Source organism: Rhinoderma darwinii, chromosome 2 (assembly GCF_050947455.1).
Source record: "Rhinoderma darwinii isolate aRhiDar2 chromosome 2, aRhiDar2.hap1, whole genome shotgun sequence".
Lineage (NCBI taxonomy): Eukaryota > Metazoa > Chordata > Amphibia > Anura > Rhinodermatidae > Rhinoderma > Rhinoderma darwinii.
The window spans coordinates 378,252,659-378,383,022 of record NC_134688.1 but is presented as its reverse complement, the minus strand read 5'-3'; the positions used below and the strand labels follow the sequence as shown (position 1 = coordinate 378,383,022).

At 41.3% G+C, this 130,364-nt stretch overlaps 1 protein-coding gene across 1 annotated transcript; it reads right to left on the bottom strand.

Annotated features, from left to right (window-relative positions):
- Nucleotides 1-29,487: 29,487 nt before the first annotated feature.
- On the bottom strand, nucleotides 29,488-107,919 carry LOC142741376 (amine oxidase [flavin-containing]-like). The gene is made up of 15 exons (XM_075850758.1): nucleotides 107,630-107,919; nucleotides 74,836-74,930; nucleotides 74,291-74,428; nucleotides 70,672-70,776; nucleotides 59,511-59,602; nucleotides 55,563-55,704; nucleotides 49,911-50,060; nucleotides 45,337-45,496; nucleotides 43,500-43,596; nucleotides 40,590-40,643; nucleotides 37,188-37,245; nucleotides 36,248-36,345; nucleotides 33,240-33,351; nucleotides 30,884-30,946; nucleotides 29,488-30,241 (listed from the first exon to the last, which is right to left on the bottom strand). Exons 1-15 carry the CDS (start codon nucleotides 107,673-107,675, stop codon nucleotides 30,086-30,088), a joined length of 1,566 nt encoding a protein of 521 aa, XP_075706873.1. The 5' UTR covers nucleotides 107,676-107,919; the 3' UTR covers nucleotides 29,488-30,085.
- Between the last annotated feature and the right edge of the window lie 22,445 nt (nucleotides 107,920-130,364).

Here is a 130,364-nt window from a genome sequence, read left to right as displayed (position 1 = left end):
TCTGTTCTGGCGTTCCGTTGGAGCTTCCCGTGAGAACGGAACGCTGACTGAAACAAACGGAAAACATAGGTTTCTGTTTGCATCACCATTGATTTCAATGGTTCCGTTTGTCTCGGTTGTGCAAGGGTTCAGTCGTTTTGATGGAATGAATACCGTAGTCGACTACGGTATTCGTTCCGTTAAAACGACGGAACCCTTGCACGACTGAGGCAAAATGAAACCATTTTCACCGGATCCATCACCATTGAAATTAATGGTGATGCAAACGGAAAGCTATGGTTTCAGTCAGGGTTCCGTTCTGACGGGAAGCTCCAATGGAACGTTATAACAGAACCCTGATGCAGATATGAACAAAGCCTTAGCTGCATTGTTTAATGGGAGTCTGAGTGAGTGATCTGATCTGAGTGAGTCTGAAACTCACTTCCTGTCTTATCCTAGGCTAAAGTGAAGAAAGAGTAATAATAAACTGCAGGCAACTAAACAGTCCGTGAGAAAAAAAGCAGATCAGCTACTTCCAGACATATCCCAAGGCCAACACTCAAACTCTTTCACTTTACATAGTTGTTGATGTCAAATATACACTCCTCAACATTAAAATTGCACCACCAAGAAGGGCAAGCTGTAAGATTATGCAAAACGAGGAATCGCTAAGATCTGCAAATTATCACATTTTCAAGCACCTAGCTCTAATCTGTGGGATGGACCTAAATCCAGATTGAAAGCAAAGTTTTTGTTTTTTTTTAGCCACGGGAATCCTAAAATTGTATCAAGTGGAGTGAGATGATTGTGTGATGCCTGCTGTTCGTCGACGTGCCAGTTATCTCCACTTGTTGCAAACTGAGAGACCTTGGTTTATCACACTGGCAGATCGCTACGCGCCTAGGCCGAGATGATTGGGCGAATCACGCGTCCTGATACATTTTGTACTGCAAGTAAAATTGGACGTCCCATCCCAAGGCTAGGGCAGAAACCAGTGTTGACACAAACAATCAGAAGGCGTTTGAACGACATTGGGCTACGAGGCAGACTTCCAGCTACAGGTGTTCTATTGATCACACGCTACCGCTCACAAAGGTTATCATGGTGCACAGCAATGGAAGCTGAAATGGAGGTCTATCCTTATCAGCCATGAGTCCCACTTTTGTCTTGGCCGCAGTGATAGCAGGATATTGGTCTGGAGACCATGTGGGCAACACCATGAAGAGGCATTCACAAGGGAATGTCACACCAGTCCTACTCCTGGGATTATGGTGTGGGGTGGCATAATGTACAGCAGCCAGACCCCTCTAGTCTTCATTTCAGGTACACTAACAGCTCAGCATTACATTGATTTTTTGATTGAAAATGCTTTATTCACAATCAGTCGTCCTCAAACAAACATTACTGTGACGCAGCGCAGGCCATTAAGCAGTAAATAATAACAATCACCAAACGTAGAATGTCCGTATAACACACAGTACAGGCTAACCTATGCTATACATCACACCGCATACTACACTAACATCCTTCCATTCACTAAAATCAATCAACAAAGCATTACAGACAAGTGATAGGGGTGGGGGAGTGGGAATGAGAAGATAGGGAGGAGAAATAACAGGCCCGAAGCTCCGCTTTATATTGATTTGGTAGTGGAACCAGTGGTATAGCCATGTCTCCAAAGTGTCCTAGAAGATGTTTTTTTTTCTTATTCAAATTTTTTTATTGAGTTTCAGAACACAAAATTACACAACATAGTGGAGGGAAGGCCTCCACACCATAAATGGAACCGACAAACAAGGTCAGTGGACCAAATCAAAAACAAATCAGAACAACAACAAAAAAGAGAAATCAATAATGTGCATCACATCTCAATAGGAAGGACACTGCGCAGTATACAACAGTAGCATGGAGAATTCTTACAGCAAAACATCAGGAGGCACAGTGAGGCCACTTAATTCAAACGGAGAGGGAGCGGCACATTACCCTAGACAGGGGAAGAGAGAGTATAGAAAAAGGTCCCAAGAGGGGGAGGAGTAGGAGGGAGGGGAGAGGACAAGGGGATCCTGGACTCCGATTCTGGGGTATTCTGGATGAAAAAACATCAGCCAGCAAGCGTCATAGTACACTTCACAAGAGCATAGGCCAACTCAGGTTACAGCCGTGAGGTAGGAAGGAGAAGAAAGAAACACTATCCAAGGAGACCACGTAGATGTGTATTTTACCACAGCTGCCGGGGAGTGAGCCACCAGGTGTTCCATTCGCTGTATCGCGGCAACTTCCCGAAACCACTCATCTAATGTTGGGGGTATTGCCGTTTTCCACCTGCGCGGGATCACTGACTTTGCTGCCTGAAGGAGATGTCTAACTAGTGAGCTTTTATAAACTTGTATTGGCATCGGGAACATGAATAAAAGAGCTGCTTCCGGAGAGTTGGGGACAGAGACTCCAGTAACCTCCAATATCAATTTAAGTACCGCATCCCAAAAACTCCTCAACAAGGGGCAACTCCACCAAACATGAGACATACAACCTCCTACATCACCACAACGCCAACAATTGTCAGGCATAGATGGATACCATTTATGAAGCGCAGCCGGGACCCGGTACCATCTAGAAGATGTTTTTTAATAGGACAACGCCAGGTCGCATGTTGCTCATGCTACTGTAAGCCGCCTACCACATCTCCAGACTTTTTTTTGATAATTTTGATAATTTTCGTACCCAAGTGCATTTAACTTTATTGATAGCATGCCAAGGCGAGTAAGTGTATTTCTGCACATAGTGCTCATACTCGATACTCAATAAATCAAGAACTATGGAAATTTTGTTTCAATTTTTTTTTTTTTTTAGAATTTGCATATCATTAACATGTCTATCGATCTTATGATTTTCACAATTCCACAACTTTTCCTTCTTGATGTTGCAATTTCAATGTTAAGGAGTGTATGGGCTTAAATCGGTATAAGTATAGTTGATAATGAAGTAATATTAATTTATACTTGAGCTTCCGCAATGCGAGAACTGCGGCTGTGGTTCACATATAGATGTAGCTGTAGGAACATTTCTTAGATCTGTTGAAACAATGGAAAAAATAATACCCCATTTGATCAAGATTTTACATGTATTTCTAAATTGTGCAATTACCCCATTGAAGTCAATAGAAACGGTTGCATATTTGTGACAAATGGTTTTCTGCTGCTTGTGTGAATAAGGTTTTAAAATGTAATATCTGCCCGCTGCTGCAAAACCACTGAAAATACAGTGCACATGAAAGTGTAAACTCTTTGCTCCATAAGGGTATGTGCACACGTAGTGACCAAAAACGTCTGAAAATACAGAGCTGTTTTCAAGGGAAAACAGCCCCTGCTTTTCAGACGTTTTTTGAGCAACTCGCGTTTTTCGCTGCATTTTTTGCGGCGTTTTCTACGTCCGTTTTTGGAGCTGTTTTCATTGGAGTCTATAAGAAAACCGCTCCAAAAACGTTCAAAGAAGTGTCCTGCACTTCTTTTGACGAGGCTGTATTTTTACGCGTCGTCGTTTGACAGCTGTCAAACGACGACACGTAAATGTCAGGTCGTCTGCACAGTATGTCGGCAAACCCTTTTCAAATGAATGGGCAGATGTTTGCCGACGTATTGTAGCCTTATTTTCAGACGTAAAACGAGGCATAATACGCCTCGTTTACGTCTGAAAATAGGTCGTGTGAACCCAGCCTAAGGGTTCAAGTGTCACCAAACTAATAAATAATTAAGCGATCTTTTTATCTCCTCCAGGCTAATAAATGCTTTCAGAAATTTTTAGACAACTTTATCAAATAATACATTGGCATGACTTCTAAAATTATTTTATAAATGTTGTTGACTAACAAATCCAATAATTATTTATTAGGTATGTTTATTTGGGTAGGAAAAATAATTATGTCTCTGGTAAAAATTCAAAAATCAGAGCACCTGACTTTGAGCTTGAAGGAGTTGTCTTATGTCACTATGTTCTACTAGGGCATGTGAAGCACTACCTCCAACGGGCACTGCCCTAGTGTTACCACATACCCTAAAGAACTTGAAGCTACGAACACCACAAATTGGGTATGTATATTGGCACAATGAGAAATACTATGATAAATTGCAAAAAAAAATAGAAAAATATTTATTGACAAACTCCACTTACATCATAAAAACATTTAAAAATGGAAGAAATACTCTAGCCAACAATTTTAAGGGCTACCACCATGATACATGGATAACCATGAGCCCTTATACATACTAGACCCCTCAATACAAATGGCTGCTGTACAAAGCAAGTCTATTATCTATATGTTAAAACAGTAAAACAATACAAAGAATGTTGCATCAATAAAGCAGTGAGTATGCAACGTAGAATATACCAATGTTTGGGGATAGTGAAGAAAAACTGCCCTACGCGTATTGCCACCAATGCGGTGATACGCCCCTACATGTTTCACCACCTATAGTGGCGTCTTTAGGGAGATGGTAATTTGCATTACGGCCTTGGATACAATAGCGTCTCCTTAAATAACTTCCCCTCCCCTGAATGCTGCATCATTGGACAGGTGTATGACCGATTAGAACGATCATGGCAACTCTAATAAACGTCTCTCACTTCCTTAGTGGCTGCCACATACGGAAGCGCCATCAACATCACTCCTGACAGGAGGACGTGACTGCAAGAGAGAGGAGGGATTGGACAGGGCTATCGGCACGTCACTACATGACATTGCACATCACTAGACTAGGAGGAGGAGCAGTGACCCCTTCTCTGATACTGGACGCACCGCTACAATACTTGAAACAGGAGTAGCATAACGAATGACGTAGCAATTCAGAGAACTCATTATTGGCTTGTGAGGCTGCATGATGAAGTATATAGAGAGTAATTATCTTATAGCAGAGGGAACACAAAATCATACTAAGAAGCACTACTGTTGTTGCCCTAACTAATTATAAACATTATAAAAGCACTAAGGCTATACTTCTAGTATTTCCACTTTTAGTTATGAGCTCATTTTAATATTTTAGTTGTGTCTCTCACACTATCTATCATTATTACCTAAAAAAAAGGATACACGTGCAGACATTAATTACTAATTTATATAAAGTATCTGTGGCTTGGTTGTCAATACATTAAATAATTGTATCATAATTTTAAGCGTAGAGGACAAATTCCCTTAACCATTTATATAGATCGAATACGATAAATTATGCCACTTATAAAAATGGGGTAAAAGTGGACTCTTCATTGAGTCCTTTTGGGTAACGCTAATGTAATCTGAAAATTCATTTAGCTTCAGTTTCTAATAACAAATTGTCAAGGTTGCGCCCACCGCCCCGTGGGCGCAACGTCGTCTGTTGGATTTCCCCAAATTTGATATCCATCAAATTATTTTGATGGACGAATCTCATATGTTTGGCGACTGGGGTGTCCTTCTTAGTTCTAATGTTACTTATATGTTGTAGTACTCTCCGTCTAAACTGTTGGATTGTCTTTCCAACATATAGAAGTGGACAGGAGCATTGTGCTACATAAATCATATCCTTAGTTTTGCAATTGATAAATTTGCGGATATTTTAGGCTCTTATATTTACTGGATTGTCAAAAACTTTTCTTTGAGACATCCAGTTTTGATTGCACGCTTTACAATTGCCACATTTGAAGAAACCTTTTGATCTACTTGAAAGCCATGTTTGTCCCAATTCTATTCCTTTTATTTTTTTAACTGTAGATGACTATGTACCAAGAAGTCTTTAAAGTTTCTCCCTCTTCTGTACGTTATCTTTGGTTTTAATGGCAGCACTATACACAGTTCATCGTCATTCCTTAATATTCCCCAATGTTTTGAGACAATTAGTTTTATGTCCCAGTTCTGGTTGTCAAACATCCCTATATACCGGATCACTTTTTCTTTGGGGGCTTCAACATTTCTAATGATTTTCAGTTTATAAGCATATTTAGGTCCCTACTTTTTGCTTCATGATATGCTTTCTTTAAAGTTTTAAAACAATAACCTCTCGCTCGAAATTTAGCATATAGATCTCTACTTGCTATTTCAAAGTCTTCTTCCCTAGAGCAATTAGTTTTTGCCCTTAAATACTGTCCAACCGGTAAGCCCTTTTTCAAGCATTCTGGATGATGACTTTTTCCACATTAGTAAATTATTGGTTGATGTTGATTTATGATTTTTTTTTGTTTGGATATGAAAATTATCATCAATCCATAGTCAGATCCAAGAAATTAATTATGTTTTTATTGAAAACTTAAATGAAATCTAAAAATAATTGTGACTCTCTCTCCTAGAGGATCAACACATCATCGATGTATCGCCCCAGAAGGCTATGTGATGAGTGTAAAACAAAAGATCCTCCTCGAAGATAACCTTGTCCTCCCACCAGCACAGGAGGAGAATGGCATAAGAGGGAGCACAACAATGCCCCATAGCCGTCCCGCTGAGCTAGTAAATGACACTGATAATTTAAAAGTGGCAGTCCATGGGCACCTTTAAACTCACAATTGTTTGTCTTGGATGTGGATAATACAGTAATCAAATATATCTTTTCAGTATTGATGTTAATAAAGCTTTTTTTTTTGTTTTTATAAAAAATATTTATCAAACAGTAAGTGGGAGTAAATCCTTGGCTTGTGTGTTTACACAATCCTGCTGTTCAAGAAAATTATGATATAGTTAGTGCCCATGTGTGCTACAAGAGACCCAGGGGCGTAGCTAAAAGCTCATGGGCCCTGGTGCAAAAGTTCAGCTCGGGCCCATTTAATTAAGGCACGTGACCACTGCAGACATAAGGTCCTTTTACACAGGCCAATTATTGAGCAGACAGGAGAAACACTCGTTCATCAGCTGATTGTATAGCTTTAAATGCCTTAAACATTATCGTTGTCGGCAGCACATTCCCATGTGTGAACAGGGAGATGTGCTGCCGACATGATGATAATGTATGGGGATGAGCGATCATAGTAACGAGCGCGCGTCCCCATACTAGCTCCTTGTGAAAGGTGCAAATGAGCGCCAATCAACGAGCTGTTGCATTGATCAGCACTCGTTTACATGGCCCAGGTCGGGCAGTGTAAAATTTCCTTTAGCTCGTGGAATGTTTAACAGAGACCACGGAAACCCTGGGGTGGAGGATTTGACTGCTGCATAACTTCTTTTTTGTTATTTTATAGTATTCAGCAGCCAGATTTATTTTTTATTAGCTGGACAACCCATTTAATATACATTTACACACACGCGCATATATATATATACACACACACACACACACACACACACACACACATTCATTATCATGATAACGGTTGTTGTGTATTTATATATGGATGTTTTTTTTATTATTTACATATATATATCTAGTTCCAGTCTATACTACACTGGGCTATTTGATGCTTTAGTGGTAATTACCCATTAATCATCAAGCAGCCCAGTGTAGTATAGACTGGTACGGTAAGGATATGTTCACACGGCGTATTTTCGGCCGCAAACTGACGAAAAACGGCTGAAAAATCTGAAGCAGAACGCCTCCAAACATCTGCCCATTGATTTCAATGTGAAAAACGGCGTTCTGTTCCGACGGAGCGTTTTTTTACGCTGCCGTTTTTTAAAAACGACCGCATAAAAAAACACCCGCGAAAAAGAAGTGCATGTCACTTCTTGAGCCGTTTTTGGAGCCGTCCATAGAAAAACAGCTCCATAAAAAACGCAGCGAAAAACGCGAATTGCTAAAAAAACATCTGAAAATCAGGAGGTTTTCAGACGTTTTTTAGTAAGGGTGTTAACGTGCCCTAAACGTGCCATGACTGTGAAGGCATTAACCTGTTAGTGACCTCCTGTGAAAGTGATCAAACTGTGTTTTAAATGATTCCATTTTGTGCAGACTCCATCTTGTATATCTGGCATCCATCTTGTATATCTGGCATTCATCTTGTAGCTTAAATAATCCATTTTGTGATCAAGAAATCATGTTGCTTTAAGCATATATATCCATGTTGGTGGATTGTCTGAACAAATTACATGTTATTCTCTTTCTTATCTGGGTCTGCTAGGAGAATGTACGTGTAGACCTTGAAGAAAGGTTGTTAAGACAAAATCTTGTCTTGCTCATTATTCTCCGTGAAAAGTCCTCGTCTTGCAGTAATTTTCCATATGATGCCTTGCTTGCCTCTGATTGGTTAACCTCAAGCCTATTCCCCTTTTGAAAGATATTATTGTAATTGTTTTGATCAATAAAGTCAGAGAAGTATTTTTGAGTATGCGAGCATGGTGTCTATGTCTCTTACTTCTCTCCGATATATCCTATGATTTAGATCTGGATAACTTTCCTGGGAGGGTATCTGTTGACATACCCGTCTAAAACTTCAGTCTAATATATATTTTGGCCATGATTGCGCCAAAGACCACCCATAGGTGTTTTTACGGCGGCCACTTTCGTGCTTTATTCTGATGCAGTATCCTTTTTACGACGCTGCATCAAAATAAATAAACTCCAAACGCCGCCGGAAGCAGTTAAATCTCCCTGCTCCCAGCTACCGGAGGTATCTGAGGGCTGGAAGCAGACCTGCTCGAACAGGCGGGATAGAAATTGGTATCGATCCCGCCCATTTTACCCTCAGATGCTCCGCTCAATAGCGAGCGCGGCATCTGAGTGGTTTTAGAGGGAGGGGGCTCCCTGTCTCACCCTACCGGCACACCCGCAATGCAATTGGCATGGCCATGGCATGGCCTAACAGATGCCTGTCAGTTTTACACTGACAGGCAGTGATACACTGCAATGCAGAAGTATTTCAGTGTATTATAAAAGCGATCACATAATCGCATAGTGAAGTCCCCCTAGTGAAACTAAAGAAAGTTTAATAAAGTTAATAAGAAATAAATAAAAATCCCAAGTAAAAAAAAAAAAAATTAAAAACCCACTTTTTTCCCTTACAAAATGCATTATTATGAAGAAACAAAAAAAAAAGTTAAAACGTTACACATATTTGGTATCGCCACATACGGAAGGACCCCAACTATTAAGCTGTTACATTATTTAACGCGCACGAACGCCATAAAAAATAAAATGAATAACAATGCCAGAATTACTGTTTTCTGTTCATCCTGCATTCAAAAAAATTGATAAACAGGGATCAAAAAGTTGCATGTTCTCCAAAATGGTACCAAAAAAAGTCGCCCAAGAAAAAAAGCCCTCAAATAGCTGCATTGGTCAAAAAATAAAAAAAGTTATGGCTCACAAAAAACTAATAATTTAAAAACAAAAGTGTTTTTGCTGTGTAAAAGTAGTAATACATAAGAAAACCAATTCGTTATTTATACCACACGGTAAACGGCATAAATTTAGGATGCAAAAAAGCGTGCCGAAATTGCTGGGTCTTTTTCTATTCCCCCCAAAAAAAGTTAATAAAAGTTAATCAATAAATTATATGTAGCCCAAAATGGTGCTATTAAAAAATACAACTTGTCCCGCACAAAAACAAATCCTTATACAGCTATGTCAATGCAAAAATAAAAAAGTTATAGCTCTTTGAATGAGACGATGGAAAAATGTAAAAAAATAGCTTGGTCATTAAAAAGTAGCTAAACGTTTGACAAACTTCTGACATGTCATAGTGACATGTCAGAAGTTTGGATTGGTGGGGGTCCGAGCACTGAGACCCCCACCAATCCCTAGAAACGAAGCAGCTGAAAGTGCTCATGTGAGCGCTCAGCCGCTTCATGTCTGTTCGGCTTTTTCCGGAAATAAATGTTTTGGTGTACGGACCCAATAGAAAGTGTATGAGCCTGTACTCCGATAAATCGGCTTTCCGGAAAAAGCCGAACAGACACGAAGCGGCTGAGCGCTCACACGGGCACTTCAGCTGCTTCATTCTGGAGATTGGTGGGGGTCTCAGTGCTCGGACCCCCACCAATCCAAACTTCTGACATGTCACTATGACATGTCAGAAGTTTGTCAAACGTTTAGCTACACTTTAAGGCCTAGAATAGGCTGGTCTCTAAGGGGTTAATATAATTATTAATTATTATTATGGAAATTATGCAGCTTTTTAAACAGCAGGAAGGGCCATAGTGATGATGTGCTGCACACTGTGTCTAGCAGGTGGTGCTGCTGCTGAGAAACTTGTACCCGAAATTGATACTGACAAACAACATTGCCGGATGTGAAATATGGGAATATTTATTGGATCACAATTATGTTGTCCTGGATGAGCTTGTGCCCCCAATCTCATATGTTTCACATCCGGGACAGTAGCAGAAACTAGATATATCTTAGGAGGAACTACAGGCATGGGACTGATAGCCTAGGAACGAATCTATGGGCTTTTAATGAACTTTGTGGCAGGTCAGGGCTAATTAACTATATTCTTATGTTTTACCTTAATGACAGGCAGTGAGTGAGGAATAAGACAACCAAGGAGGAGGTGCAGGCAGTCCCTCGTCCTGTAGCCTTGCCCCTCCTCCCCCTCTACTCAGGACATTGCATTTCGGATGGCTGGACGACTCTAAGTGAGTTCTCTCAACTCTCCACGAAGATACCCCGTTATTCAATCTAGCAGATGTGCGGCACACTTATATACGGGGATGATGAGGGTTATATACAGTGATGATGGCTAGACCAGGCATCATCCATGTATATAACCCCCATCATCCATGTATAGAACCCCCATCATCCCTATATATATACCAGCCATCATCCCTGTATATAACCTCCATCATTCCTGTATATATACCAGTCAGGCTGGATGGCTGGTATATACAGGGATGATGGGGGTTATATATGGGGATGATGGGGGTTATATACAGTGATGATGGCCAGACCAGACATCATCCCTGTATACAACCCCCATCATCCCTATATATACCAGCCATCATCCCTGTATATAACCCCCATCATCCCTGTGTATAACCTCCATCATCCCTGTATATACCAACCATCATGCCTGTATATAACTCCATCATCCCTGTATATAACCTCCATCATACCTGTATATAACCTCCACCATCCCTGTATATACCATCTATTATCCCTGTATATAACCTCCATCATGCCTATATATACCAGCCAGGCTGGTATGTACATGGATGATAGGGGTTATATACAGGGATAATGGCTGGTATATACAGTAACAGGGATGATGGTTGGTATATACAGGGATGATGGCTGGTATATGCAGCAACAGGGATGATGGTTGGTTTATACAGGGATAATGGGGGTTATATACAGGGATGATGGCTGGTATATACAGTAACAGGGATGATGGTTGGAATATACAGGGATGATGGGGGTTATATACTCCCTCATTCACTTTCAGAGAGGTCTGCAACACTTTCTAAGGCAAATTCCTCTATCAGGTGTCAGAGAAAAGATTAGAGGCTATGTACACCTTTTTATTATATATATATATATATATATATATATATATATATATATATCAGTTCAATGCTGGATCCTACCATCTCCAGGTATATATGTAGGCTTAGTCCCAGTTCTGGGTGTATGTGCAGCGTAGGTTCCCACCTTACAGAGGTCGCCTTGTCGTGGCAGGTGGGCTAACACTTTTTGATCAAAATGTGCACTAAGAACCTCCCTATTTGTAGGTAGATTTAGCTTTAGTGCATATCTATTTATATTTAGTGGTTTAGGTGGCATTAGTGTTGCAGGGTGCTGTCGCCATTTTTTTATATCTGCTGTATATCTGCAGTCACAGGTGTTCTTGCACCTGCGTATTTTGTATCATTTAGTTGGAATGTGCTGTTCAATTTTTGTTGTGTTTATGGTATCCATATATGTGGGGTTAGTGCAGACATGGGCAAACTACGGCCCGCGGGCCACATACGGCCCGTTAGGCTTTTTAATCCGGCCCGCCGAACTTGTCCAAATTATAGTAAAAACCTCCTTTTGTTTCCCCTTTCCCTGCAATGCCCACGTTTTCCCAATAGATGGCGCACTCAAAACACATTGACCGTTGTTAATGTGGCGCGTATTTCTCTTTATTTCACTTTAATTTTCACTTCGTTTCACGTCACCATTAAGCCCTTCTGTGAAAATGAGCGGACCAAAGAGAAGGAAAGTGGACAGCGAATGCCGAGTGTTTAATAAGGAGTGGACAACAAAATACTTCTTCACTGAAGTCCGATCAACGGCTGTATGTCTGATATGCCAAGAAGATGTTGCGGTTTTCAAAGAGTACAATATCAGCCAGTATCTGCGAAATAGTATGTAAATGCCATATCTTGCATATTCCTTGAGACAAATTTATTAACTGATAAGGGCTATTTTTCACATTTGAAAGACAGTTAATAAATTGGGTTGTAGTGTTCTTACTGTGCTATGAGGTTTGCACACACTACATTTAATGCTTTAGTATATCCGGCCCAAACACTCCCTCCAAATGCTCCTGGCCCGGCCCCTCTGTCAAATTTTAGAACCCATTGTGGCCCGCGAGTCAAAAAGTTTGCCCACCCCTGGGTTAGTGACTGCCTCCACTTGTTGTTCTTGCACTCCTCCCACTCTGCCCTGGGTGACTTTAATCAGTTCAATGCTGGATCCTACCATCCCCAGGTATATATGTAGGCTTAGTCCCAGTTCTGGGTGTATGTGCAGCGTAGGTTCCCACCTTACAGAGGTCGCCTTGTCGTGGCAGGTGGGCTAACACTTTTTGATCAAAATGTGCACTAAGAACCTCCCTATTTGTAGGTAGATTTAGCTTTAGTGCATATCTATTTATATTTAGTGGTTTAGGTGGCATTAGTGTTGCAGGGTGCTGTCGCCATTTTTTTATATCTGCTATATATATATATATATATATATATATATATATATATAGATAGATAGATAGATAGATAGATAGATAGGAGATAAATGTGCAACACTGAGGAGGATAGACAATTTTGAGCGGAGCTTGCTGCTCACAGAGCATGCAGTTAGTGGGTTAGAACTGGAGGGTGAAGACATGGGTGAGCAGGATCAGGTAAGTAGCTGGGTTAATGTAGTTAGGGGCAGTAGAAAGGGGTCAAAGAAAAGGAAGGCCGTTCCGGTTTCTGACATTCCAGGCAAAATTGCCAAGTTGGGTGATGATGCGAGGGTGTCAGTCTCAGAAATGGCAGCCCTAGTGGATACTGATCTCCCTAACAGCCGGGAGAACAGCCCAGCTAGTAGTCGGCGGGATGGTAATGCAGGTAAGCCAAGACAATTGATAGTCGTAGGGGATTCTATAATCAGGAAGACGGATAGAATAATTTGTCGCCAAGACCACCTCAACCGAATGGTTTGCTGTCTCCCTGGTGCCAGGGTTTGGCACGTGGTGGAACGGGTGGACAAATTGCTGGGAGGGGCTGGTGATGATCCAGCTGTCGTGGTCCATGTCGGTACCAACGACAGAATAAATGGTAGGTGGAGGAGCCTTAAGAATAATTTTAAAGAACTAGGCTACAAGCTGAAGGGAAGGACCTCCAAGGTTGTATTCTCAGGAATACTGCCTGTGCCATGCGCATCACAGGAAAGACAGCGGGAGCTCAGGGAGTTAAATGCATGGCTGAAGTCTTGGTGTAGAGGAGAAGGATTTGGGTTCCTAGAGCACTGGGCTGACTTTTCATTGGGGTACAAACTGTATTCTGCAGATGATTTGCACCTAAATGGAAGGGGGTCCGCTGTGCTGGGGGAGAGAATTCTAGCTGGGGTGGCGGAGTATTTAAACTAGGGCTGAGGAGGGAGGTCAATGTAGAAAAAAAAGGGGTAGCCAGGTTAGAGAGGGGTCAGACTATATTGGTGGGGGGAGAAACAGAATATGGGGAGAGGACTAGACAACAAGATAAGGAGATCCTTTCGTTACAAAACATCAGTGTAAATAAAAAGGCCCGATTAATGTCAAATCACATTTCTGATAATAAAAGTGAAAAACTGACAGGCAAGTTAAAGTGTATGTTCACAAATGCCAGAAGTCTAGCAAGCAAAATGGGGGAGCTGGAGGCCTTGATACTGGAAGAAAATATAGATATAGTTGGTGTTGCTGAAACATGGCTGGACTCTTCACATGACTGGGCTGTAAATCTACAGGGTTTTACACTTTTTCGGAAAGACAGGACAAATAGGAAAGGTGGTGGTGTATGTCTGTATGTGAGAAGTGATATGAAGGCGAGTGTGAAAGAGACAATAGTGGGTGAATACTGTGAGGAGGTTGAAACCTTGTGGGTGGAACTAGAAAGGGAGGTAAACACTGAAAAAATTACTTTTGGTGTAATCTATAGACCCCCCAATATAACTGAGGAGATGGAAGGTCAGATATATAAACAGATGGAGCAGGCTGCACAGGCGGGTACTGTAGTGATAATGGGAGATTTTAATTTCCGGGATATTAATTGGTGTCATGGTTCAGCTTCAACTGCAAAGGGGAGACATTTCCTCAACCTGTTGCAGGAAAATTTTATGGGCCAGTTTGTGCAAGACCCGACTAGAGGTGAAGCTCTGTTGGATCTGGTCATTTCTAATAATGCAGATCTTGTTGGGAATGTCAATGTTCGTGAAAACCTCGGTAAGAGTGATCACAATATAGTTACATTTTACCTATACTGTAAAAAACAAACGCAGGCTGGGAGGGCAAAAACATTTAATTTTAAGAAAGCCAATTTCCCCAGGATGAGGGCGGCAATTCAGGATATAGACTGGGAAGAACTAATGTCAAATAATGGAACAAATGATAAATGGGAGATTTTCAAATCTACTTTGAGTTATTATAGTGCAAAATGTATTCCTATAGGTAACAAGTATAAACGACTCAAATTAAACCCCACATGGCTTACACCTTCTGTGAAAGGGGCAATACATGACAAAAAAAGGGCATTTAAAAAATACAAATCTGAGGGTACAGCTGTAGCCTTTGTAAAATATAAAGAGCTTAATAAAATCTGTAAAAATGTAATAAAATTAGCAAAAATACAAAATGAAAGGCAGGTGGCCAAGGATAGTAAAACAAATCCTAAAAAATTCTTCAAGCATATAAATGCAAAAAAGCCCAGGTCTGAACATGTAGGACCCCTAGATAATGGTAATGGGGAGTTGATCACAGGGGATCAAGAGAAGGCAGAGTTACTAAATGGATTCTTTAGCTCTGTATATACAACTGAAGAAGGAGCAGCTGATGCAGCCGGTGCCAGTGCTGTTAATATATCAGTTGATATACTGAATTGGATGAATGTAGAGATGGTCCAAGCTATATTAAATAAAATAAATGTGCACAAGGCCCCGGGACCAGATGGGTTACACCCTAGAATTCTTAAAGAGCTTAGTTCAGTTATTTCTGTCCCCCTTTTCATAATATTCAGAGAATCTCTAGTGACTGGTATAGTGCCAAGGGACTGGCGCAGGGCAAATGTGGTGCCTATTTTCAAAAAGGGCTCTAGGTCTTCCCCAGGTAATTATAGACCAGTAAGCTTAACATCCATCGTGGGGAAAATGTTTGAGGGGCTATTGAGGGACTATATACAGGATTATGTGACAATAAATAGTATTATAAGTGACAGCCAGCACGGTTTTACTAAGGACAGAAGTTGTCAAACTAACCTAATCTGTTTTTATGAAGAGGTGAGCAGAAGTCTAGACAGAGGGGCCGCTGTGGATTTAGTGTTTTTGGACTTTGCAAAGGCATTTGACACTGTCCCCCATAGACGCCTAATGGGTAAATTAAGGACTATAGGTTTAGAAAATATAGTTTGTAATTGGATTGAGAATTGGCTCAAGGACCGTATCCAGAGAGTTGTGGTCAATGATTCCTACTCTGAATGGTCCCCGGTAATAAGTGGTGTACCCCAGGGTTCAGTGTTGGGACCACTATTATTCAACTTATTTATTAATGATATAGAGGAAGGGATTAATAGCACTATTTCTATTTTTGCAGATGACACCAAGCTATGTAATATAGTTCAGACTATGGAAGATGTTCATGAATTACAGGCAGATTTAAACAAACTAAGTGTTTGGGCGTCCACTTGGCAGATGAAGTTTAATGTACATAAATGTAAAGTTATGCATCTGGGTACCAACAACCTGCATGCATCATATGTCCTAGGGGGAGCTACACTGGCGGATTCACTTGTTGAGAAGGATCTGGGTGTACTTGTAAATCATAAACTCAATAACAGCATGCAGTGTCAATCAGCTGCTTCAAAGGCCAGCAGGATATTGTGGTGTATTAAAACAGGCATGGACTCGCGGGACAGGGATGTAATATTACCACTTTACAAAGCATTAGTGAAGCCTCATCTAGAATATGCAGTTCAGTTCTGGGCTCCAGTTCATAGAAAGGATGCCCTGGAGTTGGAAAAAATACAAAGAAGAGCAACGAAGCTAATTAGGGGCATGGAGAATTTAAGTTATGAGGAAAGATTGAAAGAATTAAACCTATTTAGCCTTGAAAAAAGACGACTAAGGGGGGACATGATTAACTTATATAAATATATTAATGGCACATACAAAAAATATGGTGAAATCCTGTTCCTTGTAAAACCCCCTAAAAAAACAAGGGGGCACTCCCTCCGTCTGGAGAAAAAAAGTTTCAAGCTTCAGGGGCGACAAGGCTTCTTTACAGTGAGAACTGTGAATCTATGGAATAGCCTACCGCAGGAGCTGGTCACAGCAGGGACAGTAGATGGCTTTAAAAAAGGGTTAGATAATTTCCTAGAACAAAAAAATATTAGCTCCTATGTGTAGAAATTTTTCCTTCCCTTTTCCCTTCCCTTGGTTGAACTTGATGGACATGTGTCTTTTTTCAGCCGTACTAACTAACTATGTACTGTATTTGGTGCAAATTTCTAATTAGTTTTTATTACAAATTATTTTTACTTTTTGAGATAGTTACTTTGTATCCTGTATACAGAGCAGGTGTATCTTACGCTGACACCTGAATCCGTCAAGGCTGGTGGGACTGACGGCTTCAGAGTCAGTGGGTCCTGTGTGTCTCTGACACCTAGGATCCACCTGTTATCGGTCACATCTAAGTTATGAATTTAGGCTTCATTCACATCTGCGTCGGGGTGCCGTCAGACCTTTCCGTCAGGGGAACCCATGAACGAAAACCATAGCTTTCCATTTGCATTACCATTGATTTCAACTACGCTATTGATTCTGCCGAAAAAACTGAAACCTTACGGAACGGAGACAAATGGAAACCATTGGCAACGGATGCGTTACCATTGAAATCAATGGTAATGCAAATGGAAAGCTATGGTTTCCCTGACGGAAAGGTCTGATAGAACCCACGATCGGAACCCAACGCAGATGTGAACGAAGCCTTATTTGTGATCAGTAACCGCTCCATCCTGTGTTACATGCGTTGGGGGGCCCACTGGGTTGGGGCACACTCACATATGTTTCGCCACCCGGTGTTAAAACCTTTAGCTACGCCTCTGGTGAAAGAGCTTGCAGGTCCCTCAAGCTTTGGGGCCCGGTTGTAATTGTGACCGCTGCGACCCCTATAGCTACGCCATTGAAAAGACCTATCCCTACCAAACGAATGGGTTGTCTTCATGAGATAAAATCTTTTCTATGTACTGTAACCAACATGCCTAATGCTAGCTAGATTTACTTCTAATGAAATTGGTAGAGTAGACCTCCAATTTATATTATAAGTTGTTAAATTTATCCCTCCATGCTCTGGTGTACACCACCTATTAAATCATGAAAAATGTAGGTATAGGGAGAGAGGAGGAAAGGTAGAGCATGGTGGACAATGTCGCCTTCAATTTTTTATTTGATACCGACTAGTGTAGTAGGGGTTTCATGAACCTCCTGTCTCAAGCCAACCAAGTAACGCTGGGCGAGTTGGAAAAAGAAATCGAGGAGGTGCAGATTATTTTGAAGGGTGATCTCTCTGGTGGTGAGTTGGAAAAATTGAATGATGAGTTAGATAGGGATTTCTCTAAATGGGAACAGGAGATTCTCTCTGTAAAATCTTCAAAATTCCAAAGAGACAAAAACGACTCACAAGAGGGCAGAATGTATAGGTGGCGAAACTTGAGATCCAGATCTATCTCAAGATCCAGATCTGCATCTTTTTCGTCTGTAATTTCCAGCGATAATCTTACCAGACCTAAGCGAAATGATGAACTGAGTAATCATCAAGAGATAACCTACCCGCGGAGAAATAGAGAGAGACAGGTGGCGAGACGAAAGGATGTTCCGGCATTTCAACAGGGGAAGAAACCCAAGAATGTATTAGAGGTGATTAATTTATCTGAACATTCCCTCTCAGAGATACAATATGAGGTGCTTGGGAAGGGACTGACTTTCTCCCCCAGTAATCCTTTCAACTTTTTTACAGCTATGAAGGACTTATACCTATTCTCAAGAAAATTAATTTTGAAAAAATTACATAGTAGATCTGGAGTAGATATGGGACTAAATAGCGTGTTGGAAAGAGAAGCTTTAAAAGCCCTTGAGGACCTCTTACAGGAGCAAATTTGCACAGACCAAGGTAGGTTTCCAAAATCGGTTATACCCAGATCACAGAGGTTCCCACCCTTGTCCATTTGTCCGCAGGTGGAAATTTTCACCAAGATGGTAATAAATGATTTTAAAACCATTTCGTCAAATAGGAAAAATGATAATTTAACTAAAAAACAACGTGATGCACTAAAAGAACTGAAAAGCTACGAAGACGTAGTATATAAAGCGGCAGACAAGGGTGGGAACATCGTGATCTGGCCAACCTAGAAGTATGAAAAGGAAGCCTTTAGGCAGTTAAGAGATAAAAAGACCTATCAAAAATTAACCCATAACCCTGTTGCCAGTTTTTCAGCTGAATTACTTAAAATTCTAACTCTGGCCCATGACAAAGGCATAATCCCCAAAAATGTTTTGTCTGGTCTAATGACCCAGTATCCAAGAACACCAACATTATATTTTCTCCCCAAGGTTCACAAAAATATGACAGACCCCCCGGGACGTCCGATAGTGTCTGGGATAGGTGGACTCTGCGATCCCATCTGCAGGTTCATCGATCACTATTTAAAATCATCGGTAGAATGTCTACCGTCCTACGTTAGGGACACTACGGATGTCCTGAAAAGGATTGATGGTGTCAGCCTTGATGCTGACATGATTCTGGTGACAGCTGACATCGAGTCGCTGTACACCAGCATACGACATAATGATGGTCAGCAAGCTGTGCGCTTCTTCTTGGGGATGAGCAGTTGGGACGGCCCCATGTGTCGACTGGTTGTGGAACTTTTGGAATACATCCTTACACATAACTTCTTTGTTTTTAAGGATGTGTTCTACCTGCAAAAGCAAGGCACTGCCATGGGGGCGGCGTGTGCGCCGTCATATGCAAACCTGTTTCTCGGTCTCTGGGAGAGGCAGGTTTTCCATGGTGGCGGCGCTCTCGCCGTCGACCATGTGCAGTGCTGGATGAGATACATTGATGACGTTCTGTTTATCTGGCAGGGGACAGAAGTACAGCTGATACAATTTATGCAGGATCTTAACAAGAACGATTTAAATATAAAGCTCACCTATGTGTTTGATAAGCGCAGAGTTGAGTTTTTGGATATTTTAATAGAGGCGGATGAGATTGGTCATCTACAGACTGATGTCTTCAGGAAGAAGACTTCTGTGAACGCCTTGCTTCATGCGACTTCTGCCCACAGCCAGTCGACGATTGGCGCCGTCCCTACTGGTCAATTTCTGAGAATGAGACGCATTTGTTCATCAAATGCGAACTTTGAGAAGCAGTCTAGCGACTTACGCGAGAGATTTCTGGACAGGGGGTACAGCCGGAGAAGTATCAAAAGGGGATATAGACGGGCACAACTGACGAGTCGGAATTCAATCTTGCATCCTGTGGGGTCAAATACAAAAAAAAGTGATCAAAATAATACTCGGTACATTACCACATATAACAACCAATGGCACATGGTAAGATCTATTTTGGATAAACATTGGCCAATCTTGCATTTGGAACCCGCTTTTGCGGGGAATTTATCTTTAAGACCTCAGATGACAGCTCGAAGGAGCATGAATATTAAGGATATGTTAGTAAAGAGCCATTATATACCAACACAGCAAAATCCTTTTTCATCAAGTAGTCCCAGATTGGGCTGTTACCCTTGTGGTGACTGCCTATCATGTGCGAATATGGCTCGGACAACACATTTTGCGTCAATGATAGAAAATAGGGTCTTTGATATACGACACTACATCTCTTGCAGCACAGTGAACGTAATTTATTACGCAACCTGTGGCTGCCAGAAAGTATATGTTGGCCTGACCTCAAGACAACTGAGGATCAGGATAAGAGAACATGTGCGTGACATAATGGCTGCCAAGGATATTGAGGATATCACACTCCTTAAGACCATTCCCAGACACTTCAAGATACACCATGCCTGTGACCCAAAATCCTTTAAGGCATGGGGCATTGATAGAGTGTTCTGTGGTATTAGAGGTGGGGATTCCAAAAAATTGCTGGCTCAGAGGGAATGTAAGTGGATTATCACCCTTGGTACCATGGCCCCTGTTGGATTGAACGAAACATTAAGCTTTGCCTCCTTCCTTTAGAAAATTCGTTGTCTGCCATTCATTTTTAACGGTTTTATTCTGTATATCTATTAATCTATGTTTTTGTTCTGTTTAGTTCGCTACCTTATTCCTCCATACCAGAGTTTTTCCGAGTTATTCGTGGCCGATGGGATGGAACATTATGAGCTGGATTTGTTTGGAGAAAATTCTTTAACTTCCTGATATCCTGGAATATGATGGGATTCCATTGGAACACATTCACATGCTGCTTTTTTTCACTATTGAATTAACACTTACGAGTCTATGCTTAAACTATAGTATGGGTTCTGAAATTTACTCTTGTCATAGTTTATTTACTATTCTTGTATTTTTTGAAGTCTATATTAATTGTCTATATTTATCTTATATTATTATGGTAATTCACACAATTGTGGAGGGATGTCCGGGTGGAATGCACACTTGGATTAATTTTTTCCTTGTTGGCATTCTCCCTGAACATCCAACATCACTTTATTATTGCTGTTTTTTTCAGCATCCTATTATTGTTGTATTATTCAGCATCTTATTATAATTTCTTGTCACTTTTTATCATTAGATAAATAGATTGCTTATTATGACTCATAATTTGGTATTTGTTTGTATTTGACTTGTTTTTTGTTAGATTACCCTACATTCATATGTGCTGGTTTTTCTTTATACAATTAGGAGGAGAATTCTTTCACTATAATAGCCCTTGTATATATGTGGTGGATGACACTTCTGTTTTCCTTTTGAAATCTGCCTATATTCCAAAGGGGAAAACTAATAGATCTTTTAAACACCTCTCTCTATATAATTTTTGTGATTTGCCATTGTTCCCTATTACCTGCTCTGGTCCTCATCTGTGCGTGTCGAGTGTGTCGCCCGCGGTCCTTGCTCTTGTGGCTGGCTGTGCCTGTCTGCGTGTGCGCGGTTTCCGGAGCCGCGCATGCGTGTTCGGGTTCCGGCGGCTCGGAGTTGTGATTGTGTGGTGGCTCACCTCGGCACGCGCGATGGGAGCTAAAGCTCAGGCTCCCATTGGCCTGATAAATCAGCTGACTTCTCGACCTATCGTATGTAAGAGGTCTAATTTGTACAACTCAGAACACCCCTTGAAAAAGCAATCTACGCGAAACGCGCGTTGGGGTTTCTCTCCACACTTGGGAGCTGTTACAACTGAGGAGCCACATGGGTTAGTACTTGCTGGTCTTTTTTCACCAAAGACTATTATTTTTGTCGTGTTGTTACCAGGTTACCTGTATACTTAGACAATTGTCTGAAATGGGTCATCCTTATTACTGGTTCCTGTTCTGAATTAGTTACTATATTGGTACTGAGTGTGTTTAAACTACTTGCTACTATAAACAAACCACTACCTCTGTATTCCCGATTATTGTTCACAGAGACGTAGTATACTGGGAATTTGCAGAAAATATGTTTGGACACTAGTGTTCCGTTAGAGTTATTATATGGTTCTAGGGACTTGTTTTCAAAGTACATTATATCCTTTTGGTAACTTCTTTTGGGAAACCTTCCCGATTAAATGTGACATATACAAACTGTACTAATCTAAGTACCTTTGTGGCTCCATACTGTCTCCTATTTCGGAGATATACAGTTATTGGGTTTGTAGTCTGTTTTTAATTATGTATTCCTGTACGTTTCAATAAAATTTGTATTTTTTGATATTTTTGTGCTTCTTACTTAAATAGTCCCGACTCCTTCTTCTCGTGTATTTAGTATATGATGTTTGGAGTTTCTATTTTTACTATTGGGGAGCTGGGAATTGCTGCACTTGCTGGTAGCTCAACCCATATGACATTATAGTCCCATGAGACATTTGTGTATACTAGTGTAGTAGGAGAAGGATTATACTGTGCAATGTCCCCTTTATTGCCACATTGTGTGGTATTTTGATTAAATTATTGCACAGTGTGATTACAGCTTTAAACAAATTCCACTGGGTAGGGAGCTTGTTGGCCCTACTACTCAGGTGGAAATAAACGAGGTGGTGCTGCAAGGGTTATTTTTGTATCTGTAAGATACCTTGCATATGCACACTACAGGAGGTTGTGTTCAAACTCTATGAGCAACTGCCTGATCATTGACTACCTTTTAAGCGTTGCCGCTCCAAACTTTTGGTGAGTAACAGCGCAAAAGGATTAAAATTTTTGTGTCAATGAACAGTTAATTAGTCTTCAGATTGTGTTGTATTTGTTCTGTTACCAGCGTTGCTGTTCCATTCCTGGCTCAAGCAGCAGCTCGGCCAGCAACGCGGACAGAAAGCAATCTATCTCAGTGAGCAGCTAGCTGGTCACCGAGTGCGTTTTGTGTTCTCAGCGTTGCCGCTGCGGTTTTTAATTATGCGGCAATGCAGAGAGACAAACTGCCAGGCAGCCTGCTGCTCACTGAGATAGATTGCTTTCTGTCCGCGTTGCTGGCCGAGCTGCTGCTTGAGCCAGGAATGGAACAGCAACGCTGGTAACAGAACAAATACAACACAATCTGAAGACTAATTAACTGTTCATTGACACAAAAATTTTAATCCTTTTGCGCTGTTACTCACCAAAAGTTTGGAGCGGCAACGCTTAAAAGGTAGTCAATGATCAGGCAGTTGCTCATAGAGTTTGAACACAACCTCCTGTAGTGTGCATATGCAAGGTATCTTACAGATACAAAAATAACCCTTGCAGCACCACCTCGTTTATTTCCACCTGAGTAGTAGGGCCAACAAGCTCCCTACCCAGTGGAATTTGTTTAAAGCTGTAATCACACTGTGCAATAATTTAATCAAAATACCACACAATGTGGCAATAAAGGGGACATTGCACAGTATAATCCTTCTCCTACTACACTAGTCGGTATCAAATAAAAAATTGAAGGCGACATTGTCCACCATGCTCTACCTTTCCTCCTCTCTCCCTATACCTAGATTTACTTCTATAAAGGTTGCTGTTTCATGATGTTAATTGTGATATTGGGATACATTTTCAAGCTTTTAAAAAGACTACTACAGTATGACACCCCTTTTTAAAGGAAGTTAACCCAAAGATTTTCTAGTTGTTGCTTATTAGCTGATATTACCCGGGGATGTTGTGGCTGGCCACACATTTCCCCAGAAGTAACAAGTGCAGGGGAAATGTTGTGTTACATGGTCCACCAGAAAAGTGTTAGCCAAAAATAAATATAGTAATATATATTTTTCTGCATTTGTAAATGTGAAACAGTTTGGATATTTAATGCAGAAAATGAATTAGTACATACGTGGGTTACACAATATGTTACATGTTGAAGCGCTGCCTGTTTTTTTAAGTTATGTCATTGATTGTAACAATAATACGGCTGTCGAAATAAGCTCGAAGATAAGATTCACAAAGGGAAAATGTATGCAATTTTTTATGCAATATTTGCAGTCAAAGTCGAGAGTAAAAACTAAATGGAGTAAAGCTATAAGGGAAAGATTTGTTTGATTTATCAAAATATTAATCCCATCTTTAACATTTATTTGATTATCTAAAAGTAGTCACAAAAGATATACTGAGCATGAAAAGACGCAAGTGTTAAACAGTATCTTTATTTTGAGATTAAATTTGTTCACTTTTCAAAACCAGAAGTAACTATTTCAGCAATATAGTTTCACAAATCAGTTCATAACATTGCCATAGAGGCACTTGTAGAAAACACAATCCATTTAAGGCACAAGCCACTGCATTACCAAATAATAATAATAATAATAATAATAATAATAATAATTTAAAGGGTGCCTGGACATTAGTATACTATATAATTTTGGCTTTACTTCTGCTTTGTGTCCTACTGTGTGCAGGATGTTTAGGATGAATATACTATACCTTATGGAAAGGACCCATCTATATAAGTTCACATTTCATCAGAGCCTGCCATTGGAGGTATATGTCGTGAGTATTCCCAGCGTATACCAGCGATGGAAGTTTCCGGCATATTTATGCCACTGTATAGCCATAGAGTGGCATAATGTCGCCTGTTTCCCCTAATATTGAAAAACTTATACTGCACGCTATTCTTTTTTCTAGTGGGCCACTGTATAGGAAAGCGAGGCAAACTACAGTTAAAAAATGTATGCCGTTGCATACCAGCCTACGGTGGCCAAAAAGACACTCTTTTAGCCTCCATCAGTTGAATGACCGGGAGCTTTCTCAGTACATGTGCTGAACATTTTCCCATAACTAGATAGGGACACTAATACATTCTGTAATTTATTAAGTGAAACGCCTCCTGGAGGCTATTTTAAAGGAGTAGTGCTATGGAGAAAACGGTTTTCACTATATCATCTGCAATGAGACTACTAAGGATCAACTTATATACTAATACGTGGGATGGACAGGGCTCCATTTCTAGGTGCTAAACTGTTCACCCTTTCAAAGTTAGCATTCTAAGTATTCATTACTGGTTTATATATGTATTTTTGTCTGGTTTCACATGGCTGCATTACAGATGCATATTAGTTTCAGTATTAAATAAAAATGTTCCCAAAGGTGTCCATAGCCTTTTATCATATGCTAAGCATAAACAGATTTAACACTTACATGCCCACCAACATCTGAAACATTTGGTTCATAAACACTACTGTGACCAGCAGAGTTTACCACATTAGTGAGGCCACACACTATCCGAACACAGAGTTTCATATTGGTCAACAAGGTTTATTTTTGTGGCATAGTCCCACATGCTGATCTCTATAATATAGCAAATCAAAATGTTGCATTGTACAGTTTAACCAACATTGTGTACTTTAAAAGGTGTAGAACTAGTAGCGCATGCTTCAGGTGGTACAAGCCTTAACATTTTTTTTTATTACGGGAGTGTATGCTGTATGATAGGCTACATCTTACAAGTGTAAAGGTAACGTAAAGGAATTCTCAGAGTTAAAATGATACACTGAATTATGCCCAATGCAAGGCTTGAGAGGAAAGTATATGACACAGGGAATCAAAAACACCAATGAGAAAATTCTTGTTTTATGGACTTCCCCCCCTTAGACTGTACACTTTTACCAGAAGTTTTTCCTTTAATATACTTCATTAATTCTTTTACTGAAAGTGTTGTGTATAGATATGATTGCATTCCTATTTATTATTTTATTATATTTTAAGGGGTTTTCCGGGCAAATACACCTTCAGCCTCATTTAATATGTAAGTTAGTGTTACTTACATATAGAGGGACGCTCCGGGAGGTCAGATGCGCCAATCTGCGGGTTTCACCTCCAGTCACGTGATAGTGCCAGCCCCACCTCTTCATTGGTAGTAAATGGTAACTACCAACTGTCCTCAGCCTCAATAGCGCCTAAACACGGCCCCAGTGGTCGGTGCATCATCTAGACATGAGATCGTAATCCACCCCTTTGCTTAGAGTCCTCGTCCTCTGCCTCTGCATGTTTCCTGCACATGCACAGTGACTTGAAGTTTTATCCTGCCGCCGGTACATTAGAGGAGGATAATAGAGGAAGGAATTTAGGCAGCATGATGGAGAGGAAAAAGAGGGGTTCGAGGGTTGCTAGTGACTTACAGGACCCACCCATTTAATTGGCCTAACAAAGAAAAAAAACGGACTTACAGAATCATGATACTGGCGGGGAAACCGGTAGAACGGCCCACCTGACTGCAGGCGCTTCCCTCTATACGTAAGTAACGCTACATTACATATTAAAAGGACACTAAAAATGTATTTGCCCAGAAAACACCTTTAAGTAATAATGATTAAACTGACAATAGCTTATTATACATTTTTATTATTATATCATCAGTTGCATGTATAAAGTAAATAATTGCGTACAAAGAATACCAATTAGTGCCGGCGCTTTAGCTTTCTGTTTTTTTTTTTGTTTTTTTTTTACATAAACCATCATAACATTGCCGTTTATAAAACAATATTATCTTAGCATTAATCAAATCTTATTCTAAAATCATTATCACTTCTAAAAACTTCTTTCAATAACAAACATAGGAAATTGAAGCCTAACTATTCTTAAAACATGAAAATTCAAAGACACTGCAGCTTAGCAATAACCACAGTGTTTTCTCCATGTCACAATCAGAAATTAGGACGGCAGCTGTATAGCATGATGACTTTACCAAACTTATATGCAGTCTTCCTGAATCCCTGTCACTATGACATGGAGTACCTGGAATATTAGGGTTAACTGCTGTCATAAATACATTTTTATCTTTGAAGTGAAGTTCAACATTTTTAATATATAATAATACATCAATAAATTAAGACTAAAACAGCTTAAAAAGATGCAACTTTAGGACACAAATGTCAGTAATTTATTTGTAACAGTATACATATTGTCCTACTTAAAGAGGATCTGTCACCAGTTTATAGCTTGCCTATTTCCTACCTAATCTAATAGGCACTTTGATGTACATAACTACTGGTTTTTTTTAAAAAGCGTTTCTTATTGACAAAGTTATGATAATTTTTCTAGTTATGCTAATTTCTTCTAAATGCCCAACTGGGCGTTTTTTTTCTTTTAACCAAGTGGGAGTTGTATAGAAAAGTGTATGACGCTGACCAAACAGCGTCATACACTTTCTTCATTCCAGCCCAGCTTGATTGCTTAGCGTCATACACTTTTCTATACAACGCCCACTGGTGAAAAGAAAAAAAAACGCCCAGTTGGGCATTTGGATGAAATTAGCATAACTAGAAAAATGATCATAACTTTGTCAATAATAAAAAAAAACAAAAACAAAGCAGTAGTTATGTACATCAAGCACCTATTAGATTAGGTAGGAGATAGGCAAGTTATAAACTGGTGACAGAGCCTCTTTAATATTGTCCTACTTATGGAGGTTGCGCAGAGTTGGAGAAACATTGCTACTCTATATCAAAATAATGCCACACCTGTTCAGAGGTTGTGTGTTCTATGGCAGCTCCGCCTCACTCAAGTCAATGGAGCTGGACTGCAATATTTGATACAACCAATGGACAGGTGTGGTGCTGTTTCTTTAGGAAAGCAGCCATGTTGATCTAACTATGTACAACTCCTTTAAAGAGGTTCTCCACCTAACTTTATTTGTATAGCAGGAAAAGAGGTTTGTGTACAAGCAGCCCCAGTGACAAATCAGTTTTGAATTGAAGGCCTGAGTAAACTAAGATAGTCTAGTTACTAGGGATTTCTTAGACAGTGTACCCCTAGTAAAAGACTCGGCTCCAGTCAAGCTCTGCAAATTACCATCTCAGCCTTTGTTACTGATAATTTTTTTCTACAAATAAACTGGCGAAACTCTTAACAATCTTAAATTCACTATATATTGACCAGATATGTTCATGTTAGAGACTGTGCCCACCTGCTAATTTTCAGAAATGTTGGTGGTGCATATTGACACATTATTATCACTTCTGTATTCCGGAAAACTATAGGTGCTGACACCCAGTGCCAGAGCAAGGAGTAAAAGGTAAGCGTCTGGAGGTGGGAGTAAAGAGAAATACTGCCGGTTTAACCTATCTTCACTAAAACACTCTATCCAATACAGTATTTAATATTTTATCATATATATATATATATATATATATATATATATATATATATATATATATATATATATATATATATATATTTCCTAACTCATAACATAAACACATTGTACAATGCATCATCAATGTCCAAACATTTGGATTTACCAGTACGTCACATAAGTTCTAGCTCTTAATTATATTGTAGATTTTAATATTAAAGCAGAATTTGTCAAGGTAATTTATAAATTAAATGAACACTAATTTTGACTATTAACATTTTGACTTCCAATAATTTAGTTGCCACATTTACATATGTTCTTGTATAGATATCTACTATTGAAATTCTATAGTTAATATATATGCATGAACAACACGGAGCATGATAAACAGATACATGTAATGCCATCGACACACATTTTATTTCCACTCTTTCACTATCTTCTTTACAATGAGAAATCCAATCTTGCCTTTCTAAGAAAGTTCCAGTTTGTAAAGGACAAGTTGGTTACAAAAGAACTACGCACCAACAAAATCTTTACAGTCATCATTATCAACAGTCAAGAGTAGATTTAGATTTTGAACACACAGTAATAAGCTGATAAGTTGATATAATTAGCAACTATTGAGGCTGTTAAGGTCATCAGTTAAGGTCAAATAAATATATAAATGAATGTCCTAATTAGTGACAGATTTAATGAGCAGCTCAGACTTTACGACCGACTTTGTGTAAGTAGCAATGATATTATGACTAATGAATATTAAATGTACCAAAACAATTTAAGATAGTGGTTATGAATACTGATTTCTAAATCAATTCAATTTCATTATAAAATGTATGTCACTATTCAAAAATAGATTGGGGTTGGTTTTACAAAGCTGTTCTACAAGGTCCAATTTGCGTTTTGATGATTTGCTACCCATTACGATGCATTGGGGAATTTATTCACCAGGTTTGAGATTCACTTTTAATGAATGTATAAGAAAAATAGTTGAATTAATTTTCCCCAGTGAATTGACAAAACGTTGAAAAAGGCAATTTTATTTGTGCTCCCTGAATCCTGGGTAGAACTGAGAAAAAGCCTCCACTTTGCCATTCAGATGCTTTATAGAATCAGCTCCTCCTCCTCCTCCTCCTCAACTATGGTACCTCCCAGAGAAGAGGAGAATCTCACGAGATTTGGACTTCACTCTGCTGAAATTAAATTAAAAACTGTGCCTTTTGGGGAATATAGAAAATATTTCTAATTAAACCTATTGTCACCTTTTGTGTTTCCCAGAACTGAAAGGTCCTTTTTAATTTAGTAAAAAACATTTAGGCTGTCCTTTAAGTTTTTTGGTAAATGCTTTAGAGTAATTGAAACTGTACATATATATATATATATATATATATATATATATATATATATATATATATATATATACATACACACATACTAGTAAAAGATATACATACACACATACTAGTAAAAGATACACATGCAAAATTTAAATAAAGCATATATGTAAAAACATTTTCATTAAACCTATAGTATAGTATTTTTAGATACTGTAAAGAGGTACTTATAATAAGTGATATGTTCTGAGGTAATTCTATACTTTTAGAGCTAGGGCATCACAATAAGTAGCGGCGACCTTCAAGTGATCGTAAAGTTGTGGGATTACCACAACCACCTTGCTACTTCAATGTTCCCCAGTAGAAAACCATCACGAAAAATCTCACAATGTTGAATTTGTTGTGATGGTCAGAAGGCTGCTAGCTACTTTTTCCCATGGGGAAACCTTTCAGTTGTAGTAAACCTGCAATTGGAGGTGATACCTTATCTCTGAAGAGCCCTAGTCTTATTTTAAATAACAGTAAATGAGTGTAGTTTGCTTTTCCCCCATTCTGGCAAGATTTGTTAGTTTACAAAGTTGTTATAAAATAGCAAAAAAAGTTAACACTGGGAAATACCAATAACAGGAAATGCTCAAATTAAATTTATGAAATGACATATTATCTTATATTTCACACACTGGAATTTAAGACTAGAGTTAAATATTTGAAATAAAGCAACATTCAATGCCGAATGAGGAGTCCTTTCTTGTACACCGTTAGACCTAAAACCACTGTTGATGTTATAGCTGCTGAAAATCCAACAAGAGTCAGTAAACCCCCCACAGATGGCAGGTTTCTTTCCCAAAATGTAGTTGTAATCGGATAGGCTGGAATATCCTGCAATTATATATATAAAGAAATAAATGAAAAATTTGTTATATGTAAGTCACTTCGAAATATTATAACATATATATATATATATATATATATATATATATATATATATATATATATATATATATATATATATGAGAGCGAGAGAGAAAGAGAGAGAGAGAGAGAGAACTATTCAATTTTTTCCTTGTTCCATATAAGTATAAAATTATACTTGTATATGTACAAAGCCTAATATTGTAATATATCAGGTATTTTCCTGTGCGTTAATGGCCTGAAATATGCGGATTTGAAAATCTGCAGCATGCCCTGGAATCCATGCTGATTTTTTTCAGCACCATGTAAATGGGGTTTTGCTTCAGATTTGTGGTGCAGAAATCACACCAAAAAACACTAATGTCTCATGCACACGACCATGTTTGGCCTACGATATACGGACCGTATGTCGGCAGCATTTCCCGGAGTTCCTAGCATAAGAGTTATGTTTGATGTCAGTAGTCCCTGCCGGTCCGGGAAATGCAGCTGACATACGGTCGTGTGCAAGAGGCGTAACAAATACGCCATGTGAGTATGGGGCCAAAAAACTGCTGTGTGTGCAGACAAAAAAAAAGGATATACAATTTAGGATCATAATTGAGCTCTTACCAACGACTGTGGTTCTGTCATCCATATATCACTCTCTGGAATTTTTCCCAAATCAAATAAAACCTAAAATACAGTTCATAGGTTGTTAAAGGTTTTGTAATGAATTAATTATATATTATATTTCCATAATTTCTGTCCACTAAAACATATATTACGAGAACAGCGTAATAACAACCTAATAAGAAATATTAAAAACAATAATTTGATTATTTTTTGTGATGAATTAACAAATAAATCAAGAAAATTTCTATGTAGATAAATCATATCTATGTCCAAGTTAGGTTCACTTTACAAAATAGCTAGGGATTACATCCACTCCATTAAACATATGTGGACACTCCTTTTAACTAGTTAGTTTGGCCATTTTAACCATACCAACTACAGCCAGGGGTATAAAAACTGGAAATGTCTCAAAGTCCAATGGCTGCGGATTCGAATTTACCACCCCACAATTTAAAAGAATCCTTAGGAGGGTCTGCTTGGTAAGAAATTGAAAGGAGAAAGCTCATATCCTTTTTCTTTTTGGCGACAAAGCAAATAACTGCTAGTTTCTGGAATCAACTTATCTTTTCGGAAGTTAAGAGGATGAATTATTATGTGGCTAATGAAAATCTAACAGCCTTAACATGTAGAAAAAATTCCAGAAAATCTGTGACCCCTGGACAATGTACACTTTCCTGACCCCGGCAAACCTGATTCCCCTAAAGAATCAACCTAACATCCCTTACCATAGGCCAGTCGCCCTTATACCCAAACCGTATGACCACAGATGCCCATTTTCTGTCCCTCAGTGAATACTTACCACCCACTTTGCCCCCCATCCCCCTGCACCCATTTGTTATTTGATCGACTGTTTAACTGGTAAATGAGACGTTATTGGTTCTTGTAACTTTAATGTTTATGTATGTCTCGCACTTAAGATGTCACTTGACTCTAGTTGTATTTTGAAACAATGCGTTGCTTTTTGCACTGTACCTAAAATGCAAATAAAAACAATGTTTAAAAAAACCCAGACATATTATACAGTGATGCAATTTTCCTAAAGAGATTAGTGACGTTTATTGTGACGAAGGTGACACCTTTGCAACAAGAGAATTTGTCAAATTATTGCCCTGCTGGAGGTTTCCTGGTCAGCTGTGCGGTTATTATGAAGTGGAGCCTTCAAGGTTGAACTATAGCATCTTCTGAAATCTTCTAAGACTAACTATTGGAACAAAGCTGTGATTCCCTAGAACCATGGCTGGCCTTAGTGGTGTTTGACTTGTGCAGGGCTACCTCAGGAGCATTTGTGACCACTGAAACTCCTATAATTTTTTTATATAGCACATTCTGTTTAGTATTAATTTACATATTGAGCTATTATTTGATGAGTGTATGTCGATATTATTTAAGCACTTATTTAAGGCTTTGTGTGGCACAGCTGCTTAGGCAACAGAAGGTGCCGCACAGGGCACCATCCATCATCAGGCTGGCACTGCCTATGCCATACATTCTCAGAAAATGTGACCCACATGTGCTTAGTGCATAGAAAATGTCTGTCCTCAGTTGTAACACTTACTACTGGAAGCACTGCCAATTTGGAGCCACATGAACTGGATTATCATGCCAAGCAGCCACTACAAAGACTGAGATCTCCTTACAAAAATATAAAGCTTTGGCTGATGTAGTATAAAACATACCACCAATGGACTTTGGACATTTACAAGAAATTAGTCTCCACCATTTCATAGTCTGACATTGAATTTGATAAATGTCAGGAGAATGCTTTCTTCCTTCTAACTGTAATTTGTAGTAGTTTAGGCTAAGTTCATTTATTCTGCTGAAAAAAAGCAAGGCCCTATTCTGTATATGCTTAACATCGCCCCATGTACAAAATATGGTCCATAAAAATGGGTTACAAAGTTTGGTAAGGTTTGGAACTAGGGTACTTTCATACCCATTAAGCTACTACTACCAACTGTGAGCCAATCCTTATCATCCCCACAACATTGTACAACCTTGATGTTCTAGTGGCTCAATAAACATGAATTCTCACAGCCATGTACCAAAATTTGCGCCATCAGTCTTATTCCCACCAATTAGAAAATACATAAGTATACAAATAAGTATATAGATGCACACCCTCAGCGAACATGGTAGGTGATGAATTTTCTTGACTCTAAAAATATAAAAATTTATTTTACACTAGTAGCTTATACTATGTGTGCTATTTTATGATGCTGAGTGGTTATGCTTTCTCTTCACCACATATTAGTAGTATAACTGTCCTAGCCTGGAGAAGTCATCTCAGTATGACGAGAGCATACTTTTATATATTACCAGAATTCATAATTCCATAGGAAATAAGAAAGCATACCTCTCGGGTAGCTCGTTCTCCAGCTTGGATTGCTCCTTCAAGATATCCACTCCACTCAGTGGCTGTCTCCGTGCCAGCAAAGAAGATCCGACCAAAATGTTGTCGAAGAACCCTTAAAATATTATGAGGAAGAATTCAAATTAATATCTCTGGAATATATCTAGTTACATTGGTATTTCTAAATCTGAGTCCTTATTATCTTTTCCTAGTAGTACCATACATATTTACATAAGACAAACTGATAATTTGTAACCCTTGAAATGCCTTAAAGGGGTATTTCCATACACGACAATTATCACCTATCCACAGGAAAGGTGATAATTGTTTGATCACTGTGGGATCCCAAACCCTCTGTTCCTCCTCACTATTCGACTGCAATGAGCAAAACATTGAAGGGAGTGGCGGTCGAGCTTTTTCATTGCCACCCCATTAAACGTCTTTGGGAATGATGGAAACAGCCGAGTACAGGGGAGTGCGAGGGGTGCAGTGAGGAGAAATGGGCAGTTCGGGATCCCCGATCTCACAATGTGTGAGGTTCCAGTGATCAGACAAATATGGCCTCGCCTTTGAATAGGTGTTACTTGTTTATTCTGGGAATAATGTTCAAATTACTTCTTTATAGTTATGACAAAATGTAATGCTTTTTTCACAATGCACCATAACATATACAGTACATAAAAAAATTAGTTTCCATGATTATATTGATTTTTAAAAAGATGAAGTAAGAAGGCTCATGGTGGCCAAATAAATGGAAGACACACTTTAATGACTAAATTATTACTACATTTTACTAAATAATTATTAATAAGTTAACAAGAATCCTGACCTCATTTTTTGGCTAGAAATAAGTATTGCTAATATATTCCTTTTTTTTGTTTTAATTTAAATAATTTCTATGTATTTGTATTCACTCCCTAAAGGCTATGTACACATTTGCAACAATGTTTTATTGATCCAATGCATCAAAAAAATACAAATGAAGCAACCTTGTAAATAGTCTTGATTAAACAAAAGCTAGCATCTCTACAACACGTATGCAGCTCCATAGTTACAGGCTACAAACAAATCCTGTATGAATTATAACTATGACATCCCTACTGTATTAATTATCCCTAAACTGTGACATCATTATATTCACTCCTTTTGTTCTGTGAGAGCACTATGTGCATTATCATTAAATTTTGAGGATGTGTTTATTATCCCTATGTTGTGACTTCACTGTGGTCCTTACCAGTCTTCTGTTCTGGGTGATCACTGTGTGCATTATCATTGTATTATGATTATTTGTTTATTATCCCTATGTTGTGACATCACTGTGGTCCTTAGCAGTTAGCAGTAACATCCCCCTTCTATGATATTAATCATGAGTTACCTCACTTCCTCTGCCCCATCTCCTACTGTCATGAGTTACCTCACTACCTTTGCCCAATCTCCTATTGTCTGAAGGTTAGCAAGAGAGGGGCATCTTTTAGAGAGATTAGCTCATCCCATTAGAATCCAAATCTGTTTTTGTCATAAAAAACTACTCCAAACAACAACATCAACCTAATCTGGAATTAGACATGAGCAGAAACACCTTGAGCACTTCCCAGAACTTGCCAACCCACTTTGTGTCAGCTGTCTTTGTATTTCACTTGATATTTTCATTGTAAAAGATTAAATATTAAAACAGCAATATAGACATAACCAATTAAATAAAAACATTGTCTTAATATCTTAATCCCTTAGTGAGCAGCTTTTTTTTTTTTCCTAATGACCAAGCTCTTTTGTAAGTTTTTCCATCATCTCATTCAAAGTGCTATAACTTTTTTTTATTTCTGCATCGACATAGCTGTATAAGGTCTTGTTTTTTTGCGGGACAAGTTGTATTTTTTAATAGCACCATTTTGGGGTACATAGAATTTATTGATGAACTTTTATTAACTTTTTGGGGGGGGAATAGAAAGAAAACAGCAATTTAGCTACACTTTTATGCATCCTAAATTTACGCAGTTTACCGTGTGATATAAATATTATTTATTTGTTTTTGTGTTTCCATATTTCAAGAGCCATAATGTTTTAATTTTTCTGCCGATGCAGCCGTATTAGGCCTTTTGTTGCGGGACGACTTGTAGTTTTTATTGGTACCATTTTGGAGTAAATTCAACTTTTTGATCACTTTTTATCACTTTTTTTTTTAAATCAGGATTCACAAAAAACAGCAATTTTTGCATTGTTTTTTATTTCATTTTTTACAGCATTCACCGTGGGGGTTAAATAATGTAATAACTTTATAGTTGGGTCGTTATGGACGCGGCAATACCAAATATGTGTAACTTTTTTTTTTTTTTTTAATAACAAAGCATTTTGTACGGAGAAAAAGTGGACTTTTCATATTTTTTTCACTTATTTTTTGTAACTTTATTAAACTTTTTTTAAACTTTTTTACTAGTCCCACTAGGGGATTTAACTGTGCGATCATCCGATCGCTTTTATAATACACTGAAATTATTTTGTATTGCAGTGTATTACTTGCCTGTCCGTGTAAAATGGACAGGCATCTGCTAGGCCATGCCTCTGGCTTAGCAGGCATAACTAGTGGCAGACCTGGGGTCTTTATTAGGCTCCCCGTCACCATAGCAACCACCGACACCCTGTGATCTTACGCAGGGTGCCGGTGGGGTGAGAGTGGGAGCTCCCTCCCTTTCTCCAAAACCACTCAGATGCGGAGCTCGCTACTGAGCGCCGCATCTGAGGGATTAAACGAGGGGGATCGATACTAATATCGATCTCGCCCGTTAGAGCAGGGCTGCTCCCTGCTCTCAGCTACCTCTGGCAGCTGAGAACAAGGAGATTTAACGGCTCCCTGCCCTGTTTATTTATTCTGATGCAGCGCGGAAAAAGGTTATTGCATCGGAATTAAGTCTGTTAGTGGCCGCTGTAAAAACACTAATGGACAGTTTTTCCACACAAAATTTTTTTACAAAATTACACTTTCTGACGATGGTGAGTGACCATTTAAATCTTACCTTCCATACTGAGTCAAGATTCCTGGTGGAAAGTAAGCTGTGTAGCATCCCCCAGAATATTGTTCCTCACACCAATTCTTTTCTTCATAATGCACTGGCTGTTGGCATATTTAACATGATCAACTTAACTATACATCATGCTTAGACTACAGAGATATTAAAATGCTCCCCTGTATTCCTTGCCTTATCAAGTTAATAAACTTTAACTTTAATCTCATTTACATCATGTGCATGTTAAATGTCTGCCAAGCAGGAATAAAGAAAATTAATTTTATGTCAAGAATTTAAAGAGAGCCTCATTATAGACATTCGTGGCATATCTCTAGCATATGCCACCAATGTCAGATTGGTAGTGTACAATGGATGCCCAAGTGGCTGCTCAGTAAAGGCTTAGCGGAGCAGACAGGAGATGCTATCTTAGTGTCACAGGCAGTTTGCTGTAGAAATCGGCAGTGGTCTCACTAGTCAGACCTCCTCCAATCAGACATTGGTGGCATATTCTAGTGATATGCTACCAATGTCTATGATATGACAATCCCCCCCCCCCCTCCCATCCCCTGTGGCTTATATTTACGGCTATGTGATCTAGCCGTGACATGCAAATCAGTTCTAGCATTCTAGCTTTTGCCAGGTAATGAAATGGTTCCATCTCCAAACATTAATGGAGAGGTAATCTTTTATCTGCAGAAAGTCTTCCTTAAAATCATGGGGACTTATTTCAACATGCAATATTTTGGTTTATTTTATAGTGGTAATATTGTGGGATTTACTGGTTCTATCCTTTGTGGTTCACCGCAGCTTTTCCCCATTTATTTGCACATGTATTTCTCTTAGTTTTGTCTAAATACAACAATGACAATAACGTTCTTACTGCAATAAGTTTAACCTTGTTAAGCATCAGCATGAAAAGCTCAGAAATAAAATATTAAAACGATCTTACATGTAGAGCTTCCTCTGTGTCCAATACTCGTGCATACAGCTCACAGATCTTTCTTTTTCTAAAATTAAAAAGCAGAATTTTTTATTTAATACAGCCTAGTGAATAAGAATTGGAAACATGTCCACTGTGTTAATTTTTTCTTAAATATATATATTCGATATATTATAATTGTATTAATTCCATACGATATAAACATATTATTTGAAACAGATAAAACAGTATACTATATGACATACTACTCACGCAAAATTTCTACTGATAACTGGTTAACATGTGGCATTACACATTTGGGAGATGTTACGGACTCCACTGGTCTATTGAACTTCGCTGAATTGATGGACAGATTCATTATACCAAGATGTGATTTTCACAAATACTTACAATTACGCAACTTTATTAATACTTATAACATCCCTCATTGTGATCCACCACCATTCTTAACTACTCTCCTATTAAGTTCTTTTATCCAGAGGAACATCATTTCCTTATCTTACCATGCAATGGTAGAAGAACTAATTACAGACCCCCTCCCGTTTATACATAAATGGGAAACAGATTTTAACACTTCTGTATCTGCTGAGAAGTGGAATAAGGCATTCGGTTTGCCATCTGAATTATCTAAATGCATTAATCACATGGAGAACTCCAGAAAAATCCTCTATAGATGGTACTACACTCCTCAAAACTATACCAAGGAACGGAGAGTAAATGTTGGCGACGTCGGAGAGCTGAGGCAAATATGAAACATATATGGTGGGAATGTACTGTTGTGAACGAGCTGTGGAAAGATGTCGGACACTTATTATCAGTTATTTGTGAAATTAATATTACTCTATCCCCTTTACAATGCTTACTGTCTATCGACATTGACTTATTCCCTAGTAACCATAGGATAATCATTTTCCATATATTAGTAGCAACTCGACTAAAAATGGTGAAATATTGGAAAAACTCAGACATTCATTCTTTGGCAGAAATCATCAGTTTGGTAAATGACAATTGCACGTCTGAAAAAACAATTGCTCTTAGTCTGGGCAGGTTTCCATGGTTCCTTCAAAATTGGGACATTTGGCTGCACTCTAAATATAATAAGGTTTCTATTCAGAATAATTGTTAGTATAAATACCATGTATATTATTGTACATTCCGGTGTATTGCTACTCTCCCCAACACTGATCTTATATAATTGCTTACGTATATGCACCATACTCCTTATATACATTGGAAATTTTTCTCACTATGTCACCATAGTTTGTTCATTTATACGTTTTTATTGTCACTTTTGTTTTATGTAATCCACATGTAATGGGTTACTGTAACACTGAAACTATCTTTTTGCTAACTGCATGCATTACTATTTGAACCCAATAAAAATAAATGTTTTTTTAAAAAAAAACACTATACTATACCAGTTTTGGTTGATTATATTGATGTAATATTTCTATGAAGTATAATGGTTGTTGACTATATCTCCTATTTACATTTCTGCATCATGAAAATAAACATTGTAGTAAGGCCTCATTCACAAGAGAGGGTTTCCCGTCCGGGTGCCGGCCGTTCATAAATCGGTCGGCACCTGGCTGCATTAGGAATAATAGACCCCCTAATGGGGCTATTCACACGACCGATTTTTTGACGGCCGGGAAACCCGGGCGTCAAAAAATAGGACATGCTCTATTTTCGGCCAGGTACCCGGCCGCCCGGCTCCCATAGAAGTCTATGGGGCCGGGTATTACACGGCCATCACCGGAATGTGTCCTGAGTGATGGCCGGGTTTTCCGTGGCTTGCGCTCTATCTCCTCCTCCTCACAGCGCAGAGTGCATGTGAGGAGGAGTAGTTGATGCCATTCGGACGAATGGCTACGCTGTACACTGTGTGGCAGGGCCGGGGTGTACAGCAGGTGGAAGGGAGCGCTGCGCTGGCTCCATTCCCCTGCTTGTTAAAAGCGCCCTGGCCCGGCAACACCTTCCATGGCACCGCTAGCAGCAGCTGCTGCAGCGGCTGCTACTACTGGAGCGACGCCACTATAGCAGAGCAGGGAGGTATCTCCCCGCTCTGCTATGTGCTAGCTCCATTTTAGCTCCCTGAAGGAGCGGAATCCCTGTGTGTTCGGGGATTCCACTTTCCACTCCTGGACAGAGCGCTTGATGTCTCTGTCCATATCTGGGCAGTGACATCATGGGAAACTCCTGAAGCGGAATCCCCGAACACATGGGGATTCCCCTTCAGGAGTTGCCGCTGATGTCACTGTCCAGATCTGCCCGGCCCGGAACGGATGCAAAACTTTATGCAAAATGGCCGATATTACCGGCCGATACTCGGGCTCGGGCGGGACCCGGTCGTGTGAATCCCGCCTAAGGCTTATCTACACGGCTGCATTACAAATTGCTATATTGCTGATGTTCAAATCTTTAATTCTGTACCCATACTGTACCTTCTCTTTGTCTCTAATTTTAGTCTGATGCTATGGGATAATACGATGCCCTAGGAGCACCATGTGGCAGCACACCAAGTGCCTATGGGTCCTTAATATGCCCCCGGGGCGTAACTAGGAAAGACTGAGCCCCATAGCAAACTTTTGACTGTGCACCCCCCTCCCGACAATGAATATTTTTCAGTTTTGTATGCAATATAATAATACAGCTAGACCGACAAGTTGTAGATAATCTACCCCCTCTTATTTTATGAAATCCCATTAATAATGGTCCCATTAATAATGATCCCACAGCCCCCTTTAGAAAGTGCCACATACAGTCCTCCTGTAGATAGTGCCACATGCCCCCTGTAGATAGTGCCAGACAGCCCCCTTTGTAAAAAGCGCAACACACCCCTGTAGATCGTGCCACACACACTTCTGTAGATAGTGCCACAAATCCCCCCGTGTAGATAGTAACACACAGCCTCCCCTTGTAGAGAGTATCACACAGCCCCCCTGGTAGATAGTGCCACACAGCCCCCTCTTGTAGATAGTGCCACACAGCCCCCTTGTAGAGAGTGCAATAGTAATTAATGTATCTGCCTCCTAAGGATGCAGATAAAATTGACTATGGCAGTCGTTCGGGTCCCGGATGACCAGTGCTAGCAACTCCCCCAGGCATCAGGGGCCCGTGCTGCCCGGCCCGGCACATAAATGTTATGGACCAGGCCCCAAAGCAGCCACTATGGCTGCTATAGCAGTAGTTCCACCACTAATATGGTCACGGGAGTCCATGTACCACCATACAGGGTAAAAGGTATTAAACGCTTCTGAATTTAGTAGGAAATGCAACAATAGTATGTATTTACAGTAGATAATAGAGGACAGTTATAAATTTAGAGCAATACAAGTTTAACCTGAGCTGCAAATGTGTACAAACACACACACACACACGCACACACACACAAAACAGAAAAATTCTTACCGTTCTTCTTTTGTTAGATTAGCTAATCTCCTTGATTTACGAGCAAGTATAAATCTACAATGAAATGAAACATTCTGATTACTATATGTTGTACTTGTTTCCCTGATCAATGTATTCTTGGTTATTTTGTCTTTTCAAGTAATTATGTAGTTAATTCGATTTTAATACAAATACTGATAACTAAGTATTACAAATTTATAAATAAGTGATAATAGTATTACCTATGGTATTAAACTATTTATCTGGGCCCTAGTGCCTGAGGCTATGAGCTTGCGTATTTTGGCCAAAATATCTACTAATACCTCATGTTTATCATGTATACTTTTTTTTCAGGAGGCAGCCAGGTTTCGTCATGCTGGGGGACAAGAGTGTGCCATTGTTTGGTGTGGCGCGCAGGGAAGCCTACCTGATCTAATAGTATGGGCGTGACTAATAGGCTATGATCCGGCAAGATACGCTACTCGTGCTACCGACACATTGTTTGCAGCTTTGGTTGTGTGCAGTGATAACACTGAGCTGCCACTACCCTCAAAACTAGTGGGAGTTGATATCACTAGCATGTTATACCTGAATACTCTCCCCCTATATATCATTTGTGATTTGTCTGACTCCTGTTGGGAACTTGTGTTAAAGAGGATCTGTCACCACATTATAAGTGCCCTATCTCCTACATAAGGAGATTGGCGCTGTAATGTAGGTGACAGCAGTGATTTTTATTGAGAAAAGCTATCTATTTTTACCACTTTATGAGCGATTTTTAGCTTTATGCTAATTCGTTTCTTAATGCCCAAGTGGGCGTGTTTTTACTTTAGACCAACTGGGCGCTGTACAGAGGAGTGTATGAGGCTGACCAATCAGTGACCAATCAGCGTCATACACTTCTCATTGTTCCAGCCCAGCTTCTTTCACTGCACAATCACACTGTAACAATGGGCTGGAACAATGAGAAGCGTATGACGCTGATTGGTCAGCGTCATACACTCCTCTGTACAACGCCCACTTGGTCTAAAGTAAAAACACGACCACTTGGGCATTAAGAAACGAATTGGCATAAAGCTAAAAATCGCTCATAAAGTGGTAAAAATAGATAGTTTTTCTAAATAAAAAGCACTGCTGTCACCTACATTACAGCGCCGATCTTCTTATGTTGGAGATAGGTCACTTATAATGTGGTGACAGAGCCTCTGTAACATTCCATTTTAGTAAGTATGGCATTTTTTTTTTCTAGTGCCTGGATGAGGCACGACAGCTCCCCTGTCGTATGCAAGAGAATACCAATGCTTACTACCTCTGTTTTCAAACATTGCTGTATAAATTATAACTTTGACATCACTAATCCCTAATCAATTCTGTTCTGTAAGATCACTGTGTGCATTATTCTCATATTATTATGCTGTGTTTATTATCTCTATGTTGTGACATCTCTTTTCTGTGATATCAATATGTTATGTGACATTACTTTGTATAATAATACTTTTACTGTTGTGTTTTTCATTAATGTACCATTATTAATATGTTTTATTATTTCTGCTTTATGACTTCACAGGGACCATTATTTTTGTATTGTGACATCACTATGGGGAAAATACCAGCATCACGGTACCATCACTGTGCAGAGATATGACTGTTCATTATCTCTGTAATCTCTGTATTGTCACAGCACTTACTTATTACTGTGCATTTTCAGGTGCATAAATATATGAAGTGCAGAGGTTGCAGTGGCACCCAGGAATTGGCCCCCTATGCTACAATATATAGACAGATTAGACATTGGGGGTTGGGGGTTACAGATTTTGCTTTACCAATGTAACATAATGAATTAATAAATTAATTACATGAAAGCTAAAGTTAAAGAGAACCTTTCACATCCCCATACATATGCAGCTGAGTGCAGCATGTAATAGGCAGGGTTGCACAAACCCTGGGGCACTTTACATTTTTTTCTACCCTCCTCCGTTATTTAGATATCGGTGCTGTTATATTTGGCGCCCGATATTAAAATAACCCCCTGAACTGCCAATGGGGCGAGTACTGGCAAGGGGGCGTGTTACTATGGCTGTGACACTGTCCAATCAGATACGGACAGTGTTACAGCAAGAGCGAGGAGAGAGTGTGCGCGCGCACGCACGCATGCTCTCACTCTTCGGCTGTCAAGGTCAGTCTTCTGCCGAACTGGCAAGGGGGCGTGTCACTGCTACGGACAGTGTAAGCTGGAGAGAGGAGAGCGCGCATGCACGCTCTCCTCTTCAGCGCTTACACTGTCCGTAGCAGAGACACGCCCACTTGCCAGTTCGGCAGACAAAGTACAAGACTGAACTCTTGCAAGAGCTGAAGAAACGAGAGTGCGCATGCGCTCTCTCCTCTCCCCAGCTCTTACACTGTCTGTAGCAGTGACACGCCCCTTGCCAGTTCAGCAGAAGACTGATCTTGACAGCTGAAGAGTGTGTGCGTGTGCGTGCGTGTGCGTGTGTGCGTGTGTGCGCGCGCGCACGCACTCTGTCTTCGCTCTTTCTGTAACACTGTCCGTATCTGATTGCACAGTGTCACAGCCATAGTAACATGCCCCCTTGCCATTACACGCCCCATTGACAGTGCAGGGGGTTATTTAAATATCGGGCGCCAAATATAACGGCACCGATATCTAAATAACCGAGGAGGGGAGACATTTTTTTTAAAGTGCCCCAGCATTTGTGCAGCCCTGCCCATTACATGCTGCACTCAGCTGCACATGTATGGGGAGGTGAAAGGTTCTCTTTAACAGTTTAAGGAATTCTATATCCATTATCACTAGTTTTCCCTAAAATAGATTTATTTGACCAAATTACATTATTTATTGAATCAAAGTCAAAGCTATCCATACTGAAGCATGAAATTCATTGCACATTTATCTGTATTCAGAAGACATTATACCCCATTATAGCAGGCACTGTGCCATCAGGCTTTGTATCATCAAGAGTCAGACCAATTGGTGCTTCTTCGTCTTCAATAATCATGCTCCCACAATAAGCTAGTGAGTGAAAACAAATGTGACAACATTTATTAAAACTTACATTTTTATAAATATAGAACTATATTTTTTAAATGTCTACTAATAATTAACAAATGGACTAAACTCTGTTTTCTTAGTGAGAACTCCTTGATCTATTAAAAGGTAACTAAACGTTCAACAAACTTCTGACATGTCATAGTGACATATCAGAAGTTAATTGGTGGGAGTTCGAGCACTGAGACCCCCACCAATCGCTAAAACAAAGCTGCAGAAGTGCTCATGTGAGCACTCAGCCGCTTCATTTCTGTTCTGCTTTTCCCAGAACTCAATGTATCGGAGTACGGGCTCAATACGGGCTCCGGAAAACGGGCTCAGTACGGGCTCCAGGAAAATGCGAGCACTTCTGACGCTTTGTTTTAGCGATTGGTCGGGGTCTCAGTGCTCGGACCCCCATCAATCAAAACTTCTGACATGTCACTATGACATGTCAGAAGTTTGTTGAACGTTTAGTTACCCTTTAAGACCCAGAGTTTCCTTGTATAAAACCTGTGGTGAAACCACCTCTATGCCTTGTCACGGAACCTGTGGGATTTTCTGCCACGGCATCAGCAGAAGATGGTGTGAACCCACCTTGTCACCAAGGGATATGACATGGGGCTAAACTGAGGAGCAGAGACTAAGGGGGACCCCTGGTCTTCATCCGAAAATCAACCCCTGTACAGGGATCTGGACTTCGTTGCAGGGGAACCCCAAGTCGCTCCCCACAGTGTTGTCTCCCTTAGTGACGGCCAACGTAACAGGTGTAGGAGTCAGATAGCGTGGTCAGTTATGGAAAAAAATCAGGGCTAGTGGCAGAGTTTCATCGCCAGAATGGAAGCATATGGTGAGGGCAGGCGGCAGGCACAAATAGTCAAGACACAGGCTGAGGTCAAATGCAAAAATTTCATTATACGGGATAGCTAAGACTTCTAGGAACTGAAGTACACTCGATTAACCAAATTGCTCTAGAAAAGGAGAAAAGGGAGGACCTTAAATATCAAAGGAAGCTGGGTAAAAAATTATTTTGTTGCACTGGCCCTTTAAGAAAGCAAGGGTCATAACGCATGTACACCAGGACCCAGCGCAGACTGTCAGCGGTGAGAGCAGCTACCAAACGCCACGCAGGAAGGCGAGGAGTGGCGTGGACCAGAACCAGGAAATAGGTTAAGTAACTTGCGGTGAGTTGGGGCCATTACCATAAACAGCCGAAAAATCGGAAGCAGAACGCCTCCAAACATCTGCCCATGGATTTCAATGGGAAAACGACATTCTGTTCCGACGGAGCGTTTTTCATGGCGTTTATTTACGCGTAAAAAAACGCCCGCGAAAAAGAAGTGCAAGACACTTCTTGGGACGTTTTTTGAGCCGTTTTCCATAGACTCTATTAAAAAAAGCTCCTAAAACGGCCGTAAAAAACGCTGCGAAAATCGCGAGTGGCACAAAAAACTTCTGAAAATCAGGAGCTGTTTTCTCTTGAAAACAGCTCCATATTTTGAAACGTTTTTGACTCTGCGTGTGAACATACCCTTAGAGTGTTCTTTTAGCATACATTGTGAAGGTACGACTAGAGTTTTTTTTTGTGAAAAATGCAATAATTAAACTTTTAAAGAAATTTATTTTTTACTATGGCTCTTGAACCAAAACATTTCTATGTACTGTACATATAAATACATCACTACACACAACTAACAGCAGTCCCTGAATTCTAAGAGTCCATACCTTTCTTCCTCCAGAAGGCTTCCTTATAATAAACCATGCACTTTATTACTGACCCCATAGGAACACGATTTATTAACTGGTTCCTTAGCGGAGGCAAACCAGGATTAAAATGAATTTTAAGACAAAGAGAAGGTGGAATGGCACTGATGACATATTTGGCCTGTAACAGAATAAAAGTGGTTTAGACAAAAAAAGAATAATGTAATTTGATCTATAGGGACATGTAAACATTGGCTTATTGGCCAGGAAGTTTAGGTTGCCAGATTTTATTAAAAGCTACAGAAATTGTTCACTGGCATCATTTAAAGAGCAGTTAAAGTAAAATCCATGTTCTTAGCTTTAATATATTAAAATGAATGTGTTACCTTTTAAGAAGGAGTATCTATTAGATCGATGAAACAAATTGGCAGTAGTGCTAGGGTAGTGCTGTGCCACATATTCTCCGGTTGGCTGTATTCGGGTTTTCCAGTTAGCCACATGGTCAGCCATTATGGTAAAAAATAGTAACTAACCAAGCTATCCAACTGGAGGCAAAGTGGCAGGTTGTTTCCTAGCACCGCTGCCACTTTATTCTAGCAATCAGCAGGGGTCAGAAACCCATCAATTTCGAAAACTAATTCTTTGATCCAGCAGCTGTCACTTTTCTTTCCATATTCCACTTGGCAGGTCATACAAAGTATGTTAGTCAGCGAGTAAAGGCAATGAGCACAGAAAAAAATAGGGTCAAAAAATGTGAACTGTTTCCCATCCCGGGGCATGATAGGAGTACAATCCAAAATAAAAACAAATAAAATGAAAATAGCAAAACCTATTTAGCTTAGTAATATTTACTGTGCCTTTGATGTTTATGCTTATTTCACATTACGTTTAGGCCAGGTTCACACGTAGCGTAAATACTGCGCATTTTCTGCAGCAAATTTCTTTGCGGAAAATCCACAATATAACACAGTAGCAGCAGAGTTTGAACAAATCTCATCCACACTCTGCGTAAATGATAAGCGTAATAAACGCTCAGAAATTCACCTTCAGTGCAGTTTTTTATTCTGCAGCATGTCAATAGTATTTGCGTAGATGCTGCTTTTTTGTTGCGAGTTTTCCCCATTAAATTCAATGGAAATCTAAAACGCGCATCAAATAGCAGATGTTGGGATTTTTGCAAAAATCCGAACTCCGAAAAAAAAATTGTTATACCTGGAATGCTGTGCTACTTCATCCAGGCCGGGCTACTAGGATGACGTTTCATCCCATGTGACCACTGCAGCCAATCACAAGTCACATGGGATGAAACGTCATCCCAGGAGGCCGGGCTGCTGTGGGATGTGTCGCCATGGCTGCGGGTAAGTATGAAACTTTTCTTTTTAACATGCAGTTTTGTGCAGCGGACATTCTGGCCAGAAAAAACTGCGCCACAATTTGGTGCTATTTTTCAGACGGAATTCCCTGCGGCGACCAGGGCGGATACGCTGTGTACGCAGCGTATCTGCCCTGTTTGAACATACCCTTATAGCAATTCAGTTGAGGAATACATACTCAACTGTATGCAAAAAACACATGTGACTATATGACATGGAAAGCTAAATAATTAGAAATCTAAATATGAAAATCCATTTTAAAGTATTCATTAGAGAACAGCAGAAATAGTAATTCTTTAATATGTTCCTTCCTTTAGCTGCTCCAATATTAAGACGTAGTTGTCATTGTATCTGCCCTGCAAGCACAGCAGTCAACAGCCTACAACCTCAATGGAAGCAATAATATAGCAAAACTGTCTGGTTTTAGTCGGTGCACGGAAGCAGCAGGAAACGTAAATGCCTCAAGTTGTCTGGTCTGTCACTATCTGTTTGCTCCAACGGCTAAAAGGAGCAATTTCTATAATAACATTATACTACAGAACTTAACCTCTTACGTTCCAAACCTATTTTGCATTAAAGCCTGTAGGGATTTTTGGGTTTTTGAGCCACCACATTCTGAGAGCCATAACTTTTTTTAGTTTTGCCAAAGCAGTATGATGTTTTTTTTTTGCAGGATGAGTTGTATTTTTTTAATGGCACCATTTTGGAGTACATAAAATTATTGACTAAATGTATTATCTCTTTCTGGGGGAAAAGAAAAGAAACTCTACTATTCAGCTTTTTAATGTGATGTAAATAACATGTTACCTTTATTCTATGGGTCTAAACCATGACAGCCATACCAAATATGTAGAGTTTTTTTTTAAATGTTTTACTACTTTTACACAATAAAAACACTTTTTTTTCTTCAAATAATTTGTTTTCGCATTCCAAAAGTCATTACCTTTGTTTGTATTTTGTTGATGTAGCCATATTTGAGCTGTTTTTTTTTGCAGGACACTATGTCGTTTTTACTGGTACCATTTTGGAGTATATGGGACTTATTAATTAACTTTTTTTATTATTATTTGAGAGAAAAAAAGCAATTCCGCTGGTGTTTTTCGTCATAATTTTTCCTGCAAATCACCGAAAAAAATGAACTATATTTATTTAAAATCACTGAAAAAGGCCATACTTACTCATACAAGGAGAGCGGGTTATACACCAGTTCCCAGCAGATTATACACCAGTTCCCAGCAGATTATACACAAGTTCCCAGCAGATTATACACCAGTTCCCAGCAGACTATACACCAGTTCCAACGGTTTAAATAACGTGTTAACTTTATTGTTCGGGTCATTATGATCGCGGCGATGTCATATATATGTGCTTTTTATTTTTTACACTTTTACAAAATAAAACCACTTTTTATACAAAAAATAGTTTTATTTACTCTTTAGTTACACTTTAAACTTATCTCTTCTACACCTGTGTAGCGGTGTGTGTGGATGGGACCAAAAGTGGTCATAGACTCCCTTTAATATTTTTTTTATATTATTTAATCAATTCCTTTATGTATTCTCAAAAGCATATGTCCACCTTTGAACAAAATGTTACAGTTTATATATATTCTAGATAAAAAGTTGCGTACGTTGTAAACCTTATCATGTACTTGTCCAGGGTTACAGTCTGTACTCAATATAATGTTTCCTAAGCACTAATGTTCTTTTGGATTCTGTACATTTGTGAAAGTGTTTGTTGTTTGTTATTTTAGATTTGACGGAACTGTTTTCGGTGCCTGTCCTGACCTATATATATCATATCTAGTTGCACATACTCTGCCAGCCCTGACCTTGGATCTGAACAGTTCTGTAAAGTTATTGATTCAAAGCTGCTACTTCCAAAATGGTTAAAGGTGTTCACACGTGCATTGGATCTTTCCATTGTTCTGCTCCGTCAAACATCACTGGCTGCCGATGGAACCCATTGACTTTAACCCCTTGATGCACCGGTACGTCCTGGTGCATGGGGAGAAGTATGGAGCGCGCTGGCTGTTTAACCCCAGAAATGCTGCGGTCAATTGCAACCTTAGCATCTGGAGGCATTGAAAGAAGAGAGGAGCGGCCCCCTCTGACAGCTCATCGTCCCGCCCGCAACGAGATCGGGGGGTGACGATAGTTATCATGGCAGCCCAGGGGACTAATGAAGGCCCCCAGGACTGCCTCCACTCTGCCTCTGTTAAGCCCTGCCTGGGGCAGGGCTTAACAGATGCCTGTAAAAATGACGATATACATTAGTATTGCAGTATAATGTACCAGCGATCTAACGATCGCTGGTTCAAGTCCCCTTGGGGGATTAATAAAATGTATAAAAATAAGTGAAATAAAGTTTTTAGTAGTGAAAAAAATATATTTAGAAATTGAAAGTTAAAAAAAAACACCTGTTTCGCATTTTTCCTCTAAAGTAATGTAAAAAAAAAAAAAAAGTAAAAAAAATGGTATTGCTGTATCCGTAAAAGTCGGAACTATTACAATATAGTTTTTTCTTTGTAAAAGAAGTAAAATATATATATTTTTTCCTATTTTCTGTTGTCTAAAACCTGGGTGCGTCTTATAGTCAGGTGCGTCCTATAGTCTGAATAATACGGTAAATTTGATATCACCAGCCACAGAATAAAGTTAAGTTGTTGTTTTTACCACACGGTGAAAGACGTAAAAACGAAACAAAAAATAATGGAGGAATCGCAGTTCTTCACAATTTCAGCCCGCAAATAAAAAAAATTCAGCTTCCCAGTACATTATATGGTACTTTAAATGCTACCAAAAGAAACTACAACTCCTCCCGAAAATATATGACCTAGCACCACTCTATTGACGGAAAAATAAAAACATTATGGCTCTTCGAAGCCGGGAAGTGAAGAACTAAAATGAAAAATAAAAAAAGGCTGTGTCCTGAAGGGTTCAAAGGGTTCCGTCTGATTTCCGTCGGGTTGTCCGTGGTTTCACCAGAAACAATAGCGCATCATTGTTTCCGGTAATCACGCCTGAATCTGAGACGGAGGCCCCTAATAAATCTTCCGACGCAGATATGAACGATACTTAAATAAAAAACACAACTTTATTTATAAATTCATTAGACCAATTAAAAGCATACTTGCAAATAATAATACCAACAGTAATTTGACACAAAGTTTAACACAAAAAGGTTTTGATTTTTAAAATTGAAATCAATGCAATTGCCTACCTCATATATTTCATGATTGATAGTTTCTACTGTAATGTTCTCAGTAGTTTGATCAACACGCACTACAGGTCTCTGCAGTTTTACTCGGCCCTGTAAGCGTTCTGCTATCTTTTCACTAATCTGTCCTGCTCCACCAACAAATTTTCTCTCCTTAAGAAACAACATAAATTTAGAAAGATACATAAAGTAATGGCTATCATTATAATGATAAAATCATAGCAATTGGTATCATATGTCTATGGCGAACTCGGCATTGTAATGTTCCCCTGTTATTCCTCCTTAAAATGTATGAACAAATTGACAACTGGGCATTACCATTGCCCTTGTAAATGGATTGATTCCTTTCCCACTCTGACAATGTACAATGTCCAATCAATGATGACGGTGTCAGACTAGCAGGGCATCTCATCAGTTACCCCATAACTCCAATTTTATCTGCATCTATAGGAAGCAGATACAGTTGAATAGTCCAACCATCTCTAGCAGAAGCAAGGAAACCATCATTTCCATGCCCCGCCATTCAGTGCTTTTTCTGTAATGCAGGCGACGGCATGAAGTCATCGAACCGCCTGATTAGCTTTTCTGCAAAAAGCCTTGCTAGAAGAGGCCAGGCCTGGATTGCTGGACAGCGTGGTAATGGTGACAGGCGAGTATGTTATTTCTTTTAGGGGGCACTGTGTGGCACTATCTACAGGGGGTACTATCTACAGGGGCACTGTGTATGGCACTATTTACAGGGAGCACTGTGTGTGGCACTATCTACAGGTGGTACTGTGTGTGACACTACCTACAGAGGACACTGTGTGTGTGTGTGTATGTGTGGCACTATATACAGGGAGCACTGTGTGTAACCCCATCTACAGGGGGCTTGTATGGCACTTTCTTTTCAGGGGATACGGCATGAGGCACAATTTTTAAAGGACACTTTGTGTGTGACAATATTTTAATTGTGCACTTTGTGTAAAATGCTTTATTCAGGGGCACAGAGTGTTGCATACGATTGTATTCCGGGTGCAGAATGTGTGACACAATTTTATTCAGGGGCACAGTGTGTGGCAATATATTCAGAGGCATAGTGTATGGTGCTATTATATTCACGGGCGCAGGGTGTGGCGCTATTTTTATGAGGCACAGCATGTGATACAATTGTTTTCCAGGAACAGAATGTGTGATACAATTATATTCAGAGGTAAAGATTGTGATGGTATGGTCAAAGGCATGGTGCTATTATAATCAGGGTTGCATGTGTGGCACTATGAGGATTTTGTGTTAGTATATAGGTGCGAATGTATTGGAAAGCAACGAGCCGAAAAAACATGTAAGCGGCAAACTCTGCAGAGATGGGTCATGGCCAGGAAAAGTCATCATGGAGGTCTGCACCGAATGGAAAAGAAAAGAGAACAATCAGAGAAGATGTCACCTTTGAGCCACTGTATGATCCGAAGCGAGTTGATAGGTGTTATTATTCTTTTTTTTTGGATCAGCAACTATCAGCATATCCTTACTGTCTTTCAGGTCATACTGGGAGATGTAGATTCGCGCCGTACACATGTATATGGCTGGGGCTAACCTAACACTCTTTATTTTAATGCTGTATATATGTACTAAGCTTTGTTCTGGTGCTGTATTTATGTACTGAGCTTGGTTCTGGTGCTGTATTTATGTACAGAGCTTGGTTCTGGTGCTGTATTTATGTACTGAGCTTGGTTCTGGAGCTGTATTTATGTACTGAGCTTGGTTCTATTGCTGAATTTATATATTTGGGATTGGTTCTGTATATATATGTTGTGAGCTTGGTTCTGGTACCATATTTGTGTATGTTGCTTGGTACTGGTGCTGTATTTATGTACTGAGCTTTGTTCTGGTGCTGTTTTTCTGTACTGAGCTTTGTTCTGGTGCTGTATTTATGTACTGCACTTTGTTCTGATGCCATATTTATGTACATTGCTTGGTACTTGTGCTGTATTTATGTACGTTGCTTGGTACTTTTGCTGTATTTATGTACTGAGCTTTGTTCTGGTGCTGTATTTATGTACTGAGCTTTGCACTGGTGCTGTATTTATGCACCAAGATGGGTTCTGTTGTTGTATTTAGATACTGAGTTTGGTTCTGTACATATGTAATGAGCTTGGTTCTAGTGCCATATTTACGTACGTTGCTTGGTACTGGTGCTGTATTTATGTACTGAGCTTGGTTCTGATGCTGTATTTAAGTACTGAGCTTTGGTCTGGTCTTATATTGTTGTATGTGCCATTGGTTCTGTTGCTGTATTTATATACTCAGCTTGATTCTATTACTGAATTTATATACTGAGTTTGGTTCTGTATATATATGTAGTGAGCTTGTAGTGCTGTACGTACTGAGCTTGGTTCTGGTGCTGTATTTCTGTACGGAGCATGGTTCTTTAGCTGTATTTATGTACTGAGCTTTGTTCTGGTGCTGTATTTATGTACGTTGCTTGGTACTTCTGCTGTATTTATGACCTAAGCTTGGTTCTGGTGCTGTATTTATGTACTGAGCTTCGCTCTGGCACTGTATTTATGTACTGAGTTTGGTTCTGTGTATATATAATCAGCTTGGTTCTGGTGCCATATGTATGTACGTTGCATGGTACTTGTGCTGTATTTATGTACTGAGCTTTGTTCTGGTGCTGTATTTATGTACTGAGCTTGGTGCTATTGCTGAATTTATATACTGAGTTTGGTTCTATATATATACAGTGGAGGAAATAAGTATTTGATCCCTTGCTGATTTTGTAAGTTTGCCCACCGTCAAAGACATGAACAGTCTAGAATTTTTAGGCTAGGTTAATTTTACCAGTGAGAGATAGATTATATAAAAAAAAATAAAAAAAATCACATTGTCAAAATTATATATATTTATTTGCATTGTGCACAGAGAAATAAGTATTTGATCCCTTTGGCAAACAAGAATTAATACTTGGTGGCAAAACCCTTGTTGGCACGCACAGCAGTCAGACGGTTTTTGTAGTTGATGATGAGGTTTGCACACATGTTAGATGGAATTTTGGCCCACTCCTCTTTGCAGATCATCTGTAAATCATTAAGATTTCGAGGCTGTCGCTTGGGAACTCGGATCTTCAGCTCCCTCCATAAGTTTTCGATGGGATTAAGGTCTGGAGACTGGCTAGGCCACTCCATGACCTTAATGTGCTTCTTTTTGAGCCACTCCTTTGTTGCCTTGGCTGTATGTTTCGGGTAATTGTCGTGCTGGAAGACCCAGCCACGAGCCATTTTTAATGTCCTGGTGGAGGGAAGGAGGTTGTCACTCAGGATTTGACGGTACATGGCTCCATCCATTCTCCCATTGATGCGGTGAAGTAGTCCTGTGCCCTTAGCAGAGAAACACCCCCAAAACATAATGTTTCCACCTCCATGCTTGACAGTGGGTACGGTGTTCTTTGGGTCATAGGCAGCATTTCTTTTCCTCCAAAAACGGCGAGTTGAGTTAATGCCAAAGAGCTAAATTTTAGTCTCATCTGACCACAGCACCTTCTCCCAATCACTCTCAGAATCATCCAGATGTTAATTTGCAAACTTCAGACGGGCCTGTACATGTGCCTTCTTGAGCAGGGGGACCTTGCGGGCACTGCAGGATTTTAATCCATTACGGCGTAATGTGTTACCAATGGTTTTCTTGGTGACTGTGGTCCCAGCTGCCTTGAGATCATTAACAAGTTCCCCCCGTATAGTTTTCGGCTGAGCTCTCACCTTCCTCAGGATCAAGGATACCCCACGAGGTGAGATTTTGCATGGAGCCCCAGATCGATGTCGATTGACAGTCATTTTGTATGTCTTCCATTTTCTTACTATTGCACCAACAGTTGTCTCCTTCTCACTCAGCGTCTTACTTATGGTTTTGTAGCCCATTCCAGCCTTGTGCAGGTCTATGATCTTGTCCCTGACATCCTTAGAAAGCTCTTTGGTCTTGCCCATGTTGTAGAGGTTAGAGTCAGACTGATTAATTGAGTCTGTGGACAGGAGTCTTTTATACAGGTGAGCATGTAAGACAGCTGTCTTTAATGCAGGCACCAAGTTGATTTGGAGCGTGTAACTGGTCTGGAGGAGGCTGAACTCTTAATGGTTGGTAGGGGATCAAATACTTATTTCTCTGTGCACAATGCAAATAAATATATATAATTTTGACAATGTGATTTTCTTATTTTTTTTTTATATAATCTATCTCTCACTGGTAAAATTAACCTAGCCTAAAAATTCTAGACTGTTCATGACTTTGACAGTGGGCAAACTTACAAAATCAGCAAGGGATCAAATACTTATTTCCTCCACTGTATATATATATATATATATATATATATATATATATATATATATATATATATATATATGTTCTGAGCTTTGTTCTGGTGTTGTATTTGTGTATGTTGCTTGGTATGTGTGCTGTATATATGTACTCTGCTTGGTTCTGCTGCTGTATTTCCGTACGGAGCTTTGTTCTGGTGCTGTATTTATGTTTATATATTGTGCTTTGTTCTGGTGCCATACTTATGTACGTTGCTTGGTACTTGTGTTGTATTTATGTACTGAGCTTTGTTCTGGTGCTGTATTTATGTACTGAACTTTGCTCTGGTGCTGTATTTATATACTGAGTTTGGGTCTGTATATATGTAATGAGCTTTGTTCTTGTGCCGTATTTATGTACATCGCTTGATTCTGGTGCTGCTTTATGTGCTGGGCCTGGTTCTGGTGCTGTATTTATGTATGAAGCGTTTATCTGGGGCTGTATTTATGTACTGTTTTGATTCTGGTTCTGTATTTGTGTTGTATATAAAGGATATATAAATAAGGACGAAAAATTGCAGGGCAGCAGGAATTGTTGCATTTCACTGTATATTCAAAGGGAACCTGTCAGGTAATTCAGTCCTCTAAACCGCCACCATGCCGTAATACATGCCCCTGTAAGTTTTTACAGATGTGGCAAAATCTATAAATCAGGTGTGCGCTCTTTGCTAATTACCCTTTGAAGAATCATGGGGTGGTGCTGCTATCCTGAAGGGTCATGCAGTCTAGTCTCCAAACCTGCATTTCTACGCTTGATTGACCCCTTGGCCATTCTATGTCACTATCAGCCTCCTCTAACTTTTCGGAATGTACAATTGCCTTGTACTCCTCAGGAATGCGCGGTGCAGCAACATGTATTCTGCCAAACTTCATTGGTGATCGGCGCATGCCTGGGAGTACATTTTGCTGCTTTGCGCATGCTCGAGGAGTACAAGGAGGCAACGGAACAACGAGATTTGGAGGAGGCTGGTAGTGACGTAGAATGGCCAGAGGAATGTTAATGCAGGTCCTAGGGCGCCATTTGAATTTGGTCTTAGGCAGCAGAAAAGCTAGAATCGGCCCTACAAACTAAGCGCACATCCTATTGACAAGGGGAATTGTAATGCTCAGTTGTGAATTTATTTCCAGGAGGAATAGCATAGGAATGGCACAATGGAGAGCACTAAGAAAATGTGCTCTAGAGTAGTTAAGTCATGAGAAATGCAAATAAGTACTAAAATAGACCTGTCTTGAAAGCTAATAGATCCTCTTTAAGCTGACTGGATAAAATATTATGTAATTATGCAACTAGCATCATAATATTAATAATTGCAAATATTCTTATATTTACCTGCCCACCATTAGATGTTGAAAAAATTCTTGTGGTTCCTCCACATTGCTTTACATACCACAAGAACCAAAGCGCTGAGATTTCATAAGGTTCTGATGTTACATTTACATTCACAAAAAGTGTTGCAAACTTCTTGGCTTTGCTGCAAGATCATAGAAAGTTATACTATGCCTGAAAAATCTTTATACTTAAATATGAATGCCTTAAAAATTCGTATATGTATTGTCTAGGCTTAGACTAGGTTCACATCTGCACTAAGAATTCCGCTTTTCTGTTCTGCCATAGGAGCAAAAATTTGAATTCAATGCTGTGACAGATCCGTCACATGACGAAAAATAACAGCGGTCGACGGACCCCATTGACCTATAATGGGTTTCCTACAGGTTCCGTCATGGTATTCGTCATTTTACTGGAAAAAAAAATGGTGCAGGATGCTGCTCTAATTTTTCCAGCAAATTTGACGGAATCTGCTATTGAGGCGCCTAACGGAACCTTCGTGGCAGATGTGAACGTAGCCTAACCATGTTATAGTTCAGTGTTTTTAATTACACTCAGTTTAATCATATGGGACATAGAGATATTGAAATTTGCATATACTTAATGGGATCCTGACACTAGGTTCGGAGCCACTAAACCACCGGCATGTCGTTATGCAGCTGGGGTTTAGTGTTGCAAACCTGCCCACATCAAGTCTGTCAGCGATTCACAGTAGGAGCTGTGACAGTAATGAAGTAGAAGCAGCGTTAATACGAAAACGCTAGTCAAAACAGCAGAACGGCGGGGGTACCTGAAGTCGGACCCCCACCGATCAGATATTGATGGCCTATCGTAAGAATATGCCATCCATTTCTTATGACTGTACAACCTCTTTAACTAACTATGGCCGCGACGTCCAGTTTTGACCTAGGTAGGTTTAAAAGAGCTGCATAACAATATGCTGGTGGTTTAGTGGCTCCAATCATAGTGACAGGTTCCATTTAAAGCGTATATTTACTTATGAACACCATTTTACAGTTTAAAATTAATCTTTACAAATGTTCAGTAAATTTTTAAATACATTGCATTACTTTACTTGCACTTATGAGTTACAGCCTGTATTATAGTCCAGGGCTTCATTTTCACTTCAGAGCTGAAATCTCCTAGTATTCCCTGCTTGTTTAGTGTCTGCACAAAACTTCTTATGGGTAATTTAACTTTTGAAAGTGTCATCTTTACAAAATAAAAATGAACTGCCCACCCTGCATTATAGGAGCTAAACTAAGCTGTTAGAGGTATACCTCTCCACAAGCTTTCTGAATTTATCTAATAATAACCAACAGAATTGTGAATGCGGCTCTTGCTACAATACAGCCTGTAACGCAGGATCAGTCAAAGAAGTCATGTGATGTTTTACAAATTAACTTAAAGCATATCTAACTTTTCAGGTGACTTATCAGAATAAGCTGTCATAAGTGTGTACATGCATAATGACACTATTTCTGGCCATTAAATGACTTGTACGGCATTTTTTAGCAGTTTTCCCTCTGCAGGCTTTATCTCTAAATCTCCGTTTTCTCTGAGCTAGTGGTAGAGCCTATCTGCTATCATGTCTTCTATACACTGCACACATAGAAGAGGATAATCCTGCTCTCCCATTTCTATCTATCACATATATAGAAGCTGCAAAAGCATGGAGGAGATTATACAGCATTAATTAGCAGTGAAGCTGAGAATTTAACACTGGGTGGCATATAAAGCTTACCAGCAGCGTCTGTCTCTGTCTGTGTCTCACTCACTCCACTCCCTTCTGCTTCCCCCTCCATAGACCCTCTGACTCTGCTTCCTCCTCCTGCTCCCCCACCTCTCTTTATAGACTTCTACAAGCAGCATTTCTCACTCACTCTGCTTCCTTCACCTCAACCCCCTACCCTCTCCATAGACTTCTTTGGGCAGTGTGTCTGTGTGTCTCTCACTCTGCTCCATCCTACTGGTCCCCCCACTGCTCTCCATAGACTTCTACGTGCAGCGTGACTATGTATCACTCATTGTTAACCCTCCTCCTGCTCCCCTCACCTCACCTCACCATAGACTTCTATGGGCAGCGTGTTTGTGTTTATGACTTCTATGGGCAAAGTCTCTGTGTCGATGTCGTTCACTCCCAGTTCCCTCATCCTGCTCCCCCTCCCCTCTCCATAGACTTCTATTGTTAGGGGGTAAAGAGACACACTCCCACTTCCTGCAGTTGGTCTCCTTTGCTCTGTATCTATAGATGGGTTTTACTTGACAACAGGGGGTGGACTGCAGATTACAGGAAGGGAGACACTTAGTGGCAGTCACTTGACACAGCATTTGCATGGATAAAACAACTATATTTTAACAGTAAGCAAATTACAAAATTGATATATATCAGGTATTCCATTAGATTAGCATAAATTGTTTGAAAAGTTAGTATCCATTTAACTTTACATTAACCCGTAAAATAGAGTTTTAAAGTGAGTGTACCCTTTAAAAGGAAAACTTCAGTTAAAAATGAAGAATCAGCTTTCAAATAGTGTTCATATATGTTCCTTACTTTTATATTGTAATGGTTTTCATCTCTGTATTATTTCATTTTACTGCATTTTGCCTATACTACAATTATCTTTTATATATACAGGGTTGGAAACATTTAAAATGATAACCGGAAATTATGTGTCATGGGCTTATCTAAAATAAACGTAAATGTCTTTATATATCATAACTCTTTTAATATTTTTCAAGCCTTGAAATATGATGCTGATTTGTCTGATTTTCAGCGGTTAGAGCAAAGGTCTTTGGAGAATAATTAGGAAACGGAGCCAAGAACATTTGTGTATCAGCCTGGGCTGCGTTTTCTACCTTGGAATCAACATAAATTCCTCCCATTGCTTATAATGGGAAACCACCCTGTTCCTTTGACAGACAGAATTTTGAACAGGCGGATTTGCAAACTGCCTGGTTACATGCAATTTTTTAACACAGTTTCTATGGTATATATCACGGAAAAAACAGCGAAGGGTAGTCACATGCAGATTACCCCCATTGAATAAGGCTAATCTGTGTACTATAATTTTCCATTGCGTGAACGAGGTCTAAGAGGTTATTTTTATTTTAAAAGTATTATTAGGCAACCATCGATTGTTTTGACTTATGGCTCCACAGTTTGATTTGGTATGGCAGCAGTGAAAGAAAAGCGTTTGTTATGTAGGGTGGCTAAAACAACTGGAGCCATTATTGGCTGCGATGTTTTGCAGTGGAGAGTGGTGAGTGAATATACCAACTAAGATCTTAGACCATCATGGCATACGTTCAGGTTGAAAAATACGAGGCTGATTTAATGAGAAACTGCCTCTAAAATCCAGGCATTTTTGGAGCAGATTTTTAAAGGGTTTTTGATGTTTGCAAGCATTTTTGAAGTGTATTTCAAAGTGTATTCGCTAAGCTTTTTTTGAAGTGTCAATCTGAAATAGGAAAAATCAGCTTGTAAAATGATTTAAGAATTGACATGTCACTTGTTTTTTTTACAAAACTTATTTTTACAAGAACTGTTTTAATTCAGCAGCGTAATAATACGCCTCAAATAAACTACATAGTGTATTTCCCATTGAAATCAATGGGAAGCTTTTAGCGGATTTTGAGTGTATTTTGGCAAGTAATACAAGCATTTTACGCTCTGAAGTAAGCCTTGAATTACTACCATCTGGAAGGCAATATTGTGTAACTATACCGTGAACGAGCAGGTTTTAGGGAGAGTTTCTATCCTACTGCAGTACAGTTTCTGTGCTGGCCTAATGGGTTTCTTTTCCTATGTTCCTTCCGATGGGCTTTTACACTTTCCAATGTGTAAATTGCAGATGTTTTATTCTGTGATTGTCATAGTTGGCAATAAAGTTTTCTATTGTATTCTTCTTAATATAATTGTGGACACTCTCGTAGCATTATTAGACTTACGTTGTCCAGCATAACTTGTCAATCAGTTCTTTCATTGTTATTTTGTCCCATTCCTCAGCATGTGGGGCATTCCATGGAGCATCATTAGGAATCTGGAATAAATATTTCAGAAAATGTAAAAATATAAATTTATTTTTAAGAAAATGATGACTATATGGAGTTTTTATTTCCCTACCCAGTATTAAGAATTGGTAATGGTTTGTTAATAGAATTTTAAATACCATAAGTCAGAGAGTAAGAGAAGGAGCGAAGCAGCACTCAAAAAAACTTGGCTTTCTTCATCCAACATCCACTACAACGTTTCACCCTTTCTATGAGGGCTTTTTCAAGTCAAGTGTGTTTCAACATACATATTCACTCCTTCTCTTTATTGATGTGCACTAGACAAGGAGAGGTCACTCCTTGCTTTGAAGCTTAGCACCGGCCTTATCAGGCGTGGAACCACAGTGCTGCTCCTATCTTTGTTTTTTATATATATATATATATATATATATATATATATATATATATATATATATATATATATATATATATAGGAAAACTACAAAATGTCATTTCTAATTTAGTAATAAAAGCTGTGGCCCTTTAAGAAAGAGAGATGACTTAAAGAGGCTCTGTCACCAGATTTTGCAGCCCCTATCTGCTATTGCAGCAGATAGGCGCTGCAATGTAGATTACAGTAACGTTTTTATTTTTAAAAAACGAGCATTTTTGGCCAAGTTATGACCATTTTCGTATTTATGCAAATGAGGCTTGCAAAAGTACAACTGGGCGTGTTGAAAAGTAAAAGTACAACTGGGCGTGTATTATGTGCGTACATCGGGGCGTGTTTACTACTATTACTAGCTGGGCGTTGTGTATAGAAGTGTCATCCACTTCTCTTCACAACGCCCAGCTTCTGGCAGTGCAGACCTGTGAAGTCACTCACAGGTCCTGCATCGTGTCGGCACCAGAGGCTACAGTTGATTCTGCAGCAGCATCAGCATTTGCAGGTAAGTAGCTACATCGACTTACCTGCAAACGCCGATGCTGCTGCAGAATCATCTGTAGCCTCTGGTGCCGACACGATGCAGGACCTGTGAGTGACGTCACAGTGCTGCACTGCCAGAAGCTGGGCGTTCTGAAGAGAAGTGGATGACACTTCTATACACAACGCCCAGCTAGTAAAAGTAGTAAACACGCCCCGATGTACGCACATAATACACGCCCAGTTGTACTTTTACTTTTCAACACGCCCAGTTGTACTTTTGCAAGCCTCATTTGCATAAATACGAAAATGGTCATAACTTGGCCAAAAATGCTCGTTTTTTAAAAATAAAAACGTTACTGTAATCTACATTGCAGCGCCGATCTGCTGCAATAGCAGATAGGGGTTGCAAAATCTGGTGACAGAGCCTCTTTAAGTAGATGGCTGTAGCACTTTTTTTTTATTTATTTTTTTTAAGTATTTTCTGCTTCTAAGCTGTGAGAATCCACTGTGAAGGGGGAGACTGCAAGTGTGCAGCTTATGTACAGGGGAGATCTCTGCTGACATCTTACAGTGCCATGCAAAAGAAACACCCCCCCCCCCCCATCCCCCACCATTGGTGCTTTTCCTTTTTGTTGCAATACAATCTTGCAATCTTGAATTAAAAAAAGATTTTTGGGGGGTTGGTACCATTTGATTTACACAACATGCCTACCACTTTGAAGGCGGATTTTTTTTTTTTACTGTGACACAAACAATAATTACGGCAAAAAACAGAGAACTTTAATGTGCATACGTTTTCACCCCTAAAAGTCAATACTTTGTGGAGTCGTCATCTGCTGCAATTACAGATACAAGTCTCTCAGGGAACGTCTCTATTAGCTAAGCACATCTAGACACTGGCATTTCAGCCCATTCTCCCAGGCAAAGCTGCTCCAACTCCATTAGGTGGGTTTGGTGTACAGCAATCTTTACCTCATGCCACAGATTCTCGATTGGATTGAGGTCTGGGCTATGACTAGGACATTACAAGACATTTAAATGTTTCCCCATAAACCACTCCAGTGTAGCAGTATTTTTGGGTCATTGTTTTGCTGGAAGGTGAACCTACATCCGAGTCTCAAATCTCTGTCAAACTGAAACAGGTTTTTCTCAATAATTGCCCAGTATTCACTGGCATCCATATTTCTTTCAATCCTAACCAGTTTTTCAGTCCCTGCTAATAAAAATGATCCCATCAGCATGATGCTGCCACCGCCATGCTTCACTTTGGAAATGGTTTGGGATTGCGCCACACATAATGTTTCCCTTGAGGGTCAAATAGCTAAATTTTAATCTTCTCTGACCACGGGATCCTCTTCCATGTGTTTGAAGAGTCTGCCCCATGCTGTCTGGCAAACTAAAAACTTGATTTTTAATATTTTTCTGAAAGTAATAGCTTTTTTCTGGTCACTTTTCCATAAAGCCCCACTCTGTGAAGTGTACGACTTATAGTGGTCCTATGGGCAGATACTTCCATCTCTGCTGTGGATCTTTGGAGCTTCTTCAGTCTTATAATTGGTGTTTTAATACCCTCCTTGCCCTCTCTGTGAGTTTTGGTGGGCGGCTTTCTCCTGTCAGGTTTGTAGTTGTGCCATATTTATTTTATATTGAATTTAACAGGTTCCCGACCGCTGGCCGTATTTACGGCGGCACTTCAGAGACTGTGCACGCGCGATCGCGTGCACACAGCTCTGTGCCCTGGCTGTTGCTAACAGCCATGGGCACTGGGCAGAATGTCAGGGGTCAATCTTTTGGCCCCTGAACATGTGATCGCTGTGACAACCAATCACAGCGATCACATGCATTTCTGCATAGAAAACAGTGTGCACGCGATCGCGTGCACACAGCCCTGTGCCCACGCTGTTACCAACAGCTCTGGGCACTGGGCAGAGTATCAGGGACCAATCTGATGGTCCCTGAACATGTGGTCGCTGTGAAAACCTATCACAGCGACCACATTTGTTTTATTTTGACTTTTCTGGCAGTAAATCTCCTGCCTCTTTTCTTCTCCTCAAACATTGTTTCAGTTTGAGGAGAAGAAGAGACTCGGGAGAATTGCTGCCAGAAGAATACAGTTACAGTTACACAAAAAATACAGTTACACTATCTATCTATCTATACAATCTATCTATCCATCTATCTTTTTTTCTATATATCTACCTTTCTATCTTTTATTCTATTAGAATAGGCAGGTAGGGAGTATATAATTATATATATATCCACATATATATAATATATATAGCAATAGCGGTTTATTTTTTTGTTAGCGGTAGTGTAGATATATATAGCAGTTAGTTTGTGTGTTTTACATAAAAAAAACAAAAAAAAAAACAATTTGTTTAGTTAGTGTTAGTGTTAGTTACGTTATGGCGAGGAAGTTGTTTAGCGCCGAGGAGGCATACGCCATGCTGTGGTCTGAGTCGGAGACCGCATCAGAGATGGCGTCCGAGATGGAACCTGTTTTAGGTAGTGACGATGACAGCGTCACTTCAGGTTCATCTTCAGGGGACGTTGTCCCTGATGCAGTTGAAACTGCAGAACATGAAAGCGCAGGGCCAAGTAGCGCGGTAGCACGGGACAGCCTGGTCCCTCCAGTCCAGGCTCTTGTATGGGCACCTGCCCCATCTTTTGGGCCTAGAATCCACGGATTTACTGCCACTCCTGGCATAACCGTGGACAATACAAATTTTGTCCAAATGGATTACTTCCATTTATTTATAACGGACGACATCCTAAATCAGATTGTCCACGAAACAAATTTATATGCCACTCAATATATAAGGCAGAAACCTTCATCCACCCATGCCAGAGATTGGACGCCCACCAATTTGCTGGAATTAAAAAAAAATTTGGGGCTCACCCTAAATATGGGTATTGTCAAAAAGCCCTCCATTAGGTCTTACTGGTCAACAAGACCCGCCCAAGCCACCCCAGTATATTCTGCAGTAATGCCCAGGTCTCGTTATGAGACAATAATGAGGTTCCTCCACTTCAATGACAACGCACAGGCCCCCCCCAAGTACCGATGCAAACCGGGATCGGTTGTTCAAAATAAGACCGCTAATAAATTCCCTGAATAATTTATTTCTGCAACTCTACACCCCTGAGCAGAATGTAAGTGTGGACGAATCCCGCCTCAACTTTCATGGCAGACTTAGCTTTCGCCAATATCTACCTTCAAAAAGGGCAAGATATGGCGTTAAGCTCTACAAATTGTGTGAAAGCGGGTCAGGACATACCACCGCCTTCAGAATTTATGAAGTGCGGGACCGCACAATAAATGTTCCTGGATGCCCCCCTGATCTTTCCACCAGCAGTAAGATCGTGTGGGAGATAATGCAGCCTCTGCTTCACAAGGGGTACCACCTGTACTGTGATAATTTTTATTCGAGTGTGCCCCTGTTTAGGCATTTGCATGCTGCAAGGACTGGGGCATGTGGTACCATGCGCAAAAACAGAATTGGTTTTCCACAGCAATTAGTGGGGAAGCGCATGGTAAAGGGGGACTCCTGTGCTTATGCATCTGAAGAATTGCTGGCGGTCAAGTTCAGGGATCGCAAAGATGTGTATGTGCTAAGCACGATTCATACCGCAGGAACAGTGGCAGTGAGGGAAAGGGGGGCAACATCGGACAAGCACAAACCAGTGAGCATGTCCGAATATAACAAGTACATGGGGGGGGGGTGGATTTAAGCGACCAGGTTTTACAGCCCTATTTAGTAAAACGCAAAACTAAAACCTGGTACAAAAAGGTGGCCATTTATTTGTTACAGGTGGCAAATCCACAACTCATTTGTGCTCTACAAAAAAAACAGAGGCAGAGACACATACCTGGATTTCCAGGAAAAAATTATTGAAGGCCTCATTTTTGATGTTCAGGACACCAGAGAATGCCCCCAGTCTGAGGATGTCACGCGACTGACTGAAAGACACTTCATCAGTCGGATTCCCCCAACACCAACCAGAAGCAACCCTCAGAAAAAGTGCCGCGTCTGCAGAAAAGACGGGCACCGCAAATATTCCCGATATTTCTGTCCCTCATGTCCCTCACAACCAGGCCTGTGCATTGAGCCATGTTTTAAAAAATACCACACTGTTCTGAATTATTAGATTTTAGTTAATTCGTTGAAAATATATTTGCCCTACATTACGTTTTTATTTTTCCCCTGATTTTACTCCAAGGGTGAGGGAGGGAATGGGTGGGTGGGGGGTGGATGTCATGTTTGCATATTCTCTAAAGTTCATCTGCTGGAGAGCTCCATTTGCATAAACCTGCAATTTCTTATTTTAGAAAACCCAAAAAAATAAATTCCCATTATACCCCTAGATGAATATTTTGGGATTTCTGCTTCAAGAGCAGATATTTTGGAAGTGTTATAGAAACTCTGTTGAGTTTTGTAAAACCAGCTTTGAAAAAAAGCGATTTGTGAAATAAGCTTCTTCTATCGTCCGCCCTCCTACTTCTCTATGTGATAAATAAGACACACATATTTGGTATCCCCATGCACGGGAGAAGTGGCAGAATGTGAAAGGAGATGAATTTTGGCCGTGGTCTATGCCGTGTGTGAAAAATGCTGGTATAAACTGACGCATTTGCTAAAAAATTGCTAATTTTTTTTTTGTTCCATCTTATTCAAGAAACTTTCAGAAGAAAACTGGACTGTCTAAAAATATGATAAACCCCTTGAAGAAAACCTTGTGGGGTCTACTTGCGTGAATGAAGTAATTTATGGGGTGATTCTAATCTTTCAGCAGCATTAGGCCCCCCAGAAAACAGTATGCGGCTATAAAATCAAGTGCAGAATTCCTGGACCGAAAAGGCCAAAAAGCCTCCTTTTATGCCAAGCCCTGGCACATGCCCGTGAATAAAGCACACATATTTGGTATCCCCATGCACAGGAGAAGTGGAAGAATGTGAAATGCGATGAATTTTGTCCGTGGTCCATTTTGTGTGTGAAAAAGCTAGCATAAACTGACGCATTTGTTAAAAAAAAAGGTAATTTTTTTTTGTTCAATCTTATTCAAGAAACTTTCAGAAGAAAACTGGACTGTCTAAAAATATGATAAACCCCTTGAAGGAAACCTTGTGGGGTCTACTTGTGTGAATGAAGTCATTTATGGGGTGATTCTAATGTTTCAGCAGCATTACGCCCCCCAGAAAACAGTATGCAGTTATAAAATCAAATGCAAAATTCCTGGACCGAAAAGGCCGAAAAGCCTCCTTTTATGCCAAGCCCTGGCACATGCCCGCACAGTGAATAAGGCACACATATTTGGTATCCCCATGCACGGGAGAAGTGGAAGAATGTGAAAGGAGATGAATTTTGGCCGTGGTCTATACCGTGTGTGAAAAATACTAGCCTAAACTGACGCATTTGCTAAAAAATAGCTGATTTTTTTTTGTTCCATCTTATTCAAGAAACTTTCAGAAGAAAACTGGACTTGCTAAAAATATGATAAACCCCTTGAAGGAAACCTTGTGGGGTCTACTTGTGCGAATGAAGTAATTTATGGGGTGATTCTAATGTTTCAGCAGCATTACACCCCCCAGAAAACAGTATGCGGCTATAAAATCAAATGCAAAATTCCTGGACCGAAAAGGCCGAAAAGCCTCCTTTTATGCCAAGCCCTGGCACATGCCCGCACAGTGAATAAGGCACACATATTTGGTATCCCCATGCACGGGAGAAGTGGAAGAATGTGAAAGGAAATGAATTTTGTCCGTGGTCTATACCGTGTGTGAAAAATACTAGCCTAAACTGACGCATTTGCTAAAAAATAGCTGATTTTTTTTTGTTCCATCTTATTCAAGAAACTTTCAGAAGAAAACTGGACTTGCTAAAAATATGATAAACCCCTTGAAGGAAACCTTGTGGGGTCTACTTGTGCGAATGAAGTCATTTATGGGGTGATTCTAATGTTTCAGCAGCATTAGGCCCCCCAGAAAACAGTACGCTGCTATAAAATCAAATGCAAAATTCCTGGACCGAAAAGGCCAAAAAGCCTCCTTTTATGCCAAGCCCTGGCACATGCCCGCACAGTGAATAAGGCACACATATTTGGTATCCCCATGCACGGGAGAAGTGGAAGAATGTGAAAGGAGATTAATTTTGTCCGTGGTCCATACCGTGTGTGAAAAATGCTAGCATAAACTGGCGCAATTGCTAAATTCTTGCATTTTTTTCCAATTTTGCCCACTTTAGAGAAAAAAATAAAAATGATATATACTGACAAATGCCACTAAAACAAAGCCCTATCTGTCCTTTAAAAAGAGTGTAAAATTCAAAGATGAACTTTATTCACCTGCTGAGTTATAGTCATCTAAAGAAGCGCATAGCAAAATTGTGAAATTTGCTCTAGTCATTTAGCTGTAAAACAGCCTAGTCCTTAACCGGTTAATGGTGTTCTGTTGGATGTTCAAAGTTTGGCATATTTTTTTTTATAACCCAACCCTGATCTATACTTCTCCACAACTTTGTCTCTAATCTGTTTGGAGATTCTTTGGTCTTCACGTTGCTTTCTTGGTGGTGCTGGAGACTCAGAAGTCTTTCAAACAGGTGTATTTATACTGGCATCATGTGACAAATCATGTGACACTTTAGTTGCACACCTTATTTAACTAATTATTTGACTTCTGAAGTTAATTGGTTTGATCAGACTTTATTCTAACAATTTGGACTATCTTATCAGGCCTATTACATATAATCAAATTTAAATTCCATCTTAATTCCAAATTGTAATGCAAAAAACCAGGAAAAACACTAAAAAGATGAGTATTTTCGCAAAGCACTGTACTTCATACTAAATGTTCTTATATTAACAGCAATATAAGATGGATTCCTGTGTATTATGGAGCAGCAGGAGGAGAGTAACTTGGGATTTTCTCAAGTTGTCCGCCATATGATCTGTGACTTCTGCCTTCCATTGCACTTTACACCACAGCAGTATCTGTTCTGCATATGCTTGGGTCACGCTTCGGCATTTACCTCCATTCACAGCCTCCAATCTTCTACGGCAAGACAAGCCACCTCGTTCACCTGATCAATATGGGCTCACTCTCTCACTGAGCTCCATTCTCCCCTCTCACTTTGGGCACCAAATCCGCTTCATTTATGCGCTCCTGTATTCTCCCCTCCTACTAGCGTGTTGGTGCAGTACCAGGATCTTCCATGGCCTGTCAGCTCCTACACTCTTCCCTGTCACTGCGTCATCCCCCTACCTCCTAATGACAGTACTATCGATCGCAGCATCACAAAGTAACGCGCCCTGCACCTCTAGAGACCTACAATGACAAGAAAACAGCACAACCACATTTTTTCATAGTACCTAACGTTCAAATAATCTCTTAAAGAGCCAGGTAACCTATTTACAAAAAGATACATGTCTCAGTCCATAGGCTGTAGTGGGGGTGCTTATTTCACCCTCCTAACAGGAAGGGGCTAAAAGAAGCAGCAGCAGAGGTAAATCCTATCACAGCTTTCTTTTCGGGTTTGACTGATGCGGATTCTATGTGTATGTAGTGAGAGACTCAGATTAATCCTTTACAAGTACCTGTTTCCTCCACAGAGATTTGTAGAAGGGAATGAGGGAATGGGAGGAAACCTCCAGCTCACCAGCTCCACGTTCCTGTGTCCAAGTCTTGCCAGGATCTCCGTGACGGTACACGGCAGACAACACAAGGCAAAAGATAAGTAGGATCCAGCGATGTATATATAAATGGGGAAACTCGGTTTCCACTTTATTGATCACGAACAATAAAAAATGAACACAGGAGAGATGACAAGGTGGTTGAATTGGCAAATGAAAGGAAGCCTACGCGTTTCGAGCACAGTCTGTGCTCTTATTCATGGCTGATTCATCTCATGAATCAGCCATGAATAAGAGCACAGACTGTGCTCGAAACGCGTAGGCTTCCTTTCATTTGCCAATTCAACCACCTTGTCATCTCTCCTGTGTTCATTTTTTATTGTTCGTGATCAATAAAGTGGAAACCGAGTTTCCCCATTTATATATACATCGCTGGATCCTACTTATCTTTTTCCTTACCTGTTTCCTCCATTAGCTAATTAACCCTTTACAAGCAGCTGTCTCCTCCTCCTATAGCAGATTAACCCTTTACAATCAGCCATATTCTTCTCAGCATGCTGGTTTGCATAATACTCAAGAAAATCTTACTACATAGCTGATAAATAACAATACTATGTATAAAGTACAATTCAGACTCCTTGCTGAAGGTGAGGAAATTTGTCTACTATTAGAATGCATTGGGGAATTAATTCACCAGACTGTCGATTTGCTTTTAGAGAATTTATGAGAAGTAGGGTAAATGATTCTCCCATTATATTCTATGGAGTAGCAGTTTGACAAAATGGCAAAGCCGGTGAATTGATTTGCTCGCTCCTATCCCTGGTGGATGTAATCTCAAGGCCCCATTTTACCATTCAGAATTGGACCTCACTCTGCTGAAATGAAGGTAACTGTGTTCTGTAATACTGAGGAAAAAAACGAATCTATTATCACTTTTTGTGTTTTTCTCAGAACCGATAGATCCTCTTTAAAAAAAATCTGTACGGTCCTGGACTGTCGAAGGAAAGGGAAATATGAAGCACATATCACAATACTAGCAGGCAACAGGAATATAAGAAACAGGGACTCAACAATTGAAGACAGGGATGGTAACAAGGTGATGAAGTCATATAGATGATAGGAACAAAGGTATTATGATGGCCTGTGGGTAATGATGACAGTTGAATGAAGGGAACAAATGGATGATGGGTAATGATAACAGTGGAATGATGGGAACCAACAAATGATGGGTGATTGCCCTAACCCTATTTTGCCCTATATAGATCCATGCATCTATCTCTAAATTCTGACTCTAACACCAGACACCACTAACTTCACTGTCCCAAACACTGTACCTAATGGAGTCCTTAATCTGCAGACACTGTTCCTAACACAACACCAGGAAAACACAAGGAACCAGAGGCAATGAAAACAAAACTAAACAGATCCAAAACCCAGTGAAACAAGGCAAGCAGAAAAGAGAACATTTGAGACAGGATCAAACTGAACAACTTAGGCTGTGTTGACATCACCGTTCCTTTTAGCTGAGGGGTTCTGTCAGAGGTTTCCATTGGATTAACCCCACAGCGGAAAGTTTGTCATCGTTGTGACAGGGTTCCATAGTTTTTGACAGAATCAATGGTTTGGGAAACGGAAACTTAGGTTTCCGTTAGCCTTTCCGTTGAGGGGTTAACCTGACGGAACCTCAGACGGAACCCCTCAACGTAAGGGCAACGGTGATGTGAACAGGCCCTAAGCAAGACCAAACAGTAAAGCAAACAAGGACAGGAAATACAAGACTTAGCCTAGCAACACACGATTTTTAACTGAAGCACAGGCAAACATATATAGCATACCCTAATACCGACACCCTAATGCTGAGGCCAGGGATTCTGAAGGACACTAATCAGGTTGCTCTCTCCAACCGAGCCTCAGTGGCTCACGTCATTGTTGCCATCTAACTTGCACTAATGAATCAGTTGTGCAGCAGTTGCCTTAGTAACTGCCAAGCTGCTGATTAATAGCTAGGAGGTGACGAGCGTGCAGAAACAGACAATTTGCTCGTAACACACATGCAGGTTATTCCACAAATTTATGGCTAAATCCACTGCAGAGTGTCAATTTACCATAAAAGTTGAGGTAGGCCCCTCAGGTGCTGGGCATCATGTGTGCTACCCTTTTAGCTCTTCTCGCTTTGTCAATGAATAAAATGCTTTAATACTAACGTTTTATAATATGTCTTTAAATGGCGAAACACGACTCTGTAATAGGACATTGAAACGTCAGAAAAGCAAATTTTCATAGATTTTCTACCTGCTACTTAAACTCATGTCTATGAAACTAGGATGAACTCAGAGTTCAACCTAGATCATAGGACGAATGTCATTAAGTTGCAAATTTTTGGAGATTCAAGCGTTGAAACATTTCACATGGGGCATCCTAAATTCAAAGGTCATGTAGTCAGAGAACAGCGCTAAGCTAAATTTTTATAACAGCTACAAATATTATCTGCCATGGTAATCTTTGAAATCACTTAATCTCAAAAATAAATGCTTATATGATTATTCAAGTTTTACTTAAAGTTACCTCCTTTCCCATTTCATCCATCGTTCTCCAGAGATTATTGTAATCCAAGTAAACAATTGGGTTCCACATTGGTGGGAATGGACCTTTAAAGGTATATGACTTACCCTAAAAGAAAGTAAGAAAAAATAGAAATAATTATTGATTTGTATTTGTACTGATGAGTTATTATATAAACATGAAACCTGTCCAGATTTTGAAGTTGATCAAATTTACTGTTCCAGTGCATCTAAAAAGAAAAAAAATAATATTTTGGATACAGCTCCTGCACAGACCTATTTGTCTCCATGGTTGCAGACTACAAACAAATTCATTGTAGTCTAAACCTGCAAAAGATCCTGTATCACACCCCTGGGGTCAATGGAAGGCTTTACAGTGGGATTGATGACAGTAACAGGCTATGCTCTGTCTTCCTGCTGTCACTTGCAGCTTTCGGCCCCCCCCCTCCCACTTTACACCAGGAAGTTACATTTTATCCAGTTTCCCAACTTAAAACAAGTTCCCCTCCCTGAATATTGCACCTAGAGCTTTGATTTTAGAATCATTTGAAAGCAAAGATTCTAGACTTTAATGTGATACAATTTTTTCCCCTCCACTACACAGAGTATTGACTAATGATCCCTCAACTCTAAAGCTTCTTTCGGCTTAGTTCACAGGTGGTTTATATGTAGATTTTTGATGCTTGGATTGCTCCTTCAAGATATCCAGTGGCTATCTTTGAGCCAACAGAGTAGAATCTGCACTGAAAACCCACAACTATGTACAGATTAATGCATGAAGAAGTGAAAAAATAAAAAAAAATTCACTTTCTACTGAAAAAAATCTGAACATATTTTAGGGGATGCTGCAGATTTTCAGATCTGCATTATGTTCCATATATAGCATATATGCAGTGTACTTCACTCTTTGGAATGCAAAGGATAAAATTTGTAACAAATCCGCAGCAAAATCCGCATGTAACACATGCAGATATTTCCACGGATTTATGAACGTAGCCTCTTACTAACTCTTATATTCTAGTCGCGTCCAGCACTTACAGTTATGACATACGAGGTGCGTCCCAAAAGTAATGAGAATGATTTACAAAAAATCCTTTTATTCAAAAAACATACAATTAGGCTCGATCACCTTCAAAGTAAGTCTCCTGGGACTGAACATAATGATTCCAGCGACACTGGCATTTGTTGTAGCAGTGCTGGAAGTCCTCATGTGGGAGGTTGTTCAGAGCACTCGTCGCCGCTGACTGGACGTTTTCAACAGTACCAAAACTGTGTCCTTTCAGGTGAGTTTTTATTTTGGGAAACCAAAAAAGTCAAACGGTGCTTTAACTGGTTGCCGACACAGGACGAGAATGCTCATCCTGAGCGGCGAGTACTTGGCGCATTAGGACGAGCATTCTCGTCCTGTGTGACAGCCGTCTGTGCGCACGATCGAGAGCGGGGCAATGGCTGTAATACACAGCCACGGCCCCACTCTGACAGCGGAGAGAAGAGAAACATCTTCTCTCCGCCGTTAACCCTTTGAATGCCGCGATGAAAGCTGATCGCGGCGTTCAAGGAGAAGGGACTGCACTTTGATTGCGTCACAGAAGATAACTGTGACGCGATCAAAGCCCACAACTTGTATGGCCAGACAGCACAGGGTCCATTGAAGGACCCCAGGGCTGTCTGAACATATTTCCTGTTGTTATGGCATACTGAGGTATGCCCTAACAACTGCCTGCGTACAATCAGTACACAGGCTAATGTACTAGCATATAGATCTGCCAGTACATTACAGTTACAAAATCAAAATGATAAATCCCTTTATGGGATTAAAAAAAAAAGTTAAATGAATGTAAAAAAATGTAATGATAAATAAATAAATAAATAAATAAATAAATAAAAAGTAAAAAAATAAATACACAGAAACACATTTTATAATAATAAATAAACTTTTTAAAATATAAGTCCCAAAATATGAAATAATATAGATATATTTGGTATCGCCATGACCCTAACAACCTGTACAACAAATGTGTAACATTATTTATGTTGATCGGTGTATGGTGTAAAAAAAAAATAATTAAAACTGCCGCGGAACTGCTTTTTTTCGGCATTTTCGCCAAAATAAAAATTGATAGAAATTAAACGATAATGTATTTGTACCAAAAAATGGTACCTATATAAAGCACAACTCGTCCCACAAAAAACAAAGTCTTATACAATTACATTGTACAAAAAATAAAAGAGTTATGAGCGTCGGGATGCAAAGAGGGAAATGTAAAAAAATTGTTCTGTCCTCAAGGCCAAAATTGGACGTGTCCGTAAGGGACGTTTATTTGAGCCAAAAACTCCCTTACAACAAATGCTGTGTGGCTCGGCGTATTGCCATGGTGGAGAATCCACGTTTTGGCAGTCAGAGCGCACTCGCAATACGCTGATCCCGATCCAGAGCAGCATTGATAACGGCCACATTTTTATTGGTTCTTGACGTTGAAGTTCGCCCTGAGCACTGTTCACTCTCATCAGCTTCCCTTCCATCTTTGAAGGTCTTCTGCCATATGAAAACTTGCACTTTTGTAACGTACCGACGCTTCAAAAGGATTGGGCTTAATTGAGGATGGTCCAGCCGTATAATTGACATACCCCGCAACAACCTCCATCCCCACTTTCCTCACAGCCCTCGTGTGGAGCGTAAAAAAAATCATTCTCATTACTTTTGGGGCGCACCTAGTATGTGCTTCGCAGTGAAAGGGTTAATGCAAAAAAGTCTAGTTACTATAATTGCGAAAGAGGAGAATATTTAGTTGACTATGTTGCTTAGTAAAGAAGTGATAGTTTTACGTTCCACACCACATTTTCTAACTTGAATGCCTCTCTTAAGAAAGAGGTTGAAAAGGAACAGAAAGTAATAATAGAAAAGATATGTAAACATTAAAAGGGAGTCACACGTCATGACTTCCGGTCAGCTTCAATGATTTCTAAAAACCATAAAACATGGGTGCACCTACTGTCGTAACTGCCAAGGCAGCGGCAACGGTCTCCAGAGGCTGAGGAGTCCCACTTAAAGGGTTATTTCCAACTTAGACATTTATGGTTAATTCACAGGATTAATGTCAGATAGATGAGGTAGCGATTCAGTTGAATCTGACAGATGGTTTGACTAAATAAGACCCAAAGCGAATTTTAGGAAATTCGCTCATCTCTATTAATAATATATTTATAACTATAGCTTGTGAATCAAAATAACTGTATCGAAATGTATTTTGCCACTAGATGGAGCGATTAGTGCTTGCATATGATTGCAATCTGCTCCTGTCAGCCAACACAGGCGCACAGGTTTTTATTTTATTTTGATGCCTCTTTTTCCCTTTAGCGCTTGTCTGCTCATTTATTGCTCACTCTAATGGTACAGGAAATACTAGGTTTAGATCTGTCCATTCTTGAGAAACAACATAGTACACGAGGGCCCAACAAATACTTGGATAATTATAATTTTTAAACATTTGACCCTAAAATGCCATATAAAATGTATTGCTAACACAACTAATAAAATATGTTATTATAATAAATTTCCTGTTACCATGACGATTGTAAGCAATAAGTACAATTAACTTGGACAACTTAAATTTTCATGTTACCTTAACATAATGAACGAGATGTTGCTCTTCATTTACTTTATATGTCTCCACTCCAAGTTCTTTGGCGACTCTGATGATTCTGTTCTGAGTTGGTCCCACATAAGCACCACCGAGATCCACATATTTTGCTTTGCTATTCTGATATGAAAAGCAGTAAAATTACTCGAATTCAGTATGGAATATTTACAAATTCTGCTCCGGTACAAAAGCAAAAGGTACTGGATTAGGTATTATCAGGTCCCTTCCATTTTAAAGTATCAGCGACCTTGTTACACTGTACTGTGTCCTATTTTATTAAAGGAAATGTATCATACATTTAATTTTAGTTTCTTTAATTAAATTAAAGAATGTAGAAGAGAAATAATGGCCCACACTTGTCAATGTGTTTATGCCAGTTTTTAAGCGTATAATGCGCCTCTTTAAAAGTTGCATGCGAACATGCGCCAAATTTGCAACTTTTTTCCTTCTTAGTAGTATTTTAGACCAGTTACCTCTTCCTTAATAACTCTATCCATTTACCTTTTATTTCTATCTAGAAAACTCACCTTTACAGTGAAAGTTCGTCCCCCAACTCGATCTCGAGCTTCAAGCACGACTACACTCAGTCCTGACTCTACTAGCAATTTAGCTGCTGAGAGACCTAAGGAAGACAAGAAGCCATCACTCAGAGACATACTCATGTGAGCAAAAGGTTCATAAAACACTTGTGAATTTGTTACTATTTTTTCTAATAAAGGAAAAAGGAAACCTAACTGTGCATCACAGAGGGAGGTGGGCCAGGGGGTCATAGGAAAGTGCATAGAAAGAGGAGGAGGAATGTTACATTTTCCTTTACACTGGGCAGAAATTCACTTTGCTGTCCTGGCCTGCCCAACCCCAGTGTATTAGGCTTCATGCCCACTTCAGTCTTTTTCTTCAGGGTGCTAGCCGTTTTTCTGATGGATATCACCCTGACACATTCATTTCAATGGGGCCATGCACACTTCAGTTTTTTTGACGGTCCCGTTGCACCGTTCCAACAAAAGTAGAGCATGTCCTACTTTGGTCCGAGATTCCGTGACCATGAGGCCCATGCAAGTTAATGGGGCCGTCAAAAAAACTGAAGGCACTAGCAACGGGTGGGCGGGCAGAAGTACATTAGAGATATTACACTAATCGGCAGCCATGGTCACGTGGGATGAAGCGTTATCCCAGGAGGCTGGCCTTCTGACGTCATCCAGTCCGGTGTGACCGCCACTACAGCCTGTGATTGGCTACAGTGGTGACATGGGATGAAACGTTATCCCAGGGGGCCGGCCAGGAGGAAAATGCAGGGAGTTCTGGGTCAGTATGAACTGATTTTTTTATCTCATTAAAATTGTATTTTGCGAGTGCCGAGCATGGTCATTCTTAAGGGCTAGTCACTGTCCAGGGTGCGGAAAGAGTTACTGCCGATCAGTGCAGCCCATTAACTCTTTCACACCCTGTACAGTGACTAGCGCTGAACAACCCTGTTCTTTCAGCACCCTGGACAGTACCATGCTCGGCACTCGGAAACAGAAACATGGAGTGCACACGGACAACAAAACAGGCATACGTATCCGTCAAAAATGGCCGCTAAAACTGTGAAGGAAGTGTGCTAATGTAGCAGCAAAGTGGATGAGATTTTATGCAGAAATTGACCTGCGGTACGGATGTCAATTTGTGCTGCGGAATGGTTTTGTATTGTTGCAGATTAACCCCTTTGAGTTCAGTGGGGAAGTAAATATCCACAGCAAAAGCCAAATGTAGCATATTTTTGTTGTGGAATAGCTGTGCAACGCCTGAAAAAATTCCAAGTTGCAAAAAAACAAATAAGAATAGTATTTCCGCTTTCAAAAACAAAAACATAGTTACCTAACCTGGCGCTCCCGTCTCTGTGCAGCCGGTCTTCTGTAATGATGTTTCGATACGCGAGCGCCAAGAGAGGTGAGTATGGTCTTTTTTTTTTTGTCTTCTCTGCTCTTCCCCGTAGTGGTAAATCTTGCCGAAAAGCTGTACCGTAATAAACACAATTTGGTGCGGAATTTCTGCCAGAATCCCCTGTGGAATCTAGGTAGGATTTGCTGCAGAATTTTCTGCAGCCAATCCGACATGTGTGAACATACTCTGATACTGACAGCCTGTGTGCTCTACCTCGCTATAGACTTGAATGCTTCCCTCCCTCTCCATACTCTGATCTGCTGTGTACATGCTTCCCCCTACCTGCTGCTATGTCTAATCCTGAGAGAAAGCAGGGGGAGAGCAGATAGAGCAATTGACATCTGCCTGACAGGATCAGGGTTCTGTTGGATTTATGTCAGAATTTGCAGGACATCGGCTAGGTGAAGGAGTAGGCTCTACAGCAGCAAAATGGTAGGACATTTTTAATGAAGACTATTTAGTAAGTGGCTTAATTTAGCATTTAGGAAGCAAATTAACAATAATAAAAAAAAATGTTAGTGCAAAGGTGTTGATAGACTTTGAGTTTGCATTTTCTGTCTTATGGTGTGAACTTTGTGACCTTTAGCAGCTTGTCTGACGTGCACATTTACATGAACAAAAAGAAAGGAGAGATCTGTTCGCATTAATGGACAACGTTACCACTAATGTGAGGTTGAATATGTTGAACACAAATTTGGATGCTTGGCAGTTAAGTGCAATGACTGGGTAGACATGTACACTATATGGAACAAAAAGTATTGGGAAACACATCTTAATCATTAAATTTGGGCATTTCATTCAGTCCCATTGTTACAGGTGTATAAAAACATTCACCTAGCCATGCAGTCACCTTTATCATTGTGAAAGAATGGGTTGTTCTAAAGAGCTAATTGAGTTCAAGATATTCCACGATCAACATGTTTCAGCATGACTGTGTCCCAGTGTACCAAGCAAGGTCCATAAAGCCATGGTTGGGTGAGTTTGTTGTAGAAGAACTTGGCAGGCTCGCACAGAGATCTAACCACATCAAACACCGTTGGGATGAACTAGAACGGAAATTGTGAGCCAGGCCCCCTCATTCAACATCAATTTCTGACCTCACCAGTGGCGTAACTACAGCTGCAACGGGGCCCCCGACACATAACATTATGTGCTAGGCCGGACGGCATGGACCCCCTCACTAGCACCCGGCATCCTGGGCCCCGGCCGACTGCTACATTGAATTGTATCTGAGGATGCAGATTGTTGAATATTATTGCAGAGCAGGGAGATAGCTCCCTGCTCTGCCGTTTACTAGGTCACAGGTCACGTTAGGCCTGCAGCCTATATGATGCTGGGACAGGATCCGTGGGGCTGCGCAGGCTGGCGTGGTGACGTAATCATCACGCTGGTCTGCGCAAGGGTCCCGTCTCCGGCTGCTGAAAAGGCTGTGGAACTGCTCTGTTTGTCATGGGAACATGGCCTGGTGAGTATAAGTTTTTTTATTTGTTTGGGGTGGCACTATCTACAACGGGGCTCCCAGGGCTGTGTGGCACTATCTACATGGGGGGCTATGTGGCATTATCTACAAGGGGGGCTATGTGGCACTATCTACAGGGGGGGTATGTGGCACTATCTACAAGAGGGGTTGTGTGCGGCACTGTCTACAAGAGGGGTTGTATGTGGCACTATCTACAAGAGGGGTTGTGTGTGGCACTATCTTCATGGGGGCTATGTGGCATTATCTACAAAGGGGCTGTGGGGCACTATCTACAAGGAGGGTTGTGTGTGGCGCTATCTACAGGAGCGGTTGTATGTGGCACTATTTACAAGGAGAGTATGTGGCGTTATGTACAAGGGGGGACTGTGTGGTACTATCTGCAGGGGTGTGTCCCGATGCTTTAAGTTTTGGGTCAGTTTTTTAAATAACTATTATGACTATGAAATAACATAATTAAGTGATAACAAATGTTAAAATATCTGTGCCTAACTGTTAGTTACAATTTTTGTTGCCCTGTAACGAAAGGTTAATTAGAGTACACTTGGCGGCCTAGCTGTATTTTTACATTGCACACAGAACTAACAATGTTCATTGTCGGGTTGATGGTTGCACAGTAAAAAGTTTCCTAGTTACGCCTCTGGACCTCACAATTGCTTTTCTGGAAGCATGGGCAAAAATTCCCACAGATATATTCTAAAATCTTGTATAAAGTCTTTCCAGAAGAGTTGAAACTGTTTATTAATGCCTATGGATTTAGAACGGGATGTTAGAAAAGCTCCTGTAGGTGTAATGTGCAGATATCCCAAAACTTTTGTCTATGTAGTGTATATGCTCATTCTCCAAATTATTGCTTTCTGACTATATTGTAGGGGTGATGCCATTGTAGACATTTGTTACATATCCACAGAATACTGCATAAATATCTTATAAAAGCGAGTTTATACGTTTTAAACGTATAAAAAAATAGTTATGTCAGGCCTTCTTTAGCTTTTTATTCTTACAGGGGTTGTCACATATAGATAACTCCCGTCTATATGACCTTTAAGGGCATATGGACATCATTGAAGGGACCCCTTGGGACCACTCTGTAAGAGTAACTTCTGCTCTGGTTGACCTTTCCGGTCCGTGCATTACATGATGCATGGCTATTCATTTGAATGGCCAGCATATGATGCTACATTTCCACTGCACTTGCTCCGCAGGGGAAATGTTTATCTAGATGTGGCTTACACTGTGATTACATTTGATCGCCAGAGGTTTAAACAAGCCAGACCATCGGATATCAGCTGATCGATGGGGCAGCTGTCATTTTAAAAGGGGTTGTCTTTACTGAATCTATTATACCTGGAGTAGGATATCATTGTGTGCATTATCCAGGTTTTATGACATAACAGTAAGGATTTTTATTATTCCGTAACATCACTGCACTGTATGCATTTTCAGGGGCATAAATATGAGTTATGAAATATATGAGGTACAGAGGTTACAGTTGCACCTGGAAACTGGTGCCTGAGGTGGGCCCACTGTTTTCTACTATTTAAGAGGATACAAGTACTTTAAATTGCATTTGGGAAACCTTGTTACAGAATAAGGACCCATGCACACGACCGTAAAAAAATCTCCGTAATTGCGGACAGTAATACAGTCTGCAATTACGGACCCGCCTAGTTCTATTGGCCGCAGACACCTTAACGTATCGCTATGGAAAGGTACCTGAGCCGTAGAACCGTGCCGGGAATTATGGAGCATCTCCTACTTTTCGTTTTTTATGGGCCGTGCTCCCATACTTTGAATGGGAGCAGTCGTCGGCGGCCGGCCGTACCCGCAATCGCGGACCGTGATTACGGGCACGGGCGTGTGCATGAGGCCTAAGCAGCAGAGCCTATTATAGGAACTTCAATTGATATCTATGTGTTTAGAGAAATAGAGAATCATGATAGACACAAGCTTAAAGGAACAGTGTCACCAAATTATTTTTTTTTATATCAGTTTTATGTTAGGGTTTTATTAAAAACTTTTATATTTATTTGTGTGTTTGTGTGTTACTTTTTTCTATTTTTACACTTTTTCTTCCCTATGGGGGCTGCCATTTTTTTTTCCATTTCTGTGTGTGTCGATTAACGACACATACAGACATGGAATACGGCAGCTCCAGTCCCATAGGGAATGCGAACGGGGCCCGTTCCATCCACTATGGTGTATGCCGTGTGTGTGGGAACGGCGCATGCGCCGCTTCCACACAGTCCAATTTGAAATGCGCGCCGTCCGGCGCCATTTTCCTGTGGACCGTAAGTCGCGGCCGGACAGTAAGATTACTACTTCCGGTCGCGGCTTCCGGACTTGTGCACATGGAGCAGCGGCAGCAGACGGAGCGGACGGACCGGAGGGAGCGGCGGCGACTGGAGCAGGTAAGTGATTTCTGTGTATGTAAGTGTTATACTGTGTGTTTACTAGTGTATGTAAACCTTTTACACTGTGTGTTAGCTCAAAAAATGGCGACACACAGTGTAGGAGGTTAGACCGTTCAAACCCCTCGTTTATCCTGGCACTAGCCAGGATAAAGGAGGGGGGGATTCTGAGAGCTCACTAGAGCGAGGGATTTTTCCCCAATTTTGCAGCATAAAGCAATGTGGTTGCTTTACCACATGCAATGCTGCAATTTTGGGAATTGCTCCATCTAGTGACCAGTGCTGGGAAATATTATAAATTGAATCCAATTTATAATATTTCCTGACAAGTGAAAAAAATAAAAAAAATTAGATCAATGTTTAATCACCCACACACTAATTGTTTAACTAAAAAAAAAACAAACATGTTTTGCTGGTAACACATTCCCTTTAAAGAAATATATGCTAAAGGAACGATCTATTGGCTTTGCACCTGTTGCAAAATAAGAAAACATCTTATTAAATAGCATTGATGCTTGTAAGGGCTTGTATGGAATTAGAAGAAACAGGTCTGCTGAGTTAAAGTAATACAATGTAATCTAATAAAGTTAAAATCATACAAATACATCAATATATATATATATATATAGAGTAGAGGAAAACACAGCACTCAATGCAGACTGAACATCAGGCCATGTGCACGTTACCAGTAGAAGGACGAATCGACTCCTTAGAATTGAATACCAAAGACAGAGAACAAGTTCCGGGGATGCGTTCCATGTGACGCACTTCCGGCAGTCCGCCATCTTGCGCATGCGCATTACTGATCGTGGGACGCCATTGCTTGTTCCATGCTTCACCGAGAGCCGATAATGTAAGTTCTATAGCACAAGTCCTATTTTTCTGTACTCTAATTCGTTTTGGATATGATTCCTCTGCTCCGCCCCTTCATTAGGATATGATATCACTGAATAGGGTAATTATAGTATTACCTGTGTTATGTACTAAAATAAATGCACTGGTCACTTTAATATATGTTTTCACTAATTGTATGAACATACTTTTTATATATGGATTCATTTTTTTATGCGTATTATGTAATTGCACTGTTTACTGTATACTCTGTGTATCCTCCTATATATATGTGGTATTATACACTGTTTGAATTAGCTTGAGAAAGGTTCAGGTGTGAACCAAAACGTTGCTCATTCTTCCACCTGGTGGTGAATAAACCAACATCTCCCTAACGCTGAAGTCCTGGTGCTGTTACTTGTTCTCTGTCTTTGGTATATATATATATATATATATATATATATATATATATATATATATATATATATATGAAAAAAATAACTAAATACACATGATAGAGTGTAAAGTGTGTCATGAAGAATTAGAATTTGGCAAGTGACTTTTTTGCCTTTTACTGAGCCCTAAAAAAAAAATTTAAATAGCCAATGTGAAAGACCTGCTCAGTCACCTTTCTTTGTCACCTTCCAAGCAGGAAATTAATTTGTGAAAGGTCACCACTGCCCAAAATGAACAACATGATTTCGGTTGTAGTTGAGGTGCGGATAAGAAAATAACCATTTGCAATACTTCCTCGAGTAATGTAGCGGGATTTCTCAGACCATCATCTTTAATTTACAGTAAATTCCTTGCACAAAGCCCATAAGTAGTATGAATACACATCAGGCCAGCTGCAGCACTGATATGGCTTTTTATGACTTTACCTAAATCAAATATTGTCCTTATCTGACGGAGTAATGTTTAATGCCGGCTGTCCATATCAATTTCCTGCTTTTCTGTACCACTGACCTTTACAGAAGCCAGCTGATATCTCATAATAATATTGTGTACAAGAAATACAAGGTGCAAATTCCCTATAGTTACATGATAGCAGCTTCCCTGGTCTGTGTTCATGTCAGCTTGTAGCTTTGGGAAATTGCAATCTATTTGGGAGCTGCTCCTTATGCAATCTTCTAACTAACCAAGGGCATATATTTTAATAATAGAATATTAGACTTTTAATTGTAAATGTTAACATTCATTTAATATATAGATTCAGTAGAGCCAAAGGTGGTCCAGTAACACAAAATGTAAAATGGAACCATATGCTGTATTTTTATATAGGTATCATAATTGCATCCCTATATTGGTATGCTCCCGTGTATGGCAGATATGTCGCGGAAATGGTTTCATACATTTGAGTGGGGTTGTTACTGCAGCATCTGCATAGTTTTTCCGCAAGACCCATTCAGATGTAGCAAATCTGTTGCGAGTATACCCTATAAGTATGATAAACAGTGGATAGATCTGATAAAAAAATCCAACTTTCATCAGGATGGTATGGTTGACATGGTAAGTGGGTCAATGGAGGTCTAGGGCATATGATTTTATGGGATTAGTCCTGATTTAGACCCAGATTTTTATGACCAAAACAGTGTAAAATAATTGGGATTAAAAGTAATATTAAACAAGGGATGGGAGAATTTCCAGACCTAATTTATTTATATATTAATGCTGGACTTGAATCAGTATCCTTGTACAAAAACTGAGTTTTTCTTTATGTGGGACATTTTGATTCAGCCAAGCACTAAAGTCCGGCAGCATCTAACCATGGTGGATGAATGTGACATTTAAAGGAATTCCTTGTGGAGTTGCTCCCTAAGGGTAAGTTTAAAAATGTGAAAGTTTTCTAAAAACATATTTCTAAGATGGATTAGCAGAAGTTGAATTTACAGGCCTTTTATGAGCAGAGCTTATCTGACTGAAGGCAACACTTCCCGTCCCATAATTGAGCAGTCCAGTGGACCTCATAGCAACAATCAGTTCCCTCGTTTTAGACCTTCTAATCCTATAACTTCAGCTTTCTCTTTTAACCACTTGGCGACATACTACGAACTATTACTGAAATCTCGCCAAGGGGAAGTATGGAGCGCACTCACGGGCTGAGCGTGCTTCATACTCAGCGGGTGACGGCTGTGTTATACAGCCGTCACCTCACTCCAACGGGGGCAGAATCAAAGATCACTTTGATTCCGCCCGTTTAACATGCTGCGGTCCTAATGAAGGCCCCCAGATCTGCCATCTTTGTACTTCTTTTGAAGCTTCAACGGAGACTGTCAGTATCACGATATACTGCAATACATTAGTATTGCAATATATCATGCAAGCGATCCAACAATCGCTGCTTCAAGTCCTCTAGGGGGACTAATAAAAAAAAGTAAAAAACAGTTAAATAAAGTTTTTTTTTATGTTCCAAAAAAAAAAGTATTAAATGTTCAAAAAACACCAATTTTCCCATTTTTTCCTTAAATCAATGTTAAAAAAATAAAAGTTAACATAACTGGTATTGCCACGTCTATAAAAGTCCGAACTATCACAATATAGTGTTGTTTAAATCGCTTGGTTTATGGCGTAAAAAAAATATATATAAAACACAGAAATTGCGTTTTTTGGTCACCTCAGCTCTCCAAAAAAATGCAATAAAAAATGATCAAAAAGTCGCATATACCCCAAAATGGTATCGGTGAACACTACATCCCGCCCCGCAAAAATTAAGTCCCCACATCTCTAAATTGATGGAAAAAGAAAAACTTTATGGCTCTCAGAACATGGCGACACAAAACACTTTTTTTTTAGCAAATAGTTTTTTTTTTTTTAAAATAGTGGTAAAACATAAAAACAAAACTTATAAATTTGGTATCGCCGTAATCGTATCAACAAGGTGCACATGTACTTTTTACCGCCTGATGGTTTCACATTTCACCCCACAAATTATTTTTTTCAGCTTCGCAGTACATTATACGGTACAATAAATGGTGCCATGACAAGCTACAACTTGTCCCGCCAAAAAAAAGCCCTTATACTGCTTTGTCGACAAAAAATCAAAGAGGTTATGCCTTTTTGGAAGGGGGGGGGGCTATGAAAATTAAAAAACTCTAATTGGCCATGTCTCCAAGGGTTTAAGAAAAGGTAGACGGTACTGTGTGATGCCTCATTTTCTCCAGATTACACAGAAGGACGAGCGACATTGTTATTATGGCAAGTGACGTATATATAAATCTGAAATGATCTATAAATCTATGTACAAAATACAATGTGGGAGATTTATTGATAATGCGCCGTGTGAGTGGTATGTACACATCTCTTCACTGTGCAGCAATCACCACATAATTACATATTTTTCAATGCGTTTATGCCAAAAGACAGGTATAAAAAAATCTGTATAAAAAAATGTGCCACACTTACTTCCTTTGAGTACATTTACTAGTTGTAAGTAAAGAATTTTTTTAAATTCTAACCTATACACTTTCAAAGTCCTATTCATACTACATGAGTAAATATCATGAAACAAAAGAGCATTGTTACTCTATGGGGCAGATTTACGATTCAAAATGCACCAGAAATTTATTAACTGTTTCAGACACTTTTGAGCCACACTCAACAAGGGGGCGTGACTTGGTGTAAAAGGGGTGTGGTTTAGCAGAAAGGAGGTGAAGCTTAAGATGCACCACTGTGCGCCAACATTTTGGTACAAAACACTAGCGTAAACTGAGGCAACCAACAGGTCGTATATGGAAGAGAAAAGCGTCTAACATTTCATAGATGCGCCAAATTTATCCTATAACATGTACCAGTTTGAGAAATTTCACGCATCTACTGACTGCCTTGTCTAAGTTTACACTGTCTAAAACTTAGACAATATTCGTAAATCTGCCAGTATGCCTTTATGCTTGCTATTTTTCTATTTGTAGCCTTCTTCACTACACACGTGTTGTCCCTCTAAGGCCTCATGCCCACTTCTGTTTTTTTTTTGTCAGGGTGCTATTTGTTGTTTTAACAGATAGAACCCTGACATATTAATTTTATTGGGGCTGTGCGGCCGTTCCGTTAAAAATAGGGCAGGTACTAGTCCTGCCCGTTTTTGACGAAACAGTCTCGGCCTTTGCATTGATTTGGTCCGTGAAACAACGGACTGCACACGGAAGCCATCCGTGTGCGGTCCGTGATTCACGGAACCGCCATTAGCGGCCATTCAATGGCACTCGGAAGTGTGCATGAGGCCTTAAGAGCTTGCTTGTACAGCTTGTTCCTGGCTTCTTTTTACAATTTGCATAATACATATTATAATAATAATAATAATAATAATAATCATAATAATAATAATAATAATTAATAATAACATCTGAATAAACTAATAGCACAAATCAAAGACTGAAGTAGTAAATAATAGTCCCAGATTCCAAAAATAGAAGAATACATAATTAATAATATATGGTAAGCACTGATAGCAGGGAATGAAAAAGTTAATGTATCGAAAACCTGACATTTTAAACTCACAAAAATTCCAATTAAATTTAGAATACTTGAAAAAAAAGTTGACATTTCATTGCCTTCTACAGTAGGCAGACATGGCAGGGAATTATTAAGTATATTATAGAGCCTGGCATCTCCCTCCTTGTCATTCACATGAAGTATATGTTCAGACCTGCACATTAATACCACATACCGTATACTGGTTTGTTGATGAAAAATTTGAGAGGTCCCATTGTTGCCTAGTTTTAAACTTAAATGATTACCTATCATTCATATCTATCATTCCTTGTTCACTTATTATGCTTTAACTTTTTCTGATACTATTGTAAAGTAGTAATATTATTATTATGTAGCATCTTGTGTAACAATAAGTATATTACAAAAGAGAGATAATTAATTGAATAACTGTAGCATTATTACATTTTATATAGATTAAATTACATTAGCTTCTATTATGTTTATTGCCACTTGGGGGAATGCTTTATTTTTAGATAAGTCTAATGGCAAGCACAGCAGTCCATGCCAGCGGCGACTGGTGGCTTTGCTTTAATTGAATAATGCTTTAAGACAACCCTATTACATCTGTCCTTTGGTATCATCAAATACTATTACTTTTATTAAGAAAAATGATCATGGCTAAATAAGAAATCAGAAACGAAAACAAAAAGACTTAGAATGAGCGTAAAATGATTAGTGCTGAAAACGGAACCAGTAACATTCAGTGCAATTAGAATTGTGCCTTTGTAATTACACTTTGTAAAATATATTGGTATTATTATTTTTGATGTTCGAGTAATATACTATCAGTATTCTCTTTTTATCTCATTATATGTCCAAACGCAAGAACTCTGGTCCTTTGTGCTTTACGTAAATTAACAGGCCTTATTCGAATTAATCATACCATAACAAAAATGTTGCATATTACTTATCTATAATTAATATTGTGTTTAGAATTAAAATTTTTGGAATATTCAAACATACTGTATGTTTCAATCCAACAGGAAAACTCTGTATACCTCTGTATAAAAAGGAAAGCAGGGCCCCAAAAATACAGCTGCAATACGGAAGTGTGCATGCACTCTTACCTTGTATGTTTATACAGAATAACATATATGTTATCAAATATATAGCCCATTCTGTTAGATGATTATACAGTGCCCCTCACATCTGCTTAAAGGGGTTGTCCAGCATAAGAAATGAATGGCCTATCCTCAGGATAGGCTATCAATATCTGATTGGTGGGAAACCGACTCCCGGCACCCCCACCAATCAGCTGTTTTGAAGGGGATGTGGAAATTGTATGAGCGCTGCTTGCCCTTTATTACGGTCACTGCTCATACTGTGAATTGCCAACACACTTGTAGCGGCAGTTGACAGTATTAAAGCCTTCACCTATTCACTTCAATGGGAGAAGACTGTAATACTGTGAACAGCCGCTACATGTGATTCACAGTACGAGCAGATAAGGAATGAAGAATAAGCAGCGCTCATATGAGCGCCACAGCCCCTTCAAAGCAGCTGATCAGTGGGGGTGCTGGGAGTCAGACCCCTATCGATCAGATATTGATAGCCTATCCTGAGACTAGGCCATCAATTTCTTATGACTGGACAACCCCATTAACAGAATGGCACCATTCCGCCCTTCAAGGTGAATCCTTGAAGGGCAGAGAAAAGTGGTCTCAAGCAGTGAAATCACTCTACATTCATGTATTCACTATAAAGCATTTCTATAGGATAATTTTTTTAATTGCGAGAAACGTAAATAATTTGCTTGAGGGATTACATTATCATTTACTGTACTTATAGGTTACATTATATTTGTCTAGACTTGATAGAGAGAGGAGGGAATTTATTTGATCATGACGGCAAATCCTTATAAGTGCATGTTATGATCTGACTTAAATTGTTGTAAATTCATATGGATTGCTGCACTAAATGACCCTCATACGATTAGTTGAAAGAGGGAAGTAGTACATATCTCTTGTTGGACGCCTGGGGCAGGCTGATGGATGGCATATGCTTAGATCATTTTACCAATGCTATTGTTGCTTCAGGTTCTCACAAGTTACCATGGCAACATTAAACCAAGATGTATCTACGGGTAGATACAGTGACAGGGCGATGTCTGCAGCTGAATCTTTAATCACGCTTCACATACAATATGCTGGGAGCAAACTTTTAAGAGCATAACACAAATACTTATTAGAATTCTAACCTCTAACTATTCTATAGTTTACAATTAATATATTTTTAAGCCTATGTAGCTGTAAAACACCTTGGTTGTTGTTTGTTTGTTTTTTGTGTTGTTTTTTGCCTAGCTTTCATTTTTTTTTGGGTAGCATTTTGAGATAAACATTTTTGTACTATTCATATTATAGAATGATACAATAATATTCACTCATTGCTTCTACCCAAGTGAATTTCTATGCAGTTTTTGTAGTACTGATTTAACCCCTTCATGACACAGCGTGTTTTGGCCTTGTGGATACAGCCGATTTATTTTTTTTTCAAATCTGACATGTGTTACTTTATGTGGTAATAACTTTGGAATGCTTTTACTTATCCAAGTGATTCAAAGACTGTTTTCTTGTGACATGTTGTACTTTATATGAGTGAAGAGATTTGGTCGATAAATTCAATATTTTTCTGTGAGAAACACCAGAATTTTGAGAAAATTTGCAAAAATTAGCATTTTTCTAAATTGAAATGTATCTGCTTGCAAAACAGATAGTAATACCACACAAAATAGTTACTAGTTTACATTTCCCAAATGTTTACTTTATGTTTGCATTGTTTTTTGAACATCCTTTTATTTTTCTAGGACGTTACAAGGCTTAGAATTTTAGAAGCAATTTCTCACATTTTTAAGAAAATTTCAAAAGGCTATTTTTTCAGGGACCAGTTCAGTTCTGAAGTTGCTTTGAGGGCCTTATATATTAAAAAGTCCCCCCATTTTAAAAACTGTATCCCCTCAAAGTATGCAAAACATTGAGAAAGTTTCTTAACCCTTAAAGAGGATCTGTCACCACATTATAAGTGGCCTATATTGTACATAATGTGATCGGCGCTTTAATGTAGATTACAGCAGTGTTTTATATTTAGAAAAACGATAATTTTTGACGGAGTTATGAACTATTTTAGCTTTATGCTAATAAGTTTCTCAATGGACAAATGGGCGTGTTTTACTTTTTAACCAAGTGGGCGTTGTGGAGAGAAGTGTATGACGCTGACCAATCAGTGACCAATCAGCGTCATACACTTCTGCTACCACACACACCCACATTAATCTTACTGCAGTGTCCTGACAGTGAAAATACATTACCTCCAGTCAGGATGTGATGTGTATTCAGAATCTTGACCAATTCTGTAGCGTCTCTGTGATTTACAGCATAGCAGGTATAGTCTCGTGAGATTACGCTTGACTTGCTGTAGAGCACAGAGACGCTACAGAAGTGGTCAGGATTCTGAATAGACATCACGTCCTGGCTGGAGGTAATGTATATTCATTATCAGGACACTGCAGTAATGTTCATGTTTGTGTATGTGGCTGTACATAGCGATATAGCTATATCGCTATCTGCAGAGTAAATGAATGGAGAGAAGAGTATGACGCTCATTGGTCAGCGTCATACACTCCTCTGTACAACGCCCACTTGGTAATTAAAGTAAAACACGCCCAGTTGTCCATTGAGAAACTCATTAGCATAAAGCTAATATAGGTCATAACTCCGTCAAAAATGATTGTTTTTTAAAATAAAAAAGCACTGCTGTAATCTACATTACAGCGCCGATCACATCATGTACAATATAGGCCACTTATAATGTGGTGACAGAGCCTCTTTAAGGCGTTTAACAGGAATTTCCAGAAAAATGCAACTTAATAATTATTGCCCAGATTTTGCAGTTTTTAGAAATATCCCACATGTGACCCTAGCGTGCTTGTGGACTGAAGCACCGGCCTCAGAAGCAAAGGAGCACCTAGAGGATTTTGGGGCCTCCTTTTTTTAGAATATATTTTAGGCACCATTTCCGGGTGAAGAATTCTTGTGGTGTCAAAACAGTCGAAACTCCCAAAAGTGACCCCATTTTGGAAACTACACCCACAAGGAATTTATCTAGAGGTATTCTGACCCCACAGGTGTTTTGCTAAATTTACTGGAATTAGTCTGTGAAAATAAAAATAGAAATTTTGAATTTTTACAAGGAATAAAGGAGAAAAAGCACCCCAACATTTGTAAAGCAATTTCTCTCGATTAAGGCAATACCCCATATATGGTAATAAACTGCTGTTTGGACCCATAACAGGGCTCAGAAGTTAAAGGAACAGTGTCATCACAATTTTTTTTTTAATTTGTTAAAGATGTTAGTGCTTTATTAAAAACGTTTATATTTATTTGTGTGTTTGTGTTTTACTTTTTCTTATTTTTACACTTTTTTTTCCCTATGGGGGCTGCCATTTTTTTTTCCATTTCTGTATGTGTCGATTAACGACACATACAGACATGGAATACGGCAGCCACAGTCCCATAGGGACTGCGAACGGGTCCCGTCCCATCCACTTCTGTGTACGCCGTCTGTGTGGGAACTGCGCATGCGCCGCTCCCACACAGTCCAATTTGAAATGCGCGCCGTCCGGCGCCATTTTCCTGTGGACCGGAAGTCGCGGCCGGACAGTAAGATTACTACTTCCGGTCGCGGCTTCCGGACTTGTGCACTTGGACCAGCGGCAGCAGACGGAGCGGACGGGCCGGAAGGAGCCGCGGCGGCAGGAGCAGGTAAGAGATTTCTATGTATGTTCGTGTTTGTGTGTGTTTACTACTGTATGTAAACCTACTACACTGTGTGTTAGCTCAAAAAATGGCGACACACAGTGTAGGAGGTTAGACCGTTCAAACCCCTCGTTTATCCCGGCACTAGCCAGGATAAAGGAGGGGGGGATTCTCAGAGCTCACTAGAGCGAGTGCTTTTTTTCCCAATTTTGCAATGCTGCAATTTTGGGAATAGCTCCATCTAGTGACCAGCGATGGGAAATATTATAAATTAGAATCTAATTTATAATATTTCCTGACTCGTGAAAAAAATAAAAAAAATTTGAACAATGTTTAATCACCTACACACTAAATGTTTAATTAAAAAAAAAAAAACATGTTTTGCTGGCAACACATTCCCTTTAAGGAGCGCCATTTGCATTTTGGAGTGCCCTGGAAAGACCAAAACAGTATGTGAAACCCTCCAAAAGTGACCCCATTTTGGAAACTACACCCCTCAAGGAATTCTTTTATGGGTACAATTAGCATTTTGACCTCACAGGTTTATTGCAGAAAAATCGATCGCCACATTTATGGAGTTAATTGCCAAAATCAGTAGCAATGGACCAGCAACAGTGGTGTGTCAGCTGTCTGAGACGCTGTTACTGAGTTACTGAGTTGTGCGGCTAGGGGTTAAACTATTATATGGATATCACTATTTTGTTTGATGCTTGTTTAAAAGGAATACTGACATATAACTGATCAACTTTAGGCTTACAAAATTATAATTGCATGTTTAACCTTTTACTTTTTATTTTTTTATGCTTACATTTTTTTACCCCTTGCCGCACCATGCAATAAATGTACAGAACTGGCATCAGTGCTTTAACTACTGCACTGATCATGCCACCTAAGTGATTAGCCAGCGGGAGGAGCTGCGAAGCTGGGAGTAGAGGACAAGTGTGACAAGTTTTTTTTGCAAACAAGCTTTTCAGAGGTCACATGATTCGTTAATCAATTGGTTCGACTATCAGTGATCAGGTTGCTGTGGTGCCGGGGACACTGAAAGTGCCAGTGTCAGAGCGCTCTCCTCAGCGCTATGTAGGCTCACACATGGGACTGTAGATTCATGCCCTGGCTTCACGGGGCATATGAGGCTAGGATGTGAATCTACATATTAGAGGCATGAACGGGTTCAAACTTCAGAAACAGATATCAACAAATGACTGAAAATAAATAAAAATAAGAAATTGTAGTTACATGTAAAATTTAAATTTTTTGGTGACATTCTCTGAATATCTTCCAAATCAAGGATATGTGACTTTTGAGCAATAACAAGCACTTCTAAATGTCAATATTACTTGAAATTCCTCGTCCTCGCTATGACCTGATTATTGGATCGAATGTTGGATTGAGTTGGTCTATCGCCAGCTTGTTATTCGCTTACTTGATATACATTTTTTGGCACTGGTATGGATACAGTGTATTTTATAAACTGATGGGAATTCATGTTTTGCTAATATTTTGTCTCGTTGGAGAATACAAGTCACAGCGCTATTTAATTTATAACAGAAGGTACTCTAATAGGATGACTTGTTGCGTCCAGTGTTTAAATAGGGCTCTTAGAAGGATTTGACATAATACTGGATTTAGGCAGCTACGTTTATCTCATTTAATTAAGGGAGTCAAGGTTGTTTTTGACTCCTAAGATTCCATCTTGTCATTCTGATAAAAGGATTAGATGCTACATCAGGGGCGTAACTAGGAAAGACAGGGCCCCATAGCAAACTTTTGACTGGGGCCCCCCTCCCCTGGGTATCACACAACCCCCCATGTAGATAGTGCCGCCCTATAGATTCCGCCATACAGCGCCCCCTATAGATAGCGCCATATACAGCCCCCTGTTGATAACGCCTTACAGCCCCCCTGTAGATAATGCCATACAGTCCCCCCTGTAGATAACACCATACAGCCCCTGTAGATAACGCCATACATCCCCCTGTAGATAACGCCATACAGCCCCTGTAGATAACGCCATACATCCCCCTGTAGATAACGCCATACAGCCCCTGTAGATAACGTCATACTGCCCTCCCCCTGTAGATAACGCCATACAGCCCCCCTGTAGATAACACCATACAGCCCCAAACCCCCCTGTAGATAACACCATACAGCCCTAAACCCCGCTATCGGTAATGCCATACAGCCTCCAACCCACCCCCCCCAAAAAAAAAACGGCCTATAATTTGTCCTACAAAAGAGATGTGTCCCCTATCCACAGGATAGGGGATACATGTGTGATCGCTGGCAGCGATAAGGAGAACGGGGGACTGAAAGTCCCCTGAAGTTCTCCATGAGAAACCTCGGACTTCAGGGGTCTTCGCAGTTCAATAAAAATGAAAGTAGCGCTGGTCGCGCACAAGCGCAACCGGTGCACAATTCATCTCTATGGAGCTGCTGACAGACCCTGGAAGTCCGAGGTCTGTCATGAAGAACTTCGGGGGACTTTCGGTCCCCCGTTCTCATCGCCTCCCAGCGATCCCACATGTATCCCCTATCCCGTGGATAGGGGATGCATGTCTTTTGTAGGAACAACCCCTTCAGTGATGTCGCGCTGTAGCAGCCATAGCAGCTGCTAGCGGAGCCTCCGGCCATGGCAGGGTCCCCCTCATGCTGCGGGCCCCGTAGCAGTCACTACGGCTGCTACAGCGGTAGTTACGCCACTGTGCTACACAGGGGCGTAACTAGGAAAGACTGGGCCCCATAGCAAACTTTTGACTGGGGCCCCCCTCCCCCGGGTGTCACACAACCCCCCCCCCCTTGTAGATAGTGCCTTTTTTACAGCCCCCCCTGTAGATAACGCCATACAGCCCCCCTCTGTAGATAGCGCCATACATCCCCCTGTAGATAACGCCATACAGCCCCCCTGTAGATAACGCCATACAGCCCCCCCTGCAGAGAAAGCCATACAGCCCCCCCCTGTAGAGTACGCCATACAGCCCCCCCCTGTAGGGAACGCCATACAGCCACCCCCCCCTGTAGGGAACGCCATACAGCGTTCCCCCCCCCCCCCGTAGGGAACGCCATACAGCGTCCCCTCTCCCAAAAAAATGCGACCTACAGTGTGTCCTACAAAATACATGTATCCCCTCTCCACAGGATCTCCACAGGATAGGGGATACATGAGTGATCGCTGGCAGCGATAGGGAGAACGGGGGACTGAAAGTCCCCTGAAGTTCTCCATGACTAACCTCTGACTTCCGGGGTCTGCACAGCTCAATAAAAATGAAAGGAGCGCTGGTCACGCATGCGCACAAGCACGACCGGCGCTCCATTCATTTGTATGGAGCTGCCGACACAGAACCCGGAAGTCCGAGGTTTGTGATGGAGAACTTCAGGGGACTTTCAGTCCCCCGTTCTCCCTATCACTGCCAGCGATCACACATGTATCCCCTGTCCTGTGGAGATCCTGTGGAGAGGGGATACATGTCCTGTGGAGAGGGGATACATGTCCTGAAAGTCCCCTGAAGTTCTCCATGACTAACCTCTGACTTCCGGGGTCTGCACAGCTCAATAAAAATGAAAGGAGCGCTGGTCACGCATGCGCACAAGCACGACCGGCGCTCCATTCATTTGTATGGAGCTGCCGACACAGAACCCGGAAGTCCGAGGTTTGTGATGGAGAACTTCAGGGGACTTTCAGTCCCCCGTTCTCCCTATCACTGCCAGCGATCACACATGTATCCCCTGTCCTGTGGAGATCCTGTGGAGAGGGGATACATGTCCTGTGGAGAGGGGATACATGTCCTGTGGAGAGGGGATACATGTCCTGTGGAGAGGGGATACATGTCCTGTGGAGAGGGGATACATGTCCTGTGGAGGGGGGATACGTGTCCTGTGGAGAGGGGATACGTGTCCTGTGGAGAGGGGATACATGTCCTGTGGAGAGGGGATACATGTCCTGTGGAGAGGGGATACATGTCCTGTGGAGGGGGGATACGTGTCCTGTGGAGGGGGGATACGTGTCCTGTGGAGAGGGGATACGTGTCCTGTGGAGAGGGGATACATGTCCTGTGGAGAGGGGATACATGTCCTGTGGAGAGGGGATACATGTCCTGTGGAGAGGGGATACATGTCCTGTGGAGAGGGGATACGTGTCCTGTGGAGAGGGGATACGTGTCCTGTGGAGAGGGGATACGTGTCCTGTGGAGGGGGGATACGTGTCCTGTGGAGAGGGGATACGTGTCCTGTGGAGATCCTGTGGAGAGGGGATACGTGTCCTGTGGAGAGGGGATACATGTCCTGTGGAGAGGGGATACATGTCCTGTGGAGAGGGGATACATGTCCTGTGGAGAGGGGATACATGTCCTGTGGAGAGGGGATACGTGTCCTGTGGAGAGGGGATACGTGTCCTGTGGAGAGGGGATACGTGTCCTGTGGAGAGGGGATACGTGTCCTGTGGAGAGGGGATACGTGTCCTGTGGAGAGGGGATACGTGTCCTGTGGAGAGGGGATACGTGTCCTGTGGAGAGGGGATACGTGTCCTGTGGAGATCCTGTGGAGAGGGGATACGTGTCCTGTGGAGAGGGGATACGTGTCCTGTGGAGAGGGGATACGTGTCCTGTGGAGAGGGGATACGTGTCCTGTGGAGAGGGGGGGGGATACTTGTCTTTTGCTCTATTTTGCGCCTTCAGGACCAGACACCGTTTAGCCATTTTTAGCACGTGTTGGTTAAATGGCTATAACTTTTTTATTTGTTGGGCTAACGACGTGATTTTTGCGACGTTTTTTCCGTAGACAATGCAGGTTTCATTTTTTATCGTTTTTATACACACCTTTTTTGCTATTTTAGAATTTTTATTCATAAAGTTTGAAAATAATATTAAAAAAAGAAGCTTTTTTACATTTCAGCTATTTTTTTTTTGGTAATAACATAGTTTTACCCTAAAATAGACCTTTTATTTGTGATCGTCATTGTCTAGCGTAAATTTTAATATATTACATGTCTATATTAGGGTAATTGGGTCAGCGCTAGCGTTACAACAATGATTGGCGGGGGGGGGGGAAACGTTTTTTTTTGGGGTGGGTATTTTATGTGTATTTATTTATTTATTTATTTTGCACTTGACTTTACTATTTTTTTATTACTATGGTCTGTCCTCCAAAGGTCAAAAAAGACCTTTGGGGAACTTTATATAATTTTTTTCTTTATTTTACACCATCTTTTCCACTGTAACTGGAGCTGCACAGCAGCCCCAGTTACAGGGGAAATCAGCTCTCTCATAGTGACGATTGTCACTAATAGGGCTGTGCTGGGTCTAGTAAGACCCAGCAGCAGCCTGCCACTAACGGCACCCGGTGATCATGTGACCAGTCACATGATCACCGGGAGGAATAGAGACAGCGCCGCTGCTGCTGTCTCTATTCCTGTACACAGCGCGCATTGAGCGCTGTGTACAAGAGATCAGAGAAGACAGAAGCAGCTAAAGCTGCTTCTATCCACTCCTCAGGGTCCCCGGCAGTCACTGACAGCCGGAGACCCGACATTCAGCTGCCCGATCGCGCGGGCAGCAAGTTAAAACCCGAGCCGTAGAAAGTCTATGGCTCGGGTTTTAAGGACCCTGACCGCTGGCCGTAAAAATACAGCCAGCGGTCGGGAACCAGTTAATGGCAGAGCGGGGAGATACCTCCCTGCTCTGCCGTAGTGTTCAGTGGCGTCCCGCTGTAGCAGCCATAGCGGCTGCTAGCAGAGCCTCCGGCCATGGTGGGGGCCCGTGCCGGCGGGCGACACGGGCCCCCTCATGCCGCGGGCCCCGTGGCAGCCGCTACTGCTGCTACGGCGGTAGTTACGCCACTGGTGCTACATCATTGTGCAGCAATTGGTCAGCAGAAAAAAATACAAAAGGAATATAAAGGAAAAGGTGCAGTGGCTATAAAAATGGACCAAGAGACAATTTATGGACAATTTACTTCTACCACTTACTATGAATCTCAAGTCCCATTGCATCTCCAGAACATATCATTCGTTTTTGTATTTATGCCTATGCAAAATTTTTTTGTCATTTTAGTACATGTAATACACAGTATAATAACTCCATGTAAACTTTAATTCACTACTAGCAACGTGTTCATCACACTTTAAAAACAAATTTATCATATTTTTCTTATGGAATAATATATTCAAGACTGACATTAAAAGGCATCTGTACTCAAAGGCCTAGTTCACACATAGTTTTTTGCAGGCAGAATCTGCCTCAGAATTCCTTCTGGAATTTTGAAACAGACTTTTAACTGCCAGCGTTGTTTCAACGTATTTTGTTCCGCGTTATGGCTGCGTTTTCTGCCCATGAAAGAGCATGCCACTTTTTTTAACCGTAAGTGGCCGAAAGCCGCCTGAGAAGAAAACGCCTACGCCTTCCATTGAAATCAATGGGGGCAATTTGAGCCGTTTTTGGCGCCCATTCCAATGCAGTTTCCACGTCAAAATCAGCGCCAAAAAAACTGTGTGAACTGAGCTTTAGGCTACATTCAGATGAGCGTGTCCAATTTGTGCACGTAAAAAAATGCAGCGTTTTTCCTACATTTCATGTCCGTGTGCCATCAGCGTGTATTGCGTATTGGCATCAGTGTGCTTTGCGTGTGCCGTGCGTTTTTCACGTCCATGCAAGCACTTCTTTTTCTGTTTTTATTTCTCTGCATTTCTTTGTAACTGATGCGTGAAACCCAGACAGCACATGGATGACGTCATAGACTTCAATGGGCGACTGGGTGCAAAAATGCACCAATATAGGACATGCAGTGAGTTTCACACAACAGACTCTCGCTGTTTGAAAACTCCCGCATGTCTTAATAGCCCCATTGAAATGAATGGGTCTGTGTGCTGTGAGTTATTTCAACGCACAGCACACTTTCGAGGAACACGCTCGTCTGTCTGGTGGTCCTGCAGAGAGCGTTCTCTCAATGTGTGTGTGTTCTCACGGGAGGGAACACAGCGCAAGCCGCCCTGACCCTGTTCGTAGCTGATTAGACAGTGTCAGAGCAAAGAGATCACGCCCCCTTGCCATTCAGTTAGATAGAAACGCCCCATTGACAGTTCAGGGGCTTATTTACATGTCGGGCGCCAAATATAACGGCACCGATATGTAAATAACGGAGGAAGATAGAACAATTATTTCATGCGAAACAGGGTTTGTGAAGCTCTGCCTATTACATGCAGCACTCAGCTGCACATGTATGGAAAGGTGAAAAGTTCTCTTTAACATTATTTCGACTCAATTCTTCAATCTCTTTTGTAGCCAGGCACGCAGACAATTGCCAGAGGAGAAGGTTGGAAATTGCGAAAGGCTTTACTGGTTGTACATTTTGCTTTTTTACTGACTGCTGCAAATTGACACAATTGTGTAGATTCAAAGCAAACAACACAGTCTGTGGAGGAAAAGATAAAGATGTATTTCCTGAGCTGCAAAGATTTCTAGCAATTGTCAAAGGTCAGGATCCTGAATGTAGTCTACAGCGTATGCTCACTGACGCATAGAATAAGAGAAATGAAGAAAACATTGTGTTTTTTCATTCAGAAGTACTAATTTGTAAAATAAAAATACAAATTGTAAAAAATGTTTACACCAGCCAAATAAATAAACTAAAGATAAAAAGATAAACATAATATGAATTATGGATTTTGATTTTATGTTAAGTTATACTTTTAACAATTTAATATAATACTTTGAATATATTGATATACAGTGTAGCTTTTTAAGTACAGAACAGAGATAGCACGTAATAACCTACAATGGCTAACTGTGAAAAAATGGAGCTTGTAAGAATGAGAGTCTATTAATGAAGAGTTATCAATTTTACACCATTCAAAAATTTACCCTCGTTCACAAACCCTTTAGCTACTGATAGATGGCCAGATTGCAGCCCTATTCTGCTGATAGCATAGCCAAACAAAGCGTGACAGGATACCCATTAATATGAATAAGCTATCCACAGGAAAATTAAATCTAAGCTTGGAAGAAGGAAGGTGGTCCCACAAAAAGAATCTTAAAAACATGGAGAAAGAAGCATATATTCCTAACTTTTTTAAAGGCTACCCGCATTTATCAGAAATGTATGGCATATCCTGTGGGTATGCCATAAATGTCTAAGATGGGAATAACCCCTTTAATGTCATAATTTAAAGTTTACAGTTTATATTGTCCATTTCACATCTGAAACCAGATTGTAAACATGCCATACACAATAGCGTGCATATGTTTTGCCAAAAAGTTTAAGATGATAAGATGCTATTCCAGTAATATGTCATGCCAGATTTGCATTATCACTAGTCTAAGTACAGTCCTCAGGTCTGCCATCTGGGCAATACAGCTAGTACTCCTGTCAGTGGCCTGGCCATTAAAATCTACTGCCGCCCATATAAAATTACCCCCGGCAGTAGTTAATGTGGAGAATGGAACAGGCCCTATTAAATTTCAGGGCTTGTTCCCGTCTCCAAAGTAACTACCGCTGTGGCCCTGCCTCACTAGGTCCTGAGGCTGGCCAGCGTCAAAAGCTTGTGAAGCAGGTCCCCAGCGTCAGGATTGTGAGACACCAGAAGTAAAGAGGCCCCTGGCTGAAATTGGAGGCTGGAGGACCCAGGAACATTAAGTACATAGGGGGTTTGAAATTTTTTGGAAGGTCTAGTCTGGGGTCTGAATTAATTTGGGGGTCTGATTGGGGGTAAAAGTTAATTTAGGATTCTGGTTGGAAGTCTGAATAGATTTATGGTTTGGGTGGAAGTCTGAACAGGGAATCTGAATTAATTCAGTGATCTGGATTAATTTAGGGTTCTGCGTCTGGGGGTCTGAATAAATTTGGAAGTCTGATCTGGGATCTCAATTAATTTAGGTGACTGGTCTGGGGTCTGAATTAATTTAGGGGTTTGGTTGGTAGTCTGAATTAATTTAGGGGTCTGGTCTGGGGTCTAAATTAATTTAGGAGTCTTGTCGGAGGTCTGAATTTAAGGCTCTGGTCGGGGGTCTGAATTAATTGTGTCGCCTGTTTGTGCAGGTGACGTGGGTGCCGTGTGTAAGACAGAGTTGGAGACTTCATCCAGACGGGTCGCGGCGATGGAAGACCTAAGAGCCTGCAGGAGCCAGAAGCAGCAGATATCACTGCAACTTAATGAGTGACTGTGCTGTGCAAAAGAAGCAGCTTCAGTGTAACTAAACCTTCAACAAACTTCTGACATGTTATAGTGACATGTCAGAAGTTTTGATCGCTGGGGGTCCAAGCACTGAGACCCCCACCGATCGCTAGATTGAAGCAGCTGATGCCCTAGGGTGAGCGCTCAGCTGCTTCAAGTTTGATCAGCTTTCTATTGAGCCCGTACACTGCTACATCGGCTTTCCGAGAAAAGCCAATCAGAGACCAAGTGGCTCAGTTCTCATCTGCCACTTCGTTCTAGCGATCGGTGGGGGTCTCAGTGCTTAGATCCCCACCGATCAAGATGATGCTGACATACACTTCTATTCACAACGCCCAGCTAGTAAAACAAGTAAACACGCCCAGATGTTACAAACACAATACACGCCCAGTTGGAAATAAGAGAAAACACGCCCAGTTGTCCATTAGAAAGGCTCATTTGCATAAATATAAAATTGCTCATAACTTGGCCAAAAATGATAGTTTTTAAAAAAAAAACAAGAAACGTTACTATCTACATTGCAGCGCCGATCACATGCAATAGGAGATAGGGATTTGATAATCTGGTGACAGAGCCTCTTTAAAGAAGATGCTGTAGCTTGAACACATTGCGTGTTATAATATTGTCTTTTGTACTACAATTTTATACATTATTTTAAACTAATCATATATTAGAGGAAATCCGTCGAAGACTTAATGAAGCAATATAGTTCCATTTTGTATAGCAAATTAATCTCATTATGGGACCAAGGATGTCTTTACTAAACAGAAAATGTTACTTAACCCCTTCCTGCCCACACCACATAAACTATCAGGCTAATTGACTGATCCCTGTGCCAGAAGCCTGTTAATTTGCGTGCTGTGTTTGATGGCACTGTGTGAAGCCTCTGATTCGGCATTCGGGCAGTTGCTAGGGAACCCTGTGACATCAGTAATGATGTCACAGGGATTTCCTATGCAGAGGGGGCTTAAAGAGGCTCTGTCACCAGATTTTGCAACCCCTATCTGCTATTGCAGCAGATAGGCGCTGCAATGTAGATTACAGTAACGTTTTTATTTTTAAAAAACGAGCATTTTTGGCCAAGTTATGGCCATTTTTGTATTTATGCAAATGAGGCTTGCAAAAGTACAACTGGGCGTGTTGAAAAGTAAAAGTACAACTGGATGTGTATTATGTGCGTACATCGGGGCGTGTTTACTACTTTTACTAGCTGGGCGTTCTGATGAGAAGTATCATCCACTTCTCTTCAGAATGCCCAGCTTCTGGCAGTGCAGATCTGTGACGTCACTCACAGGTCCTGCATCGTGTCGGCCACATCGGCACCAGAGGCTACAGTTGATTCTGCATCAGCGTTTGCAGGTAAGTAGCTACATCGATTTACCTGCAAACGCCGATGCTGCTGCAGAATCATCTGTAGCCTCTGGTGCCGGCTCGTCTGACACGATGCAGGACCTGTGAGTGACGTCACAGCGTGATCTCTCGAGAACATGCTGTGTCTGCACTGCCAGAAGCTGGGCGTTCTGAAGAGAAGTGGATGATACTTCTCTTCAGAGCGCCAAGCTAGTAAAAGTATTAAAAACGCCCCGATGTACGCACATAATACACGCCCACTTGGACTTTTACTTTTAAACACACCCACTTGGACTTTTGCAAGCCTCATTTGCATAACTACAAAAATGGTCATAACTTGGCCAAAAATGCTCGTTTTTTAAAAATAAAAACGTTACTGTAATCTACATTGCAGCGCCTATCTGCTGCAATAGCAGATAGGGGTTGCAAAATCTGGTGACAGAGCCTCTTTAAAGACAAGCAGAGAAGAAGTGATTTGTGTCTTCCCTGCATGTATGGCTATTTAGATCTCTGGTAACAGTGATCTAATGGGCTATTACCATTTTATCACTATTGAGTGGTATATTGGAGAAGCAGAATAATGTGTTCCCTGCTAACCTGTGTCTCTTTAGTAAAAAAGTAATAATTCATACAAAATACAGTATAATGTAAAAAAAAGAATAATTTAAAAAAAAAAGTTAAAAAATGCCTCTTTTTCAAAGAAGGGCACACTTCTCTGAACCAACACACACCAATTTTAGTCATTCTGCATGACACAAACACGTTTTTCATGGGTATCAGGTGCTCAGGCAATAGAGGGGTTTTCCCACGAGAGACATTTATGACATATCCACAGGATATGTCGTAAATGTCAGATAGATGCGGATCCCTCTTCTGGGACCTGCACCTATATTCAGAACGGACCCGTAAACCCCGTTCAGCCACTCTGTGTTGCGGCTGAATAAGGTGAATTCCGACCATGAAAAATGGTATTATGGTTGTGAGTTAGGAAAACAGCGTTACTCACTAAGCTACGCTGTTTCCGTAAGTCCCATAGAACTGAATGGTAGTTACGGAAACAGCGTAGCTCGCATGCTACGCTGCTTCTGTAACTGCAATTCACTACTATGAGAGTTACGGAAACAGCGTAGCTCAGCGAGCTACTCTGTTTTCGTAACTCACGACCATATAACCAGAAAGTGGCCGGGAGGCAGCGAGTTCAGACAAAGCGAGAACAGGCTTTAGGGGGCCCCGTTCTAGAGATAGGTTCAGGTTTCAGAGGTGGAACCCGCATCTATCTGACATTTATGACATGTCTTGTGGATATGTCATAAATGTCTCTCATGGGAAAAACCCTTTAATGCATTCCTGTCAGGCCACCCGTTTTAGTCTGTTCTACACCGGTTCTATCTACTTTTGTGACTTTCTAAATTATGCCTGTGCTTGTATGATTGAAACCATGAACAGAGGCTGCGTCTACAGCTCAGGATACATTTAAAGCTAAAATTGGGTTTTTGTTCTTGACGCAGTAACTACGTCATACATTATACAATGTATACATATTTGACATCGTTATGTTTGGAAGAATTAGAGGATGAATTTTTGGGGTGAATATTATTCATTGAATAAACTACCTTAAAACATAGCATTAAAAAAGGAGGAAAAACTGTATTTCTGAGAATTTTTTGCCTAAAAAAGACCTACAATGTTAATTGATATCAGCTCCAATTTTAAATTATCAGATAGTCCCATGTGTTCTGCAAAAAAGAAACAAAAACTATTGTGGTGGACTAAGAAACAAAACAAAAAATTCACCTTTAGAATGCAGCATACCTCAAGGTGAAATTTGGCTCCGGGCATGATAGCTCCATACACGAAAGGGTTAATAAATGTGATGATAATAATAATAATAATAATAATAATAATAATAATAATGCATTAAGAATAATGTACAGTATATTGTAAACCTTTCTCAATGTGAACACATAAGGGTTAATTACGGACTCTTACAATAAGCCGTATACACACGTGCACTGTCAGAAATATTCCTAAACTTGGCTTTGGTGTTAAAGAAAGGATTGTAAATCCCTGATCTGCAGCACACTGATCTCCTTATAGGAGTTTCCTAATAGCTTCTCTCATTATTTTAATACTATTTATAACTGACCGGGAAATTCATTCACAATGGTTTTTACACTTATGGCAACATAAACCAAGATCAATCTTTTGTTCCTTTTCTTACACAAGATCTTGTTCCACCATTTTTAAAGAAAAAGGTAGAAAACGTTGTACAAGCAATAGCAGTAGTTACTGCTTGTACTTAGATTACAGCGGGGCCAGTCACATGAAGGGTCGTGTCGTCTAGAAGTTAGACTGTGCAACTAGTCTTCCGGTTCCCTGCCAGCGCACTATAAAAATCTATTAAAATCTCATAATCAGCGCGACAGGGAGCCAGAATGTATATTAGAGAGTCTACTCATCTACTGCAGGGAATACACTGCTAATACTTTTCACTCCCCGCATAACCCTTTTAACTCCCAACAGCCCCAGCATCGCTATTGCCTGGACTGAATTATTATTTTTTTTTAAACTGTTTTTATTAAAGAAATATCATAAAAACGAATAAAAAAATATACATATTTGGTATCCTTATAATCATAATGACACATACTATAAAGCTAATGTGTTATTATTGGTGAATGGTGGGCAACATAAAAATAATAAATACAATGGCCGAAATGCATTTTGTTTAAGAAAAAATATATACATTAAAGGTCAATTATTTTGTATCCCAAAATGATCCCTAAAATATCTACAACTATGACTGTCAGAATGCAGAAAGGCAAACACAAAAAAATGATGTGGTCCTGAAAGCCAAAAAAGGCTTAGGACCATAATGTATAAAAGGGTAACTAAACGTTCAACAAACTTCTGACATGTCATAGTGACATGTCAAAAGTTTTGATTGGTGGGGGTCTGAGCACTGAGACTCCCACCAATTGCTAAAACGAAGCAGCAGAAGCGCTCGTGTGAGCGCTGAGCCGATTTGTTTCTGTTTTGCTTTTTCCAGAAAGCCATTGTAGCGGGCTCATAGACTTTCTATTGAGCCCGTACACCGCTACATTGATTTCCGGAAAAAGCCGAACAGAAACGAAGCGGCTCAGCTCTCACCTAAGGGCTTCTGTCGCTTCGTTTTAGCGATCGGTGGGGGTTTCAGCACTTGGACCCCCACCAATCAAAACATCTGACGTCACTATTACATGTCAGAAGTTTGTTGAACGTTTAGTTAACCTTTAACACGCCGATTTCTGTTGCTTATATAGCAACAACATATTCCACAGTGCTGTACAGTGCTGTACAGAAATTGTTATCACCCACATCAGTCCCTGTACCCAATGGGGCTCACAATCTAATTTCACTATCTCAGACATAGTAGTGTCAATTTCATAGGAAGGCAATTAACCTTAACAGTATGTCTTACAGTGTGGGAGGAACCCCACATAAACACAGAAGAAAATATAAATTCTATGCAGATATTGGCCTTGGTCAGATTACTACCCAGGACCCAAGTGCTGCAACAGTAACCACTAAGTCACAGTGCACTTCTTATTTTAGATATAGTCTGGCTGGGAAAAAAAACCATATCTGAACTGCACTGTGAGAACAAGGCCTAAAAAATAAACGGTAAGGTAATATCTAGATTCTATGGCTATATCCACACAACAATGAAAAAAATGGCCATTAAAAACTGATCAACTGTCAGTTTTTCATGGGCGTTTTGCGTCAGTGTGTTTCCAAATCTTCATCCATTTCAAGTCCGTCTGACTGTTTTTAATGGCTGTTTGTCATACGTCTGCCATCTATTTTTCATGGCTGTTTCAAAAACAGATGGATTTCATATGTCACGTTTTTTTTGTCCGAACCCCCTGAAAAGACCACAGTGCCCATGTAGATAGTGCTGCAATTCCCCTGAAGATAGGGCCACAGTGTCCATGTAGATAGTGTCAGTGCCCACATAACGCCACAGTGCCCACATATAACGTGCCATATAAAGTGCCATAGTGCCCACATTTAAAGTGCCAGTGCCCACATAGATAGTGCCCATGTAGATAGTGCCACACACAGTGCTCATGTAGATAGCACGACAGTGTTCCCTATAGATAGTGTCCATATAGTGTCATAGTGCCCAGATAGTGTCACATCTCCCTTGAAGAAAAAATCATGCCACTCCCTATAGATAACGCCACCCCTCCCTGTATATAGCGCCACCACCCCGTATATAGCGGCACAAACACCACACCCTGTAGATAGCCGCATACACCACACCCTGTAGATAGCGCTAAACCCCCCCCCCCAGTATGTAGAACCATTGGGGGCTCCCTCTAGGAATGAAAACCCCGGCCAGAGTGTCGGCAACAGTCTGGCTGGGGATTCTGCTCCTGGAGATGACCCAGATGTAACTGTCAAGACAGTTGGCCGTTAAAAATGGATCCATTGACTTCTATGGGGGCCGTCGTGAAAATGGCCACAAATATAAAAAATAAATATTTTTTGAGGGCCAGTATGAAAACAGCTATGTGAATACACCCATAGGACTCCATTGTTAACATCACATGGCCATTTTTCACAGTCGTGTGACTGTAGCCTAAATCAGCATGCTGTACAAATCAACTTAAACATAATGGTGGTTGAAGTATTTATTTCAGAGAAAAAGTGAAGCTCACCCTTTCTAACCTATAATAAAACGAAAGTTAGGCCCCATGCACATGAACGTGCTTTTGCAGCCGCAATTCCCCCGAAAATCCACGGGAGAATTGCGGTCCCATTCATTCCTATGGGGCCATGCACACGACCATGGTTTCCACGGTCCATGCATGGCCCAGGAGCCCGGACCGCAGAAAGAACGGACATGTCTTATTACCGCCGTGTTCTGTGGTCCATGCTCATAGGAAATAATGGACGTGGCCATGTGCACGGCCCGCAAATTTGCAGGTGGCTTGCGGGTGACACTCCGCCCCCGGCCGACCCGAAAATCACGGCCATGCAATTAAAGATTTTTTTTTAATTCAGATTAAGATTTAACTTCTATAGATGTATTAAAACGGAACATAAAGCTGAGCCAACAAGATTATAGTCATCTATTTTTACTGTCCATATAAATATATATGAGGGAGAAGTGAAGGATTGGTCACCTAAATGATTTTCACCAATCTATTGCCAATAGATATTTGCATGATCCCCTTTAAAATGATATTATAATTACTCTCACAATTAGCAATATTGAATTTTTAAGTGTTCAGAATGAAAGCTGGTGTCCTCTTCCAAAGAGATAACTCAGGCCTGTTGTATATTGGAGGACAGGTGGACGAGGATGGTAGAAGATGTTAGTAATATATCTCATCGTGTATATAGCTTTAGAGACAGTGGAAAAATCATTACTATAATGACCAGTTTCCAGTAACTAAAGGGCTTAAATTATTATTTAATATGGAAGCTCCTATCACTAAGGATCTCTTTCCTTCGGTCTCATTGTTTGCTCATTTGTTTTGTTATTTGTCATTTTACTTCTTTGTTACATTTACGAGTGCAAAGCGCTGTGGAATAGGTTGGTGCTATGTACGGAAATATTATTATATTATTATTATTACTACTACTATCACCTACCAGAAGTATAACAAATATTATAAACTAGACCAAGTAGGCTTACACATGACTAAAGGCCTCCTCTTTCACATTACATTATAGACATGTGAATGAATTAATTTAAACTTTCTCCCGCAGCACACACACCCTGGATATCAAACATAAGATAGGCTTCCACAAGGGGTTTAAGGACTGAGGCCTCCTTCACAAACAGAATTTTTCTGGCGTTTTAAACTGCATCAAAAAACGCTTCTAAAAACGCTAGAAAATGCTTTTTTATGGCGTTTTAGCAGCATTTTTGGTGGCATATTTCCGTGGTATCAGTTTGTACATGCCTTTTTTTCTGGCGGTTTTGAAGTCCTATAGTGAAGCCTATAGGAAAAAATATCTGAGAAAAACGCCATATCCAAAGCATGCTGCGTTTGAAAACTAGCGCCACTGACCACAACATTTTCTTCAAAAATGCGACAAACAAAAACGCAGTTGTGTGTACTGCATTTGATGTTTTACTATAGACTTTAATGTAACACTTAAAACTGCATGAAAAAACGCGGCAAAAAACAACGTTAAAAATGCCACGAAAAACGCAGCAAATCGCTGTATGTGAAACCAGCCTAAAAGGCAGCAGTGCATTCTCTGGCACAGATTCTAGAGGGCGTCTCCGCCCCGTTACATTCATACATCTTTAATGATACCTACAACTTGTTGCAACATACTGTATATTTTCTACCTCTACCTTTATTCTTTCAGTTATTTAGCAACTATTCTGGTCTCTTATGTAAACTAATAAAATATTAAAATCTTCATACGATCTCATTTGTTTCAATGACCAGACCCAACACCGTTGCTTTAATATATTTTGATCTGCCGCTACCAATTGCACCTATACAGAGTTACAAAATGATCTTGTTAAACTGTTCTATTACGTTTCTAGACATCTGTGATGATCATGGTAGTACCCAAATCCCACGTAATGAATAGTGGCACCTGCTTTAAAATCCTATGTATTGCAAATGAACAATAATCTCACTACACTGATGTTCTTTGTCAGGTTGAGCCCTGCAGCCTAGACGGATTACAGATAGTTTCTACAGGATCACAGTGGATTAAGCAATGTGTAAAGAAAAGAAAAGCTCTGTATTTGAATTGACAACAGTGGAATATTTATAATGTATCTTAATATTATAGACTTGCATTTCTAAAGAAGCAGCAAAGCAAATATTGATAAAGTTGGTGTAACAAGTGACACAATATATTTAATCATAATATTAGAATAATACAATATGAAATGTGTTTATTACGCACCTGAAATGCCAGCTCCTATGACAACCACGTCGTATTTGTTGCTCATGGTGCGAATTGTTTTATTCTACTGGATCTGCTTCTTCTATCCCTGTGCGGCTAAACTGATGCTAGAGCTGAGTGAAGCTGGCAAGGATCTCCCCTTATCAGCTGTCAGCAGGTCTGTCTTCCAGTAGGTGCTTTTATTCTTACCAGTGTGTCTCCTGTTGACTCCTCCCACAATGATGGGGGAAACGGAGATGATCCTCTTAGTAAAAAAAAACCTGGAAGCTCAAAGCTCTTGTGCGCAGCAATCATCCTGCTTTATGTACAATCTATTTGGCTAATCAAATCCTTAGCCACAAACTCCCTCAAGTGGTGAAACTGAAATATATCACACAACATAAAATGACAGCAATAAAGCAAGGTAATAAAAATCAGTGTGAGCATGTTACCTGACAACCACACAATACTATGGCAACCGCCATGAATGGATCTTACGATAGGAAGATGAATAGATTAAGGCATTGCATTTAGAATGTAGAACAGGAACATGTTCAACCACTTTGTATTCACCGAAAAATGGCCACTAATTCCTCCCAAAGGAGGTGGACACTAAGCATGTATTTTATTCAATGCATATCGGCAGCACTAGATCAAAAAACATATAGATTTAAATAGTTGGGTGCACACCTTAGGGACACGGTCCAATGGCCCCTCAATTAACAAAATATGGAAAATCAGACAGCACTCCAAAAATAAAAGAGATCCTTTTATTCCCACATGCGACGTTTCAGCTCAGTGTGAGCTTTTCTCAAGAATTATTATAGTTGTTTCTACTCTAGCAGCTAGCGTAAGAGCCAGGGGCGTAGCTAATGGCTCATGTGCAAACGTCCTTCTTGGGCCCCCTAACTTCTTCTCATGGCTGATGGCTGCATCACTGGGTCTCCTAAGGCCTCATGCACACGAACGTAGTGTTTTTCTGGTCCGCAAATTCCAGGACCGTGTTCCGTGAAATGTCCTCCGCAGTTCATCCGTATGTAGTCCGCAGTTCATCCGTATGTAATCCGCAAAATGCGGATAAAAAAAAAAAGCCTAGGTAAAACAGGATGACGACAGATATCATTCCCGGTCGTCGCCTAGCAACACTTCCGCAAATCCGCAAACTGCGGTTGACACACGGAGGTGTACTCGCATTTTCCACGGGCTCATTGACTTCTATGGGCATGTCCGCATTGAATTTGCGGGCCGTAATAAGACATGTCCTGAGTTTGTGCGGCATGGATTTGCGGACATGCGGGGACCCGTGAAAACACGGATAGTGTGTATGGGCCCATAGAAATGAATGGGTCCGCAATTCTCCCGTGGATTTTCGGGGGAATTGCGGAGGCAAAAACACGTTCGTGTGCATGGGGCCTAAGTGATCCAATGATGCAGCACTAGCAGCCAGGGGCGTCACTAAGGTCTTAAAACATCAGGGGCCATAGCCTCAATACATATATCCCCCCCACCCAAAAAAATGTGTGTGTGCGTGTACATATATATATATATATATATATATATATATATATATACATATATACATATCTCTCTCTCTCTCTCTCTCTATATATATATATATATATGTGTGTGTGTGTGTATATATATATATATATATATATATATGTATATATATAGTATTCAAAAGAAGATCTTGCAGCACTCCAATAGGTGATAAAAAATTGTAGTTTATTCAGGCAACATCAGACAGTGAATAAGCTACAATTTTTTGATCACCTATTGGAGTGCCGCAAGATCTTCTTTTGAATACCTTATATAGTCCAAGGATCAGGACTACTTGCTGGGCACCCTGACATTTATTATCCTGTTGTGAGTGCTGCTGCCATGCTTTTTTTTTTACCCATATTCAGTATATATATATATATATATATATATATATATATATATATGTATATATATATATATATATGTGTAAAGGATCTGCCAGGCACAGCTTCTGTGTCAACGCCCATGGGTAATCAGTCTGCACCTGCTTCTATGTCTGTGAGACTGACTCCATCTTCCACCACTCAGGATGGCAGGCTTAGGAGTGGGAGAGCCTATCACAGCCTGGCCAGACGGAGCTAGCTCCCACCCTCTGTCTATTTATACCTGCCTTTCCTGTTCCTCCTTGCTTGTGATTCTGCTCTGTTGGTTTCCTGGCCCTGCTGCAGCTTCTTGAACTATTTGTCCCCGCTTCATATTGACCCTGGCTTACTGACTACTCTCCTGCTCTGCGTTTGGTACCTCGTACACTCTTGGTTTGACTCAGCTTGCTCACTACTCTCCTGCTCTGCGTTTGGTACCTCGTACACTCCAGATTTGACTCGGCTCGTTCACCACTCTTGTTGCTCGTGGTGTTGCCGTGGGCAACTGCCCCATTTCCCTTAGCTTCTGTGTACCCTTGTCTGTTTGTCTGTCGTGCACTTATTGAGCGTAGGGACCGTCGCCCAGTTGTACCCCGTCGCCTAGGGCGGGTCGTTGCAAGTAGGCAGGGACTGAGTGGCGGGTAGATTAGGGCTCACTTGTCTGTTTCCCTACCCCCGTCATTACATAATCACAAGCCCATATACCTAGTCTACCCTGGTCCCTGACACTACTATGGACCCCCTTGAGAACCTGGCTCAGCAAATGCAGGGTCTCTCCCTACAGGTCCAGGCCCTGGCTCAGAGGGTCAACCAGCCTGATGCTACCATGGTAGTGCCCCTCACCTCACCTCTTGTACCCTACCTCAAGTTGCCTGACCGGTTCTCAGGGGACCGGAAGACTTTTCTCTCCTTTTGGGAGAGTTGTAGGCTCTATTTTCGCTTAAAGCCCCACTCCTCAGGTTCTGAGAGCCAGCGGGTGGATATAATTATGTCCCGGCTCCAGGAAGGGCCCCAAGAATGGGCCTTCTCCTTGGCTCCTGACGCCCCTGAACTTTCCTCCGTTGATCTTTTCTTTTCTGCTCTCAGACTCATTTATGACGAGACTGACAAGACTGTCTTTGCCGAGAGTCAGCTGGTGACCTTACGTCAGGGTAAGAGACCTGTTGAGGAGTATTGTTCTGACTTTAGGAAGTGGTGCGTAGCTTCTCGGTGGAATGACCGTGCCTTAAGGTGCCAGTTTAGGTTGGGTCTGTCGAACGCCCTGAAGGACCTGCTAGTTAGCTATCCCTCTTCTGACTCCCTAGACCAGGTTATGGCTTTAGCGGTACGACTTGACCGACGTCTCAGAGAACGACAACTTGAACATTTTAGTGTTTTCTCCTCTGACTCCCCCATGATGCCTCCCGAGGTTCCGTTGCTTCGCTCTTCCACGGAAGACTCGGAGGTACCTATGCAACTCGGGGCCTCAGTGTCCCCCCATCAACGTAGGGAGTTCCGCAGGAAGAATTGTCTCTGCTTCTATTGTGGGGATGACAAGCATCAAGTGAACAACTGTCCTAGGCGTAAGAATAAGCAGCCGGAAAACTTCCGCGACTAAATGATCATCGGGGAGGTCACTTGGGCGCACAGGTATTTCCCGTAAATATGAAACGTAATAAAATCTTGCTTCCCTTTCAGGTCTCTTTTGGGGGTAGGTCTGCTACCGGCAGTGCCTTCGTGGATTCAGGGTCTTCTGCTAATATCATGTCTGTGGAATTTGCTATGTCTCTAGCTATGCCATTGATTGATTTGCCTAAACCTGTCCCGGTAGTGGGTATCGACTCCACTCCTCTTGCTAATGGTTATTTTACTCAGCATACCTCTGTTTTTGAACTCCTTGTTGGCTCCATGCATTTGGAGCAGTGCTCTGTACTGTTGATGCAGGGATTATCGTCCGATTTGGTTTTAGGCCTTCCCTGGTTGCAGTTGCATAATCCCACGTTTGACTGGAATACTGGGGATCTTACCAAATGGGGTAATGAATGCTTGACGTCATGTTTTTCTGCTAATTCTATTTCTCCCTCTGAGGAGGTGAACACGCTACCTGAGTTTGTTCAGGACTTCGCTGATGTTTTCTCTAAGGAGGCCTCCGAAGTGTTACCTCCTCATAGAGAATACGATTGCGCTATTGATTTGGTACCAGGAGCTAAGCTTCCTAAGGGTAGGATATTTAATCTCTCTTGTCCCGAACGTGAAGCCATGAGAGAGTATATCCAGGAATGCCTGGCCAAGGGTTACATTCGCCCCTCTACTTCTCCGGTAGGAGCTGGCTTCTTCTTCGTAGGGAAGAAGGATGGTGGTCTTAGGCCATGCATTGACTACCGTAACTTGAATAAGGTCACTGTAAGGAACCAGTATCCCCTTCCTTTGATTCCTGATCTCTTTAATCAGGTTCAGGGGGCCCAGTGGTTCTCTAAGTTTGATCTACGGGGGGCTTATAACCTTATCCGCATCAAAGAGGGGGATGAGTGGAAGACTGCGTTTAACACGCCCGAAGGTCATTTCGAATACCTCGTCATGCCCTTTGGGTTGTGTATTGCTCCCGCGGTCTTCCAGAATTTCATAAATGAGATTTTAAGAGACTACCTGGGGGTATTTCTTGTAGTGTACCTTGATGACATACTTGTGTTTTCCAAGGATTGGTCCTCCCACATTGAGCATGTCAGGAAGGTGCTCCAGATCCTTCGGGAAAACAAACTGTTTGCGAAGACCGAAAAATGTGTGTTTGGGGTGCAGGAGATAAAATTTTTGGGTCAAATCCTCACTCCTCATGAATTCTGCATGGACCCCGCCAAGGTCCAGGCTGTGGCGGAATGGGTCCAACCTGCCTCCCTGAAGGCGTTACAGTGCTTCCTGGGGTTCGCTAATTATTACAGGAGATTTATTGCTAACTTCTCGGTCATCGCTAAGCCTCTTACGGATCTCACTCGCAAAGGTGCTGATCTCCTCCACTGGCCTCCTGAGGCTGTCCAGGCTTTTGAGGTCCTTAAGAAGTGCTTTATCTCGGCCCCGGTGCTGGTTCAGCCCAACCAGATGGAGCCATTTATCGTGGAGGTTGACACGTCCGAGGTGGGAGTGGGGGCTGTCTTGTCCCAGGGTACCAGGTCCCTCACCCATCTCCGTCCCTGTGCCTACTTCTCCAGGAAGTTTTCATCCCACTGAGAGTAACTATGATATTGGCAACCGCGAACTCTTAGCCATTAAATGGGCATTTGAAGAGTGGCGCCACTTCCTGGAGGGGGCTAAGTACCAGGTAACGGTCCTTACCGACCACAAGAATCTGGTTTTCCTAGAATCTGCCCGGAGGCTAAACCCGAGACAAGCTCGATGGGCGTTATTTTTTACCAGATTCAACTTTTTGGTTACCTATAGGGCTGGGTCTAAAAATATTAAGGCTAATGAACTGTCGCGTAGTTTCATGGCCAGCCCTCCTTCGGAGGAAGATCCTGCTTGTATTTTGCCTCCAGGTATAATCATTTCCTCTATTGATTCTGATTTAGTCTCTGAAATTCCGGCTGATCAAGGTTCAGCTCCCGGGAACCTTCCTGAGAACAAGCTGTTTGTTCCCCTGCAATTCCGGCTAAGGGTACTTAGGGAAAATCATGACTCCGCACTATCTGGTCATCCAGGCATCCTGGGTACCAAGCACCTCATTGCCAGAAACTATTGGTGGCCTGGGTTGCTTAAAGACGTTAAGGCCTACGTCGCCGCTTGTGAAGTTTGTGCTAGGTCCAAGACTCCCAGGTCCTGACCAGCGGGCTTACTACGTTCTTTGCCCATTCCCCAGAGACCCTGGACCCATATCTCCATGGATTTTATCACCGATTTGCCTCCATCTCAAGGCAAGTCGGTGGTGTGGGTTGTAGTAGACCGCTTCAGTAAGATGTGCCACTTTGTGCCCCTCAAGAAACTACCCAATGCTAAGACGTTAGCTACCTTGTTTGTCAAACACATCCTGTGTCTCCATGGGGTCCCTGTCAATATTGTTTCCGACAGAGGGGTACAATTTGTTTCATTGTTTTGGAGAGCCTTCTGTAAAAAGTTGGAGATTGATCTGTCCTTCTCCTCTGCCTTCCAACCTGAAACGAATGGCCAAACTGAGAGGACTAATCAGTCTCTAGAACAATATTTAAGGTGTTTTATCTCTGACTGTCAATATGATTGGGTCTCATTCATTCCCCTCGCCGAATTTTCCCTTAATAACCGGGTCAGTAACTCGTCAGGGGTCTCCCCCTTTTTCTGTAATTTTGGGTTTAATACACGGTTCTCCTCCGTGTCACCTGGTAGTTCCAACAATCCCGAGGTAGAGGTCGTTCATCGGGAACTGTGCACAGTCTGGGCCCAGGTTCAGAAGAACCTAGAGGCATCCCAGAGCATACAAAAACTCAGGCAGATAGAAGACGTTCTGCTAACCCCTTGTTTATGGTCGGGGATCTGGTGTGGCTATCGTCAAAAAATTTGCACCTTAAAGTCCCGTCCAAGAAGTTTGCTCCCCGGTTTATAGGGCCGTACAAGGTCATTGAAGTCCTCAATCCTGTCTCCTTCCGACTGGAGTTGCCCCCATCTTTTCGGGTACACGACGTGTTTCATGCCTCCCTCCTTAAATGCTGCTCCCCATCCTTGGCTCCATCGAGGAAACCTACGGTCCCTGTTCTCACCCCTGAGGGGGTAGAATTCGAGGTGGCCAAGATTGTGGACAGCAAGATGGTCCAAGGCTCCCTCCAGTACCTGGTCCATTGGAGAGGATACGGGCCTGAGGAGAGGACTTGGGTACCCGCCCGGGATGTTCACGCTGGGGTATTGGTCAGGAGGTTCCACCTTCGTTTCCCCAATAAACCAGGTCCACCTAGAAAGGGTCCGGTGGCCCCTCATAAAAGGGGGGTACTGTAAAGGATCTGCCAGGCACAGCTTCTGTGTCAACGCCCATGGGTAATCAGTCTGCACCTGCTTCTATGTCTGTGAGACTGACTCCATCTTCCACCACTCAGGATGGCAGGCTTAGGAGTGGGAGAGCCTATCACAGCCTGGCCAGACGGAGCTAGCTCCCGCCCTCTGTCTATTTATACCTGACTTTCCTGTTCCTCCTTGCTTGTGATTCTGCTCTGTTGGTTTCCTGGCCCTGCTGCAGCTTCTTGAACTATTTGTCCCTGCTTCATATTGACCCTGGCTTACTACTCTCCTGCTCTGCGTTTGGTACCTCGTACACTCTTGGTTTGACTCGGCTTGTTCACTACTCTCCTGCTCTGCGTTTGGTACCTCGTACACTCCAGGTTTGACTCGGCTCGTTCACCACTCTTGTTGCTCACGGTGTTGCCGTGGGCAACTGTCCCATTTCCCTTAGCTTCTGTGTACCCTTGTCTGTTTGTCTGTTGTGCACTTATTGAGCGTAGGGACCGTCCCCCAGTTGTACCCCGTCGCCTAGGGCGGGTCGTTGCAAGTAGGCAGGGACTGAGTGGCGGGTAGATTAGGGCTCACTTGTCTGTTTCCCTACCCCCGTCATTACAATATATATATATATATATATATATATATATATATATATATATATATATATATATATATAATGAGAAAAAGAGTAGAGCAGCACAGCAACAGCAGTGGGTGCAGGCCTCCTAGGTTGAGGCTATATAGTAAAGGAAAAAGGACCTCCGGCGCTGCTATAAGGGATGTCAAGGCAAGAGATGATAAATAATTGTTTAATGAAAGGGAAGGGGCTACGCGTTTCGACGCCAGACCGGCGTCTTCATCAGGCCAATTTTTATTGCACTATGTGGCGCCGTGTCTCCTTTTTTCTTCTCCCTTAGTAGCTTGAGGCTAGGAACCCTTGTTAATGAAGTCCAAAAAAATGAAGAGGCAGCACTCCAAGGAAATTGGTGAAAAAAAGTGGTGTGTTTACGTTGCCTGCCTGGGGTGAATAAACACACCACTTTTTTTCACCAATTTCCTTTGAGTGCTGCCTCTTCATTTTTTGGGGATTATATATATATATATATATATATATATATATATACATATATACAATGGAAAAGCAGCAGCACTCACAATGCAATTCCAAGATGGTCTCAGGTGCAAGCAGGTAATCCCGATCCAGGGGATATGGATAAATATTGAAGAAAATCCCACAGCACTCCGTGTAAGTGAAAAAAATGGTGGTTTATTAAGCCAGCACAAGCTGCAACGTTTCCGTCCTGCTATAGGACCTTGCTTGATAAAGGTCCTATAGCAGGACGGAACACGGAGTGCTGTGGGATTTTCTTCAATATATATATATATATATATATATATATATATATATATATATATTATATAGGAGAGTGCATATTTATAGCACTACGACCCTATAGCTATGGATAGGATTAGATGCATTGGCTCAGCAGACAGTATCACACATGATAGCATTAGATATAGCTCGCTGACATAGTGGCTCCACCCTGGACCCAGGAAAGGTTAGTATAATAATTGTTTTGCTTTTTTATATGTTACATTAGATGTTTTTTTTCAGGTTTTTTTACAGGTTCGGTTGTTAGACTACTTTAGATTAGATTAAAGCTTTTTTTAATCTCAATAAAATGGTTATCGAGGATTGAGTTGGGGTTTTTTATTTCAATAAAATATTTTTTCTATGTCCTTCTATTTTTTAAAACTTTATTACTACCACCTTAGTAATGACCACTGGCTGATTGACAGCGTCCATTACTATGCCGGGCTTAATGTTAGCCGGTTAAAAGTCTAGCACCAAATTATTATCGCGGTAAACACTGCCACAAGGGATACCGGGAAGAGCCAGGTGCGACCCAGTACCCGACCATCTGTAGTAATGGTCAGGCACTAAGGTGACCGCAGTCTGGAATTACTAGGCTGGGAAAGCCCAAAAACAGTGGGCCTTCCCATCCTTGTAATGCTATGTTGTATCTGGCTGGTTATGAAAAATGGGAGGGACCCCACATAGTTTTTTCCAATTCTTTTTGTGTTTTAAATAACGTCCCTCTCGTTTTTTATAACCAGGCAGATAACAGCTGAAAATGATGGAGCTGATTTAAAAGAAAACAGCCTCTGATTTTCAGCCGTTTTTGAAGCTGAAAAGGTTTTTTGAGGCGTTTTTTCTAGACGTTTTTGGAGCTGTTTTTCTATTGACACTATGAAAAACAGCTCCATAAAAAATGCCCCTTCTGAACATAACGCCGTTTTCCCTATTGATTTCAATGGGCAGATGTTTGCAGGCTTTCAGCTACTGCTTTTTCAGGCGTATTTTGAGGCGTTTACGCCCTGAAATACGCCTGAAAAACTTGCGTGTGAGCATACCCTAAACCAATGAACTGAGGTAACCGGGCACCACGCGATGTTTACAGAGCTTAGAGCTCAGCGTTGTCTAAGGGTATGTTCACACGAGGGCGTCCGTAACGGATGAAATTACGGGGATGTTTCAGCCTGAAAACATCCCCGTAATTTCAGCCGTAACGGCATAGTAGGCGCTTGAACGCCGCGTCCATTACAGACGTAATTGGCGCTGCTATTCATTGGAGTCAATGAATAACGGCTCCAATTACGGCCAAAGAAGTGACAGGTCACTTCTTTGACGCGGGCGTATATTTAGGCGCCGTCATTTGACAGCGGCGCGTAAATTACGCCTCGTGTGAACAGACAAACGTCTGCCTATTGCTTTCAATGGGCAGATGTTTGTCAGCGCTATTGAGGCGCTATTTTCGGACGTAATTCGGGGCAAAAACGCCCAAATTACGTCCGTAATTAGTGCGTGTGAACATACCCTCAGAGCGGTTACTGCTTAGTTTACTGAGGCTTGTAAGGGGCGCAGGATCAACCCGATATGTGCCGGAATCTTGGCGCATGTTGGGCGTGTGCGCCACTTAATAAACCTAGTGCGGGGACTCGTTCAGATAGAAAGGAGTCCTTACGCTAGGAACGCTTACTTTCAGAAGTAGGTAAATGGTAGTGACCAGGTAAAGCCCTGTTCACATCTGTGTTCGGCATTCCATTGTTCTGCTCCGTCGGAGCAGGACGACAAAAATGCTGGAAGTGCAGGAGACAATCGGCGCCCGACGGAACCCATTGACTTTAATGGGTTCTTTCAAAGTGTCCGTGGTTTTACTAGAAACAATAGCGCACCATGCTGAGCTATTGTTTCCGGTATTTTTTGCGATTCTGCAACGGAGGCCCCTAACGGAGCAGTGGGCCATGGGCATATATGGACAGTGACGTTCATATATGCCCGTGGCCCCCCAGCACTGGGAACTCGGTGTGGGGGGCCAGGGGCATATATGGACAGTAACGTCGGGAGTAGTGCTGAAGTCCCCGGGCAGAGCACTGGTGCCTAGTGGCAAATAGGGGCCCGGATACAGGACCCAGCAGACAGTATCACACCATATGTGATACTGTCTGCTGGGCCCTGTATCTAAGCCTACCACGTGGTAGGCTTAGATACAGGGCCCATGTGTGATCCTGTATACTGGGTCCTGTATCTAAGTCTACCACATGGTAGGCTAATACTTATTATTACCCTCCTCTTTGTCTCTGGGCGCAGTAGAGGTCCTGACGCCATTCAGCATCACGTTGTGACGTTAGGACCTCCGCTGCGCTCGGGAACAGGGAGGGTAAGTATATTGTTACTATAGTAACAGGGGTGAAGAGTTTATTAGATAGGCTCCAGTTACTATAATAACTTTTAATTGCGACCGATGAGACCCCTATAGCTATGCCACTGGTAACAGCTTGTTTTCCTGCATATTTCTTTTAAAGAGAAGGTTTACTTAGTCATCATGGTTGCTCTATGACATTGTCAAATGAAAGGTAGCTATTGTTTTATGAAGGAAATCTCTTAGCACAGCACACAGAGATGTCCTCAAACAGCTAGATTGTTTCTAAATTCTTTCCAAATAAAAAAAAAAGAGCTGTTCCTATCAGAAGTACCTTCAAATTATTATTGACACTTGGTAGCCACCATGGCAAATTTCTTTCTTGTCATGTCAATAACTTTGGAGAGATTTCATGACTTTGGCAATATCCTTATCTTCTTCACTTATTGGAAAGTGTTCACAGTACCAGAGGTGAAACAAATGAACCATAGTAAAACATGGAATGGGAACCCACTCTACCACAGCTGTGCCTATGGTGTTGGTAGCAGGGGTGTTGCTAGACTCTGAAAATACCTGGGTAACTGGCTTATTTGGGGGCTGGTGTCATGGGAGATTTGTGGCTATGTTGTGGGGGAATACAATGTAGCATTGCGTACCACAATTTCCCCCATGTATGCCAGTCACAGGGCCTTCATGACAACCATAATGCCCCCCATGCAAGTCACAATACTCCTATGCCATCCGCAATTCTCCCCTCCACAACAGTCAAAATGCCTCCTCGATGTGCCAAGCTGGCGTTTACATCTTCCACCGGGCAGGGGCGATTCTAGCTTTTCTGCTGCCTAAGTCGAAAATTGAAATGGCGCCCTCCAGATCTTGATTGATATTCTCCAGGCTGTTCTACATCACTACCAGCCTTCTCCAACTTTTGCGGATTTGCCGTTGCAGAGTACACCTCGCTGCCTGGTGCCTGCCCATGGAGTACAAAGCAATGGTGCAGCCAAGAAAGCTGGAGTTGACTGGTATGGATGTAGAACAGCCAGGAAGATGTCAATCAAGCATGGGAAGGTGGGTAGAAAATAGTGGATGAGATCCAGCGCACAATTAATGCAAAATAATCCAATAGTAGGTTTAAAATGTATGCATGTATTGAAGATATTATTGTCAGAAAAAATATAAAGTTCTTCCCACCATGCCATTACCAAATTGGCCATGGATGGTGAGAATTTTGCCCCCATTGAAACACCCTTAAGCTGGAGGTAGAATTTATGATTGAATGAAAAATAGTTATGTTGCATTAAGAAAATAGACACATCTAGAATGTAAAGTTGGAGCTCCTGACTGTATGTGCTATGCTTATATAAATGATACTCTAGTGCATTATGTGTTACTGTATGAGGTATGTTGGTATATAACGAAATAACATCACAATTTAACCACATGAATTCTTGGGACCAGGATTCTTTTTCAAAAGATCTAAGAACGTCCTGGGTATCTTTGAGAAAGCCTGGAGTATTCATTGCAAGAGGCTGTAATAGAGAGTCCAACCATTCAGAAAGCCTTTCTAGGAGTGATCCTATCCCAGACACAATGGGTCTCATCAAGAATTTGTACCGAGTTGTTCACTACGATATGCGAAAGTCTAAAACATGTATATTGTTTACATACCAATTGTACTGCTGCGTTCCATATGTTCATTTCTTTGAACCGCAATCAAATTCACCTGCATAGAACCGGATATAGCTCCAACCCCGACTGTCAAACTTCTCATTCTTTCAGCCATGACTAAGGACGAGGACTCCGTCTGAAACGCGTAGGCTACACACCTATTTTTTCTTCAATACATCCACCTTACCCGTTGTGGGAAGTCTGTCTCCCGGTTTTTACATTCATTCAAATAAAATTGGAACCAGATTCCATTTTAAACCTACTATTGGATTATTTTGCATTAATTGTGCGCTGGATCTCATCCACTATTTTCTACTCTCCTATCAACGTGTGCCGACACGAAGATCCGTGCGCAGGAGGCATTGGAAGTCCATTTGCCCTAAGGTGAGCTGGAGGTTTCCTCCCATATATTTTCTACATGGGAAGGTGGGTTTGGAGTCAGAACTTTCTGACTCTTCAGGATAGCGGCACCGCCCCATAACCCTTTAAAGAGTAATTAGCAAACAGCGTGCGCTGTTTTTAAAAGTTGACTTTATAGATTTTGCTGTATCTGAAAAAAACACACCGGGGAATGTTTGGAAATATTGTCAGGTCATGTATTACTGCATGGTGGCGGTTCAAGGGGTTAAAACTACCTATCAGGTTCCCATTAAATAGACAATGAATTGCAACAATTCCATCTGCCCTGCAATTTTGTTATTATAAAAATATCCTATAGAATTACAGCACTAGGACAAAGCTCTAACATATATACGGCACCAGAACAAAGCTATGTACATAAATACAGTACGGGAACCAAGATCACTACATATATACAGCACCAGAACCAAGCTCAGTACATAAATACAACACCAGAATCAAGCTCATTACATATATACAGCTCCATAACCAAGCTCAGTACATATATACAACCAGGGGCATAACTAGGAAAGACTGGACCCCATAGCAAACTTTTGACTGGGGCCCCCCCTCCCGTGGGTGTCACACAACCCCCCCCCCCTTGTAGATAGTGCCTTTTTTACAGCCCCCCCCTGTAGATAACGCCATACAGTCCCCCCTGTAGATAACGCCATACAGCACCCCCCCCCTGTAGATAACGCCATACAGCCCCCCCTGTAGACTGTATGGCATTATCTACAGGGGGACTGTGTGGCGTTATCTACAGGGGGGACTGTGTGGCGTTATCTACAGGGGTGGCTGTGTGGCGTTATCTACAGGGGGGACTGTGTGGCGTTATCTACAGGGGGACTGTGTGGCGTTATCTACAGGGGGGACTGTGTGGCATTATCTACAGGGGGGACTGTGTGGCGTTATCTACAGGGGGGACTGTGTGGCGTTATCTACAGGGGGGACTGTGTGGCGTTATCTACAGGGGGACTATGTGGCGTTATCTACAGGGGGGACTGTGTGGCGTTATCTAAAGGGGGGACTGTGTGGCGTTATCTACAGGGGGGACTGTGTGGCGTTATCTACAGGGGGGACTGTGTGGCATTATCTACAGGGGGGGTTGTGTGGCGTTATCTACAGGGGGGACTATGTGGCATTATCTACAGGGGGGCTGTGTGGCGATATCTACAGGGGGGACTGTATGGCGTTATCTACAGGGGGACTGTATGGCGTTATCTACAGGGGGACTGTATGGCATTATCTACAGAGGGGGCTGTATGGCGCTAATGCCATACAGCCCCCACTGTAGAGAACGCCATACAGCCCCCACTGTAGAGAACGCCATACAGCCCCCCTGTAGAGAACGCCATACAGCCCCCCCTGTAGGGAACGCCAAACAGCCCCCCCCTGTAGGGAACGCTATACAGCGCCCCCCTGTAGGGAACGCCATACAGCGCCCCCCCCTGTAGGGAACCCCATACAGCACCCCCCCTGTAGGGAACGCCATACAGCGCCCCCCCTGTAGGGAACGCCATACAGCGCCTCCCCCTGCAGGGAACGCCATACAGCACCTCCCCCTGCAGAGAACGCCATACAGCGCCTCCCCCTGCAGGGAACGCCATACAGCGCCCCCCCCTGCAGGGAACGCCATACAGCGCCCCCCATGCAGGGAACACCATACAGCCCCCCCCCTGCAGGGAACGCCATACAGTGCCCCCCCTGCAGGGAACGCCATACAGCGCCCCCCTGCAGGGAACGCCATACAGCGCCCCCCCTGCAGGGAACGCCATACAGCGCCCCCCTGCAGGGAACGCCATACAGCGCCCCCCCTGCAGGGAACGCCATACAGCGCCCCCCCCTGCAGGGAACGCCATACAGCGCCCCCCCCTGCAGGGAACGCCATACAGCCGCCACTGTAGAGAACGCCATACAGCCCCCCCTGTAGGGAACGCCAAACAGCCCCCCCTGTAGGGAACGCTATACAGCGCCCCCCTGTAGGGAACGCCATACAGCGCCCCCCCTGTAGGGAACGCCATACAGCGCCCCCCCTGTAGTGAACGCCATACAGCGCCCCCCCTGTAGGGAACGCCATACAGCGCCTCCCCCTGCAGGGAACGCCATACAGCACCTCCCCCTGCAGAGAACGCCATACAGCGCCTCCCCCTGCAGGGAACACCATACAGCGCCCCCCCCTGCAGGGAACGCCATACAGCGCCCCCCCCCTGCAGGGAACACCATACAGCGCCCCCCCTGCAGGGAACGCCATACAGCGCCCCCCCCTGCAGGGAACGCCATACAGCGCCCCCCTGCAGGGAACGCCATACAGCGCCCCCCCCCTGCAGGGAACGCCATACAGCGCTCCCCCTGCAGGGAACGCCATACAGCGCCCCCCCCTGCAGGGAACGCCATACAGCGCCCCCCCCTGCAGGGAACGCCATACAGCGCCCCCCCCTGCAGGGAACGCTATACAGCCGCCCCCCTGCAGGGAACACCATACAGCCCCCCCCAAAAAAAATGCGACCTATAGTGTGCCTACAAATAACATGCATCCCCTATCCACAGGATAGGTGATACATGTGTGATCGCTGGCAGCGATAGGGAGAACGGGGGACTGAAAGTCCCCTGAAGTTCTCCATCACTAACCTCTGACTTCCGGCGTCTGTGTCGGCAGCTCAATAAAAATGAAAGGAGCGCTGGTCACGCATGCACACAAGCGCGACCGGCGCTCCATTCATTTCTACGGAGCTGCCGACACCTACCCCGGAAGTCCGAGGTTTGTGATGGAGAACTTCAGGGGACTTTCAGTCCCCTGTTCTCCTTATCGCTGCCAGCGATCACACATGTATCCCCTATCTTGTGGATAGGGGATACATGTATTTTGTTTAATGGCAGAGCGGGGAGATACCTCCATGCTCTGCCGTAGTGTTCAGTGGCGTCCCGCTGTAGCAGCCATAGCGGCTGCTAGCGGAGCATGCGGCCATGGTGGGGGCCTGTGCCGGCGGGCGACACGGGCCCCCTCATGCCGCGGGCCACGTAGCAGTCGCTACGGCTGCTACGGCGGTAGTTACGCCACTGTATACAACACCAGAACAAAGCTCATTACATATATACAACACCAGAACAAAGCCTTGACCTATACGACTCCAGAACAGAGCTCAGTACATATATACACAGACACTAAAGAAAAAGACCCCAGTAGTTGGTGGACAAAATAACAATCAATATTAATGGATGCCTGCCGGCAAAATAGGCCCTTTTTTTCGCAACTATAAATTGAATTAAAATAACAAAGTTTTATTGTGGCATTTTAGCAAAAGACAAACCACAGAGAAATTAAAAGATTCATGTCCACTGCTGACATTGATCAGCGTAGTGCAATAGCTCTGTTGTGGAGGTACAGAGTGTAAGCGGCTGCAGAACGCCGCACTCCAACTAATAAGTTCAATATCTAAGGTCAGCAGTTCAGCATGTGTTAAAATTTCAAATAAGCCCCCCCGACAAGTTTCACTATAGATGTAGCGTCTTTAGCCCCGATACCCCTGAAGACGCTACATCCGTAGTGAAACATGTCGGGGGGGCTTATTTGAAATTTTAACACATGCTCTACTACTGACCTTAGATATTGAACTTATTAGTTGGAGTGCGGCGTTCTGCAGCCGCTGACACTCTGTACCTCCACAACAGAGCTATTGCACTACGCTGATCAATGTCAGCAGTGGACATGAATCTTTTAATTTCTGTGTGGTTTGTCTTTTGCTAAAATGGCACAATAAAACTTTGTTATTTTAATTCAATTTATAGTTGGGAAAAAAAGGGCCTATTTTTCCGGCAGGCATCCAGTACATATATACAGCACCAGAACAAAGCGCAGTACATAAATACAGCACCAGCACAAATACAGCTCACTACAGAGATCATTTGCAAATTCAGTGTAACTCCTGCCATATATTATTGTACAGTGTAAAACTACAGCTCCCTGCATTGCCTAAACAATGGTAAGGATATGCTGGGAGCTGCTGTTTCACTAAAAAATAAAAATCATACCACCCATCATCCTGCTGCAGTTCATACAGTGACTACAATACTGATTAGAGGGAGAATAAACATTTACATTGAATGACTCACAGGTGACGTCTTTCCAGATTGGGGTCGTTCTTCTTCTCTTTTCTTCTCCATCCGGTCCAGACCTCATGACGACTTCTCCCGGTTCTGCAGTTTGCCGCTCAGATGACTTCATCTTCTCACTTTTCAATCATTTTCGCACCTATAAACAAAGATAAAATTCTCATGGTGCCACACACTACGCCCCCAAATATAATAGAGCCATACACTGTGTCCCTCATTATAAAGTTCCCTTTAGACAGTGCCCCACATAGACCCCCCTATAGTACCTCCCAAATATAGTGCCCCCATAGAGCCTCTTGTAGATACTGGTCCCCATAGAGCCCTCTGGAGATAGTGCCTCCATAGATCCACCTGGAGACAGTGCCCCATATATAGCCCCCTGTAGATGCTGGCCCCCAGAGTCCTCTGTATATAGAGCTCCCTGTAGATAAAGGCCCCTGTAGATAGAGCCTCCTGTAGATAAAGCCCCCTGTAGATAGAGCTCCCTGTAGATAATGGCATTCACACTGGCAACTGAAAAAAAAAAAACTTTACATACTCATCTGGTCCCGTTCCTGTGCCGTTCTCTATTAACGCAGGCCTGGTCTCTTCTGACTAAGTCTGCTAACAGGGCACATCTATGTCCTGCCATTCAGTGCCTTTCAATGACGCTAACAGTGCAATGACGTCATCGCGCCGCTTACGTCATTGAAAAGCGCTGAATAGCAGGACAAGGAATTAATGTTCTTTGCCCTGCCAGCGCTAGTGATCCATGTAATTGTATCTGCATCCTATAGATGCATATACAATTATAGTGTAGGAGGGGATGGCTTCAGTGGTTCCGCCACCCCCTCAGAGAAGCAGCAGGCCGCCGCCTGAGGCGAGACGCTCACCTCGCCTTATAGATGGTGCGGCCCTGCCACCAGGCAAGCTCTTCTCTTCTCTGACATCATCAAAAAATAACAGAAAACTATGTTTAACATAAAGACCCCCAAGTCTTTGTTCAATCCAACTTTTGTTTCTATTAAGACTGGCGTATAAAACTCCAATTTTAATAAATTGCCCACCAAGACTTAATAGAAAGAAAAGTTGAAGTGAAATGCGACACATTTATTAAAATGTCAAATCCTATCTTCTGGCCGGGCGCCACAATTGAGGTGCATAGACCGCGGCCGTGCTCCATTCACCCCCCCCACTTCGGCCATAAAATATACCACATACTCACCTCACCATTCCTCTTCTCTCCATCCGGGTCCCCTCAGCCATTCCAATGCGGCTCATAAAAGGTCCTGACGTTGAGCAGCATTAAGGCAAAAATAGGAAAGGGGGGAGGAATCCTCCAGCTCACCTGACACAATGGAGTGTGTCGCTGATAGCGCCCGGATCCTCGTGTCGGCACACGGTAGGAGACAAGGAAGAGAAGAGGTTAGGATCCAGCGCTGTGTGGAATGTAAAACGGAAACGGTTTCCAAATGTAATAGTCCTTTTTAAGAGAAATCCAGTAGAGTCCTGGTGTAATGAAAGCGGGTAGTGGTGTCCTCGGAGCCTACGCATTTCGGACGGCTTCTGCGTCCTTAGACTTGGCTGAGATATGTCATATCTCAGCCAAGTCTAAGGACGCAGAAGCCGTCCGAAACGCGTAGGCTCCGAGGACACCACTACCCGCTTTCATTACACCAGGACTCTACTGGATTTCTCTTAAAAAGGACTATTAAACTTGGAAACCGTTTCCGTTTTACATTCCACACAGCGCTGGATCCTAACCTCTTCTCTTCCTTGTCAGCATTAAGGCACTATATGCGATGAAGCAGTTTAATGTCATCAGTGCTGCGCCGCATACAACGTCCTGACACTGCCCGGCGTCAGTACATTGTATGAGCCGCGTCATGCTGAGGGAACCGGAGGGGAGAAGAGGAGAGGTTAGTTCAGCATAATTTTTTGAGCCCAGATTGTGGGCATGGAGATCAGTAATAAGTGTCGGTATAAAGTGGAGATAAGTATTAAGTGTCGGTGTAAAGGTAGTTTCACACAGAGTGGATACACTGCATAAAGGTACACAGCGTATCCGCTCTGTTGCCCACAGGGAATTCTGGTCAAAAAACTGCACCAAATTGTGGTGCAGTTTTTCGCCCGGAATGTCTTCTGCGGAAATCCTGCAATGAAAAAAACATAATGGATATACTTACCATGGTGACGCATCCCTCTGACGTCCTGACGGTCTGCACCCTGGGATGACATTTCATCCCATGTGACTGCTGCAGCCTGTGATTGGCTGCAGCGGTCACATAGGATAAAATGTCATTCCAGGAGGCCAGCTTGGACGAAGAAGCACAGAATTATGGGTAACTATAATAGCATCTAATGGTTTTTCCGCTTATCATTTACGCAGTGTCTGGATGAGATATGTTTAAATTTGTTACTGTATAATGCTGTTGCGGAAAATCTGCAGTATTTACGCTATGTGTGAACCCTAAAAGTTATGAGAGAGTGGAAATGACGGCTGTGAAGTATTTCTGTTTAGTGTGAATAAGGACAAGATGGCAATCTTTGTAGGTAATTGTGTTTACTCATAAGATTTAGTTATAATGGTATGGAGAGTGTGAGGGGCTACATAATCCAAAACACTTTTTCTTTCAGTCAAAGGGGAGGGTGGATGGAGAGAGTTGTGCCTAAATCATTAAAAGAGGCACTCCTTTTAATAAATTTGGTGCATTTTGATTCTTCCTGACTGAGCAGATATAGATTTGCGCAATAAATTTGCCTTTGCCATTAACCTTTACTCCAGTTGGCTTAAACTACATCTCCAGGGATACCACACCAGCTTTTTTCATCACTTTTCAAATTTGCTAAGGACAAAAGTTATTAAAAAAAAAATTCAATTTGGTACGTTACACATTTTTTTTTAAAAAGTTGCATTTTACGTTAAAAGCTGGAGTAAACTGATTGATAAATGCGAGCTATTATGATTGGTTATAGTCTGTTGTGGCATACCGTAGCTAGGACAAGAAAAAGTGCAGGTACGAAAGAGTGCAGGTTTGAGGATATGTGTAAGATGTTATAAATCAATGTTGTGTAGATTTCTGCAAATGTTACAAGCTGCCTTCGGGGTGGCAGCCAAAGGAGACAGAATAATGAAGGAAGGATAAAGATTATAGATATATATATATATATATATATATATATATATATATATATATATATATATACTAGTCATTCTCAATTAATTAGAATATCATCAAAAAGTTTATTTCAGTGATTCAATTCAAAAAGTGAAGCTCATATATTATATAGATTCATTACACACACAGAGTGATCTATTTCCAGCATCTTTTTATTTTAATGTTGATAATTATGGCTAACCGTTAATGACAACCCAAAATGTATTCTCTCAGAAAATTAGAATATCAAATAAATCCAATTTCAAAAATGATTTTTAATACAGAAATGTTGGTCTACTGAAAAGTATGCACAGTATATCCTTTTGCATGAATTACTGCATCAATGCGGCGGGGCATGGAGGCGATCAAGCACTGCTGAGATGTTATGGCTGCCCAGGTTGCTTTGATAGCGGCCTTCCGCTCGTCTGCATTGTTGGGTTTGGTGTCTCATTTTCCTCCTTACAATACCCCATAGATCCTGATGTGATTTAGGTCAGGTGAGTTTGCTGGCCAATCAAGCGCAGTGATACTGTGGTTATTAAACCAGGTATTGGTACTTTTGGCAGTGTGGGCAGGTTCTAAGTCCTGCTGGAAAATCAGTGAAATCAGTATCTCCATAAGGCTGGGTTCACACAACCTATTTTCAGGCGTAAAGAGGCATATTATGCCTCAATTTACGCCTGAAAATAGGGCTACAATACGTCGGCAAATATCTGCCCATTAATTTGAATGGGTTTGCCGACGTACTGTGCCGACGACCTGTAATTTACACGTCGTCGTTTGACAGAAGTCAAACGACGACGTGTAAAATGACTGCCTCGTCAAAGAAGTGCAGGACACTTCTTTGTACGTAATTTGAACTGTTTTTCATTGAATTCAATGAAAAACAGCTCAAATTTACAGCCGTCAAAGACGCCTCGCATAATTCGAGGAAGAGCAATTACGTCTGAAAAGACGGAGCTGTTTTCTCCTGAAAACAGTCTGTCATTTCAGACGTAAAAGGCAGCTATCGTGTGCACATACCCTAAAGCTTGTCAGCAGAGGGAATCATGAAGTACTCTAACATTTCCTGGTAGACGGCTGCATTGACTCTGGACTTGATATAACACAGTGGACCAGCACCAGCAGATGACATGGCTCCCCAAACCATCAGTGACTGTGGAAACTTCACACTGGACTACAAGCAACTTGGATTGATGTCTCTCCACTCTTCCACCAGACTCCGGTACCTTGATTTCCAAACGAAATGCTAAATTTACTTTCATCTGAAAACAGGACATTGGACTATATATATATATATATATATATATATATATATATATATATATATATATATATATATGTGTGTGTATATATATATATATATATATATATATATATATATGTGTGTGTATATATATATATATATATATATATATATATATATATATATGTGTATACATATATATTATATGAACAAAAGTATTGGGACACACCTCCTAATCATTAAATATAGGTGTATTACTTAGCCCTATTGCCACAGATGTAAAAAATCAAGCACCTAGTCATGCAGTCATTTGTGAAAGAATGGGTCATTGAAAAGAGATACTGAATTCCAGCGTGGTGCTGTAACGGTATCTTCACACGCAGAGTCAAAAACGTTTTTCGCTGCGTTTTTGCTGCGTTTTTTACGGCCGTTTTTGGAGCTGTTTTCAATAGATTTAATTTCACTGTCTAGTTTGATAGAAATCTAATTGTGCTCCCACAATATGAGTAAATTATATAGTTCACTGAAGTAACAATAAAGTAAAAAATACCTTTTAATTAGTAACTAGTTAAAAACAGGGGTAAATACACCACTGTGACATAAGCCCCACCGTGATTGTTAAAAAACGTATTAAACAAAAAAACACTGAGTCATTGTGATACATCTAACTCGGTGTTTATAACAATATTATGTCTGGAAACAGCATATATCCAGGGCACATCAGTAGTACAATCCCAAAATAAAGCACAGGCGTCCGAATAGATCGGGTCTCCTAGTGCTGGGTGTAACACGATATGACTATCCCCAATGCAAACATTCCATAAACAAAACAACGACCCTACGCGTTTCAGGTACTCATCCTCTGGGGTCCGTATAATGGTAACTCTGGCCTTCACACCAGCGATAGAATCCTTTAACAGCAGATATTCTGCTGTGCGTCACGGCAAAGATGCACGTATTGATGTCAACGGCATACTTCATTGCAGGCGCTACGTTACTATAAACGCTAAACTCCACCCCTCGTATTCTAGCGGCAAACATGAACTGACCAATCCCCACACCCTCACGATTAGTGACACCTGCCCATGTGACCCCCCGCCGTCAGCTGACAACCAGGGGTCATCATCGGCCGCATCAAGCCGCACGCGCAGGCGCAGTAGAAGTCAGGGACAATTCGCCCAGACTGCCAAAATAGGAGAAGGTAAGCGCTACACGATAATGGATTGTAAGTAAATCTCGCGGGACAGTTAAACACCGCAAGTAGGCTACCTCACAAAGCAACTAAAAATGTAATTAAACATATGTAGGGTGGAAGGAAATACGATCCCTCATGACATGGGGGACCGAGAGACGATCGCCGTTAAAAAACGGCAGACCAATAGGGCCATCTCAAACCTACATGTGTTGGGCAAAAATGAACTCACCCACCCCCTGGGCAACCCAAGGGAGATAGGTTGTCCATAGGGAGTGTTAAATAAAACATGTATAATTAGTCTGCTCATTTAAACCTGCTGGATGTATGCATTCCAGTCTGTGGATCCATTGTGCTTCTTTGCGTAAAATCAGGTTATCCCAATCACCTCCTCTTTTGGGGGGTCTAACAAGTTCAATAGCTTGAAACTTTAAACATGCTGCCTGGCCTTGGTGTTTGGCATGCAC

Excerpts from the sequence above, each read along its gene's own strand:
- LOC142741376 (XM_075850758.1), bottom strand. The coding sequence starts at position 107,675 with ATGAGCAACAAATACGACGTGGTTGTCATAGGAGCTGGCATTTCAG. Across the intron at positions 40,644-43,499 it reads ACAGTGCCTGCTATAATGGG|ATTTATACTTGCTCGTAAAT; the intron begins GTATAATGTCTT and ends ATTTCATTGTAG. Across the intron at positions 30,242-30,883 it reads TGACAGAACCACAGTCGTTG|GATATTCCAGCCTATCCGAT; the intron begins GTAAGAGCTCAA and ends ATATAATTGCAG.